This window comes from the organism of the source record quoted next, unplaced genomic scaffold (genome assembly GCF_019419815.1).
Source record: "Pyrus x bretschneideri cultivar Hongxiangsu unplaced genomic scaffold, Pyrus_bretschneideri_v1 Contig27, whole genome shotgun sequence".
NCBI lineage: Eukaryota > Viridiplantae > Streptophyta > Magnoliopsida > Rosales > Rosaceae > Pyrus > Pyrus x bretschneideri.
The window spans coordinates 4795614-4934659 of record NW_025999579.1 but is presented as its reverse complement, the minus strand read 5'-3'; the positions used below and the strand labels follow the sequence as shown (position 1 = coordinate 4934659).

The 139046-nt window shown below is 37.6% G+C and overlaps 18 protein-coding genes and 2 pseudogenes across 25 annotated transcripts; 11 read left to right on the top strand and 9 right to left on the bottom strand.

Moving 5' to 3' along the window:
• The first annotated feature begins 1609 nt into the window (after window positions 1-1609).
• LOC103941441 lies at window positions 1610-2412 on the top strand. Its single transcript, XM_048587941.1, has 2 exons — window positions 1610-2021; window positions 2159-2412. Exons 1-2 carry the CDS (start codon window positions 1610-1612, stop codon window positions 2410-2412), a joined length of 666 nt encoding a protein of 221 aa, XP_048443898.1.
• Window positions 2413-5789: 3377 nt separating this feature from the next.
• LOC103952940 (manganese-dependent ADP-ribose/CDP-alcohol diphosphatase) lies at window positions 5790-8571 on the top strand. The gene is made up of 2 exons (XM_009364650.3): window positions 5790-5955; window positions 7360-8571. Exon 2 carries the CDS (start codon window positions 7379-7381, stop codon window positions 8384-8386), a length of 1008 nt encoding a protein of 335 aa, XP_009362925.2. The 5' UTR covers window positions 5790-5955; window positions 7360-7378; the 3' UTR covers window positions 8387-8571.
• A 393-nt stretch (window positions 8572-8964) lies between these two features.
• On the bottom strand, window positions 8965-10647 carry LOC103952941 (high-affinity nitrate transporter 3.2). The gene is made up of 2 exons (XM_009364651.3): window positions 10416-10647; window positions 8965-9689 (listed from the first exon to the last, which is right to left on the bottom strand). Exons 1-2 carry the CDS (start codon window positions 10546-10548, stop codon window positions 9211-9213), a joined length of 612 nt encoding a protein of 203 aa, XP_009362926.2. The 5' UTR covers window positions 10549-10647; the 3' UTR covers window positions 8965-9210.
• A 15808-nt stretch (window positions 10648-26455) lies between these two features.
• On the bottom strand, window positions 26456-28718 carry LOC103952942. Its single transcript, XM_048587586.1, has 2 exons — window positions 27309-28718; window positions 26456-26878 (listed from the first exon to the last, which is right to left on the bottom strand). The coding sequence occupies exons 1-2, from the start codon at window positions 28018-28020 to the stop codon at window positions 26829-26831; spliced, it is 762 nt and encodes a 253-aa protein (XP_048443543.1). The 5' UTR covers window positions 28021-28718; the 3' UTR covers window positions 26456-26828.
• Window positions 28719-32312: 3594 nt separating this feature from the next.
• LOC103952944 lies at window positions 32313-34796 on the top strand. Its single transcript, XM_048587509.1, has 5 exons — window positions 32313-32722; window positions 33340-33579; window positions 33671-33757; window positions 33873-34006; window positions 34621-34796. Exons 1-5 carry the CDS (start codon window positions 32483-32485, stop codon window positions 34727-34729), a joined length of 810 nt encoding a protein of 269 aa, XP_048443466.1. The 5' UTR covers window positions 32313-32482; the 3' UTR covers window positions 34730-34796.
• Window positions 34797-36287: 1491 nt separating this feature from the next.
• On the top strand, window positions 36288-40260 carry LOC103952945 (probable serine/threonine-protein kinase WNK3). 2 transcript variants are annotated; one of them, XM_009364655.3, is made up of 8 exons: window positions 36288-36727; window positions 36947-36984; window positions 37161-37388; window positions 37481-37704; window positions 37812-37969; window positions 38397-38577; window positions 38653-38787; window positions 38901-40260. In XM_009364655.3, exons 1-8 carry the CDS (start codon window positions 36641-36643, stop codon window positions 39740-39742), a joined length of 1893 nt encoding a protein of 630 aa, XP_009362930.2. In that variant the 5' UTR covers window positions 36288-36640; the 3' UTR covers window positions 39743-40260. The 2 variants fall into 2 exon arrangements, with proteins under 2 accessions (XP_009362930.2, XP_048443532.1); XM_048587575.1 differs by having other exon boundaries at window positions 38397-38787.
• An 888-nt stretch (window positions 40261-41148) lies between these two features.
• LOC103952946 (elongation factor Tu, chloroplastic) lies at window positions 41149-42881 on the top strand. The gene has a single exon (XM_009364659.3). It carries the CDS (start codon window positions 41272-41274, stop codon window positions 42733-42735), a length of 1464 nt encoding a protein of 487 aa, XP_009362934.2. The 5' UTR covers window positions 41149-41271; the 3' UTR covers window positions 42736-42881.
• A 495-nt stretch (window positions 42882-43376) lies between these two features.
• On the bottom strand, window positions 43377-47411 carry LOC103952947 (protein DEHYDRATION-INDUCED 19 homolog 5-like). The gene is made up of 5 exons (XM_009364660.3): window positions 47160-47411; window positions 45523-45665; window positions 45256-45333; window positions 44938-45152; window positions 43377-43835 (listed from the first exon to the last, which is right to left on the bottom strand). The coding sequence occupies exons 1-5, from the start codon at window positions 47236-47238 to the stop codon at window positions 43724-43726; spliced, it is 627 nt and encodes a 208-aa protein (XP_009362935.2). The 5' UTR covers window positions 47239-47411; the 3' UTR covers window positions 43377-43723.
• A 7258-nt stretch (window positions 47412-54669) lies between these two features.
• On the top strand, window positions 54670-56809 carry LOC103952948 (pentatricopeptide repeat-containing protein At3g48250, chloroplastic-like). The gene has a single exon (XM_009364661.3). It carries the CDS (start codon window positions 54704-54706, stop codon window positions 56678-56680), a length of 1977 nt encoding a protein of 658 aa, XP_009362936.2. The 5' UTR covers window positions 54670-54703; the 3' UTR covers window positions 56681-56809.
• Window positions 56810-56841: 32 nt separating this feature from the next.
• LOC103952949 (pachytene checkpoint protein 2 homolog) lies at window positions 56842-60291 on the bottom strand. The gene is made up of 14 exons (XM_009364662.3): window positions 59994-60291; window positions 59792-59855; window positions 59498-59604; window positions 59183-59250; window positions 58998-59101; window positions 58814-58918; window positions 58615-58704; window positions 58440-58515; window positions 58263-58332; window positions 58106-58176; window positions 57869-57959; window positions 57435-57562; window positions 57231-57356; window positions 56842-57139 (listed from the first exon to the last, which is right to left on the bottom strand). Exons 1-14 carry the CDS (start codon window positions 60124-60126, stop codon window positions 56999-57001), a joined length of 1374 nt encoding a protein of 457 aa, XP_009362937.2. The 5' UTR covers window positions 60127-60291; the 3' UTR covers window positions 56842-56998.
• A 1995-nt stretch (window positions 60292-62286) lies between these two features.
• Window positions 62287-62913, top strand: LOC103952950. The gene has a single exon (XM_009364663.3). It carries the CDS (start codon window positions 62384-62386, stop codon window positions 62807-62809), a length of 426 nt encoding a protein of 141 aa, XP_009362938.2. The 5' UTR covers window positions 62287-62383; the 3' UTR covers window positions 62810-62913.
• A 4041-nt stretch (window positions 62914-66954) lies between these two features.
• On the top strand, window positions 66955-69146 carry LOC103953043 (annotated as a pseudogene).
• Window positions 69147-69453: 307 nt separating this feature from the next.
• LOC103952951 (serine/threonine-protein kinase STY13) lies at window positions 69454-72728 on the bottom strand. 2 transcript variants are annotated; one of them, XM_048587990.1, is made up of 7 exons: window positions 72325-72728; window positions 72008-72173; window positions 71353-71528; window positions 71022-71217; window positions 70399-70523; window positions 70149-70307; window positions 69454-70024 (listed from the first exon to the last, which is right to left on the bottom strand). In XM_048587990.1, the coding sequence occupies exons 2-7, from the start codon at window positions 72027-72029 to the stop codon at window positions 69710-69712; spliced, it is 993 nt and encodes a 330-aa protein (XP_048443947.1). In that variant the 5' UTR covers window positions 72030-72173; window positions 72325-72728; the 3' UTR covers window positions 69454-69709. The 2 variants fall into 2 exon arrangements, with proteins under 2 accessions (XP_048443947.1, XP_009362939.2); XM_009364664.3 differs by having other exon boundaries at window positions 71353-71485; window positions 72325-72724.
• A 1402-nt stretch (window positions 72729-74130) lies between these two features.
• Window positions 74131-78362, bottom strand: LOC103952956 (protein JOKA2). 3 transcript variants are annotated; one of them, XM_009364668.3, is made up of 8 exons: window positions 78207-78362; window positions 76472-77351; window positions 76231-76390; window positions 76011-76134; window positions 75658-75909; window positions 75331-75480; window positions 74554-75177; window positions 74131-74463 (listed from the first exon to the last, which is right to left on the bottom strand). In XM_009364668.3, the coding sequence occupies exons 1-8, from the start codon at window positions 78231-78233 to the stop codon at window positions 74365-74367; spliced, it is 2316 nt and encodes a 771-aa protein (XP_009362943.2). In that variant the 5' UTR covers window positions 78234-78362; the 3' UTR covers window positions 74131-74364. The 3 variants fall into 3 exon arrangements, with proteins under 3 accessions (XP_009362943.2, XP_048443608.1, XP_048443607.1); XM_048587651.1 differs by having other exon boundaries at window positions 76231-76606; window positions 76715-77351; XM_048587650.1 differs by having other exon boundaries at window positions 76231-77351.
• A 683-nt stretch (window positions 78363-79045) lies between these two features.
• On the bottom strand, window positions 79046-81007 carry LOC103952955. Of its 2 annotated transcripts, none has more exons than XM_009364667.3 (2): window positions 80758-81007; window positions 79046-79881 (listed from the first exon to the last, which is right to left on the bottom strand). In XM_009364667.3, the coding sequence occupies exons 1-2, from the start codon at window positions 80803-80805 to the stop codon at window positions 79342-79344; spliced, it is 588 nt and encodes a 195-aa protein (XP_009362942.2). In that variant the 5' UTR covers window positions 80806-81007; the 3' UTR covers window positions 79046-79341. The 2 variants fall into 2 exon arrangements, with proteins under 2 accessions (XP_009362942.2, XP_048444031.1); XM_048588074.1 differs by lacking the exon at window positions 80758-81007 and adding an exon at window positions 80174-80734.
• A 5141-nt stretch (window positions 81008-86148) lies between these two features.
• Window positions 86149-88060, top strand: LOC103952953 (transcription termination factor 4, mitochondrial). Its single transcript, XM_009364666.3, has 2 exons — window positions 86149-86338; window positions 87730-88060. Exons 1-2 carry the CDS (start codon window positions 86195-86197, stop codon window positions 87883-87885), a joined length of 300 nt encoding a protein of 99 aa, XP_009362941.1. The 5' UTR covers window positions 86149-86194; the 3' UTR covers window positions 87886-88060.
• A 1995-nt stretch (window positions 88061-90055) lies between these two features.
• On the bottom strand, window positions 90056-92563 carry LOC103952957. 3 transcript variants are annotated; one of them, XR_001953602.2, is made up of 3 exons: window positions 92280-92563; window positions 91296-92148; window positions 90056-91208 (listed from the first exon to the last, which is right to left on the bottom strand). XR_001953602.2 is itself a non-coding variant. In XM_009364670.3 (2 exons), the coding sequence occupies exons 1-2, from the start codon at window positions 92422-92424 to the stop codon at window positions 91613-91615; spliced, it is 681 nt and encodes a 226-aa protein (XP_009362945.2). In that variant the 5' UTR covers window positions 92425-92563; the 3' UTR covers window positions 90056-91612. The 3 variants fall into 3 exon arrangements, 1 of the variants encoding a protein (XP_009362945.2); XR_001953603.2 differs by having other exon boundaries at window positions 91329-92148; XM_009364670.3 differs by having other exon boundaries at window positions 90056-92148.
• Window positions 92564-101229: 8666 nt separating this feature from the next.
• Window positions 101230-103545, top strand: LOC103952959 (L-type lectin-domain containing receptor kinase S.1). Its single transcript, XM_009364671.3, has one exon. The coding sequence runs from the start codon at window positions 101277-101279 to the stop codon at window positions 103305-103307; it is 2031 nt and encodes a 676-aa protein (XP_009362946.2). The 5' UTR covers window positions 101230-101276; the 3' UTR covers window positions 103308-103545.
• A 1391-nt stretch (window positions 103546-104936) lies between these two features.
• LOC125478995 lies at window positions 104937-118705 on the bottom strand (annotated as a pseudogene).
• Window positions 118706-130320: 11615 nt separating this feature from the next.
• On the top strand, window positions 130321-134450 carry LOC103953047 (DEAD-box ATP-dependent RNA helicase 30). The gene is made up of 10 exons (XM_048587724.1): window positions 130321-130530; window positions 130673-131289; window positions 131386-131565; window positions 131659-131820; window positions 131903-132057; window positions 132358-132450; window positions 132619-132704; window positions 132797-133023; window positions 133743-133973; window positions 134070-134450. The coding sequence occupies exons 1-10, from the start codon at window positions 130475-130477 to the stop codon at window positions 134174-134176; spliced, it is 1914 nt and encodes a 637-aa protein (XP_048443681.1). The 5' UTR covers window positions 130321-130474; the 3' UTR covers window positions 134177-134450.
• The last annotated feature ends 4596 nt before the right edge of the window (window positions 134451-139046 follow it).

The window sequence follows — 139046 nt, the reverse complement described above, 5'->3', positions numbered from 1 at the left end:
AAGGGCATAGAGCTAAACCGATTGGTTCTCTCCGAGATGTTCGAAAAACATAGCCAGAAAAGGAGAAAGGTCTACATGAACCAGAATTAATAGGAATTAATTTTATTGATGTTTAATTATCTGCGAATAAATAGTGGAAGTCCTATTCTTCTCAGTTTGGAACTTCGGATTGCCTACAGATTAGGAGTATCTCGTTTATTTTGAAGTATGTCGATCATGGGATTAGTTGTTCCATGTTTTTAGCTATTGTTGTTATTTCTACGTGTATTTATGTTGAAGTTTCAGTCAATGATTAAATTCTTGAGTTCAACCAATTTTCATACTCTCAAGCTTTCAATTCTAGTCTTTAGTTTTCAACATCTGGCATCAGAGCCCCCACTGGGGCCTAAGAAAGAAGCAGCAGCCTTCTTACTTGCAGCCGCGATCAATGGCGTCTGTTCTTGAGAATTACGTGTAGACGGTAATTTCTCGCTTCGATAGTCACTACAATCATTGGAGTATGTTGACGAAGAATTTCCTGCGGTCTGAGGAGTTTAGGGATCTTGTGGAAATGGAAATTGTCGTACCTGAAGGTGAAGAAGCACTGACGCAGGTGCAGAAAAAGAGTTGATGAACAAAGGTTGAAGGATGAAGAATATCTGTTTCAAGCGAACGACCGAGCAATTGCGGAGATCGTTCTTGAGAAACATACGTCCAAGCAAATCTGGGATTCCTTGAAAAAGAAGTATCAGGGCTCCGGAAAGGTGAAACGCTCCCTGTTGCAGGCTCTCCATCGAGACTTTGAGATTATACAAGGGGCAAATCAATTATAGATGCCACCATAATCACAGGTAGGGTCATTACAAATATGAGTGCCGTGCTAATTTACCTGATGACAAGGAAGAAATTGATAAGTTTGCAGAGAAACAGGATGAAGCCACTCTTCTCATGGTCTGTCAAACCATGGAAGAATCTTGCAAAAATGTGTGGTACTTAGACACGGGATACAGTAATCACATGTGTGGAGAAAAATCCATTTTTTCCACTTTGGATTAGACCTTTAAAACTACTGTCAAATTTGGAGACGACACCAAGGTTCCTATGATGGGGAAAAGAAACGTCAGAATCCGGACCAAAGAAGTGTCTTATATGTTCTAAGTCTCATTGCTCAGGCTTTCATGAGAGCAAATCGAATGTTTCCTCCGTACATTCAGCATGATGTTTCAACCTGTTTCACTACAATTAATACCTAAAAATAAAAAGAAGGGTCTCACAACAAATAGACAGAACTCACGTTCATAGTAAGACCCTTCTTTGAATCGCATCAAAGATTCGCCATGACTTACGGACGCATTTGAATCGCATCAAAGATTTAGGTGGCAATCTTGTCAAGATTCCAACCACCACAATATCTTCCATTCGAGCAAGTTATCAGAAGATGTGGTGGTGGTGGAAATCCCGTCAAGATTGCCACCTAAATCTTTGATGCGATTCAAATGCGTCCGTAAGTCATGGCGCAATCTGACCAGTAACCCTACCTTTGTGGCCAAGCACCTTTCCAATTCCGATTCCGAGTCTTCCACCAGCGTTGTTGTCAGACGTAGTGTCTTCAATGACACCACTGTTAACAATGCCGAGGGTTATCAGAAAAAAGAACGTTCTATTGTCGTTTCTCAAGGTTTGTAACGACGTCACTAACGGCTTTCATGACAGTAATAAGGTTGAGGATCTTAGGGTTGTGCATCCTTCGTTCGCTGGTCCATATTACACTCCTCCGGACATTGTAGGTCATTGTGATGGGATTATTTGTCTAAACTTTTCCTTTTATGATGAGTCCTATCCCAACAACGACGACATTGTTTTATTCAATCCCGCAATCAAGGAATCCGAGCTGCTTCCTGAGTCTTGCCTATGTCGCCCTCCCCAGCACAAAGATCATGTTCGAGTAGTAAATCTCCATAATGTAGGTGTGGGGTTTGGGTACAATTTCAAAGCTAAAACTTACAAGGTTGTAAGAATTGATAGGGAATTTCCGGGGCCTGGTAATCTTAGAGAAGAGGTATATACACTTTAGGTGCTGACTCATGGGGAGAGATCGAGTGTGATAGCGCTTGTTTCCTTTTGGCATTTTCCTTGTTATGTTTACTTCAAGGGATTTTTTTTTACTGGTGTTCTACAGATATACAAGGTAGGGATGCCGTCCTGTCGTTCAACATGGGTGAGGAGGCGTTTCATAGTATACCGGCTCCATATGAAAGCTTTGAGAGATGTGGATGCTACAACAGCCTTGCAGTGTGGAATGAATCCGTCTCGCTGTTTTCATATCAGATGGAATTAGATAGTGGAAGGTATGGGTATGTATTTGATATATGGGTGATGGACAACTCTAGTGACCAGGTGAAAAATAAAGTAGATGGAGTGCGAAACTCTTAACGATCAAATCTGTACCGAGATTTGAGTGTCTGTTGACATTTTGGAAGAGCAACGAGCTTCTTATGGCAACCATCACTGGACGTGTTGTCTCCTACAACCTAGGCACACGAAAGCTCAAATACCTTCCTATTGACGGGTTTAACGTCGATAAAGTACTTATTCAAGCTGTTGTTTACGTAAAAAGCATTGTTTCTGTGACGAGAGGCAACAAGAAGCTTAAGCGCATAGAGCGAAACCGATTGAATATCTCCAAGATGTTCCAAAAGGTAGCCAAAGTATGGAAAAGGTCTCGATGTTGTGCTTGGACAGGAAAATGCTGTTTTGATATCTCTCGATGATACAGAAAATTGCAAATTAACCAGTTCCTATGTTGAGGTGGACTAAATTTGAATCATGTCGTTAGGCTAAATCGTGTAGATGGAGGCAAATTTGTTCGTGGATGTTTTTTTTTTATAATATTAAGAAAATTTGAAAATTTGACTGTTTGCGCGTAAGGAGCTATTTCACTTTGTAGTTAAATTACGTTTTGATGATGTATAAACTTTATTTTTTGATGATTTGAATGAGTTACCTTTTGCTTTTTGTCTGTGATCGAATTGTTCAAAATCTAAGAGAGTATCGACAACTAACTAATGTTGGAACCATATTAGGGGGAACAATATTAGGAAATATGAATATAAATAATAGAGAAATTCAACAGTACTAATTATAAAATTAAAAAAAAAATAACAACATCAATTGTGTATAAAATTAATATAAACAACAGTACTAATTATTAAAAAAATTACAACATCAATTGTGTATGAGATTAATATAAACAATTAGAGAGAAAGTAAGAAATACTAACAACATAAGGATGTCAACTGTTTGATTTGAGGACGGAAAAGTCATATCCATCTCCATAATCACGAAAATTAATCATATTCATCACCACAAATTTATCATCAGGGATTATCCATAACTATACCCATCGGATAACGGATTCTCATCAGTCAACAGTTATATAAATGCATCCTCGTCAATGCAATAAAATTATCAGTTCAACGGACAGATTATAATTTAATAGATCCTAATTATGTCATGGAATATCCACATCAACTCATCTAAAACATACAACACTTTAGATACTTTCTAGAGGTATTCATGATAAGCCAAATATGATAGCAAATTAAGACAAATTGGTCCCACGAAATAAAGAGAAGGGATGACAAAAGCAAATACAACAACCACTACAGAAGAAAGACAAAACAAATTATCAAAAAATATTGACAGTTTTCTTCATATCCAGAAAATACTTGAGTTTTCATCCCGAAATCCGCCACTTTCGGGCGATTATCCGCGGTTATTAGGTTTAATGGGTTAATTTGTCATCTATACTAACAAACCTGGAGATTGAAGCTTGCACAAATGCAATGTCTCAAAGATAGAATTTCACCTATACTTTTGTGCTTGTGGGAGACGTACGTCTCTCAAGACTCAACAATACATAATCCGAAGTTGAAGCACCACAATCTTCGAACTCTAGCGAACTTTATATATTTTGTACTCTCAAGACACAACTTAGAATTTAACAAAGAAATAATGAATGAAAAAAAAAAACATAATGGAAAAACTATATTTCTCAAGAATAAAAATTAACTCTAGTTCTATGAAAACTTCATTATTTAAGACTGGAGTGTGCTTGAGTTTATATAAAACTCGTGTCACCCCTTCATAAATTATGTGTCAAACCGGCACCTTTTTATTATTAAGGTATACAACTAATCAAAAGGTAAGTTATAATAATAAAGAAAATTAATGAAAATGACTTGAAAACTTTGAGTTTTAACAATAAGAGCAAAATAAAGAGTGAAATGAATAGTACCAAGATTGACATTTTAGTATAAAAATGTAATTTTTTGTTAAAATGAACAGTATCAGAAACTTTTCGTTAAAGTTTTCATAATAATAAGGTGAACCAACCTCTTCAGAAAGGTTGACACCAACCGTAATTTTAAACAACAAAACCATGCATTGCATCCTCTACGATGGATGATCCCACCTCTTCAGAAAGGTTGACACCAATTTCAAACGACAAAACCGTCTCAATGAAACGGTGACAACTAGAAAATTTTCCATTCACACTTGAAAATTAAACATTATAATAAAAAAATTTCAACAACTAATTTAATGAAAAAGTTACCACTAGTATTACTGTTTGGCGAGAAATTTCAAGCTCAACTAACGTAGACGACAAAACGTACGCATATATACTCAGTTCGATACCTTACAACTGTTGACTCATTGAGTGGATCAGCAATGAAAAAAAAATGGCAACGTTCAAATGAAAATGATATTTGCATCTTTTTTAATCATACATACTTCTGTTTATTTATGTTTATAATGTTGAAATCACTTTTGAAGTTAAAATACACTAGTTTTTTTACATGCGCTTTTGAGCATGTGAAAGAATTTTATTTTAATAACAGCGCGATACTACCGTTACGCGTGACTTAAATGTATTTATCTACGTTAATCATTTCACTTGATCACTCTTGCGCGTGGAACTTGTCGCTTTTTTTTACCAATCACGTTGGTAGTGTCCCACATGTTTTTATTTTATTTTTGTGTGTAGATATCAATTTAACAAAAAATTGTGTGCAAGATTAACATTACACTTTTCTAGCAATTAAATTTTGAATTAGCTTTCGTGCCTGTCATAATTTTCTTTTGTTTTATTCATCACGATATGTACATCTAAAAGTTCAGTAATTTTGTGTGAAGAAAGTGAAGTAAATTGTTGTTCAAAATAATCATTGAAAACAGTAAAATAAAATAAGGGACACGGTTTCCTATCCACAAAAACACAATTGAAGACAGCAATTGACGTTGTCGGTTTAGAATGTCACAGTAACGTACCGAATGTAACTCCGTCGTCCTCCAACGACAAGAGCAATGTGGGGCCCACATAAACCACGTGATTTTCCCTACGTCGGTGGTGGTGTGGTGAGATGGAAAAATGGCAAATCTGGTAATTCCACCAGCAATCAAAAAGACTATTTTCACGCGCAAGCCGTTTGTTTGGAGAGATTTTTTTTTAATGTGATCGGCACATGAAGTAGTAGATTATGTGTTATTATATAAAATAATAAGATATATATGTTAAAAAGTTAATAACTTAAAAAATAAAATTTTCTACCATTTACATAAAAATATGTAATATACCACTCGTAATCTCGTCATAATAAAATATTTCTCGTATGTTTGCCGTGTTGTGCTGTCTTGGTTCCTTCATGCCCAATACAAAACTTGTATTCATTCGAGGGGTTTATACATAATTTCAGTATTTATTTTTTATTTTTTTAATTAAAAGGAAAAAAAAAAAAAAAAAGACTTTTGGTTGAAGATTGAGTGTGAAGAGAAGAAAGTGGGGTGCACATTTGCGTAACCCAACAAAAGCCAAATCCGAATCCGATTCCAACTTCCTCGTCTTTGCATATAAGACGGCGTCGTACTGGGTTATCTTCCTCGTCTGTCCTTTCAGTCTCCAGAATCTCCCGCCTGGTACGTTAATCTTCCCCGTTTTCTTCTTTTCTTGTGAAATTTTTGTTGTAATTTAGAAAACCCGTTGTTCAAATTTCTTTAACAATCTAATGTACCATTTAATTTTGAGGATTAGGCGATTAAAATTTAAAATTCATTTAAAAGTCGACCCAATTACGATTAGTTTAATTCGGAATTATGGTTTTTTAATTATTTTTTTGGGTTGCAGCTGCTGGCAATGTGTAACGTTAATTGTTTTTTGTTCTTCTGATTTGTTATGTAATTTTGGGTCTGAATTATGATTGGTTTGTTTCTGAAGCTGTGAAATTTGTCATTGGTTCAGTCAAATTCTGGAATTTTAATAACCCAGAAACTGAATTTTGCATTCAAAGACAGATTCTGAGGTTAAATGCAGTGTGGGTTTAGGTCATATGCTTGAAAGATTTTTCAAAGATACAAAATATAGGATTTGTACCCTTTCGGTTGATTAGTGTTACCAATTACAAATTCAGTATCAAACTTTGGTAACTAATTACTTGCAACCTATGTTGCACGGATATGGATACGGATAACCACTAGGTGGGATCGGCTATATGAATCTTGGAACGTCATTGCGCTCGGTTCTATGTTATGTCCTCCGTTAGATCCAAGTACTCTAAGTCTTTTCTTAGAGTCTCTTCCAAAGTTTTCCTAGGTCTTCCTCTACCCCTTCGGCCCTAGACCTCTGTTCCGTAGTTGTATCTTCTAACCGGAACATCAGTTGGCCTTCTTTGCACATGTCCAAACCACCGTAACTGATTTTCTCTCATCTTTCTTTCAATTTCGGCTACTCTTACTTTACCTCGGATATCCTCATTCCTAATCTTATCCTTTTTCGTGTGCCCACACATCCAACGAAGCATCCTCATCTCCGCTACACCCATTTGATGTACGTGTTGATACTTCAGGGTAGGGGTAGTACGCTGATACGGCAAATTTCTAACATAACAAAATAGAGGAGGATATGGGAAGGTATTGTCGGGATCTAGGTATCCGAGACTCACCCTTGTCTAAATTTGAAGTTTTGGTGCAACATAGCTTGCAACTTACAAGTTTAGACAAGATGGAACTCTTAGCTTTTCAGTTGCATCCTCATTCTCATTGAGTGAATATGCGTGCAAATAAACTGATCTGGAAATTGTTTCCAGATATATGAAAAAAATTTCGGATTATGTAGATGATGGAGAGGTCATGTTTTGGACTCGCAACTTGCATAGATGTTTCACGTATACGTTACTTCTGCTAACAATTTATGGTTATCATAGTTGATTATGGATTTAGTCAGTGTGGCAGAGGATAACAGCTAATCTACTTTAGATTTTTATTGCACATCCAATGTGTTTGTAATGCATCGAGCTTCAATAATTTGTTCATTCTGTCTAATAGGATTGTGATACGAGCTTACATGATGGGCAGCACAAATGGCTTAACAAGTGTGCGGGGGAATCAACCTCTATTTTCGTTTGGGGTAATTTCTGACGTTCAGTATGCTGATATTCCTGATGGCCGCTCTTTCCTTGGTGTTCCACGATACTATCGTCATAGCATTGCTGTATTGCAAAGGGCTGTCCAAAGATGGAATGATCAGAAGAAGCATAAATTTGTGATCAATTTTGGGGACATTGTTGATGGTTTTTGCCCAAAAGACCAATCCTTGAATGCTGTAAGAAGAGTTGTTGACGGATTTGAGGATTTTAATGGCCCCGTCTATCATATGATTGGTAATCATTGCCTGTACAATCTTCCCCGCAACAAATTACTACCGATATTGAACATTCCAAGTGTCGATGGTCGTGCCTACTACGACTTTTCACCAGCCCCAGAATTCAGATTTGTTGTTTTGGATGGCTATGATATCAGTGCTATTGGCTGGCCTCAAGATCATCCATGTACAATTGAGGCTTTGAAATTCCTTCAAGAGAAAAATCCAAATTCAGATAAGAACAGTCCGTCTGGCCTGGAGGGCCTCGAGAGAAGGTTCCTTATGTTCAACGGAGCTGTTGGAAAGGAACAATTAGAATGGTTAGACGGCATCCTTCAGGAAGCAACAAGTTTGCAACAGAAAGTAGTGATTTGTTGCCATCTGCCCTTAGATCCCGGGGCATCAAGCAAAGAAGCACTTTTGTGGAACTACGATGAAGTCATGAGTGTGATACACCGGTACAACTGCGTGAAGGTTTGCCTAGCTGGTCACGACCACAAAGGTGGCCACGCGGTTGATTCCCATGGAATACACCATAGAGTTCTTGAAGCTGCCCTTGAGTGCCCTCCCGGAACAGATGCTTATGGGTACATAGATGTTTATGATGATAAGCTTTCACTCAATGGTACTGACCGAATGGCGAGCACAGACATGCTATTCAATCCTCAAGCACACTTACAAGAAAAACGGCATCAAGAAGTTCGTAACTAATTCTTTTGAACTTTGTGTACGTTATTTGGAAATGTATGATTATCGATAATAGTTACGCCAGAAGCTCAAAGGGGCTTGTTAATTATTTCCCTCTGCATTGATTTGGGAGAGTAGGCAAGCTTCTCATGTTCTGTAATCTGTACTCCCATGGGAACGCAATATACAAATTCACTGTTTGACTGTCATTGCATGTGTTGTTGCTTTGCATTTTTGTTCTGCAAAAACTTGGTCTGTTCCCCGAGCACCAGCTACACTGTTGCTGTAACTTTGATACGAGCTATGTTGTGGGAGACGTAAATCGAACATAGGACCTCATTCTCATCCCTCGCGTCCCTCGGGTGTAAAGGGAAATGCTCTTTAAGACAAATTTCTACCAGCTGACCTTTGACTAAATAGTTTCATACTAATTTCCAATATGTTCGTACATTCCAAGTAGACAGGGAAGATGCAGGTTGAGAGGCACGTCCAATCTTGCACACTTCGCAAACCAGTGGCGAACAACTAAACTGATTACAATTTTGATGGTTCATAATTTTTTAACTGTTGATGCATGAGAATCTCACTATATGATTAACACATGTCAAAGATCAATAATAGCATTCATGACATCAATCAATTCTTGTAAAAAAAAAAAGGACTTGTTACATGCACGAAAAAGATAGAAAACGCAAACTACTAGCGTTGGAAGAGTAATTTAGTAATATCTTGTACATGTAAAGAAAACTTTAAGGGTCCGTGGCACCGTTAGCACACCCTCAAAGCTGGCCCTGCCCCATCCTTAAGCGTTTACTCTTATGACGACATGACCAGTGCATATTTTACTTTTATGACGACTTTGCCCTCCTCTTCTCTGCAATAAAGAAACCAGCCAGGGACAAAACCGAGAAAACACTGAAGACAACCGATGCAATGTCAAGCGACACGTGGCGGCCGCTGATTCCCTCCACCACAAACAAGTTGGCGGTCTTTTTGGCGTTCGTAGTCTGACCATACGCCACCTCCTGACCCGCGGCGTTGCAAGCGTAGGCGCGTACGAAGTACGTGGCGCCCGGCACGTCGCGCTCGATGGTCCACTCGACGGTGTCGTTGGACTTGCTGGTGTACGACCTTTCGACGATCTTGAACAGGCATGTCTTGTCCTTGGCGAGGTTGTCGACGGTCTTCCTCCACCCGCGGTCGACTTGGCTCACCGGCGCGTAGCATAACTTGACCTTGATGGTCTTGAAGGTTGAGTCGGTGCCGGCTTCGTAGCTCTGGTTTAACCCCCATGAAACGGTGAGCTTGTCTATCCCTGCTTTCATAACTGCAAAACAATCATGGATTAAGATTAATATTGGATTTATTTTGCTAATTAAAATTAAAATATAAAGAAAAACCGGTTGGGAAGTTAGGCTTTTGGGGAGGAACGTAGGAGATTTTTTGTGTATTTGGCTATTTGTTTATCTTCGCATGCTTTGGGAAGTGTAAAATTTGCAAATTTAGGAAAAATGAGAAAAATTTGCGGAATTAGGAGTATGGATTAAAAAGTTGGAGATTTTCAGAAGTGATTTTCACGCTATCGTTTTCTTTTCAAGTGTGGATGAAAAAGTGCAAAAATCATTTTAGTATTCATGAATTGCAATGAGAATATAAAGAAACCCTAATGAAAAAGAGAAAAAAAAGTGTTTTGGACCAGAAATTTAATATAAAAAACCCAGTTGCAAAATAAGGAGGTTGGACTAGAAAGTTGGGGGACTTTTAGTATGGATAATAATTTTCACACTCGGTGTTTTTATCTTCTGCACTCCTCTTATTTCATGTTTTGATTCTCTTTTGATTGAATAAATCGAAGAGGAGAGGAGAGGGATGGAGTGCAGAAGATAGAAAGAGTGCGGAAATCATATTCCTGTCGAATTTTGTTTACCTTTCCTAATTTGGAAACTGTAAAATTCATGACTTGCAATGAAAATATATAGAAACCCAATTGAAGAAACAAGATATGGGACTGGAAACTTGGTAAATTTTCAAGAAAAATATCTATACTATTTACCCTGGTTTTCTGTGTGTGAAGCAGTAACAAAGAGACTATCCTTGAGAGAAGAAAAGAGGACAATCCCATAGGAAGTTTGGGATAAGCAGGAGAGCAGAAGAAGTGAAGACAACAGAATCCCATGAGATGCCATCTGATAAGTTTTACTTGCAGATCACCCAAAGATTGAAATTTTAGAGAGAGAGAGAGAGAACACTTTAGAATCTGATTCTGGAGGTGATGATATGAACTGGCACTAGGGTTCCCTTTATATACAAGTCCCAAAATTCAAAACTAAAAAAGAATAATATTTAAAAAGTGAGAAATTGGTTTTTGCAGAAGAGGTCGAAAGACTAAAAAGACCCAAAGTATATGCTGGAATATGTGAGATTAGGGATCCAAAACATGCGGATAATTTAGGAAAAAAATTGTTTAAATATGTGATGGGAATGTTAAACGAATGAGGATTCTCTCTGGATCCATTTTGTGAGGATTCCGAGAATTCTCTAATTCTGTTCATTCATCATACATTGTATGGTTAGAAATTATTTTAAAATTTTATTTAAAATTGAACACAAATGATACCTAATAAAAACTAATTATATAATTTATGATGAACGAATACGATTAAATAATCCTCTAATAACCTCAAAGAAAATTCGAAGAGGATTCTCTCTGTTAAAATGGCCTTAAAGTGCACCGAAAGGGTGGGGTTGTGAGTTTTTTTGTATAATTTTTGGGTATTAGAGTATTGAGATGACAAGGTTTCTGGGCTGGATGTGTGTTGGGATTTTGTTTATAGATTGACTTTGAGTAGGTTTAATTTTTTTTTTTTTTTTTTAATTTGTTCCAAGTTGTGGTGGAAGGTGATAAGAGAAGATTTGCAATGGTGGCCCAATGTCTTCTTCCTCTTTGTCCTTTATGTCTTGTAAAGGGCAAACAAAACAAATCACCAAGTGACCGCTCAAAAACACTTTTCGGGTGGGAAAATAAATTGCAATTTCATAGTCTCTCCTCTGCGAGAGTTTCTTTCTCTCAGCTGTGAGAGTGCTTTTGTGAGACCTTCTTCCGAACTTTTCGGTGGTACCAGTCCTAGCTTCAGCTGGGGTCAGGTGCTCTGTTCTCTTCTCCCTTTTCTTCTTATTTTCTCTTTGCATCTACTGTTGGTTCTCCTTAATTTTCAATTCGGCCTATCCAATTCCTTCAACTCTGTGGGTTTTCTTCTTCTTGGTTCTTCCTTGCTTCATTTTTCAGCCATGTCCTCTGTCGAGTTCGTGTGTAGAGTTCTGACGCTTACACTGGGTCAGGTGTTTTCCACACCACAACGTTCTCCTTTGTGTCTACCACTTGCGACATTGTTGCTCGGGACTTGTTCTGAGCTTCCACCTAGTGATTGGACTCTTTCGTTTGCATGCTGATTACCCTTAACTTATGGCTGTGCGCAGGAGAAGTTAGTGAAGCAGATGATCAATGGTGGTTGGAGAATCGGCTGGTTGGCAATTCCTTGGACCGTCGGTGGAGAAGGCAGTGGGTGCTTATTATCTGTTTCTGTTGTTTTTTCTTTCTGTTTAGGCCCTTTTTGGTTGTTTATAGGTGTTGTTGGGCCTTTGTCTGTTTGTAAGTTTGTGTTTTAGTTGAAATAAAATCTTCCCCTTGACCAAAAAAAAAAAAAAAAAGACAAATCACCAAGTGGGTGGCAAGAGTTCAGATTAAGAAACAATAAACACACATTTTTCTGGTTAAGTTTATTGGTTAACTAATTAAAAATAAAAAGAATTATTTGAGATTAAAATAGGTGTGTGAAAATTAACTCTCTTTGCAATTATAGGAAATAGGTTAAGGTTTGCCTTTTTTTTGGAGAAACTAAATCGCTTGTTTTTTGATAACTACATGTGCTTATGAGCAACGTCGTTTATCATACTATGTCTTACTCTTACTTGTAAAGAAGATGTTTTGACGACTCGAATCATGATTTTTCGATCACAAAAGGACAACTTTTCTGTTGTACTTATAAAAAAAAGTTGTGCACCAAAATAAAAATGTGTGCACAAACCATTTCCGTTGATAAAAATTTGTTGTGGTTCCAATAAAAATCAAGAATAGTTTGTGAGTAAAAATTGATTCTTACATAAGCACTTCCAAACCAACGTGGTGATCTGATAAACTCCATACTATATAATATTAATTTCAATACTTTTAGAGTCATGATATCTAAATTGAATGTTATAGTGTGCATAGCTGTTCAGTGGCAGAAAGCCTCCAATTTTAATATTCAAAGAAACTCTTTTGCTCTCAAATTGTGCAACCAAGTGAGACAATCAAAAGATGTTTATGCACACAATTATTGAAAGTAGTCAACCATGTACTTTTCTCAAATCAAAGTCAACGAAATTGCTTCATGATTTCGCAAATTAGTTTAAGAGATTATATCCATGATCAAACTTTAATACAGCTTATGCAAGCATAAGATGAGATTAACATATTTTTCTCCTTAATTAAATTCTAGGATCAATGAGAAGGATTAGAATAATGAAGATATTTTGGAATAAATGTAATCAATTTGGGTCATTTGTAGGTGAATTTAGAGAATGACCCTTTTGATCAACTTGGGTCATTTGTGGGTGAATTTTTAGAGATGACCCTTTTTGAGTTGACGGTTGATATATGTCTTGTTAGCATTCAAACTCAAGATAAGAATGAAATAAGTACTGTGAAATGATACGTTCAGACAGATAGACTATTTAATTTATAACAGAGACGTGAAAGTTGAGAACAAATATGTCATCTTAATTAAATACAAAAACAAAAACAAAAAATATGTATATATTAATCATATTTCATATAAGAATTGCCACAAAAGTGGAGCAGATGTTTCTTGAAGCCAGCCCCAATCAAGTAGGTGTTAAATATTTACAGAGTTTATGGTGGGCTAAAATATTTAAAGCCTCATATGATCATTGTTAATGGATATCAATTAGGCCCCATAAATTATACTAATTGTTTGAACATGGATCAACATCTCCCAGACCCTTTATGCAAAGGGATCCTTATTTATTTATTTATTTATTTTAATGAGGATTAGGTGTGGAATTCACTCTGTATCGAATTTCAACAATTCAAACGTCTATTTTGTAAGTTTCAATTCATAGATCATCCTTGCAAAAATTCAATTCAATCTGAAACTCTTTGCCTATTTAATTATCAAGATAAAGTTTCAATGTTTCTTATATAAAAAAGTATTCGTTAATTTCTTTGAATCCAATTAGATGTCTTAAACATTTCCGATTTGTCTAATATTTTGCAAGAATGATCTATGAGGTGCAACTTGAAAAATAGACAGTTCGAATCGTTAAAATTCGATGTAGTGTGGACCCCTCAACTAATCCTCATTTTTATATATAAAAAAAAAATAGGGATCCCTTCCCTTAAAGATTTCCCAACATCTCCTTCACATAAGTAGTGCAAGTTTGAACATGTTTTGATGGTTTTGTCACAAGCTCAGGATATTTTTCTAGTTTTGTAAGAGGCCTTAAACATGTTTTTTTTTTGGGGCATCAAGGCTGGGTCTTGATCGTGTTTAACGGTAAAAGCACAACTTCCTCAAGAGCAAGCTTTCTCAATGTATCAACTAAGTCAACAGTAAGTTTTCATAACTATTGTTCATGCATATCTTCCGAGAAGCCAATATAGAAACTAATGCTGTGGACTATGTCATCCTAATGGTTCTCAAAGTTTTCAGTGACATTGATGGCTCGTCTACTAATTTATAATCAGAACGAGAGCAGTTGCATTGAGGAGGAGTTAGAATGAGGTAGAATCATAATTGCTTCATGCTGAAGCTTCTCCAACGGAAATTGGGAAGGAGATATGGGTCTGTTGGAGGCTATAGGACTGTTCGTTGGAGTTGGGCAAGTAAAACTGCAAGGTGTGTTTTGGAATTAGCAAAAACCATGGGCTAATATTGGTACAAAATTGGATTCCTGATGGGCTTGATTTCGAGAAATCCAAATACTATCTCAATATCAAGAATCCAATTTCGGAAGTTTAAAGAGTATGATTCCCCATTTTAAGTGGGTCCCGTATATATTTTTCTTCCCCAAGTTTTGATAAACACTTGAATTACTAAAAATAAGTGCAATTCTCAGTCCTCTCATTTCATTCTTCTTACATAAACACGACATAAAAAATACATATGTTATAAAGTGCATGTAAAATCACCAAAGGATATTCGTTTAAGCTTGTTCACAAAAACAAGGTTTGAACATGCTTGTCAAAGGCAAAGTTTGAACATGTTTGTCAAAAACACAAAAAAGGTGTGCAGCATTAATTTTTTTAGTTAATTACATTTTGGAACCAGTGGTTTGGGTCATATAGCAATTTGGTCCACATATTTAGAATTTGACAAAAACAACTCTTCGGTTGCGTTTGGTATGATCGGGAATGAGAAAGGTTTTCTCATATTTGGCAAGTCCGGGCTTGAAAATAATTTCCTGGCCCATGAGAAATTAGGGGGAAAGTGAATTCCTCCACCCGTTGGTATTGATATAATTTTATGATAAATATATCCTCGTTGACAATTAGAAGTGCACATTATATCCCAAAAAGGTCACATTGCTAATGTAACCAAACATAACAAAAGACTTTGCATTTCCCTTCTCCTAAAAAAATACATGGAAAATTATTTCTTTTCACATATCAAACGCAACCTTAAAGTTATAAATTGGTAGCATCGCAGTTTCATCAATCTATTGTTCATGGAAGCCAAATATTACTTGAAAGTTATAATAGGTTCTTTTGATGCCTCAATTTTTGAGTGCAGAAACAAACGTTTTAATAATTTGAAGTACAAAATTCTTGCAGGATTGATGAACAATTTGTTTTTTTTTTTTGTTTTATTTAAGACATCAGCCTTAGTTGGAATTCAATGGTGGTTGAAAAGCTAAGTGACGAACGAGTCTTTGCAGAGTTGATTTTTGGGCGGGTCTCGCTAGCAACTCCCTTTTAAATAATTTGAAGTGAAGTAGGATCCTCTCTTCTCCCCTTCCCTTCTCTCTCATCTTTTTCCTTATTTTTTTCTCTTTATAAAGAAGTCAACATAAGAGGTTGACGTAGCTTAATTGCGACTGTTCAAATAGAAGGTGACTAAAGAAAAAGAAAATTTGGAAATAAGAGAATCCTACTCCTTTGAAGTATTTTGAGCATGATTAATGAAATAGTAAGAAATTAAACTACCAATAAAAAAAAGTGTTTGTATGAGACAAATACGCAAATAGTTTTGCCAGCAAAGTTTGGCATACATATCATACACGCCCCACAAATACAAAGCAAGAGACAGTGACCGGAAAATGCCGGCCAAAACGTTCAAACTTTCCTTGGTACTCTCTCCATGTCCAATCCAACGAAAACATTCCGTATTTATATACAAATCTCCAACTCCAACACAAGAGAGACGACTCTGAGCTGAGAAATTAACAGCCATGGAAAGGAGAAGATTCGGCAGAGAAACCAGAAACGGGGGGCCGCTTTTAGCCATGCAGCACGATATTAAGCAGCAACAGCCGGTTGTTGCTGCAGAGGTCCGCCGTAATAAACCCCAACAAGTGGCGGACCTCACGGACTTCATGAACGACATGTTCTTCGGCACCGTGAAGGTCGAGAACAAGTCGTATAACCTGACTGGAGACGATGTGGACGACGACGATGATGACAGCCCCAGATCCACCACACCCACTACGCCTACTAGCAAAATGACTCAGGAGTGGTTACAAGAGGCCAGGCGTATTGTTGCCTCGTCCCCGACTCGGAGTGACTCGCCCTCTCGACTCGCTGCTGGCTCACCACGGTTCGCAGCAGGTCCACAGGGTCAAGTTAACCCAAGATTGTCGCTCTCTTCCGCCCTAGATCGACGGGACCCAATGTCTAGGTCCGCCAGAAGGTAGTGTGTATGTCCTCTTACATCGAAGTTCAAATTTATCTTTTTATAGACTATAATAGTTTAGAATATTGTATTTGTCAAAAAGAATGAATACGATCATACGATCGACAGTGAAAATTCGAACTATACCTTGTTTTGGGGTAAACAGGTACCGCACAACGGAGACTTTTAGTGGCGAGATTCTATCCAAGTCAGCCAAGCACTCCCGAAACAAGTCTGACGTGCCGCTCCCTGACTCGCCCACATCACCAGCGTCGCCAGCGGAAATTTCACCGGCTTCTGCGGTGCATAAATGGTTTTCCAACATCCTCAAGCCCAACTCCAATCCCCCGCGGGCCCAACAACCCAATCTCCCTCAGGCCCAACAACCCAATCCTGAGCCTGCAGCCCAAACTATCGCCCCACGTCAACCGGTGAGCCGCAGGTCGCGGTTCCAAAACGATCCCTCCTCTCCTCGACCGCATGGGATCCCGATCCCTTCTCGACGGACATTCCAAAGCCCGACACCGTTGCCTGACGCCCATGTGCTCTCTCCGCCTAAAAATCTTGTCCCGTCGGCCCGTCGTAGGTCCATATCGTCGTCTACTTGTTCCATTGAGAAGAGTGTCTCACGGCCCAATGTAATTGGATGGCCTGATGATGCAGCCCAAAATGAAGCCCAAGCCCAAGACTTTGACCTTAATAGGTTTCTCAAAGTGCAAAGGACCAAGGTTGAGAAAGTCTTGGATGGCCAAGTTAATTCCAAGGCTAAAATCGTACTTTCCGACACCTCAAATAGTAAGCTATTTCGAGTTTCAATAAATCATGCTAAAGAGATCGCATTTCTAAATAGCAGTAGGAGTGGTACAATAGTAACCATACTTGCGACATAAATTACCATTTCAATTAACTAATATGGTTTACAATTCCTTGCGATAAAATGAAAAATGCTTTATGAACTGCTCATATTATATATTTGTTTACAAATTAATATCGCAAATCTTTAATTAGAAGTCTAATGAGATGTCACCATATTGATAAAATTGGAAATGTAGGTACAAGTACAATGGTAGCAGCAATATGTTATGCATGGTTGCTTGAGAACAGGGTGAAGAAGGAAAGTAAGAGCAAAGGGAATGGGGAGGAGGAGGAGTATGTGGTGGTTCCAGTGATGAATGTGAAGAGAGGGAGGATGTGGAAACAAAGAGAGGCTGCTTGGCTATTTCACCATGTTGGCCTTGATGCCACCTCATTGCTCTTTGCAGATGAGGTACTTCAATTCCTTTATATATATAATTTGTGTGTGTGTGTGTGTGTATCTTCTTTTGCAATGCACTCTCTCTCTCTCTCTCTCTCTCTCTCTCTCTCTCTATATATATATATATATGCACACAACAAATATTTTTCATGATTTGGGGATTTTTGTTGATCCAATTTGGTTTCAGGTGGACTTGGAGAGTCTAATGATGGCCGGGAAATTAAACATTCTTGTGGTCGGGCAAGATGTTCTGACGAACAATGGCGAGGTAATTGGAACATACATGTTAGGTAGATTATGCGGCTACAAATTTTGAGTAAAAAATAGAATCCGGCGATACAAGACTTACAATAAGCCGTATATAAACCACGGTCTAGTGTTTTTTAATATTATATTGTAGGTTTAGTATACGCTCAGCTCTATTTTCTAGCAAAACTTCACTTAGACACAAGACGTGAACTAATACAGGTGTGTATTGTGCATCTTTCTTTATTAGGTTGGATCTCAATGCACCATTCTGACAGATAATTACTGCGAAGATGCCTATGATCTACTTGAAAACCCTTTGCTGAAGAAACTTTTGGTAAATCACAAAACTTTTAGTCGTCAAAAAACGCTTTTAATTCTTTTGTTTGAACCTGGATTAGGATTTTCAGTGACTTCCACTGTTGCAGCTTGCAGGTATTTTGTTAGACACTCAAAATTTGAAGCCGTCCCTTCAACTGTCCATGACAAGAGACGCCGAGGCAGTTCAGTTGCTACTGGTTGGCTTAGCCTCCAATTACCGGAATTCACTTTTTGATCAATGTAAGTACGCCTTTTTTTTTTTCGCTCTCTAGATCATCGACGAGAATGTGTTTCTTGTACATGTGTAGTAAATGTAATACTCCAATTTTCTTTTGGTTATTCCTATTAGTGACACAGGACCAAAGAGATGATTCCTTTCTTGAAGCTTTGCGGCAAAATTATGGGAAGCCTCCTAATGAAAGTAAACTTACTATTTTTGTGACTATACCTATGGTTGCACATTAGGGTTAAGACCCTTGACAGCCTTTAGCTCTACTTGTGACGATTTCAGGTGGGGGTGAGAGCAGAGAACGTGTGGAGCAGAAGGTTTCCGAGCGAAAATCAACCTCTATTTCCCGCAACCAACCCACCATCCAAAACTCAGACAAGAGTCCTAACGATGCAAGAAATGCCAAGGGGGTTTCCCCAAAATTAGGTTCGATTGCAGTTAAAACCGCTTTTCTAGCTATCAAAAACACCTCTAACTATCAAAAGTACTTTCCAAAAAGCAATTGGTTTCATAATAAAAGATTTGATAAAAGTTTTGAGCACTTGGTTTTATAATTAAAGTTTTGAACAAGAGTCCTAACAATGCAAGAAATGCCAAGGGGGTTTCACCAAAATTAGGTTCGATTGCAGTTAAAACCGCTTTTCTAGCTATCAAAAACACCTCTAACTATCAAAAGTACTTTCCAAAAAGCAATTGGTTTCATAATAAAAGATTTGATAAAAGTTTTGAGCGCTTGGTTTTATAATTAAAGTTTTGATGTGTCATTCCCAGCATAAACGTTGATAAGTAGAAGTACTTCCAACGTAATCACAGTTCCAAACGGACCTGTGTATAATCTATTGATAATTTTACAATACCTTCGAAAGTATTATTACATTTCCTTTATCCCTAAATCTTTGACATCTTTTCTGTTGTAGCTAAACCAAGCTCTTCGCCTGTCAAATCCCCTTCACCTGCAAAAGCCGCACCTGATGCCTCCCGAAAAAAGAATAAGTTCTTCCTGGCACAGTGGTTTGGTTTTGGACCAAAGTGAGGACCAATATCTGTTAAACTGTAAATTGATATAGAAGAGAGATTCTCAATTTGATCTCCTTACAAGAAACAAAAGGGAAATCATTTCCTACATATCTGCTAGTTTCGTCAAACGGACGCGATTTTTGTTCAACGAAATTGTTTGCTGTTCGTTTTTGGAAGAGGAAGAACTGAAACTACTACACATAAATTTAGTAATGGATTAGTACTTTTGTCTCAGACAGTATAGGTTAAAGTTGGTAAAAGTTTTGTATCTGCTATGGTAACAACTTTCTCATGCAGTAGTTTTTTGGACTCTCACTATTGTTCTTGTACACGATAATGCCGACATGCATTATGAATAAGATAGTGTTTTTCATACACTCGTTTTTCGTTTGCACTTTACTTTTGTCCAAATATATATTTTTATTTATTCAATCCAAATGCTAAAAGAACTTAAGGGAATACATGAAAAGAAAATAAGTGTGAGGAAATCATTAATGGTTTGTTTGGTACTCTACTTAAATCCAATTTTTTAAACTCAAAAACACTTTTCAAATTTTAGGCATTAAAAACTTGGTTGGTATGACTATTTTTTAAAATTGAACTCAAGACTAACTTAAAAATATAGCTTATTCTCTAAAACACCAGAGGTGAGTTTTTTAAAATTTTAAACTTAAAAGAGTTTTTAAACTAAAAACCACTTATTTCTTTTCCCTCTCTCCTCCTCTCTCACTCCAAATCTCTCTCTCCGTCTTCTATTTTTTTCATCTTTTTTCTCTCTCATCTGATCCCCTGTCTTTTCTCTCTCCTCCTTCTCTTTATATCCTCTCATCCTTTCTCTTCTTTCTCTCTCATCTAATCTCTTATTATTGCTCTCTCCTCCTATGTTCCCTTACTTTCTTTCATCATCTCTTCTCTTTCTACCTTCATTGCGACCCTTCTCTTTGGATCTCTTTATCTAGTTTAAGTTTTAAGGTTTAAAAATTGTTAATCTCATATCAAGCAAGTTTTTTAGTCTTAAGTAAAATTGTTTTCAAGAGACGTTCTTAAGCATTATTTTGAGAAATGATGATTTTTTTTTAATAGGATACCAAATAAGCCCTAAGATTTGTGACTATCTTGTTTCTTTGAACTAGGGGTGGGTTCAGTTTCAATCAGTTTGGTTTTTTGCCAAAACCGAAACCAAACCGAAAATTTCGATTCGGTTGGGTTTGGTTCAATTTTTTTTCGATTTTTATTCGGTTTGGTTTAATTTTGGTTCGGTTTTTTTCGGCTCAGTTTCAGTTTGGTTCGGTTTTTTTATAAGATTTTTTTTTTTAATTTGAAAATTGGTCTATGCTCTACAACTTTGCTTACAATTTTTCCATTTCAAAGATTGTAAGGAAAGAAAAAAAAAAGAGAAAGAGAAAGAAGATGCAAGAAGAAACACAGAGAGAGAAGATGCAGGGAGGGTTGGGTGGGGAGAAAAAAAAAAGGAAGAAAGTAGAGGGATGGAAGGGGAGAAAAAAATTGGAACAAAGAAGAGGGTTGGGTGGGAAGAAGAAAAAGGACTTGGATTATGGGTTAATGGTTGGCCTAAAACAAAAGCTTAAAACTTGGGTTTAAACTTAAATTGGGTTTGTAACATAAACACTCAAATATTAAATAAATAAATAAACTTAATTAAATTTAACTCGGTTCGGTTCAGTTTGATTTGGTTTTTGAATCATCGAAACCGAGCGAATAACTTTCGTTTCAGTTCGATTTTTTTTTGGTTCATGTTTTTTCTATTTAGGTTCGGTTTTTTTTCGGTTTTCGATTTTTCCAACCTATCCCTATTTGAACTAGTGAAAAGACAAGCCGTATTTGCCATAATTTTGGTTTGCTGAATATGCTCCTTGATTTGGTAGATGCCATTTGAGAGGTGAATGTGTTCCTTCATATGCTTTGAAAAGCAGTGAAATGATAAGATTGATAAGTTCTTTGGTAAAAAAAAGCAAAAAATTGATCATTTCTATTTCTCCTTTGTTTTTGCAATGAGAAGGGGTCAATACTATTAAAAAAATTCGATAACGTAGTTTGATCAGGTCAATTTTTTTATTAGGTGAGACTAAGGAGAGTATGAATAGACTAAGGAGAGTATGAATAAAATTAAGGAGTAATTAATTTTCTATATTTTTTCTAACTTGTTTAGACTAAACATCTGTTTCTTTATAAAATTTGCTTAAGATGCTTTGATCAATTGTCAATTCAGTATTTTTCTATGTACTTAATATACATCCACTTAAGTTAGCTAACAACTAATTTTCTACAATCTAAAAATTTTAAATTTGTAGCTTTATTAAAAATATAAATTTAATTAATTCCTCATTCTCATTAAAAATATTTAGTACTACCGTCTAGTAGTATTCCTCCTGACTTTTAAGTGAGAAGTCTTAGGTTTGATTCTCCCCAAGGTGAAGTTGGACCATATTATTATGGCAATCCCATTATAAGGCTTAGCCCACTCTCTCACCCCCATAGTGTAGATACTATTTTTCTTTTAACAAACGATATTATCTACACTAAATAGACGGGGGAGTTAACTAAGCCTCATAATGAGTTTAGTGTAGATACTATTGGATGTTAAAAATAAAAAAATAAAAAATAAAGTAAACTTTTATTTATGTTATTATATTTATTTAGTCACTTTCTTCATTAAAAAAGTCATTAATACTTTTAAAGAAAACTTCATTAATTTTTTAAAATTTTATGCATAGTTATATAAAAAATGTATTTAAAACTCATGGTACATTTGAAAATAAAAGTACCGACTTTTGGTACGTTTAAATTCTAAATGTACCAAGAAACAAAATGCACCAGAAAGCCAAATGTGCCATAAAATCAAATGTACCCATAGTATGGATTATCAGATGTACCAATATAGTCAAACGTATCTATAATAAAATTGTAGAAAAAAATGTATGATCAAATTCATAAAAAGAACAAATGTTTAATCAATGAAATTGAAAAATAAGGTGCCTATATCAAAACATCCCTAAAATTAAAGGGGTTCTTTAGATATAGACCATTACAACTCTTGTTTCCTAAATAAAAACCTACCTAGTTACAAACATCAAAATAAAACCCAAATTTGAAAATGACTGCCAAGTAGAGAAGTAATTAACCTATTATTACAAAATATTTACAACTTGTACCACAATAATCAAAATAAATCAATAAATGTAATTACTCACCTTAATTACAATGAACAAATAGTTATTGCACATATTATTACCCCTAACACACACACACACACACACACACACACACACACACACACACACACACATATATATATAGTACTACTATATGTTCAAACATATTAACTAATTAATCTACCTATATGTAAATTTATGATGAGCAATAACGTATATTTTGTAGGTAAATTAATATTGAAACAAATAACATTCTTTTATTTTGTAGCCTGCTCAATCCGTCAGGTATGGGGCTTTAATCCAAAAGGCCTTGGTGTTAGTTAGAGTGGGCTAATTCTATTTAAACTGATTTTCTTCTCTCCCTCTGTCCGATGTGGGACAATGAATTCTAACACTCCCCTGCACGTGAGACCCCATTTTATGGTTCACACGTGAAGTTCCACACATCAGCAGCCACGTGGAGCCAAGTTGGGACTCACCCGTTCATGCGGGGCTAATTGGAGGGGGGGACCCATCCATTCATGCGGCATCTTTTGGCCTACGTGGAGCCAAGTTGGGGCTCACCCATTCGTGCGAGCCCAAAGAGGACCCACCCGTTCACGTGACAATACAAGCCCGTCCCCTGGCTCTGATACCATGTTAAATTTCAGGTAGACCTGCCATGGGCCCACTCCAACAACACTGATATTGTCCCCACTTGACCACCTGCTTAATCCATTAGGTGTGGGGTTTTATCACAAAAGACCTTGATGTGGGGTTTTATCAAAGGTAGACGGGCCAAGGGCCCATTTCAACAACACCGATATTGTCCCCACTTTACCACCTGCTCAATCCGTCAGGTGTCCAAAAAGCCTCGGTGTTAGTTAGAGTGGGGTAAATCTATTTAAACTGATTTTCTTCTCTCCCTCTGTCCGATGTGGAACAATGGATTCCATGTGACATCCCGTCCCGAAAATATCAAAAACGTACGTGTGAAAAGACACTTTTACCCCTAGTTCGTTCCCTTTACGTTATTGGTTGTTTTGTGTGGTGTTGGCATGTGTTGGGCCACACACTCCCACTGTCACTCTCCCTAACCCTCTGTCTCTTTCCCTGTGACTGTCCCGAGAACCCCATTCCTTCCTCTTCCTTCGAAAACTTACGGACACACACACAAGCACACTAAATCTCCACAGATCGAAGGAACTGAGTACACATTCGAACTTGTGAGGCTGGGAGGAGTGCAGCTATACCATTTTCAGGTAAGAAAACCACCATTTTCACGTCGATTTCACGAAGTCCGATTTGGGGTACTATTCATGCACACGTGATTTCTCACGTTTTAGGGAAAATGAAGCTTGTAGGTGGCTTGGTGAGGTCCCAAGGAGTCTCGGAGTAGTTCATTTGAAGGAATTGGACGTCGGGATCGCTGTATTCGAAGTTGGCCGGAATTGGAGTGTGGTGACAGGTGAGATCTCGTGGTTTTTAATCCTTAAAAGTGGTATATTCGTGTTCTCCTAGGTCTAAGATTCAAATTGGTAGTAATTTTGTCAAATTTGGGTGAAAAACAAACGAGATATCAACGTTTGAAATTTTTCCAGTTTTCCGGCGCCGGAGAATGAGACGGAATATTCCGTCAAATCTGATGGAATATTCCTGACGCCGTTGACGGAATCCGTTAGAACTAACGGAATATTCCCTACTGCGTCAGTTGACGCCGTCAGCGTGCCAGGCACGTGCCTGCGCGTGTGGCCGTGCCTTGGCCGGCGCGTGGGGGTGCGTGCGGCGGTGAAAAATTATTCTAAAAATTTGGGTGTGATCCTGAGGTTGTGTAGAGCACGTTGGTATATTCATTTGTCCAATTTGGGCAATGTATGAGAAGTTATTACGAGAAGTTGGTTATGTGCTTTAAAATTAACATTTTTATAGTTGTTTCGCATATAGGTGATACGTATCCCGAGGACGAGCGTGGTCACTCGAGGCAGGGGGCTACGACCCTTCCACATACCAGTGAGTGGGCTTTTGGTTTTCCGTATATACCTATATACTTATATTTTTCCCAGAAATTGATTTGAATTATTGTTTGCCTTATGCCATGCATTATATTATCGTTGGTTGTGCATTGTGAGTACATTATTAGTTGCATATTTATACATATGCATATTGGGTGCTGTGGACGCACAGGTAAGTGCCAGGTGAGTGTTATTCACATTTATGTTTCAGTAGTGGTTTGAGATGCTTAGAGAGCTCATAACCTGCACCCCCGGTGTTAGTGCTCCCGCCCAGAGTAGGGCACAGTCCTTCACGTGATGTTCACCTCCCGCACCACACACTCAGCTTGGATCCAAGTTAGGTGCACAGTCCTGTCGTACAGACCACTTTAGGTGGTTCCGACTCGTAGGTGACCCTCGATTATTCGCACAGCCTTCACGTGATCGTAGCACTTGAGCGTATATATATGTTACACCCAGGCCTGTCGTATAGACCACTTTAGGTGGTTCCGACTCGTGTGCAGGTTCAGATAGTGAGATCGAGATTTGAGCTCTACATGCAGCCGTATAGGTCACGTTAGGTGACTCCGGCTGCCAGATTTTTATTATTGATATGATTTATACCTGAGCACTTGCATTTCATTATGAGGTTCCGACATGGCATATTCTTGAGCATGATTGGCATATCTATATACATACGTATATATATTTATTTTCTGGGAAGTATACAGGTTTTACGGCGAGGGGTTAGAATGTATTTTACTAAATGGTTTTCGAAAAGCTTTGTTTTTTGCCCACTCACGCTTTTGTTTTGCGCCCCTCCAGGTTCTAGTTGTCTAGCAGGTTCGGTGGTTTCCCAGAGGGCTTTCCCGGCATTTCTGACAGACACTCACCAGCGTAGGGTCACCTTCGGGTGTACTGTTGTCGTATCACTTTTTTTTGGACTGCTGTAGGCTTATGCTCTGAACTTAGCGTCTCACTTACACTAGCACTTGTTTTTATTACTTTGTATGCTAGTTTTTAATTATTCGTAATTTTTATTACTATTTTATTAGCTTCCGCACGTGCACATGGTTACGTCACCTCCGCGTGGCGGCCAGCACGCCCTGATCTCAGTCGGGGTGTGTCATTCCAACATTGGACACATTTTATTATTATATGTACAAATAATAGGTAAACTCATATTGAATAAAATAATATTATTTTGTATGTAGGTACATTATTTTCCATGTATTTTGGGATTTACTTTATTTTGTAGTTAAATTATTTTGCATGTACTTTACATTTATTGGGCAAATTATTTTGCTTTTTTTGAGCAATCTAACATTTTAAATTTTGAAATCTAACATCTTTTTGGACTAAAAAAAAAAAAAACATTTTAACAGTTGAATGGTAGGTGCACTGAATCAAATAACATTTTTTTATAGGTAAGTTATTTTTCTTGAATTTTTACATATAGCATGCATGTTTTTTTTTTTTTTTTTTTTTGTTATGTGTGTGTGAAATAATTTACCTACATTTATATGTAAAATATAATTTAATTGACTAAACTATGCATGTGTTATTACATATATTAGTCAAGTTTTATTGTTATTATATATTAGGCAATGAATTTATTATTTTTTTTGTTTTTGTAAAATCATTCATTCTCCTTTACAATCTGTATAGAATTAATTGTGTACATCAAACATTCAGATAGGGGTATTTTAGGCATCAAAAATTTTAAAATGTGTAAAGTCAAACATAATTAATGAATTTACTAATGTGGAATCTAGTCAATTAGTTTTATTCAAGTAAAAAACTTATGTCGGGTTTCATGTGGAGAAAATTAAATTTTTAGGGCCAAAGTCATAGTTTTTTTAAATTAAAATACAAAAGAATCTCATACTTGAGCAAAAAACAATATGAAAAGCAAGGAAGGGAAAAAGGCAAATAAATAAAGTTATATATATTCATATAAAGAACTTTGGAAGACAACACATTCCCATATGCACATGCTGGTAGGAAAAATTTGCTCAATTATCAAAGATTAGATCAAGAAAGAGGAAAAAAATATAAGAGGTGGAAAGATGCCTCTCTAGATTGGCAAATTATTGAGCATGTATGTGTATTGTGTGATACAATCTGTCTTCCTCCAATCATGCCCATTTGTTCATCCCAGCTGTAACTAACCTCCAACCACCCTCCCTCTTGGGTCCCAAACCCTCGTTTTCCAATCCAATCTTCCAACTCACCATCCAATCTGCATCCTCACCATCCCATGATGTCCCCATTCCTTGATGTCCCATTTAATTTGCCACCCTAGCTCATTCTCTTCTGGTGGGGAAACAAGGTGGATATCTAAACCAATCACGTACTGTCACGTAAAAGAATTAATACATATAAACAATCATAGTGCGTGATTGACTTGAAATATTATCACGGATGTCATCCGATGATGATGATGATGATGATGATGATAGTCTACCAAAGGATAGATATAGTTTCTCATTCAACTTTCCAGGCATAAAGAAACAAGCAAAACTCAGATGAACCGGCAGAAGTTACATTATTAATCCCTTCTACTGACCCAGAACTAGTCTGAGATGACAATGGAGTTGATGCCAATGACGAAAATGGCGGCGAGGATGACGAGGTTCTCGACAATGGCGACAGAGATGTACTTGAAGCAGGCAAATTTGGCTTGAAAATAAACAATGCATGCCTTAATCCAGGACTAAAAAGCCAGTCATGGACATCCCAATAAACCTCAATTCTCAACTTGTTGATGTGAATGTACTCATTACCTCTAAACTTCCATTGAAGATGCTTCACATGAACCACCAAATGCCCATCAACCCTAATCTCCAACTCCGGCTCCACCCCATTTAGGGTACTTCCACTCCCAATGCTCCCGCTGCCGCCGCCGCCACCACCTCTGTTTTTGCATTCAATTGCAATTTCATGCGATCTGCCTCTCTCATAAAACTTAGCTTTTGTGGAAAACTTTTTCTTACCAAAAATGTGCTCCTTTTTGGAAACCAAAGTGGGATCAGTCAGGGCAGGTCTAAAACCTGTTTTTCTATAAGCATCTTTTTTGAGATCACCAAGAACCAAAACAACTTCCTCGTCACAAACAACCGCCACGTAGTACTCCGATTTCGGCTCCGTCCCGCCGTTGAATTTCGCCGCCTTGAGGTCCCAGTAGATTTCCACTGCTTTCTCATCAACCACAAAGCGCTTGGAGCCTTGCTTCCTCCAGAAGTACCACGGCTTGAGCTCAACTTTGCAGGTGTGCTGCTGGGTTTGATCTCCATCCGGGCCCTCCACGGACACCGACAGGCCGTGGAGGAGCAGGTTTTTGCACCATGTGATCGTGATCAAGCGGCTCTGACCGGCTATCTTGGCTCTGTACACTGACATGCACACACTGTGGCCTGACCTAGTCACAGCCGAAGCATCATCACTTAACTTCTCACCTGATGAGAAGCAAGCAGGAATGCCAATGTGGTCTTGCATTTTCTCGACCAGGACGGATTCAGGATTTGAAAATAGAGGACGCTGAACTTTTCACCGGGGATGGATCCAGGATTCTAAAAGTGAGTTGTGCTAAACCCTTATTAGCAGGGACGGATCCAGGATTTGAAACTGAGGCGTACTTAACGGACTTTCCGAAGCGGAAGGTTTCTCTACAGGACGAGAAACCGAGGAGTGGAAGATGAGGAACAAATTGGAGGAAGGAGAGTTGGGGGAAGAAGGGAATTTCTAAGATGGTGGGAGAGAGTGAGTGAGAGATCTTACTCACAAGATGTGTTGAATCACAGATGCTGCCAGAGGTGTGTTTGGCAGCACTGATTGGAATAAACAATTATTTCCAAACTGGCAGATAGACTGGCAGTGAGTGAGAGTGAGTGTAGAACTACCTTTTTTATTCTTTTCTTTTTCTTTTTTAAACTATTCAGTTGTCTGCACCAATGCTAACCTCTCTCTTACCTGGATTTCAATTTGTTTATTTTGTTAATATTTATTTTAAGTTTGTTACCGTTTTCTTTTTTAACATTGACAACTTTATTGAATCCGAGGTGGTTTTGCTTCTGCTGCACTTAAATTACATATTTCCATGCGTATTTAAAAGCAGCAATTGACCATTTGTCAAGAGATTAGGGTTCAGATTTCTACACAGAGTCAAAGAGCATGTTTGACAAATGATCTGTAGAGCGGGAGAGTCATAACGTTGCGCAGTGCTACTAGTTAACGTATTGTATGTGTGATGACATAAATGAAACGATAACAGCTTATGAAAAACGACTATACAAAGTTAAAGACCATCTCCAAAAGACATATTAAAATGTCAAAATCAACAATAACAATTAAAAAAAGACAGCTGTAATATTTTCCAACCGAGAAGCCAAATCGTATGTGGCATGACATGGAATAGCAGCTCTCCCTCTTGCTGTCAAATTTGACAGCAGTTTCAAATATTCTTTTAATTAATTTTTAAATGTTATTTTATTAATTTTTTTATCAGATCTGCAACTTTACTCTCTCACTTGAACCTAAGAAGCGTCGCTCGTCCTTCATCTTCCCTTTTCTCGGAACCAAACCCAGAAACTAACCTCACGATCTCAACCTAAAAACCTCCATTTCGCACCGTTGCTCAAACAAGAGCTCTCGAATCCTCGCTGCAATGCCTCGGCTACAATTCGAGGAAGATCGTCACTGACGGATTGCAATCCCTCGGCTACAATTCCTCCACCTGCAAATCGAAATGGGAAAAATCATTGTCTTTCCCTGTCGGTAATTTAAAATCCCACACTTTCTCAGCATCCAAACATATTTTATAAAAAATTGAAATTAAAAGGTTAAAAAACTTTTGGTTATGGCCTTTGGATTTCAGGTGAGTTCGAGTATATCGATGTGATGGTAGAGGGTGATAGGTTGTTGATGGCGAAGAGAAGCAGGTATACAAAGATTCTGAAAATAAAGAACAAAGATGATGGGAGAAGTTTAGAAAGAACACGTATAAAATAATAGTTTAATAAAATAAAAAGAAAAGAAAATAGTGTAATAAAATAATATTTAATTTGACATACTGGGTGGAGAGGAAAATTTTGAAAGATGTCAAAATACCACACAGGTTGTCAAATTCAAATTTTATATTTAAAATTTGACATCTTCTTTTGAGATGCTCTAAAGATGAAAGAGTTGGGTATTTGGTTTGCTTTCCAATATGGGTCTGTGGAGTTTTTAATTATTTGAATATGTGTTCATAAAGTTTGCATATGGGAGGTGCAACTTTTTTCAACTTGGGGAGGGGTAGCTGCTGCAGATCTGGTCCAGCTAGCTCCCTCCTTGCATTGCAGCCCTAAAGCTACCCACTAATGGTTGCTTAATAATGCTTGGATAATGTTCTCTTTCTTATAATTGTAGATAAAACGGAGTTTGAACGAAACATTTTTGGTACTGTTCATTTTAACGAAAATGACATTTTTACTCTAAAAGGTCACTCTTGATACTATTCACTTACAACACATTTTTATCATTTTGATTAAAACTCAAAATTTTCAAACCATTTTCATTAGTTTTCTTTAAATAAAATGGAAGAAACAAACACATAAGTTTTGTGGGGGCAAAGACTTTGTATGGTATGGTTCTCATTCACCTTGAGTTTCATGTGTCTTTTGCACACTCACACGGAACTCACCCTTAAAAAAGGATAGTGTTATTCATACACTCGTTTTTATCTTTCACACATTTTTGTTAATGTTTTACCATTGATCTTCGTCCATTCATTCGATCTGATGGTTGGAAATTGAGAAGGGTGTGAGAGAGGTAAAAATGAGTGTATATACTAGATAGCACTAACATTGAAAAATGATAAAAGTGGTCCATGAGTTTGTCTATCGTAAATCACTTTGGTTCTTCCATAAAAAATCTATCAATATCTTTGTCAAGTGGAGAAGAAGTTGGTTTGACAAAAATACCTTAAAAAGTTGGTCACGTGGTCATTCACGTGACAATTTAACGATGATATTGACAAATTTTTCACGGAATAATCAAAATGATTTACGGTGGACAAACTCAATAAACGCTTCTATCGATTTTCATTGTCATTGACCAAAACAAATAGTTATATCAATCTCATAGACTATTTTGGCTAAAAAACCATTAAAGAATCTTACCTATAATTGAGATGTGATTATAACGATATTTTAAGTCAATCAAAATATTATTAGATATTTTAATTTTTTCACATGACAGTACTAAATTCGCTTCAATTATCGCAACATTGATACTTTAGTTATAGCTATGTTCATGTCCTTAATGGGAAAGAAGAATAAGGAAATGAAATTCTTTATGGTAAAGCTTCATCAAATGGAACCCAACTGTCTTAAAGGAAAAGAAGGTGAAAAGTATCATCGTGTGGCGTTTTCCACAAAATAATTATTAGAGTTGGTTTACAACAACTATCATTTACTCTTTTCATCGAGGAAAAGTTCGAAGTAAAAAAAAAAAAGAAAATATTATACATTGGTGAATTATTTTTTCTATTTCGTAAGGACAAAATGGCTCGTAGTGATAAGATATTCAAAAGATAATCTCTGTGATAAATTTAGGATTTAAACCCTTGTGGTAAAAACTGTTAACAAAACTAACTCAAAAGTAAAATTTCCATCCACTAAATGCGACGATAAATACGTACTTTTGTGGAACCTCAAGCTTTCTTTTGTTCACGTTCTCTCTCCATCTCTGTTCTCTCTCTAATCTGTATCTCCTTTACCAAATACACTATCACAGATTCATATTTCTTTCTCCTTGTCTCCTTGTTCTGATTTTCTTTGTATATTATCACATTTGTTTGTCTGTTTTTGTTCTTGGGCGACCGGGTGTTAAGGCGGAGGCATTATTATGTTAGATATTGTGTCTTGTTAGCAACCGAATGGAGGCATTGTGTCTGTTATGATGGAAATGCAGATGGTTGAAGATGACAACCATGACTCAAATGAGCGCACTTGGGACAGAGAGAGGAAGGGTAACAGAAAGAAAGAGTGGTCGGTCATTTTATCTCTACATCTAACTGAGATTTGACAGAAATCTCACCTACGGTTAAATTTGCTAACAGTTTTCACCACGAGCGTCACGTGGATTATTTTTCAAATACCTTATCACCATGGAACCAATCCAATTTGACCCTTCGTAAAGAAGGAAAAGGAAATTACAAGGAGAAGAACGAAGTTGAAATATTACTGGCAAAGAATGAACCCAACCTATCTCGTGTAATTGAGAATATATTAGCAAACATCAACCCCCAAAAATGAGGGAATGAGCTATATATTCGTAAAATTAGTAAAGCTAGTTGGCTTTATTTAAAAAATAATTAGAATTAACATAATTTAGTTGTCATTCTTGACATATCTTGCGTGCACAAGAAATGAAAAAACGGATGAGTTACACGTTGAAACTAAGTATATCATACGATTCATACCTAAACAATCATGTTTTTTCTTTTCTGTTCAGTTCACAACTTCGTTTACCACAAACAAAAAGAAAGAAAAGAAACAAGAAACAAGGAGGGCATCTCATACCTGAACAACCAGATATCATTCTCGTTCTTCACTTTTCTCACACTTGCCTCATAAGACGAGATATTACAATTAACGTTTATAGGCCCAAAGTCCATTACTGGGCCACTCAGGTTGTTGATATAGGCCCGTTTCCTTGGTCCCAAATCGGAGCCCTAAATGCCTTCGAAGCCACTGAGGGCATTTTCGTCTATCTACCCGGCACATAAACCCCAATTCCCAAACGACCGCGGGTTTTGGGTACTGTCACTGGGATTGTTGTCACCGAGCAAGACCTGGAGCTGGGTAAGCCACCGATCATCCCTCCCCGCTTGGTTCCCTAGAAAACCCAATAGAAAATTGCATCCATTTTCTCAGAAACCAAACAGGAAACTTGATTGCAGACCCACATCGTAAAAATGCAATCTTTAAGTGCGAGCATCCGGTTGGTCCGAAGGCAAAGGGTCGACGGCTCAAAAATTGCTCATTTCAGATCGATTGGAGCTTACCAATTGAGCGGCGGTTCTGGGTATAGCTCGTTGGCGTCGGATAGTTTGGCCTCTGCCAAGAAATTGGGGGATTTATCGGGTTTTGGGCCTTCGAAAAGTTCCTTGTTTCAGTCAGTTTCCAAGTTTTCGTATCGATCTTCGGCCCCGTTCGTATGTTTTCGACTCGCTATGCGCTCTCTAATAGCATTTTAGCATGTTTTGTGAGCTATTTAATCTGAAGAATACATTTTGAACATTTTTATAGTTTTGAATTTTACTATGTATGTAATTGTGAATTTTAGGTTTTTGGAATTGAAAAGCCCAATTTTTTTAGTTTAATTGAGCGGTTTAGTTTAAATGTTGATACATTTACGAAAAGACGATTTCTTTGTCAAATTTGAGGTTTTTGATGCAATTGAAGCCTAGAAATTAATCTAGAGGCCAGCTTGCATTTTACGTTTCGTCTTGTGGATTGCCACTCCGGCAGTGTTCACCGTGGTCGTAAGTCATGACATTTTGTATAAATGGGGAATCGGGCGATTCTATTGATACTTACGAGATGTAAACCAGAAATGTGATAGAGAAGTAAGTAAAATATGTTCTTAAGAGATTTGGATTACGATAGAATTACTGTACAAATAGGAAACCGGAAGACGGGCCATCAACACTAGATGACATGTCATTAACACATTTTTTGTTTTATGGTGTATAATTCATTTGGAGAGCAATATTTTGTCTTTCTTTCCAAATGTAGCGTTTTTCTGATGCTTGTAGTGTTATTCTACCAGACAACAATGAGCTCTCAAACTGCGGCCCCAACTTCTTCCTGTAATTCCAACTTATTCAAGAGTGCTCAACTAAGCTTTTTTCGATGTGCGGCAGTTTCACCTCCTTTCCCGAGAAGGTGCATTGCAACAGGGGGAAATTCTGTTCAGTCGGCTACTCAAGATTCAGGAATGTCCGTCTCTGATGTAGCTCCTCGCATCAAATTCAAGAGGCTTGATAAAACTGCCCACCACATAATGCAGGCATGTGTGTATCGGTTTGTATTCGTGACAATACATAACACCTTTTCTGTTCCTGTTGTTATATTTATATTAGTTGATTTATATGTCACAGATTCTAGATAAGGAAGCTTTAGAGGAAGTGAAGGTGCAGAGAGAAATACCAGATGTTAGGCCTGGTTATATGGTGCAACTCAGAGTGGTATGATGTGTTCTTTTCGGAAAAAATGGTGTTATAATGCTCCTTATGCTGTGGAGGGAGTTCCTCATGAGATTGAGTCCATATTTTTTCTCATCGCTTTTCCGTATGTGAACAGGAAGTACCCGACAACAAGCGACGTGTTTCAGTCGTGAAAGGTGTTGTGATTGCTAGACGTAATGCTGGTCTAAACACTACAATTAGAATCAGGAGGCAAGTGGCTGGAGTCGGGGTTGAATCTCTCTTCCCATTGTAAGCAATTCTGATGTTTATTTTCCTTTACTATTGATGGCTCTAGTCGTCTTTGACTCCCTGCTTTAAGTTGGAAGGTGAACATGTGATTTCTTAGCTGGATGTCCTGGAAGCGGGTGTATTGAAATGTTGCCATACTGAGTTATCTCAACTCTGATTATACGAGTCTTAGATGCTTGCACAGCATTATCGATACAATTTTCATTGAAAAATAGTTATTTGTAGATTTTGTGGTAACATGTTTATTAAAGTGGAGTCTAAGGAATAAGGAGGTACTGAATTTTATTAGTCAAAATTCTGTACTCTGAAAACAAGGAAACTAATCATGCTCAATAAACATTGCTTATTAAAGCTCTGGGTTCGTGACCGTGAACTGATTAACTTCAACGCAAGTTTAGGTTTTTAGTTTTTTCCACAAATTACTATTTGAGGTGAAACAGACGATTAACTTGGGGTTGGGGCTAGCGCTTCAAACAAAAGTTTATTTCTATTGATATCTGATAATTTCATCTGGAGTTCTCATGTGTGTGGGATTTTATCATTCGTTTCACATAAGTAGATAATATGCTGTCAGTCTCTACAAAATGACCGACAAAGTGGATGATGTTTGGCAGGTATTCGCCGAACATAAAGGAAATTAAGGTGCTGGACAAGAAGAAAGTGCGGAGGGCCAAGCTGTACTATGTCAGGGACAAAATCAATGCATTCAAGAAGCAATCGTAGCTAATGGGATCAAAAGGATGTTGCCTGACAAAGATCGTGTCCCATGTATGACTTAGGTCAGAAATCCAGCAAAAGTTTTGGTGATTTCTTTTCCTCATTCTTTTTCTCTTTTGAACGCATGAGTAGTCTGTGAATCTTCATCAAGTCTTTGAGAATCTGCGATGCCTGGTAGAAATGTGCGAGTTCAATTGAAAGCCGGGGAAGTTACCAGAATTGCTTACTTTCGATGTTAGAACTGTGTGTACTCAGGTTGATGAATGTTATGAAGTTGTTGGCATAAATGTGATTGTTTGTTACACAAGTAGGACTATTTTCTTCAGTATATTCCTTATTTGGCTAAAATTAAATTTGGGTTTGCATGCCAGAAGTCTGGCCGAAGAAGATAAAAGTGGGAGAAATGTAGTATTATTTCACCTTGGTTATCTTCATCTGTAGTTTCTGCTCCATTGGCCACCTCTTATGTTACTACCGAGAAATTTTTAAGTGTGATTGTTGTCAATTTGTCTCGTAATGTTACCAATTCGCGTGTTGTAATATTGTACTATAGAATTTGTAACACAACATGGTGATGTGACGATCACATTAAGAATATCTCGTTGCTGATATCGATATTTTGATCGTCAACATTTGAATTTTGAATGCTTGAATTGAATTTGGCTGTGAATTTCAGCGAGGTCACCATCAGCATTTGTGTGCCGGTTCGTATCTCTGCTACATTTATGAAACAGAAAGAAAAAGGTTACTGGGGAAAAGATTTTTAAGAAGAATTATTTTAAAAATTAGCATGACGATGATGATTAATGAGATTACGACTAATTAACTTCACGTTACCTATTTTGTATTAAAAATTCAAAAGCCCACTAACCTTATAGGAATGGTAGGTCCCTTTTTAGGTATTTGTTGATGATTAATGAGATTACGACTAATTAACGTCACATTATAAATGGGCTCTTTCTTTTCCTAACATGTCTTTTTCAAAGCACTTTCAATTGATTGGTTAGTCTTATAAAGAGTAGTACCAAAGTGATCAAACTAATTAATTAAACCTCTTCGGGGTGACTTAATGATTGATGACGAACTTCAGGTTCGTATTTCACATAATACGTATTGAGTTTGATTCTTTGCGTTAGAGAATCGCATGATGGTGGCAAGTGGGAGGCTAAAATGCCTCTTTGAGTATTAAGGTGTCAGATTATTATTATTATTAAGAGAGAGAAGTTCAAAACTATTGGAATAATTTTTTGGAGAGGGAAGATTTTCGAACTTGAGGCTCATGAGTGGAAACATAAGTCCACTAAGATATTAAAGCACATGTAACTGTCAGTTTCTAAACACAAGTATATAAAATATACGTAACCTCCAAAAACTAAACAGTTAGCAAGTTAATACGACACTAAATATTTGATAACCTCAAATTAATATTTAATCAGGAGGGCATACTTGTAAAAAATTTCAACCGTTGGATGGCTCCACACTGCACGTAAAGAATAAACGTGGGAAAGATCCGAAGATCCGGCACATAGCAATTTAAGGTGCGAAGGTAAACTGAAGAAAACGCGCGTAGCAGATTACTCCCCCATGCCCTCCACAAACCGGCAAACCCAACCTTTCCGAAAATCAAATCAAAATCTCAGTTAATTCATCTTCTGATTTGCTCTGCGTTTCCCTGCCAAATCCAACGGCTTCGCTTTCACGTTTCAATCTCTCTCTCTCTTTCTCCCTCCTTCTTTCATTTTCTCACACCTCCGCAAACGCACGCTCCTTCGCCTTCTTCTCCACCTTCATACTCCAGCACCTCCGACTTCCGGTTCCCTAATACGGTGCGTATTGGGATTTGATTTCGGCGCTAACAGCGGGCGGAATTGACGTTCGGGCACGATTTGATTGGAAAATACGAACGAGTTGTCGAGAATGCCACAGGATTTGTCGTCGGAGCAAGACACCGACGATGCTGATACCGAGTTCGTTGAGGTTGATCCCACTGGTCGATACGGTCGGGTCAGTAGTCGTTACTTTTTTCGCTCTCTTTTTTTTTTTCCTTTAATTTCCATTTTTTCCTGGTTTTTTTAATTATTTGTTGATTTGATTTAGCTGGTTTACTCTTGAAATGTTTGGAAATTAATTACTCAATGCTTTAAAGTCTTAATCTTTTATCAATAAAGTTGTGATTTTGACTGATTTGTGTTGAATTCTCTTTTGTTTTTGGTGATTTTGCAGTATAAAGAGGTTCTAGGAAAAGGGGCTTTCAAGAAAGTGTATCCTTTTGCTCTCATTTGTTTATTTACCAATTCTTTTTCGAATTTTAATTTTTGGGTTTTTTAGTTGGATTCAAATGCTGTGTGAATTTGAACCATTTTAATTTGATATCATATTGAGGCCGAATTGTGTTGTGGATCAATTTTTGTGTGGCCTTGATCGGTATGGAACTTAGATATCGAGCATTTGATGAATTGGAAGGTTTAGAAGTAGCTTGGAATCAGGTTAAGGTGGCGGATCTATTGCGCAACTCTGAAGATTTAGGGCGGCTTTATTCGGAAGTTCATTTGCTTAAGACTTTAAAGCACAAGAACATAATTAAGTTTTACAATTCGTGGGTCGATGCCAAGCATGAGAACATCAACATTATTACAGAGATTTTCACCTCGGGAACTTTACGACAGTGAGTTTTTAGTGATTTATTGTCGTCTTACATTTGATGTCTGTGATTCCTTTATGCTTTTATTCAGTGTTTCAGTGTCCATTATCGTGTAGGTACCGGAGAAAGCATAAGCATGTTGATTTGAGGGCGTTGAAGAAATGGTCTAGGCAGATCTTAGAAGGCCTTTGGTATCTTCATAATCATGATCCCCCAGTCATCCATCGAGATTTGAAGTGTGACAACATTTTTGTCAATGGGAACCAAGGTGAGGTCAAAATTGGTGACTTAGGACTCGCTGCTATTCTTCGCCAGGCTCGTTCAGCTCACAGTGTTATTGGTGAGGACTAAAAATATAATCAGTTATCTATATTTTCCTTCCGCAATAATATTAGTGCAGAATCTTTCTGTATCAGAGCCGGCAATGTAAGTGTTTTATCACCTTAGGTACCCCGGAGTTTATGGCGCCAGAGCTTTACGAAGAGGAATACAACGAGCTTGTAGACATTTATGCCTTTGGCATGTGCTTGTTAGAGTTGGTGACCTTTGAGTATCCATATGTTGAATGTTCCAATGCAGCTCAAATATTCAAGAAAGTGACATCAGTAAGGGCTTCATGACCTTTTGTGTTTTCACTGTCATAGTTGAGAAGAATTTCCTGTCCTTGAATGTTACATCATTTAAAAGTGTGAACTTGAACGGTCACTGGATCTGTCAGACTCTCAACTTTTTTAGATAATTTCATTTTTCCAGATACATTGCATTTCTTTTAATTGTTGTTAATGGTTCATCTAAGTGGATTGTGATGCATGACTCAGTTGTTTAGCTTGTTTCATTAGAGCAACTTTGGATCCTTTCCCACCAATACAAAGGTTAATACTTGAATTCTAGGCATAATGGCACAAAAATCTCCTGTGGTGAATGATTATTTTACATTCTAACATGGTCCTTGCATCAGCTCTAACATGGTTCTTAACTTCTTATATCACTTCGGACGTGGTCCTTATATCGGATCTTTTTCTGTTGTGGTAGGGAGTAAAGCCAGCATCGTTGGCAAAAGTGACAGATCCTGGAGTTAAAGCATTCATAGAAAAATGCATTGTGAAAGTTTCAGAACGCTTGCCTGCAAAAGAACTTCTGATGGATCCTTTTCTCCAATCAGATGCTAATCGTGAAAGTATATCTCGCTCTCTACGACCCACTCATTATTCAGGTAAAGTGAGTTGTTTATCTAGTGCTCAAAGGCTTTTTGTGTTATTCTCCTCACATTGTGACATGCTAGATGCAGAAGGCAGTTCTGATCAGATTGATATTGAAACAAAGGATATGGACCCTTCTCATGAGACAAGCCGAGACTTCAGTGTCCAAGGTCAGAGGAAAGATGACACGATGTTTCTGAAATTACGAATAGCAGATTCTACAGGTAACCTTTTCTTTCTTTTCCACTTTTCTATTTTATTTACTTTTCTGTCAAAGAAGTTTGTTTTTATGCCAGCTCCCGCTCTTAAAACTGAGAAAGTTTCCACCTGGGCCCAGGTCATTTTCGAAATATTCACTTTCCATTTGACATTGGGGAAGACACTGCAATTGCTGTTGCTAGTGAAATGGTTCAAGAGTTAGACCTGACAGATCAAGATGTTTCAACACTTGCTGAAATAATTGACTCCGAAATCCATTCCCACATTCCAGATTGGCCACACGTAGAAGATTCTGGAGACCATATTGATGGTGAGGCCTCAACTCCTTATAGCCATGCTTCTGAGTCTAAGGAGGACGCTTCTCCCGTAATACACGAGGCCCTTCTTTCTAGTAATCTTGCGTTAGAAATATTGCCTTCAGGCCGCAAGTACTGGTGTGACTCACCCAAGGAAGGTGGTGGAAATTCTCCAGCTAAGTATTTCTTTTCTAATTTGAATTCTCCAGCGGCTTCAGTCACTGCAGGAGGTACCGAAGGAAATGAGAACTCTGCTGGTAGCAGCCCTAGGGAGGAAGATGATGCAAATGGTGCTGGCGCCTCAGATTCACCAAATGGTGGTGTTGAGGAAGATGAGAGATCTCCTGGTAGCCCTAGAGAGGAAAATGATCCAAATGGTGCTGGAGCCTCTGATCCACTGAGTGGTGATAGTCATAATGCAGCTACTGATCCACATCTTATTAATGGCGTTCTTCCATTTGAATCGGAAGTAAAGATCATTGCCGAGAAACTCAAGAATCTATTGGTGGAACAGAAAAAGGAGTTAGACGAGCTCAAACAGAAACATGAATTAGCAATATCAGAACTATTGAAAGAACTGCCCCCAGTTTTCCGTCGAAAGGTTTTAGATATATGTAAGATGAGATTTCCCGACTACAAAATGCAGCTTGAGGCAGACTGCTAAACCAAGCAATTTGCAGATTCAGCTCCTCGTATCTGTTTCACGTCTCCACTTCCAATGCTGGGATATATAGATTGTTTATTCAATTTTCCAGTGACAGAAATAGAAATCGCAGAGATATTCTGTACTTCGGTGAAGTGGGGGAGCATGAGCTAGTCGCGGTATCTGGTGCTGCTGGATGGACATTGAGAGATTTGTAATATAGATCCAGCAAGTCATAGCCTGGAGGACAATCAAGCTTGTCATCCAGATCAGCTTTTAGAGCGGCCCCTGAAGCCCTACAGATTCTGGCACTTGAACTCCCGCGAGGTAACACACATCACGTGGAGTATACACCTGTACAGATAAATTCTTTTACGCTTTTTTTTCCTTCAGTTATACCTCAAATCAGTGAGTTGAGCAAATGTGAAAATTATCTTGGTTTTTGGGTTACTTGTTTGTCAAGTTATTGTTGTGGGATGCTTTGCCCTTGTGTTATTTGTTGAACTGCATAATAATTACAACGTGAAAATTGAAATTTATTAGTGGCCCTAGTGTTTTTTCTGGATTCCAAAACATTTCACCAATCAAAATATGAGGTTGGTGGTCGTGGCACGTTTGCCATGGTAGATTGTGACTCCACAATCCCCATAATTCCATTTGATTTGCTTCAAAAAGTTAAGGTATTTGAAACAATTACGTGGCACAAAGGGAGTCTGTCTTTTAGGGTTGCCATCCCACATGGACACAAATCACCATCTATCAGTCCATTTCATGTACTTTGTAGCCACAAATAAATTTTGAGAGCCCCCATTGGCATTATTTTGAAGGATTTGTATCCCATCTGGATTCAAATTGTAAGGATCTTTATATCTTAGCCGTTTATTATATATCGTACTGTCAGAAATTATTTTGAAAATAACTTAATATGATGGTTGGTGTGTTGCCAAATCAAACTATTTTCAAAATAACTTAAAAAGTGTAAGTTTTGAATTTACCAAAAAAAAAAAAAAATCAACACACACCTTTTTTTAACTTCATACATTTTGTTAATTTTTATTTGATTTATTCAATTTAATGACTAAAAATAAAAAACGGTTTGAGAAGCTAACTGTATGTGAAATTCATACCTCACTACCGAAAATTCGGTGTATTTCGGATATGAATGGATATTGAAGTTCCGAATTTCGTTGCAATGGAATGGAATAAATTGAACCGGAATTGAAATAGAAACCCTTAAAATGCAATTAGAGCGGGTTTTATTTTCACACGTGTGAGGATATAACCCTAGTTGCACAAAAACCCCAAACTCCTATCAGTAAGACTAACTCCCTCCAAAACTCAGGCAGAGAAATGGATAGACCCCCATATGAGGTCCTCCATTGTCTTCCCAAAACAAGATAACACTATCCCTCTCTCGCTCTCCCTCCTCCTCCTCCTCCTCCTCCTTCACATTATCCCCAAAAACCCCCCAAATCCGAGCCCCTATCTTCTTCCTCCTCCGTCCCTCTCTCTCTCCTCCCACTTTCTCTCTCTAAAGACTTAGTCTTTCCATGGCAATCTCCACACTAGCAGCTACAGCTGCAACCTCAGCTTCCTCAAAGCTCACATACCCATATGCCTCCCCAGCCTCCCCTTCCCCCACAACCCCTTCTTTCTCCATTAGACCTTCTTCCAAGCTAACCCACCTCTCCTCCTCCTTCCTAAACCCCTCCACCATCCTCCACCTCACACCCTCCACCGCCACCCCCCACCACCACCACCAACGCCGCAACTTCACAGTCAAAGCCGCCAGAGGCAAGTTCGAGCGCAAAAAGCCCCATGTCAACATCGGCACAATCGGCCACGTCGACCACGGCAAAACCACCCTCACCGCCGCACTCACCATGGCCTTGGCCTCCATCGGCAACAGCGTCTCCAAGAAGTACGACGAAATCGACGCCGCCCCGGAAGAGCGCGCCCGTGGAATCACCATCAACACCGCCACCGTCGAGTACGAGACCGAGAACCGCCACTACGCCCACGTCGACTGCCCCGGCCACGCCGATTACGTCAAGAACATGATTACCGGCGCTGCCCAGATGGACGGTGCCATTCTCGTCGTCTCCGGCGCCGACGGCCCAATGCCGCAGACCAAAGAACACATCTTGCTGGCGAAGCAGGTGGGTGTGCCGAACATGGTGGTGTTCTTGAACAAGCAGGACCAGGTGGACGACGAGGAGCTCCTGCAGCTCGTCGAATTGGAGGTGAGAGAGTTGCTTTCTTCCTATGAATTTCCTGGTGATGATGTGCCTATTATTTCTGGATCTGCATTGCTTGCACTAGAAGCTCTAATGGCGAATCCCACCATTTCGCGAGGCGAAAATCAATGGGTTGATAAGATTTATGAACTTATGGACGCTGTTGATGATTACATTCCGATTCCTCAGCGGCAGACTGAGCTGCCGTTTCTGATGGCAATCGAAGACGTGTTTTCAATCACTGGCCGTGGCACTGTCGCCACTGGCCGTGTCGAGAGAGGGAAAGTTAAGGTCGGAGACACTGTCGACATTGTTGGCTTGAAGGATACTAGGAACACAACTGTCACCGGTGTCGAAATGTTTCAGAAAATTCTTGATGATGCCATGGCTGGTGACAATGTGGGGTTGTTGCTTAGGGGTATTCAGAAGATTGACATCCAGAGAGGGATGGTTTTGGCCAAACCCGGGACTATTACCCCGCATACCAAATTCGAGGCCATTGTGTATGTGTTGAAGAAGGAAGAGGGGGGGAGGCATTCGCCATTCTTTTCGGGTTACAGGCCACAGTTTTACATGAGGACTACTGATGTCACCGGGAAGGTGACTTCGATTATGAACGACAAGGATGAGGAGTCGAAGATGGTGATGCCTGGCGATCGCGTTAAGATTGTTGTCGAGCTGATTGTTCCGGTGGCGTGTGAGCAGGGGATGAGGTTTGCTATCAGAGAAGGAGGGAAGACTGTTGGAGCTGGTGTTATTCAATCCATTATCGAGTGATAGAAAATAGAAATTATGTGGTGGTCTCAACTTGTTTTTGCAATTTGGTGTCAAACTTGAACTCTCTTAGCTTCAATTTTATCTAGCTTTTGACATTTTGAAGCAATTTCCACAACCAAATGTTATATATTTTGTAGGTTTCATCATCCCAATTTGCTCTGCTTTTTTTTTTAATTATTTTTTATTTTTTATGATTCATTTGTGAGTTTGATTCTTAACTTGGTCATGTGAGATATATTTCCGGTTGTATGGCAGAACGAGAGAGGTTTTACGCCGGATTCTTAACCTAGTTATTGAGATCGAGAGAGGCGGATATACTCCCGGTTGTATGGCAAAATGAGTAAGATTTCACTTCGGATTCTTAACTTCGTTAAGTGAGATCGAGAGAGGCGGATACACTCCCGGCTGTATGGCAATAAGCAAAAACTTTGCACTCCCAAGTCCATGTTCAATTTGAAACACCATCGACTCAAAAAGTTTCTGTTTTTTACTCTAAAATAGCTTAATCAAATTATGACTCGAGTTAATTACAAAATACTTGAGTCCTAACTAGTCAAGATAAAAATTTCTCACCGATTTGCCATGCCGCCGGTGTGTGAGCTTCGAACAGAATGGCCGCGAGATTGCCCGAACATTAGGCGGGCGTAAATTTGGTACTCGTATATAGATTAGTATTAGATAATACGTTCACTAAACATGCCGTACTCTGCAAATTATAGAAAGTCTGCCTTTGAAACAAGCTGTTTATATATAAATAGACATTTAACGACAGATTGTATACGAGGTTGTATACATATTGCCTTGCTGCAGACAAATATTGTCCATCTCAAAGACAACTTCTCTCTAACTTACTTACCTAATATAGAAACTATCTTACTTCCTAAAACCTTGCTCCACTGTGTATGCTGAGAGTGCCTGATGATACACCGTCCTTGGCGACTAAGATCAGTCTTCGGCTTCCTCCAGAAAGCTTTGTATTCCGATGGGTTCATATGTCCAAGAATATGGTTGATGCAATCAGCCCTTGCACGAATGCTGCCCTCTGCCTTCTCTCTTCTTTATCCTTTTCACAAGCTTCATCTGGGGGAGATGGATCGGCGCTGCACAGACAAAATGCATCAGTAACGGCGCATCAACAGCATCACCAGGATATATTATTCGACAAGATTAGTTACTGAAGCCAGTAGAACTTGCAGCTCAGTCATGTCAGCCAGGACCCTGGCTAACAAAGCAAAAGAAGGGCAATACTACTCGTAAAGGGAACAAATTACTATAAATTGATGGTTCATCACATTTTTGGTTCAACCGAAGGAGCATTAATAAAGTAGTGCATTGACTCGCTTAACGACAAATATCGAGATAAAATGAAGTGAAAAAAATGAAACAATTTAATACTCCATCCTGTTGGAACAGACAGCACGGTTCATACTGGATGACGCAACAGTTAAAGAGATAACGACAGTTTTTGCATGACAAAAGTCACAAGATAAACCTATGCAAATAACGAACGGGTTTCCTGTTTCCTATTTTTCTTCATCTATCCCGCAGAACACTCCCTAACTGCCGTAATGGCATTTTAATTGCCCTTCACTTTTAGTTAAAAGGAGGAGTTGGTTGGAAGAGAAGATAGCATAACATTTCAAAAGTACTGAGCCCAGGTAACATAAAAATGTACTATCCATAATCCGCAACAGTCAATCAACTAATTAAATATTCGCAGTTAAGGGCATCAACCAAACATAGAATGATAGCAAACTAATCAGAAAAAGATTCAATACCAATAACCAAACAGAGTTAAATGATGTTCACGGGTCACTAGGAAAGTAAAAGACTCAATAAGAGGTTACGAGACAAATGAAGGCAACTAGAGAAATGAGATAACCATATATCCACGATAGAACTTAGATCTAACAGAAATAACAATTTAATGGGTTCACAAAATTTAATATCTTCAAGAATTTGAAACTGCCGATGAAAAGCAGATTTAGCTGCAATTAAGACTTTCATAGATACCAAACAGTTATTAGGGTTAGTAATATGTATGCATTTGCAAAGACCCATTTACAATTATATCATCAGTTCATAACATGGTGCATGTTAAAATAAAAGATTTCTCAAGTTTGCAATCCCTATTAATCTCACGCTCAAACAATCACTAATATGGTATAGTTATACTTTCATAAAACAGCAAAAGGAATTTACCTTTTCATGCCGGAAGTGATAGGGGAATCCATATCCGAACAAACATCTTCGGGAATACCTGTAGGGTCTGAAAATGATATATTGCAGATAAATGGTGAGAGGAGAGGATCAGGTGCAGTTTCCTGTGCATATGTCCTTCCATGTTTAAGCATTGCCTTCCCCAGCATTGCTGAACTACCAGTCCACAAACCGGATTTTTGAGATTTTCTCCTGTGCTGAAAGCACACAGATGAATCCTTTAAGGTTCCGACAATGATCAACAGAGCTATCGGCTAAATTCACTATTACGAAGCCTTGATCCAATATAGGTAATAATACCTTGAAGGAGCTTCCATGGTGCACCATAAAATGTCCAATTACATCTTTCCCCAGATTCGCAGCACACAAAGGACAAACCTGGAATAGCAGAATTAAAGCAGCCATCAGGTTCAAATTCTAGCTGAAACATCTATCAATTTCAAGCAGCATCTTTTTTGTAATCAATATATCAACGTTCTTCATTGGATAGTTCAGTAATGACTCAAGAATCCATTTTTGATAACACTAAATCTCCTTTTTAATCACACACGAAAGAAATGCACTTACTGCATTTTTAAAGTCAAAGCAGTGTTCTTCCTCCAAGTGGCTGCAAAGCACTGGGACTTCAATATCCACATAACAGAAGGGGCATGGAAAACACGATTTTGTGTCGTCATCTCCTTCAGAATCTTCCAAACCCATATGATTATCTGTTTAATATAGAAGATCGAAGATCGATCAATAGGTGTATAAATCACACATGGTATCTATATATGTACACGTGTATATGTGCCCACATGTGGATTTAGCAAAACAAGTCAAAAGCTTCGAGAAAGTTGATCTCAGTATTTAAAAGAAAGTACTTGTTGTTTCAATTACATCAACATCCCCAACATTCAACCATTTAAACTACGAGATCAAACACATGCAGACAAGCGCACATGCACACAATTCACACGGACACGTAAATAACTATATTAGAATGATAGAACCTAACACGCAGCTATTACTCCGGCCCCAAGAAACTACTAAAGTGGAACACTTCGCCTCGCATTAGGTGATCAAGTATGGGATATTCATGTAACAAACACCACCTGATTCTTATCGAGAAGACAATAAACAGAGAGCCTAAAAAAATATGAAGGCATCTTCTTATCTATACACTGCATAAGCTACAAATGAATTAACCAGTCTCAACAACCACCCTAAAGCAGATTTTTCATCTTTCTCGATATGTTTTTCAATCTCAATCGAGCCCTAAATTTCTCACCTTCACGAATAACACTAGAAGCATCATTCTCAGATTTTCCTTCACCCAAAGCCTCAGACAAAAGGCTTTCTGCTTCCTTCAATATCTGCTCTTTCAGTCTCTCCAGATCTTCCCAAGAACGCTAAAGTTTTGATTTTTCTACATTCCCCTCTCCGAAATTTTCATGACCATTATATTCTTCATCTTCACTGTAATTTTCTACGTCTTCTTGAACCCCCGTCTAATTTTTCATGCTGATAAATCCCCTCAATCTTTTTGTGATGTTGATTAACCTCCCATTATAATCTCTCCACCCTAATTAATCAAAGTAACTTCTTGATCTCCATGTGGTCTATACCAAACCCTAAATTCTATAAGAAATTCAGGGATATAAATAATCACACAAATAGAAAACCTTAAATCTCTAATGAAATATTACAAACTGGGAAAGCTTTTATGAACAAATCAAGAAAACTTCATAAAATTACCTAATCTAGCATCATATAAGATATGGAAAATCTCAGATTTTCCGGACCTTTTATTTTATTAACTGTGATATTTTCCCATATTCCCCACAAGATAAACACCCCATACATTTCAGGATAAAACATTATTCGCTTGAAAATTCAAGCAAAAATAGTTCATTTAAAACAGGGTTTAACAAAACAATTAGTTAAAAAAACAATGTGCCAATTTCTCTCTTAAATCCAACCAAAGTTCTCAACTTTAATTGCAACCCAGTTCTTGAAATCTCACATACAAGCCATTGCTTTACTCAAACATCAAAAAGAAGAACCTCAATTGGTGCAAGTTTTGTTAAATTCAAGGACCTCAATAAACGGATTTTTAGTTCAGCGACCAAATCTAAATTACGGTGAAAGTTAAAAAGACCAATTCTAAATTTTACTTGACACAAAATGTCGAAGTAAAAAATAAATTCAGAAAACTGAAGTACCATAGTGAAGCCTTGCAGCATGAGCAGCAGAGAGGCTCTTAGCTGCATGAACCCTGCAAGCCCACAAGTCAACGTCCATGGTGGTGGTTCAACTCTCCGGCGACCCAAGTCAGCTTTTCCCGGCGAGAACCGGTGGAACCGCGCCTTTGGCAAATGGGTTGGGACCAAAAGGCTTAAAGTTTCAAGCTTTGAGAGAGATTTTGGGGTGTGGGTGTGGTGATGTTTTGCTTACTCACTCGCCTCTCATAGATTGCTCCGACACTGAAAGCTTTCTCTACACACAAAAGATAGTTGATGGATATCTGACACGTGGCATTTTATTTATTTATTACACCGCTTGCTTTTTTATTTTCTTGAGTTAAATAATTGTACGTTTAATTGCAGTTCTGCTTGTTAATTGTCAATCTTTTTGTCAAAGTGCAGAGAAAACCATGGTTTTAATCTATTTATTTATTTATTTATTTGAATATTATATTTGCTTTCTGCTGCATTTGACATGTATTAAAGCAGGATTAGTCTAATTAGATGATTAATGAGATTGTTTAATGACTCGTGTGAAACAACCTTTCTGCACATCACATGGAAGCTTTTGGCAGGTCTTGAAAGATGCCACTGATGCTGATGTTGAGGGATTTGGATCCTCTCCTGAGCCCAAGGAGAGGGTCCTTCTGACCAAAAGACTTGAGTCGTTTGATGAAAATCTAACGGTTATAATTATTATAATTTTAAAGGGATTTCCTTTTTTGTAGTCGTTGAATTTTCATCCAACGATCCAAGTCATTTGGTCAAGAGGATCCTCTCCTTGGGCTTAGGAGAGAATCCAAGTTTCCGATGTTGAGCTTCTTTGGGTTCTTTATCTTAAAGTGTGAATGACGTGAGGTAATTTGGTTTCATTTGGAATCTTGTTATTTTATAAAGAGCAAGGAAACAAAGAAGTAAAGGGTGAGGCTATAATCTACCGTTTCGCTTCTACAATACTCTGAATCGTTACTTGAAGTCTTTAGATTTGATTGTTACTTAAAGTGTTTAGATCTGATTTAATGATTGTTCATATGTATTTAACAAATGTTGGACTGGATTTGAAAACTTTAAGTAGCAGGGTATTCAATACTTCAAAGTATTATTGAATAGCTTTGTTGAGAAGTATGTTGATTGTTGTAAATTCAATGTAATGTTGCTTTAAATGTGGCTCTTATGACGTTCTAATATTCATGTTTTGTATGAAATTGAAGATTTGGAACTCTTAAGACAATAGATTTTGTTTTCAAGGAATATATACTTATGAGAGTGTCTCCATCATCACGTGATCAATTATTTAGTATTTATACATTAACTTTGCAACCTGTGATATAAAAGATGCACGTGAAAACATACTTCAATAAGATAGGTAACAACTTTACTTTCTTTCTAAATATAATTTGATCATAATTAACGTATCACCGATTTTATGTTTAGAATCCGTTTGATAACAATACGAGTATGTGCTACCTTGACAATTACTTGTTGAGTGTCCAACTTACCTCCAAACCTGTCGGGGTTTTCCATCTCGTTCCCTAACCATAAATAGAAACTAATTAGGTTTTAGGTGATTAACTTTGAAAATAAGATTAATAAAGCAAAAAAGACGGGAAAGCAAATGGGGGTGACAAGGACAACTTAAAAACCAAAGGGCCAAGGCAGAGAAAGGCAAGGCATGCAGTAACAAGTTGGACAAAAAGTTGCTTTAGTGAGGAGGAAGGTGCATTACACCTACAAAAAGGGCCAAACAACGACTGCTCAAAAGCCTGTGGTGGCACAACATCTTCTCTTATAAAAACAGATTGAAGAGAGAGCTCAAAGGTTGAAACCCATCAAAGGGGTTTTGTAATTCTTTTATGTTTTTCATATATAAATAATCGTTATTAGAGGCTAGTGTTCCATTAGTTTAGTGGTAAACAATGGGATGGTTTGCTTGGCATGAAAGGAATTTACCAAAAGCTAAAAAGACATTGTATGGCTGCTCGGACTCGACCGAATTATCTCAGTTGTCTTGTTACTTTTGTCGAACTTATAAATGCTGAAACTGAGTTATTGAATTGGAAAACAGTCAATCATAGTGTGTCATCCAAGTGTCGTTTAAAAGGATTGGATGAATTAGGATTGACTTGTACTCGATTCTATCCTAGTCCAATCCAAGCCACCAAACAAGTACAATGGCATCACAACATATATGAGTGGATCCCAATTGGCAGTTTGGGTGGTTTGGGCTACTCAAAAGAACTAATGTTCGGGCTGAACTCATATTTTCTTTGATTAATGTTAGGAAGGACTTAGCCTAAAGTTTGAGATATTATGAAGAGCGTCCACTATTAGACAGGCCCAAAGGTGTTCATGATAGGGAAAGCTAGCTAGGAAATCTTTTGATGAAGATCAAAGACCCATTTAAACATATTTTTAGGCAGATAATATGCTTTCAATGGATTTTTTTAGGGACAAGTAGACAATCCATGAGGGAGAATTCATGGCCTTTTTGGATTTATGTCTGATAATTTGTTAACACCAAGCTTGCATAAAGAGAGAATCTCTTGCATAGACCAATGAAGATATAGATATGTTAATTGTCCCTTGATCTGCTGCCTCCATGTTCAAACTTTTACGATATCAAAAAGAGTGGGACTGACACAAGGTCAAGCTAAATACCTTTATGAGTTTAGAGCCATATATTGGTGGGGAATGGGAATGAGAATGTTGTTGAAGAATACAAGAATTCTTCTTCGGAAGACTGAGAACACTATATGTGAGTTATATTGTGTGGTTTCACATCTGCTATGCCGTTCAGATGATAAGATACAAGTTTGAAAATGATATCTATGTGATTGATAGTACGCCGATAACCCATTTATCTGAAATCTTGACAATTACAATAATATTTCTCCCAGGTTTTATGACATAATGATTCCTCCTCAGTCCTCATTCCTTGTAATAACCTAGCTATGGCCCAGGGCCAAATTGACTCTCTCATTACCATCATTGAGCTAATAAAAAAGTAAGGAAAGATGAATGATTATAGTACTCAAGAAAACTTAGATTGTGCTTTAAGCTGAGAAGAAGATCTGATGATAGATACACACACATATAGCTGGAAAATATATACCCACCTATGGATCAGTATAATACACACTTGACACAAAACATCAGTTATAGAAAGAAAATGAAAGAATTTGAAAGAAAATGAAAATGTTATCATATATATATATATATATATATGTATGTATGTATGTATGTATGTACGTATGTGTGTGTGTGTGTGTGTGTGTGTGGGGATCACAGTAATGCTCTCAATTTGTGTGTTTGGTGTAGAACCGAAATTCAGTAGTTGGTCAAAGTTTCTGAAAGAGATCGAGACAGCGCCAACCATTATGGTAAATCAGCATATAATGGCAGAAATTATTTATCCCCAAAATATAGGAGAGCAAGTTGTATAGGGCAAGTACATCGTTATATATTATGGTGTTTTGAGTCAATGAAACAATGTTAACGTCACATAGAGAAAAACTTAAAGCCTTCTCCAAATGTAAAGAATTTTCAGATGAAAAACTGAACGATGCATGGCGAAGCTTAGCTGTTCTCATATATACATGTGCGTGTGGGTGTATAAATATATAAGCACTGAAAGCATATTCAAAATAATATACAGTTCTATAACTGATGGCTCTGGTAATGCAGATGGAGATGAATGTCTTCAAAATTGACAAATTAAAACATATATATATATATATATATATAAAATCTCTATGAGTACTGGATACTAAAAAAATCATATATTCACGCTTTCAAAACACATACTACAATTACAATACAAGTCTTACAAGCATCAAGGCAATGAGAACAAGACAGCAACATGATATATTTGCTGCATCCATTTACTAAAAAAACAGAAATATATAATTGAGAACTAAAACTGAAAAAAGATGAAAATAAATAAATAAAGGAGATTAAAGGGAAAAAAAAAAGTGATCGATCGGACCAGGAGAGCTTCATTCCTCCATTAATGGATGCTATATATCCATCATCAGTGTATCATTCTTGGGTTGGACTTGGAGATACCCCAAACTTCTTTAAATGGCAGTTCCAAGAAACACCCATGTATATCTCTTGAAATTGAAACTGAGGAGAAACCCTAGTTTGCTTCCACTGCACTGGACCGCCATATATTTCAGAAACAATTCCCACATCGATCGTGATCATGAGAGAGAAGATATGCAGTTGAGGGAGTGAGAGAGGGAAAGCATCAGAGTTAGAGTAACTCACAGAATACGGTAACATGGTACAGATATATATAGCTTTATATTGCACAGAGAGAGAGGGGTGAAATAAGCACACATAGTGTGGACTGTGGAAGTGTGGAGAACTACTCTTATATTCCCGCATGCAGGATTTCTCTTTTTAATGAACAGTGCTAGAGGGCACGTTTCCACAAGGAAAAAGGAACAAAAAGTGAAGACGACACACTCACACAGTGGAGTGGACTGTGGAGGCAAATGTGTATCTGTGTGTTCAATTTTAAGGGTTTACATTTTTGTGAAGGCAAAGCAAAGTAGCAAAGGTTTACATTTTTGTGAAGGCAAAGCAAAGTAGCAAACTTAAAGCATGATAGAGATATCGGTGCCGCAAAGGTGGGGCTAGCTAGCTCCTTAACCCTTGAAAAAAGGGTCCTTATCCATGTATAATTTATGGTGTTTGAATTTTTGGCTCCTCTCTTTTATCTTTTGGTCGGCTCGTATCCAAAAGGATTATAATTTTCTTTTTGGTTGCCTTTCATATGCTTTTGTGTATGGTTTGATTTAGATTTACTTTGTTATTTTCAAAACCTTATGAGATTAAGTTACAAATATCAGAAATTTACGTAGTTGGATCAAGCTGGTTTCAACATCTAAACTTGATTAACACGCATTTAGACCAAAACTAATTATGCCTCATCATGTGCAAATTGATCGTTAACATCCACCTTCTTTCTCAACCTACACTATATCAATATAAGAATTTTTGTGATGAGGGGTTAACTGCATTTTATTAAGTGTAACTATGTCGTCAATATTGACGAATATAACAATTTTATAGTTGATAAGTAGGGATAGCAACGGTTCGATTTGGGGACGAAAATGTTATATCCATCCTCATAACCACGAAAATTAACCATATTCATAACCGTCAATTAACCATTAGGTATTATCCATAACTATACTCATCGGGTAACAGATTCTCCAATGGTTAACAATTATACCTATCTTCGTTAATACAAAAAATATATTCGTTTAATTGACGCATGATAATTTAGTCAATATTAATTTCGTCATTAAGTATTTGAGGTATAAAATGATTTAATGAATGGATCTTGTGGAGCATAAAAATTAAAGCTAAACATTGATAATGTGGGCTGATCTTTGATATCTCCTATAAGTATTATTGGTCTGAATTCTCATAGATTTTGATTCATATCAAAACTTTTTAACTGGTCCACAAAATGCAACTCACACAGGGCAACTTTTGTATTCTAAGGTAGTGGATTCAGTGAATAATATATATATATATATATATATATATATATATAATTTGGTTTGGATTCAGGGATGGATACGGATTGAAGACCCCTATAACCATATGCAAAACCATAACCGAATATTATTCATGGCATTTTCCCATATCCAAAATATACCCGAATTTTCATATCCAAATCTAATCCATTATGGCGGTTATCCACAGTTATCAGGTTTAACAGTTAGAATTGTCATCCCTATTGATAAAATTGTTGATATAACGTCGATAAATGCAACAGCAAATTAATTAACCTTAACGGAGATGAACTATTGGTATAAAACCATAAACTCATTTTTGATAACCATATATACAAAAACGAACCCCTTCTTAACAGGATTTCCGCTCGACTGTTCATAGAACCCTAATATTCTACAACCATAACTGGCAAAAGAATAGTGAATAATAAACAATCAATATATTGCCATTGAAAACGAATAAAGGACCACCGTTGTTATGTTGCGTAAGCTCTCTACTCAATCCTTTCCCCTGTTCCACCTTCCCATTCTCTCCTGTAATAAATCGACACGTGCACCAGGCTTTGCAGAACTTCCTCGCACGCCCGTTGAGGGAGAAGGGCGGGTTCCCGTTCACTTTTGTGGACCGACACCAAATTCGCGTGAAAGGAAATGAAGTTGGGGTCCATGAAATTACACAAATAATTAATCACTTAAACTTAAAATCATTTCATCATACTACATTTTCAAAGAAGATGTTAAAACACTTACGTAGATTGTTTTGAGAAATAAAAAGATGGTTTTCTAGTTTCAAAGAAAATATCTAAGTCCTATATGGATTGACATTCTTTACTTTGCTGCCAAATTCGAAAGCAACGTCAAAATATATATATTTTTTTATTTTAATGTTTGGCCCATGTATTTATTTATTTATTTTTACTTATTGATTATTTTATTAGTAAATTTTCGACCCCCTTGATTTTATAAATATTAAAAAAAACATTTTAATTTGACATTTCAGTTGGAATAGGAGATCTGGCAAACTGTTATTTTGCCACATCAGCTAAAATAAAATTTGCCATTTTAATTTGACGTCTATATTGGAGATAGTCTTAGTACTACTATTGAATAATATTTTTCTTTATTTGTAATTGAAAGGTTTTAAATTCGAATATTGTGAATAACAAGTTTGAATCCACAATATATTGACACTAAGGTTGAATGAATAAATTACTTGTATCATTGAGTAGTACCAATGTAGCAGGACTAGTTTAGACCTGACATTATATTATTATTGGTGAAGTGCCAATTTAGTCCCTAAACTATCACCTCAGTGAAAATTAGGTTCCTAAATTATTTTTTCAGTAAAATAAGTCCCTGAACTCGTTAAAAATTGCTATTTTCATCCTTTCTATTATATTCAAAGCTATTTTATCCAATTTTTCTTCAACTTAAGTCATTGACACACTTTACAATGTAATACCGTCATTTTCTCGCCTATAAGCCCTTAACATTTCATATAGGTTGCGAATCTAACGTCTAATTTACCCTCCAAGGTTAACTCCATACACTATTTTTCTATGAAAAATTACCAACCTACTCTCCAATGTGGATCACAAACAAGTAATGTAACTTAAATTGACGGAAAGTTAAATATAGTAGCTTCAAATATAATATTAGGGATGTAATTGGCAGATTTTTATAATTCAACGACTGATTTTTCTGAAGAAAATAAAAAGTTTAGGAATCTAATTTTCAATCAGGTGAGTATTTAAAAACTAAATTAGCAGTTCACCCTATTATTTAAATTATAGTACATGGGTCGCAGAAGGTGTGAAAAAGCCCATAGGTTCCCATTTAGGCCTATAAACATATGACCCAAGAGAAAACAAACCGCAAGTCCACATTTGACCCAATTACATTCGGGTTGACCCGAAAAATGCTTAAACCCTGGAAATCCCCTAGTCCATATCAACGTCTCTGCTGGTTGTCTCAGTTAGAAGTTTAGCAGCCATGAATCGAGCAAAGGCGGCGTTTCTCACTACCTGCCGATTCGCCAGCTCACTCGCGGCGACTCGGTTCGACGTCATAGCTCCGCTGCTTTATTCTCAGGTGACTCGGTCCTCTCACCTCTCTGACTTCCTTTCAAATCAATCCCACTTCGTCAACACCCATCAAAAGCTATTCTTTTCCTCGACCCCCAACTCGGTTCTGCAACTCGTTCTGGCCAACAAGTGGTCCGCCGAGTTGGAGACCGAGTTGTCGGAGTCGTGCCCATCACTGACCCACGATGTAGTAATCTATGTTTTGAAGAAATTGGACAAAGACCCACGAAAAGCTTGGGATTTTTTCAATTGGGTCTGCGAGAAAGACGGATTTAGGCCAAGTTCTTCGGTGTTTAGCTTAATTCTTAGGGTTTTAGTGCATAAGAATTCGATGAAGGAGTTTTGGATTGCTCTGAGGAATATGAAAGAGCAGGGATTTTTCATTGATGCGCAAACTTATGTGGCGATTAGAGAGCTGTTGAAAAAGGGGAGGATGGATAGTGATGTCGTGGCTTTCAAGCATTTTTACGAGAGGATGATCGAAGATAACGCGGCGGATGATGTTGTGAAGAGCGTGGTGGATGTTGTTTCGGGGTCAGAGTGGAGTGATGGGGTTGAGAAAGAATTGGGGGAGATCGAACTTGAGTTATCAGATCATTTTGTCATTAGGGTACTGAAGGAACTCAGGACTCGCCCGTTGAAGGCCTTGAGGTTTTTCCATTGGGTTGGTCAGTGTTCCGGTTATGAACACAATACGATTACATACAATGCGGTTGCGAGGGTACTTGCGTGGGCTGATTCGATAGGGGAGTTTTGGAGTATGATTGAGGAGATGAAGGCTGCAGGTCATGAGCTGGATTTGGACACTTACATAAAGATTACGCGGCAGTTTCAGAAGAGCAGGATGATGGAGGACGCGGTGAAGCTGTATGAGCTCATGATGGACGGCCCTTATAAACCTTCTACTCAGGATTGCAGCATGCTTTTAAGGAGCATCTCAGGGAGTGATAAACCGGATCTGGATATGGTTTTTAGAGTTGCAAAGAAGTTCGAGTCTGCAGGGAATACACTCTCCAAGCCTGTTTACGATGGGATTCACAGGTCTTTGACAGGCGCAGGACGATTTGATGAAGCAGAGGAAATTATGAAGGTTATGAGAAATGCAGGGTACGAGCCGGACAACATTACATACAGCCAATTGGTCTTTGGACTTTGTAAGGACAAGAGACTTGAAGAAGCCTGCAATGTGTTGGAAGAAATGGAAGCAGACGGACACGTCCCTGATATCAAGACTTGGACCATTTTGATTCAAGGGCATTGCGCTGCTGATGAAGTTGACACAGCGCTGATTTGTTTCGCAAAGATGATGGAAAAAGGATGTGATGCGGATGCTGATCTGATGGACGTGTTGATAGAGGGGTTCCTTAGGCAGAGGAAGATAGATGGTGCATATAAACTGCTTGGCGAAATGGTGAAAAAAGCTCGTTTAGTACCTTGGCAAGCCACATACAAAAATCTTATCGAAAATTTGTTAGAGGTCAGAAAACTCAAAGAAGCATTCGAACTTCTTCATTTGATGAAGAAACAGAACTACCCACCTTATCCAGAGCCTTTCGTCCAATATATATCGAAGTCTGGTTCTGTGGAGGATGCTGCAGACTTTTTCAAGGCATTGACTGTTAAGGAACATCAATCATCTGCAGCGTATGTCCATGTTTTGAAAGCATTCTTTAAGGAAGGTAGATACACCGAGGCCAAAGATCTGCTTCATAAATGCCCTCATCATATTCGAATGCATGGTGAAATTTGCAAGCTTTTTGGTTCTAGGGAAGGCAAGCAGAAGCGGAATACTACAGAAGATGGAGGCAAGCAGAAGCAAACTAGTAAGGAAGGCAAGCGGAAGCAGACTACTACCGAAGGCAAGCAGAAGCGGACTAATACTTGACTTGTACACAGATAGTTTCTTGTTGTAATTTCATGGTTAAACCCATGAGTTTTGTAACCTCTACTCATTTTTCAAGCCTACCATACAATGTTCTTAAAATCTAATGAATCAACTAAGTTTTCCAGACAAGATTGTCGTCTACACCGAATCGATCACCTGTCTTGTGCCAAGAACTCGAACCTTGCCTGTTTTTTTCCGATTTGTTTTTTGGTACAGATTCTTGTATGAATTATCTTCATCACAAATGGAAGCTACTAATGTCATCGTTTGCAGTAAGCGTAAAAATACATGGGTCACAAGATGTGAAAACTATTCAGTTCAGTCAGGTAGCTCAGAACGCTCCCTCCTAGCCGTATCTGTCATTGTACTCAAGAACTTGCTAGGGTCACAACCATAAGGATTTGCAAGAGCCGCATGTGCTAGGAACGGAAGCTTTCTTAAAGATCGCCCACTCAATCCCTAAAGAAACCAGAGACGAAATCAATTATCAGATAGATTGAAAAAGGCCTAACTTACAACTTTAGAAGACATTCAAGAATCTGTTCCTGACCTCGCATGCTTCTGCAGTTTCGAACAATTGTTTACACAGGTGTAGTGGTGTCTGGGCATCTTGTACCTCAGGCATATTCAGTTTCTCTCTCAAGCTAGCAAAGTTAGAAAGCATGCTATCACAATCCTACAATTTACAAATTCATTAGGAATTCGGCTTGGAACTTTCAAACATATCAGAGCAAGGTTAGACAGACGAATGCACCTCTAGATGTGATAAAATTCCTGTTCGTATAAGTTCATGCAAGCAGGATCTGAGGATTTCATAACGCGCTTGCAAAGTTGGGGGACCAACATATGCTTTGATATCAGCTCGATCAACAAACGCAATATCTGCAATCCAAGAAATGGTAAATTCATACATACTAGGATGGTGAAAGTTATTTTTTTTTTTCCCCTTCCACAGAGAAAATAAAGTATTTCTCTTTCTCTAGCTTGTCAGAACCACAGAGAGCTCGGGACTTCGAGAGAGACTTTTAGTATTAGCGAACCAGATAGAGACTAAACAGTTTAATATAGGGCAAAAAGTACATTAACTCTTTGCAAACCACAGTTTACCACTCCAATTTACATATGAAAATGGCAAGCAAACCTAGAGAAGTTCATTTAACATGTTAGGAAATTGATTTGTAGCCTTACCAATAGCAGCAGTTATGTTGGATGTTGTCAGAATTATAACATTTGGTGCTGATTTCAATTTATCCAGCTGAGTTAGCAGCGCATTCACTACCTGGTATGTCAATGTTGAGGTTATTTGGACTCAAACAGAGATATTCTGAACTGTATCTAAAATGTAAAAAGTAAAATATCTGCATTATGTTCAACCAAAAAGCTTAGAAAGTAGTCTGGAATAGGATAAAGGAGAAAGTAGGGTACCCGAATAGAATCTGAAGGTTCGGAGCCAGATAAAGCAGCTTTTCTAGCAGCAGCAAGGCTTTCGACTTCATCTGCAACATCACCATACATTCATAAATTATAATCCAGATGGAAGAAAGATTATTGGATGAAAACTCACAATGAAAATAAATCTCACCAATCAAAACAAATACCAGATTGCTTTCCTCCTCTACCATCTCCTGAATTTTTGAGAAAAGCTTTGCAACCTAAGATTGAGAAATATGTTAATGAAAACAGAGAACTTGGTGTACCAAATCCAACTCTTGTTTACAAAGAGCAAAAGCATCTTTCAAGACTTAATTCAACTACATACCAACTTGCCACTCTCAGAGAACCATTTACTGAACAAAGAATGTGCATTAACTTCAATCAACTGGCATTGTGGGTATCTGTAAAGTATAAAATAATGAGTGTTCCAATCTATTCACATGCAAATCCATCCAGGAAACATATGCCCATATGAACAAGACAGTACATCATGAACAAACCTGGAGTTAAACCGAATGGATAGTTTTTGAGCCAGTGCTTTACATAGAGAAGTTTTTCCAGTCCCTGGAGGTCCGTGTAAAAGAACAATGCTGCAATGGGACAAGAACAATCATACGGGGTGCTGAACAGAAATTCCTCAGTAATCATAAAAGTTACAAGCATATGTGTGCATACACAAAATCAGCAACATTTCCTTACCGATTCCATGACACAAGGAAAGGATTGACGCCCTTCTCAGTGAAAAGCAATGCACTAGCCGCATACCGCAGCAACCTTTGCTTGAGACCAGATTCATAAATTAAACTGCAAAAGTGAGAGCACGTCACAATCAGTTCATTTCAAAGTACTAATGTAGAGAAAATTAGAGAAGCTGAAAATCAACCTTTCCCACAAGCCATCGAATTCCTTTGCAGGAAGAATCCATTCGTTGAAGGTGGAAGGTTGTCCATCCCCACTTACATCCTCACATGCTCCCTCTTCGCTAAGCTGACAAAGCACATAGAAGCAAGAGATTAACACTTAAATAGATATCGAGTCCCAAAGTAGTTCAGCCCGTAGACCTATTACCTGAAAAACATGCACAACAGGCTTCACTTGCCAGAACAAAAGGATGTCATGGTTTTGCACCCACTCATCTACAAAAAAAAACAAAAAAAAAAAAACAGTTCCAGCATCAGAACTGGCTACAACTTAAACTTGCATCCTCAACCTCCTTTATGCAGTCCGTAAAGTATTAGAAATTTTTGCAGTAAGATTTCCATTTTTTCAGATGAAAATTTGCAGTATTGACTATAGCTGATCATCAAGTTTCATAATTTCTTCACTTTGCCTTCAAAACTTTTCGTAACCCTCCGTGACTAGTTCAAAGATAAAGGAGGATACCCGTGTCACAAATACAGATACTTTGCACATTTTCTGTTAGAAACTGATCATCAAGCGGCACAGGCACAGGTCCGTCAGTGTAGCTCAGACTCCTCTTTTCAAGCATTCTAAGCATTTGAGGAAGAGAAAAAAGAAACCGAATTCAAACCACATTATGTTAATCCTAATCTCTCATCGTCGAACTCTTCAAAACTGTTAAGCTAAGCAGGCATTTCATCAAACACATAAGATCCAATTGAGAAACAACCGAAAAATCACAACGTAATAGTTAAATAAACGAGTTTAACAGCACACCTCTCTACAGCAGACCGCACATCGTCAGCCCGAGCTGTGCTGGAGGGCTTGAGGCTGACTTCAACTGAAACCCACAATCAATTTCTTTTAAAGAAAGTAAATTTACAACTAAATCGTCAGCACAGCCTCAAATTGAAACAAAATTGAAGCTCAAAAACTAAGAACAACAACGAATCGAAGTAAAAAACGACGCCTTACGCACCTGAAACGAGAACTTTGTCTTGGGGAAGAATGGGAGAAGGAGCTGAGTCTATTGCCACGGCGCCGTTTTGGTTGGGGACATCGACGTCTTTGGGGCTTTGCATAGAGACGTCCATGGAACTGGAAGCGCTCATTTTTTGGGGGTTTAGGGTTTAAGGGGACTATGAAGTGGAAAGCATCGGAGAATTGCAAGCAGCTTGGAGAATGGAGGAGATGAGCCAAACCCTAGAGCCGAACAGAAATCTGGGAACTTGTTCTTACAAATGAGCGGGAAAATTTGAAGGAATATAACTGAAAAGGCTTTTGTAAAAGTGTGTTGAGTTTCAAAAATATTTTCCTCCAAAAAGTATTAATTACGTGCTTTCAGCATGAAACATTTCAAATGTTTTTTCAAGGTTTCTTTGCATTTTACTAAGCATTGACTCTAAAAATATTTTCATAAAAACGTTTTTAGTAATTTTAAAAGCACTTATAAACGAGCTCATGTGTATTATACATTTTTCCTTCTCCTAAAATTATCTGTCATGAGCCACTTAGTACTACAATTAGTGATATTCTTCTTCACTTGTAGGTGACAGCTCTTAAATTCGATTGTCGTCAAATGCAAATTTGAACCACATTATTATGACTAATCCATTGTAGGGTGAAGCTTAGCTCATTCATCTATCCCTTAGTGTAGAAAATATTGTTCAAAAATAAAAAATAAAAAAGAAGGTTTTTCATAAATAATTTTTGGATTTTCTAATAATACCCACAAATTGTTAACCACACCCTACATAATGAAAACACCTCGTATTTATTTTTTGAATGAAAAGTTATTTTAATAACCCATTTTTAACTTTCCAAAATGCTCTCGCACCACACACATCCAAAAACCTCGTTCAAGTTATTCGAAGAGTTGCCACTTAGTATTACGATCTAATGATATTTCTTTTCATTTGTAAGTGAGAAGTCTTAGGTTCAATTTTTGCTAAAGGCGAGTTTGAACCATATTATTGCTAGCCCATTGTGAGGCTAAGTCCACCCTCCCCCTTAATGTAGGTAATATTATTTGTTCAAAGAAAGTTGGTCGAAGAGTTTCACAAAACACATAATTCTTGTCTTCACAAGGTCATCTTTTATGCACATCACTACTGCTGTTTCAATTTGGGTGTGTTTCAGATCGTTTCATATGAAAAGAAAATTTGGAGTTTTCAGGTTTAATCAAATTTGGGGTTTTAGGGTTCTATCAAGAGATAATCATTTGTTGCTGATCAACGAATTTTTGGCAATGTCTAAGTGATCATCGTTGGCTAGTTTGCAGTAGAAAATGGTAATAAACCTATGTTATCAGACTGCAAACCAATGCCACCATATATTTCTTGGTGGGTTGGAGAAACATCGTCTTAGTGCTTTTTCCGTAAACATCATATTTTCTCACATTGGATTCGAGGGGTGTATTTAGAGATTAAAGTTTTATTTAAAAAATATCCACGCTTAAATAGTCATTTTATATTATAACAAATAAGTTATTTAATGTTTAAAATTTAAATGAGGTGTAGTCAACAATTGTAGAGTGTAGTATCCCACATCGCCCGTGAGGGCTTGGTCTTTGGGCCTTATATGTACATGCCTGGTGGTACCCTTAGAGGAGGCCTTTTGTGGTGGGAGATGTGGTCTGCGGACTAACACTCGGCCACAAGAACAAAACCGTGCGGTAGCCTGGTGTCTGCGACCTAGTCCAGGCCAGGAATGCCAAAGCGGACAATATCCTCAAGGCGGGAGACCGGGATGTGACATAGAGTGTCAATAAAACAACCCCCAATATTTTATTTTATGACTTACATGTTTTTAAGGGGCAATTAGCACAAATAATCAGTTTTTGACATTTGGTTGCAGAAATTATCAGGTGTTATGTCATTGTAGTGCGATCGTTGTGCGGTTGTAAATAAAAAAAATAATCATTTCTGCAACAAAATGTCATGCTAATTGTCTTTGTTTTGCTAAGATGTTTCTTGCTTACATAGGGAAAAATTATAACAGCACATTATAGTCAATGCAATTTGTATTTCAATCGAGTTTAAGCTCACTTGGGTTAGGTTAGGGTTTAACATGAATACTAATTTAAACTCAATTTTATAAATTATAACAAAAGTTTAATTCTCGCTATTCCCTTCAATTTATTTTGCAACGTCAGAAATGGGGACTAGCCCAGCCCATTTGCCCATTTGCCCATTATGTGCTTACCTCACATGCTTGTGAAAGACAAAATTCTTATGCCCACAAAAAGGATATGGTTGCCTAACTTATATCTCGTTTACGTAGTACCAATTGTGACTTGTGAGGTTCTAGGTTGCCCAAAAGATAACATGGCACATACAAGACGTCGTTAGATAACAAAGACAACTCACCATGAAGCAAAATTTACAGCTTGAAGATGTCGACAGAGAACTTGAAATCATCAAGGCTGTGGCACAAGCTTGGTACAGCCACTCCGGCAACTCCCAGCCCATGTCCGAATTTGATGCCCGCCGGAGAAACTACAAAGGTAAGTCACCGTCCCGGTTCAAGCTTGAAGCAATGAGAAAATCATCATCAGCTAGTGCACATCAGAGTGGTTATGAAAAATGGGATTTTGGGCAGTCACTATGGGATGCTTATGAGATTGTTGCCATGTCGAAAAGGTTAGAGACGGGTCTAGTCCTTGATGAGTTGGAGAGTTCGGCTCGAGTCCATCGGAAACGTAGGGAGAGCAAGCACAGTCTTAGAAGTTTTTTCAATACAATGTTTTCAAGGAGATTTGATGAGGCAGATATGCCACCTGATGAGGATACGTAATTCGGGTCCTTCTTGATTTTTTGCAGCGTTATCGTTCTTGTTAGTGCGAATTACAGCTCGATATATATATAGTTTTCTTCGAATATTATCTACGTTTTTTACACCACTTTTTTTCTGTATGCGTGAAGAAAATAATTGTTGTCTTTCAATATTCATGTGCTTTGTTGGCGATCAAAATCTTTGTGTTAAGCTAAACTAGTACTGCACGTTGTAACTTTAGCAAGTGAATAGCGTGTCGCCGGATGTTACCAAGAGTTGGTTTTGAATCTTTTGATTGACTTTGGAATGATGAAAGTTGCAAAACTATGTTGGGAACCAAATTAAGTTCTTCAGATGGCATAAGGCATGAGGTAGAGCTGGATTTCATAAGATGTTTTTGCCCGTCTCACCGCAAAAGCACAAAGGTTTTAGCATTTAGCATTAGTTCTGTTACCGTCAATTCTCAAAGTCATCACAAAGTGTTTCGCATTTACTTGCTGCACAAGTAAATATCACTCATGCTGCTGCTGCTGCAGTCTTATTTCAATAGGTAAAGTAGTACTAACAATAATAATTAATAATAATAACTTGTTTATTTAGTAAGTGAAATGCGTTTCACATGACAATTATGGCAACCTATTGAGATTAAGAGCCTGATTAAGGAAGTTTAGCATGATAAAAGGACAGGCACTTTATTTATTAGTACCGAGTAACATATGTTTGCCTGCCTGCCAAACATCCTTGTCAAGGATTCTTCGGCGCCTTAGCCCGCTTTGAACATCCTCCACTTGAAGAGCTCAACCCCCTTGGGCTTCTGCTTCTTGTAATCATCCTCATCAACGTCAACGGTTTCCTCAAAAACAACGCAATTCCCGTTGGCATCGCACTGCGTGACTCTCTCGGTCACTTCAACCGTCTTGTGAACTTCCGGGTTGTGGTGCTGCTTCTGCTGACACTGTTCGTAGTACTGACCGCCGTAGTTCTCTCTTCCAGGGGCCTGGTTGTTGCATAGGGTTTGGCCATGAGGGTGGTGAGGGACGTCAGTGAGGACACTAGGGGCTGTTGTCAACCTATGCACATGGGAGTAATAGTCTTGCCCATTTTCGTGCGTGGTTGGGTAACTTGGGTACTCGTAGCTTCTCCTCATTTTGTTTTGCAATCACAAATTCACTGGTACGTTGAACTTGAAGCATTAGGAGAATGCAAAAGCTTCAATTTATAGGCAGATTGGTTTGGCCTTTATTCTAAAATGATAAGGGTGGCATCTAGTTCTGCTGACGTGAGGTAGGCTAGTTTTTTAAGGTATCATATGTCGGCAGAAGCGGCGTTGGGGTGCGTAAAAGGTGCATTGGCACATGTCCTCAAATTTCAAAGAGCCCCAAAAACTTTTCATCCTCCTACCCTGTATATTACATATGAGTAAGTTTTTTAATAAATAAGTTTTTTTACTGTAAAAAAAAAATATCATCATATGATTTTATTTATATTACATTTGATTAAGTGGAGCCTATACCCTTTTCCATTTTTTTTTAGCAATTAAAAGAAAATTTTGTGTATTACTTTCTTTCACTTTTCTCTAAAAATAAAAAACTAACTTGTGTATTACTTTCTTCCACAAACACGTGTATTTTCGTATCTCTCTTTCACTCTTGCTCATTTTTTCCATGGATGAACCCTAAAGCATAATTTCATGGAAATTGTAGATTATTCAATTGTTAAGAGTAAAATGATTTTAATTAAGTTTGAATATTGATTGTTGAATTATGTATAAATATATTGTCCAAAAAATTAGTTTTTTTTTTCATAATAAGGAGGACCTTTTTATTAAATTTGCACAAAGCTCCCAAAATGTCAAGAATGGCCCTGCCTTCGGCCCCGTTTCTTTGAGTTCAAACTTTTTTTTTAAATTAGAGTATCATCATCTTGGTCAAATAAAAGGGTGATATATCTAGTTTGCTGACATGAGTAAGGTCAGTTTGTTAAAATAGTATGTCGATCGGCCCTTTTATCTAAAGTTTGAATTTCCCATCTATCTAAATTAGAATTTCATCTTGTCAAATAAATAGGTGGAATCCAACTATGTTGACGTAGTTTTAACCAATTTACCAAACCAATGTGCCGACCTCCTTACATTCGAGTTCAATGTTTTCTCTATATAAATTAGATTATCGTCTTGTCAAATAAAAAGGGTATGGCATCTAGTTCTCATTCTTTTTGTCTATTCAACAGTTGATTCAAGCATATGAATCTAATATTTGCTGGAAAGGGTCAGCCAGAAATAGGATTATTTTCGAACGTTAATTACATATCTCCTTGGCATAATATTTTAATGGGTCTCAACAGCTGTTTCCAGCTTGGTGTTGAATGTCATAGTTTTATAAAGGCTCATATTCCTATGTGCAGTGAGGTACCGTTTGGTACGTGGGACGGGACGGAACAAAATGGGACAAGGCATTCCGTCCCACGTTTGGTGCGCCTAAAACGGGTGAAACGAGCTGTTCCACGGGACGAGTTTTGGGTGAATTTTCATTTCACCTCACCCCCCTGGAACGACTCGTTCCACATCCGTGGAACACAAAATTATAACATCTCCGTCTCCTTCTTCTTCCTCCTTGTTTCCATCCGAGGGCATCTTTGCTCCCGCTCCGTTCCGTTCCGTCCTGTCCCATCCCGTCCCGTCCCATTCCGTTCCGTCCTGTCCTTTTTGCATACCAAACGATACCTGAAGGAAGCAGAAATTTGTGGAAAAGGGGTTGTAAAAAGGTTTCTACAAAGAAAAAATATATAAATACATTTCTTTGATCACTTCTTGTAGATCTAAAAATAATTTCAAAAATCATGGAGCTGACACGTGAATTATTTCTTAAGACAAGACTGCCCCTATTAAATGAGCATGGAGTAGTTTCATTCACCATGCATAACTAAGGTAGAGCTGGCAGAGATCAACGATTGCTCACGGCATCCCTACCCGTAAGAAAAGTTAAGGATATTTATGATAGAATAATCATTTATACTTATCATAAATATATTCCTAATTAAAGAAGATATTTTTCAAGTAAGTTATCATAATTCCATTTATTTAGGATATTTACCTAATTACTTCAAGATATTTATTTACACAAATATTATAGAATATTCTAACCTAAAATACCACATAGGGCCGACCACCCCTAAACCCTAGAGAGCCAGCCCATCTCCTCCTTTACTCCTATACATACTCCATTTATCTCCAAAATTCAGTAAGTTTGAGCTACCCCTAAAGAGGCTTTTTGCTTCCCACAAACACTCTACACATTCTTTTCAAAATTCTAACTTTGGCATCGGAGATTCTTCGGCCAAAGCCCCCCATTCATCATGGGCGCGTGAGGCTTTTGACCTTAATTTTAGGTGTTATTATTTTGTAGATGTAGATTTGTCAATCCAAAGAAAGCAGAAATTTACATCCACACTTCTCACTTTAAAAAAAATATAAATTACTGGAAGACTATAGAACGAAAATACAAGTTATTTGAATCAACCGACTATAATGACCTTGTAGTAGCTCCATCGTTGGCTGATATGTTGTGTATCTAGTGACCTTCAAACACGTGGTGAGAGGCGATACAAGACTAAATTAGATTTTACATTACAATATTTATAATCCGCAATTTTTATTCAGAGTATGAACTATTGGTTAAGTGAATTTTGTTTGAACGTCTAGTCGGGAGTTAATCTGACAACGTAACATGCAAATATCTCGAATATATAATTATTACATATGTTATTAGCAATTTAAGACTAAGATTCTAAAAGATGTTAGACTCTAGTTGGACGGTGAGCTAGGACCTAGCACCTAGGTGGCTAGGGGGGCTTAGAAGGACTAATTGTATTGTGATACATTAATTGCAAAATGAAATAACATACAAATTATAAAAGTATTAGAACATATTGCAAAATGAAAGTTATCGGTTTTCTGTCTAAGTGAGAGTTGCGACTTAGTTCGGTGCCTAGACGGGTTTAGGCGGGCTAGGCAAACACCTAAGTGGGCTAGACGGACGCTTAAGCGGGTCTAGGTGTACTTTCTTAATTTTCAAACATCTAAAGACTAATTAGGGCGGTAGACAGCCGTCTAATGCCTAGGGGGCGCTAGGTAGGAATTTTTAAACAGCACGTAAGGCATTCAAAAAGAGCCCAAAAGTGAACAAAATGGCACTAGCAACCCTTCCCATCTCTCCCGCCAAACCCACAACTGTCGTAACTACCATCCCCCAGTTTCCACACAATCCCAAAACCCTAATTCTTCAGCAATGCAGAACCACCAGAGACCTCAACCAAGTCCATGCCCATCTCATCAAAACCCGCCTCCTCCTCAACCCCGCTATCACAGAAAACATCCTGGAATCCGCCGCCATTCTTCTTCCCAACTCCATGGACTATGCTCTCTCCATTTTTCACAATGTCGACGAACCCGATTCGTTGGCCTGCAACATCATGATAAGGAGCCTCATATACCAGCATTCTCCTCTGGAGGCCATTCTTTTGTTCAAGAAAATGCGCGAAAACTCTGCTGAACCCGATGAGTTCACGTTTTATAGTGTACTGAAAGCTTGTTCAAGACTAAGAGCATTGAGGGAAGGAGAACAGATCCATGCCCACATTGTGAAATGTGGGTTTAAGGTAAATGGGTTCATTGAGAACACTATGATACTTATGTATGCAAGTTGTGGGGAGCTCGATGTTGCCCGCCGGGTGTTTGATGGATTGCCCGAAAGGGCACTAATGGCGTGGAATTCGATGATGGGGGGTTACGTGAGGAGCGAATGTTGTTGGGGAGATATCGTGATTCGATGAAATGTTAAAATTGGGTGTTGGGTTTGATGAGGTTACTTTGATTAGCGTTTTGACAGCATGTGGGAGACTGGCCAATTTGGAGCTGGGAGAGTGGATTGGTGAGTATATAGAAGCAAATGGGCTGAAGGGGAACATTGCATTAGTCACTTCTCTGGTTGATATGTATGCAAAATGTGGTCAGGTAGATACTGCAAGACGATTATTTGATCGAATGGATCGAAGACATAATGTTGCGTGGAGTGCCATGATTTCAGGTTATAGCCAAGCAGATAGGTGCAGGGAGGCGCTTGGTCTGTTTCATGACATGCAGATGGCAAATGTGGATCCCAATGAGGTGACCTTGGTCAGTGCGCTTTCGTCCTGTTCTGTCCTCGGAGCTTTGGAAACTTGAAAATGGGTTGAGTTTTATATAAAGAAGAAGAAAATGAAGCTCACAGTTACCCTTGGAACCACACTAATAGATTTCTATGCAAAATGTGGGTGCGTTGATAGTTCAATTGAAGTATTTAACAGGATGCCTATGGTAAACGTTATCTCTTGGACGGTGCTAATTCAAGGTCTTGCTAGTAATGGACAGGGCATGAGAGCGCTTGAATACTTCCAATTGATGCAGGAAAAGAATATCAAGCCAAATGACGTGATTTTCATTGCCATTCTTTCTGCCTGGGGCCACGCAGGTCTGGTTGATGAGGGTCGAAATCTTTTTACCCACATGAGTTGATATCTTGGGTCGAGCTGGGTTGATTGAAGAGGCATATCAGTTCATCAAGAATATGCCTATCCAACCAAATGTTGTGGTTTGGAGGACATTGTTGGCTTCATGCAGAGAACAGAAGAATGTCGAAATTGGTGAGGAATCATTGAAACACATAACGACATTCGAGACCCCTCATAGCAGGGAGTACATTCTGCTCTCAAACATTTATGCATCAGTAGGCAGGACTGAGGATGCTCTTCGGGTTAGATATCAAATGAGAGAAAAGGGGATAGAGAAGGCTCCTGGGTGTGTAGCATGATCGAGTTGGATGGAGCTGTTTATGAGTTCTTCGCTGAAGACAATGCATGTCCACACTCCACACTCGAGTTAGATATCAAATGACATTGCAACTCACGACATGATGAAATGGATTAAAGAAGCCAGCTACGTGCCAAACACAGCAGATGCAAGACTAGATGCAGAGGACGAAGATAAGGAAGCTTCGGTATCCCACCACAGCGAGAAGCTGGCCATGGCGTTCGGTCTGATCAGAACAGCTCCCGGAACTACACTTGGAATATCAAAAAATCTTAAGAGTCTGTACGGACTGTCACAACGCAACGAAGATGATATCGAAGGTATTTAACAGAGAAATTATTGTCAGGGATAGGAATCGCTTCCATCATTTCAAAGGGGGGGTTTCTTGCAATGACCATTGGTGAACTGCACAGCCTCTTTTGTATTTGAGATATTTTTGAATTATGACTAATGTACCAACCATTATTGTCTAATTCTTGTTCAATATTGATCTGACGCGATTCTGCCGGCGCTTCAACGGCGTGACAGGCGAGATGTTCGGGCTGACGGAAATTCGCTCTGGTTAAATTTTCCTTTATGTGAATGCTCTCAACAGTTGCAATTTTACACAAAAATAGTGAGCAATAACTCACGCAGATGAATCTACGGAAACATAACAGTTGCTTTTACACATACTGTTGGCATTAATTCAAGGTTTGAATCGTTTTTGTGAAGTTTAAACAGCTTAGAATTTCCGAGCAAATGGAAGCCGCTTTCAATGAAGAATTTAAGTTGGATTTCTTATCCAGCAAGCATCACAAAGAAACCGTACTCGAAAGTATTAGCTGCTAGATGTTCAAGATTATCAAAACGGGGTTAAGATCCTACACATAGACATAATCCAGCAGAATATTGGACAGATACAGATTGGTGTATTCATCTGACAATTGCACTTGATGAAATTCGACACTGATCAGCTTAAACACGTACCATGTTAACGAAATGTACTTAATCGAACTAGATTCTAGTGTTTACGATCTTCCCTCCTAACATTATTGACCCCAAGGACGGAGGTTATGGACATTCTCTTCAACTACTCAATAACACTGGTTAAAGCAGAAGAAAAAACCTTTTGGTTTGTCTTCCATTTCTCCTAATTTGGGCGTCTCCCCCAAGCCTTCACGCGCTGACATCAAGGCGCTTGTACCAGGAGACTCTGGCAGCAGGACTCTGTTCTCAGTGAATATCCGTGGCAGAATGGCAGGTTTAGGAGGAGATATGGCGTAAAGAAAATCGAGTAGCATTTGAATTATTTGGCTGAAATTAGGGCGGGCGTTTGGGTCCTCCTGCCAGCACGAAGTTAGGATGATGTTCAACTCCTCTGGGATGTTTTCGGAACTAGGCCTCACATTCTGAAACAAAAAGTATCGAATAAATCATCAGGAAAATTTAGCAGCACCACAAGCACATTGGAGAAAAAACGAACGTAATGAATGATTGATATTGGAAATATATCGATGAGGAAGATATGTTTACTTTAAAAGCAGCTGCATAGGCTGCTTGGAGATTTGACATGCCTTCGAAAGGCAATTTGTTGTGTAAGAGTTCCCACAAAACAATCGCGAAGCTATACGCGTCCACTTTGTGGCTGTAATGCTTTCCCTCTCCCTGCCTTAATGTAACAGTACTGTACAACTGCCCAAACATAAGAAATATCAACTCGAATAAGCAGGTATTATCAAGTGTGATGGTTCATGAGAAAGAGGGGGGAGTGGGGTAGTAGTACCTCTGGAGCCATCCAACGGTATGTCCCGGTTTCTGCAGTCATCATCTCTGTTAATGACTCCTCTCTCGCCAACCCAAAATCCGCTAATTTAACTGTTTTGCGGTCTGCAGTCAAGAGCAAGTTCTCTGCACCCAAAAAATTAAGCAAGCAGATGAAGTAAACAAGAAGTAATATTTGAAAACCTAAATCATACAAATGGTAGATAAGTCTTACATAGAACGTTGTTAGATACGTAGAATTTATTCAAAAATGGAATTGGAGAGGGACTAAACCGACCACAAGCGGTGTATAGCCCTCAGTTTAGATCCCCTCGGGTTCTATTCTTAATGAAATCTTCTACCATTCCTTGAAGCGCCGTCTTACTAAAATTAGTATCAAGTCATAATCGGAAACTTAAACGTATGACCATTAATACCAAAAGAAAGTTGGGTGATTGAACAGTGCAGACAAAACTCACAAGATATTGACTACAGAAAATAAATACGACATCCAGAGACATCAGAGTTTGTTAGACATTATTAGAGAAGTTGTGGAATACGCAATTCAGTTCCGAAACAGTTTGTGAATCTAAGTACTCACACTAATAGAATTCAAAGCAGTTAAAACGGGATCTGAAAAGTTACCAGGCTTCAAATCACGGTGTATGATCCCATGAGAGTGCAAGCACTCCATCGCACGCGCAATATCTAGTGCGAAACCAACAGCAATGCGTATGTCCAAGCACCTTGGCCGCATGTTTAGACAATATTTACGCAATGTACCTCCTAATAAAAGCTCAGTAACTATTACCATTACTGGCTCCTTGCAGGCACCAATAAACTGTTGAGAGGCAGCGTACCTTTATTAATTATCAGATGTCGACACATAACAATTTGACATTCATAACTGCACAATCTAACTATTGTCACCAGTCACCGATGACTTAACAACTAAACAACGGCAATTAAACCGAACCTTCACTAAATTTTTATGCTGAACTCTCGACAACATTGCAACCTCTCTGGCAAACCGTCCTTCTTTCTTGATAATCTCCTCTGGAGTTTCTCCTCTATGAACAACTTTAATTGCAACAGTCTGGTTTTTGTATCTGATTCGAATCCAAAAGGCCGAAATCAAAAGAAGTGAGATAACTGCAGCACAACAAATCTCCAAAGTGAACCGTAATTACTTGCAAGCTGCAATCTAATCACTTAAGAAACTCATTTTTTGCCGTCAAGAGAAATTCATCAGGTACTTCTACAGAACTACAGTTCACTGAAAACCTAAACATTTCCGGGATCTTATCAAAATTTGAATCTAACCATTAAACCAGATTAAATTTTCAACAAAACCCAAAATACAGTTCAGAATGCAAAACAAGAAAATGTATTGATAATCTCCACAAGAAAGCAATTGTAGTTCATCTAATCCAAACAAGATGAGCCAAAAACTTGCAAATCTAACCAACATTACTATCAACTGAAGCGAAAAGGCGAACCGCAGAAATGTCATTGGCCACAAATCAAGACACAAGGTCTCCAGTGCAGACCAAAGAATTCAAGTGCAGAAATCGAAAACTCGAAAAATCAAAAGATTGAAAGCGAAGTGAGGGTGACGCTGTACAACTTACTTGCCCTCATAGACTTTGGCATGAGCTCCCTCACCAATTCTTGGTCCAACAAAGAGATGCTTAGGATCAATCAGCCATTTGGCATCCAATCTGAACTCATCAGCTGAGTAAAACCTACTCCCAGATTCCATCCTTCTACACAACCCAACAATCCAACTTCAAAGCCCTACATGCATATCACACAATATCAGAAACCCAAAAGCCAAAAAGCACTTTTTCAGAAGCTAATTCATTCATTGATTCTGTGTGAGTGGATAAGCTGATACAAAGGGAAAAGCAGCATCCCAAGGCTCATAAAACTCACAGGAAGTACTTACATGTCCTTGGGGGAGGCAAAAGCATGGAACCCCACATGTCCTACCAGAGAGGAGATTGTGACAGCAAAAGCCCCAAGGCAAAAGCTCAATGCCCAAAGTGCTATTTTTTTTACTTAGAAAATTTTTATGGGGAAGTGAGAAAATATCCCTCAGAAGGCAAAACCAGAAGCTTAGCAAAAGCACTTCCCCAAGTGAAAACTAGAGTGCTGCATACATATACTAGTTTGATTAAAATTCCATGGTCCCCATCATAGAGACTAAATAAACGGGATTTGTGGGAATAATTAATCTCTTAGGGCCACAGTGCTTTCAATCTTGTTCTGCAGATGGAATCATGGGAAGGGAGAGAGCCCAAAGATCATGTTTTTAAGGACGTGGGGGGTGTGTGTTTGCGGAGAGAGCGAGAGGAGACAGAGGGGAGTGTTGAATATTGCCTGAAAATGACTCAAAGCGCTTTGACGAAAGTGTTTTTGAAATTAATCGTTAGTAAAAATATAAGTGAATTTTGAAAAATCACTCGAAGTGCTTTCTACAAAAAAAAAAAAAAAAAACACATTATAAAAACGTTTTCAGTCATTTTAAAAGTATTTTCAAACAAACTCATGTTGTAGTTAAATAGGCAGAAGAAACTGCCGACATTTCGAACTACCACTTTAGTTGAATTGACCCTCTAAATAAATTTTTTGGTAAATTAAAGACCCAAACTTTTGTAAAGTGGCCAATTTATCCCCTTGCTTATAGACCCTATCCGCTCGAATTGAAGGGCATTAATCTTTCCAATATTTTTGCTTACATGTCACCCAGGACAACCAACTAAATAATTAAATATACATGCCATATTTTAATTGATAGCTCTAGCTGATACATGGATGTATTAACGACAAATTGGTTGAAATATAACGGTAAAAGGTCAATCGATTAATTAGAAAGTTTATGCTATTAATTTATCAAAAATATAATCTAAAAAGTCAATCGTCAACTTACCCTAAGCTCGTGGGAGCCATAAACTAATCAACAGCACACGGAAACCGATGTTGTCGACATGGAGGGTAAACTAGTAAAGCTAGTCAATTAGAAGAGTACTTTCACTTCAATCACAGCTAGTCATCTAACCTACTCTCAGCCGACTTCAGATAATTCTAAATTTTTTTGGTAGCCATCCCAACTCAGATGGAATGATCGAACATTTAAAAATTTTCAACGAAAAAAAAAAGCGTTCTATACGGTCTAAAGTAAGTAACAAACATTGACCCGTTATATGTAAGGAGTCGAGCAGTGTTTCATTTTTAATAAGAACTTATAACGAGACCACCTCAGAAAGAAGGAAAATATGTGGCAAGAAAAGGGAAAAAGCCGAGAGGCGAACGGTGGGAAAGGAGAGTTTAGCATCAAAGCAGCAAAAAGTCTTTGTCCTTTCTCTCCCAAATCACTTGCAACGTTTCAGTCATTGACTAAATAAACGTTACAGGATAAGTCGGTCCAATTTGCCGTGCAAAGTTACCAACTCCACCTTATTTTCAAAGGCACCGACATTGGTCTTACAACTGGAATGCGGGAACGACTGTATCTGAAGCCTGTCCTGCATCATGACACTTGATCGGTTTGAGACACTGCATGCAACCACAATGCTAAAAACGCCCCTCAAGGCTATCTTGCACCATGACGCTTCATCGGTTTGAGATACTGTCATATTAATATCTGCATCTAACCGGTTTGAGATAGTGCCATACTGATGCCTGCATCTAACGGAACTATTAATAAAGTCATGCGGGGCATCCAAAAATATAGAAATTAAAGGTGAAGGGAGATAGGAATAAATAACTTGGATTACATTAAATCCATAACTTAAATATCAGTACCAATTTACTTAATAAATAATTAGATAATAAGAAAGCAATGCACAAGGTCCCCAAAAGCAATCAAAGCATCATATTGCATATGGCAAAATGCCAGCCCATTATTCCGGACACACACACACACATATATGTATTTATATAACTAGGGTTATATTAACAGGATTTATAAGTAGTTGTCTTCCATCTAAAGCGGCTCCCCGTTGATCAGATCCATAACCACACGCTTGATGCTTCCATTGTTCTTCACCAGCAGCTTCTTGTTCATTTCGGTATCACAGAAACCCTGCACAAAGCCATCGTACTCAGAAAACACTGAAAATTTGGAGATGAACTATCCGGCAAGATTTAGACAAGGCCGGGTTGTGCAACTTACCATTTCCTGCAGCTCCTCAAGGATAGGATCCCAGTCCAAAACCTCGCAGAGATCTTCAACAGACTGCTCCAGGTTGTAGTTGTTCCTACGCAGAATCTCCTTGTTCAAATTGACCTGCTTAAACCCCATCGCCTCGAGCTCCTTCAGCATGGTATCTTCCACAGCATTGTTTGAACTGGTCCCTTCAGATGATGCCAGTGCATTGACAACAGGTGGTGATTTGGGGGAGGGCGGGGCTGATTCATAGATATCAACCATGGGATACGACACAGTCGAACCCTGTGGTGGGTCAAAGGTGGGATATGACACAGTTGAAGGACCCTGTGGCTCAACAGTGGGGTACGACACAGTTGAAGGACCCTGTGGCTCAGTAGGGGCAGAGGGGCTGTGGCCAACCAGCAAGCTATCGTTGATGGGGAAGTGGAGCTCCTGGTCATGTCCAGGCTGTTCAGTAGGCACGGGCTTCACTGGTTCCTTGAGTGGGGTAGAAGCAGAAGGCTGGAGAAAGTCACTGACAGCAGCTGGTTGAACGTTCGCATCCATTTTTTCATATTCTTTTGGGGGCAAATTCAAGTTCAGACCTTGAAAGCTCTCAAAGAATGAATCCTTCAAGGAAGCATCAACCTGCACAAGGGAATAAAGGATAAGAAGATTTGTCTAGTTACTGGCATTAGAGCGTAAAGTTGTTCCGGAAAACATCCACCTGAAAGCAAAAAATAAATAAATAGAGGTCATCAAAAAAGCACAACTATATCTGCTTTGTAATGAGGAAGATACCTGGATCAGAACCCAAACACGTTGACCAAAGTTTTGGCCAGACGGGGTTGCCATCCTCCAGTGTGAGATGTAGCGACCAGGTGAATCGGGCGCGGTAAAATCAACAGCAATATCGAGTTCATTTTCAGCTGGCACACCATCCGCAGGAATCTATAACGAATCATGAAATTAAAAAATGACAAAAAAAAAAAAAGAAAAACACTAATAAAAGAACTAAAACAAAAATGAATGAAAGTGTCATAAAACCCACGAAATATGCAAAGGCAACAAATACGTAAATATTAAACATGACTCAAACAATTCCAGAACAATGTCAAAGCATGGCACCTCTATCTCGACTGAATCTGAATTGCTAAATCTGTCACCCCCAATCCACACAAGTGTTGTTCCTTGAGGCCACACCATACTACCATTGTTGCGCATCCGCCATATTTTGGTAAATGGAGTAGATGGGGCTATTAATGTACCATCCATTACATTGACATCCAATACAAAGTGGCTATCAAGCTTAGGGTGGCCTGGGTTCATACTTAAACCTCTCAAGATTTTTGGCATAACTGGGGGGCCGACCCATGGAGGCTGCCATTAAGGATGAAAAGGAAAGGTCAAATTCATAACAAAAATAAAATATGGTATCTAAAGGAAAGAAAAAAAAAAAAGTATCAAAGGGATCTACACACTTGCTCAAACAACCCCTTGAAGGGCTGTGGATGACGATAAGAGATAGGTTGGTCAATCCTAATGTAATCAGTCGCACTACCCTTACTTGCAAAACAAATCTGACAGAGGTCATAATTTTCTTTCCTGCAGAAAAGAAACAGAACGTAACATCAATATTGAGAGTTCAACAAAGTTTCATTACCAACTTAGCATCAGAGATTTGATAAGTTCCATTCTTACACTATTGACTTGAATCGAGGTCCAACAATTGGATGACAATCACAGCCATCACACTGAACACCTGTGTGGAACATACCACCCATCGCTTTGGAGTGATTTCTTTTGAAAGGAATACGCCGAGAGGCAGCAGGAGTAGCTGAGTCATTTGCAATAGGAGTCCCTGTAAGTGAACATTCGTTGAAACGATTACTAATCATACCATTAATATGGCTCGCAAGGAAAGCTGAACTTGTTGACGCACCACAACCAAAAGGCTTCTTGTTGTGAAGTTTCTTTTGAATATTGAGAAGACCATTTGGAAGCTCCTTAGACTCCTTCCTTGCATCACTGGTGTGAAAACTTGATCCAGCTGGTGCACCATTTACAGGCGTGGATCCTGATAGATAAGAATCAGTAGGAAGGAAATTGAGATCAACAGTTGCATGAAGAGGTGGATCAGACATCCCCACATCCTTGGTCACATTCACAGAATCCGTCGCCTGACCTTTTTTGGTGCTTGATTCCTCGGCTGCAGACTTTAAGATGGGTTTTGACTTGCCATCACCCTTCAGATCATTTGAATTACCAGCAGCTGATGAAGCCACGTGACTCCCAGAGGCACCGCTCTGCTTGCCTGAATCTCCTTCGGTCTGAACCTGGGCATCTGGAATCAGGTACGATAGGCCCATCTTTGAAAACCAGTCAACAAGCTCCGTAAACACCGGACTGGATGATGCAGCTTTTGAAGCCAATTCAAGAGGAAACTTAGAAGCAAATTCCCGAAATGGCTCTGGCAGGGACTTCAGTGCTGCACCAGCATCAAAATTTGGTACTGGAGGTGGACCTTGAGGGGACCTCAAAGGAGTAGAACTTCCACTTGACTTGGCAGATTTATCATTGTTAATCTGTACAAATATCTTCAAGAATTTGAGCTTCTGCCTCATCGTGTCATGCAGATCACCATCATCAATAAGAGTCACTTCATCACCATCTTCATCAATGTACGTCATAGTAATGTTAGCATCAGGGTGGAGATTGAAAAGACTCAAGATCTTTTCTCGCAATCCAACCATGTCAAGATCCAGTTGATTGTTCTCATTGACACTAGCATTGAAACGCCTCAGTGTTTCCGCATATTGAACCTTTAGGACAACCAGTTACATATTAGTGCATACGAAAGTAACCAAATAAGCATAGAATGTAAATTGATTGCATCACGCTGTTAACTGACTAGAAATAACTAACAAAGAGTTACATATTCAGCTATCCGGCCAGAATATTTACAAAAATTCAAGAAATTTTCATATTTTAAGATTAACACAACAGCTATAACCAGTCTAAGGGGTTTGACAATTGTATAATATTATGCCAACATCTAGTGTGGTTGGTAAAAACCCGAAACCTAATTATTATCCTGATAATGCAACCACGTAAACCTCGAATAGAAAACAAACACAGATAAATTATTCCGAAATGGATTACAGTTAATAAGCATATACATCCAACAAGAACAGTATTACAAAAGAGAGATACAGAAAATGAATAAATCTTTTCAAACCCAACAATAAAAAATGTTAACACAAATTGAGTGCAAATGACAAAATGAAAATTGATCATAAAACTAGATTAACCATGGTAATACTCCGATGATAGATTAGCCATGGTAATACTCCGATGATAGATTAACCAAGTTAATACGCCGATTATCCAAAAAATGAACAATCTTTCCCAGAAATAAACATTCGATCAAATAAAGCCCCGATGCATCATAGAACTCAAAATTCAAAAGTTATCATCACATAAACCCTCCCCAATTACCAGAACCCAAACATAAATCCATCAATCAAGAACCCCATTTCACCCAACAGCTCAGTCGCATGTCAAATTTAAAAACCCATTTTCCTTCCCCCCAAACTTTCCCATCAACCAAACAGCGCAAAACCAAAAACCCAATTAAAAAATTCAAATTCGAAACCGAAACTTCCAAAAGATCGCACCTTGATAACCTTGGTCGATGACGCCATAGCTGCAGAAACAACCAACCAGTGTGCTCCAAAATCCCAGAACCAATAGTAAAACCCTAACCCTATACAATTACAGAACCGCTCAGGAACGAGAAAATCGGATGTTATGTCGGAACCCCAAGCCCCAAGCGTACCGGTCAGCCGCTATCACCGCATCTGTGAAACGCAGAGAGGAATACGTTGTTTGTGTGTGTTTATAGATCGATCTTGGCTTAGCGAATAAGAAATTAGAGTGACTTCTCGTTTGCTTCTCGCCAAAGATAGGTGCGCGGATTTATTAAGCAGAAGATTGTTCTTGTGGTTCGAAGATCCACTTTAAAAATGTGGAACCTCATACGTGGATTTGTTTGCTACTGCCACCTGTACGTTATTTGTTTATTTTCATTTCACTCAAAGTTCAAGTCTTATGTGATCGTAGTCTCATGCAAGGATTCAACACATTTTCATCAATACAGTAAAAGGTTACTTGCATATGATTGTAGTGTTGATCCAATGACATATTTGGTAAATATGGAATTACGAGGCAAAAACAATAATGATAATGGTAAAGATTTTGTACATTTTTTTTATATAAATATTGTGGCATTACATCATATATTTTTTTTTAAATACTTATAATACGGTCACGTAACGTTATTATTTTATTCATATTATAACACGTGTTTAAAAGTAAAATATATTCATTAAATTTTATTGTAACACGTAAAATGGTACATTTTGTAACATCTGTTCCTAATACTCATTAAAAACCATGAATCCAAAAGTCAAAAAAGGGAACAAGTCATTAATTAACAATTTAATAATTTGTAAACATACGATGGTAATTTTCACGAATTGCTCTACAAACTCAAGTGATTACGAGCATTTGCGAAAACCAACATCTCGTTGACAATTCACAAAAAAGAGAGAAGAAAATTAACTCATATCACACAGAAATAAAACGGAAGAAACAAGCTATATATGTTAATTGGCCTGCAGACTCAAAATTGCTGCACAAGCCAAAGCAACAAGGCCTCTCTTTATTTGGTTGAACACAAAAACTAGCTCATTTGCCACATGAATGGTGCTGAAAATATAAACCCTTCATGCAGAGGAGGTATAGCAGCACTTAGCACTCCGATCCATGTCGCCGTGATAATAACCGAACCGACACTAGGAGGGCTAACGCCGCTAACCACAACGTCGCGACCTTGTCATTGCAGACGCCACAGCGAATGCTCGCATGGCACATCATACCACATTCGTCTTCAGATTGTTTAACAGAAGGACTAACATGGTGATCGTAATTTGCTAGATGGAATTCATCAAACACATTGCTACTACTCACATCACTTGTCACATTTACAGCATCCGTCACGTGACATTTTTCGGAGCTTGAATTTTTACCGCATTCTTCTTTGTCATCGTTCATCTGCACATCGATCCTGAAGGACTTCAGACGCTGCCTCATTGCTTCCCGCAGATCATTGTCGTCCACAAGAGTTACTACATCATAGTCTTCATCAATGTACGTTAGAGCAATGTCAGCACCGGGTGGGAGGTTACAAAGGATGCGAATTTCTCGCCGCAAACCTCCCATGTCGAGATCCAATTCGCCATTGTTGTCAACAAGAGCTCTGAGATGCCTCACTCTATCCCCAACTTTAACCTTCGGCACACAACCATTGAGCTGTTAGAAGCATTCAAAAGCAACCAAACAAAAACATAACATAACGTGAAATCTCAAATTAATATTCAGAACACAAATTTGCAAATAATATTTTCCAAATTTCATGACCAAGCTAATCAGCTTTAGTTAGATAAACCCGTTTCACCATTGATAAATTTTACAAAAAAGTTGTTTTGTATTTCAGAGATAAAAAGAATTATCGATCTATTTACTGTTTTCGATTAGAAACACCGAAACTACATGCTCTCAAGATTTCAGAGAGACGGATTACCGGTCCTTAAGGCAATCTATTCATGCTGGGCGCTCGACTATAGTGGCAGTTTATCCGATGGGATGATATAGAAATATGCAAAAGGATTTGCACATGATTTTTATAGATATGGAACGAGGATATATCCCAAGTAAAGTAGGAGTGGCTGTAATTAAAGATAAATAGAGAAAATTAGTTAAGGTGATTTAGACATGTAAAACGAAGACCTACATATACTACGATTAGAAAATAAGGTGATGAGTGGCAAAAATGTAGAAGAAGACCTAGAAAGAACTAGATATAGGCTTTTAGAAAGAACTAGAGTAGGTAGAGCTAATGGAAGACTTGACGCAAAACCAAGCCCAATAGTGTTTTAAATTCATCCGACCGACCATACCTGGTTGGATAAGACTTCGTAATTCCAACATGCATCTTACCACCTAGAGGTGCAGCAGCGCAGGTCACGATACATGCTGATGTTTTTACATTCATACCACCCCTAGCACAATTCTATGTTATACATATAATTCTCATCTCTTCTCCCTAACTTTCTTGGCAACCAAACAAAAAGTAACAAAAGCTAACAAACAAAATCAAATTCTTACCTTTGAGGTTCCGAAATATCGCACGTCGATGACTGTGGTGGAGGCCATAGCTCCACAGAAGGAGCTTTCGGTGAAGAATGAAGTTGGAGAAGATGATACAGAGACTTTAAAGATTCCAAGTCTTCGCAAGGCCCCGACTTTTTCTTTTCAAAATTCCAACTTTTGGTGGTTCACACCAGGGCGGCAAAAAGATAATGGGAGAGATTGTATTGGACGTCAATGGCGTCAATGATTTAAGCCTCTTGTATACATTTGGCGGCAAAAAAATAATATTATCAACAGATACTCGTTATTTTGTTCGAATATGTAGAGTTGGGCGTTGTGAAAACGAGTAACAATATTAAAATAAGGACCTCTAAAATTCCTCGAAAATGTAGATTGATTCGGTCGAATTAATGATTTTTTAGAGTAAATTAGAATGCTTTGTTGTTCTAGGAAATATTTTGCATCGGAGTTAAGGAAAATATTGTAAGATTTTTGGACATACGTGATCCTACCATTTATTAGGTCTTGAAATTAATTTTTTTATTGATTTGTAAAGTTGAAAAATAGAAAAATGTATTTAAATTTATGTTTTAAATTGTTGATTTCAAGTGTTTAAATATGAATTGTAATAGATTTTGTACAAAAAAAATTATATTTTGAAGAATATGAATATGATAGTTTGTTGTTGTAGTAAGATAAAGAAAAGAAAAATTACCAAAGATAAAAATAAAATAAAAAAACAGAAAAGAAAAAGAAAATTGAAAAGAAGGGATTGGTATGAAACTAGCGACTTTTCCTTAATGAAGCCGCTAGCTTAGTAGCGACTCCCCTTGAGGGAGATCGTTACTAAACCACCGATCATATCATTTTCTTTTTTTTTTCTTTTTTCCATTGAATTTTTTTTGACATGGATTATAAGAAAATTTTCACTAAAAATACATTTTGTAGAACATGAAGATGATAGTCTTGTGTTGTGGTATGGGAAAAACAAAAATTTAACACATAAAATAAATAAAATTAATGGTTAGGCGCAGTGAAACACAACCCAAAACTCATGCTTTTGGGAAGGCACAATGCATGGCAGAAGCATTGGAGGCCCATGAGGTTTAGAGTTTAGGGGCATGTGGATAGTAATGGGCGAATAGTAGTGAGTTGTAAAAACAATACCTTGAGTTTGGCGTGTTTCATTGTTCGGTGCACTGGAATTTTTTTTTTTTTTTTGCCTCGCCGCATCGCGGAGGAGAAATTATATATATACTAAAAGAGAAAATGAACTAAAACATTGTTCATAAGCACAGTGTTGTTCTGGTTTTACCCACTGTTTTTTCCCTTTTTCAACTTTGCCATTTTGCCTTGCTATCAAGTACAGCAGCATTCTCGAACACGTGAGATCTCGTTCCATCGACACTTCCTGCCTACTCCCCCCTCTCACTCTTGCTCACTGCTCCATGCTGCTTTATCTCCTTTGTTGCTCACAATCATCGCAAAAAACCTCAAACCATCAAATCCATTTAGCCTAGTTTATAACAGCAAGGGTCAAAATGAAGAGCCAATGACATGGGGATTTGTTTAATTTTATCAAGTTTTGTACTGAGGTAAAACTCCCCCCATTTAACATAGTTTTAAATGCTGATTAGTATGTGTGTAAATAGGATTGTGAGTATGGTTGTATATATGTAGTAGTAGAATTAGAAACATTGTTGTAATTATGTGTAACTAGAGTTGTAAACCCGCAGCATCACATGGGCTTTTTTGCTTGTAATCCACTAATTTCTCTATCTCATAATACTTTCCGCGTTTCTATTTTCCAACACGAAACGCTAACAAAAACAAGGATACTTGTATAGCGAAAGCAGAATCTAAAAATATAAAAAATTCAGGGCTAGCCCTGAGGGTAGTCGGGGTAGGCGGTCGCCTAAGGCCCCCAAGTTCGGGGGCCCCAATTTTTTTTATACATCCTGTATATAAGATATAAATACAGGAAACGTAAAACACATCACAATTACTTTGTTGGTGTAGTGGAAACGATTCCTGTAACATCCCACATCGCCCAGGGGAATGATCCTTAAAAGTATATTCTCATCCTTACCTAGCACGAGGCCTTTTGGGAGCTCACTGGCTTCGGAGTCCTTAGGAACTCCGAAGTTAAGCGAGAAAGGGGCTAGAGCAATCCCATGATGGGTGACCCACTGGGAAGTTGCTCGTGAATTCCCAAAAACAAAACCGTGAGGGAATGGTAAGCCCAAAGCGGACAATATTGTGCTATGGTGGTGGAGCGGGCCCGGGAAGTGATCCGCCCCGGGCCCTGTGACAAATTGGTATCAGAGCCTAACCCTGGTCGCGTGTGTGCCGACGAGGACGTCGGGCCCTTAAGGGGGGTGGATTGTAACATCCCACATCGCCCAGGGGAGTGATCCTTAAATGTATATTCCCATCCCTACCTAGCACGAGGCCTTTTGGGAGCTCACTGACTTCGGGTTCCGTAGGAACTCCGAAGTTAAGCGAGAAGGGGGCTAGAGCAATCCCATGATGGGTGACCCACTGGGAAGTTGCTCGTGAGTTCCCAAAAACAAAACCATGAGGGAATGGTAAGCCCAAAGCGGACAATATCGTGCTACGGTGGTGGAGCGGACCCGGGAAGTGATCTGCCCCGGGCGGGGATGTGACAATTCCACTCCGTTTTCTTTAATGGTCCCAATGGGCCAAAATCCTTTTTTTTTTTCCTTTTGCTTTTGAAAGTAACCTCCAAAAACAAACAAACAAAAATCATAGAAAGGGTGAGATTTACTCCATATGTATATATTTATATATATAAATGGAGCACTCCAAAATAGTGAAACATTTAAAATATCATAAATTGCCCCTTAAAAATTTTAAAATTACAAGAATTAAAAGGAGTTAAAATAATTCAACAAATATTAATTTTGAATGAATTTAAGATTTTCAACTTTAGAAAAGAGAGAAAAAAAAAAAAAAAAAAAAAAAAAAAAACTTCACGTTAGTTGGTGGTTTATGTTTAACTTCTTATTTATGTTCAAAAATATTTTAAATAAAAATTGTATAAATAGAAAAAACTTGAATTTCTTAAATAAAAAACATACAAAGGTCAATTGTCACACACCTACGCGTGTGACAAGTGGCTAGTGAAATTAATGGCCCCATGTCCAAATGCATTTTTTTTTCTTTTGCTTTTGAAAATAACCTAAAAAATAACAAAAACCAGAATAATCATAACTTTGTAATCTTTTTGCTTTCAACTTCCCAGCCTTTCTTTTCTATTGAATTTTTAAGCAACTATCACTTTGTCCTGAAGATTGTAATTCGAGGTAACCAAAACTTTGAATTTAAATTTTCTTTTTCAATAATTTATTGTTAAACTAGGTTATTCTAAAATTTGATTCGCTAGTGTGATGTTGATTTTAGAAAGAACACAAGAGAACCACTTGGCATTGTTGAATTATTATATTCGTCAATCAAGTTTTGTTGTTTTTTACTCTCTTGATCATCAAGTTTTATTACTCTTCACCCTTAATCTTAGACTCTTAACTACAAACACTTAGTGCATTTGCGTCTAAAGACATGTGACATGTAATATCTAAGTAATATTAGTATATCTGTTTCATTTTGATATTAATTTTTAATAATATTCGATGAAGAAATATACTTTTTATATAATAGCAAATTCTTTTTACTACATACCAATATACAAAGAGTCGAAGGTCCGAGAACTTTAGGGCCCCACTTTGAAGGCTCACCTAGGGCCCCCAAATTCTCAGGGCCAGTTCTGAAAAAATTCAAAGGTCTTACATATGGATGTACATTTCCTTTCACCTTAAGCAATTTTGTTATAGCTGTTTTAGTGTACATTATCTTTACCAAAAAAATAAAAAAAAAGTATACATCAGAATCTTTACTATTAGAATGTCGGAATTTCACTTTGGGATTTCAAGGCTTCACTAAAAATAACAAGACTAGAAAACTTCTAAAACAAAAACAAATTCAAAACTGACTTGAAAAATTTTTGCGATAACATTAGTAGGTTAAATAATCAATTATTAAGAAAAATGAGAGAAGTGATATTAATGTAAATTTTTTTAGTAGGCATTAGTAAGTTAAATAGTCAGTCATTATGAAAAATGAGAATTAATGAGGTCGATCAAAATGGCTCCAGAGTACATAAATATAATAGATTTTCTTCCACTACTACAAAATAATATGTGATACTAATATACATATTGTGATGTGTATAAGATGAAATAAATCGATGTGTTGTTACATTAGTGAATTGACGAATTTTCTAATTCTTATGAACCTTCTTTTGATAGCTTCTTAGATGCTTCTAATCCTCACCTCTTGATCTATATTTGTCAAGCCAAGATCCCTCCATCCACCTCCTAATTTGGGTGAATATCAATTATTTAATTATCTTTTTATAATTAAATAATTATAACTTCTCCCACAAAATTGGACTTGCATCCTCTCAATCACAAACACTGCAAATATTTATTTTTCGGAACGATGAGTAGTTTTTTGAAATGTTTAAAAAAATTTGAACTAATTTAAAATCACTTTAAAGCATGAATGCATGCCAGTTTCAAACGACCAAGTCGAGTGGCCTTACGCGCCTGAATTTAATTAATATTTTCTTGGTCTGATCCAAATAAAGATCCTTCGTCTGGTCCAAATATAGACATTGATACAATAGGGGGCTCGAAAGACCTTAAGCGACACATCGTAGTTATTTGTAGTTTTGTGCTTCACTTTTTTTATAGTAAATATTTTTTTAACAACAGTATTATTTATAATAAGGGAGAGCATGAGGACTTAGACTCACAATAGACAAACACTAATGTGGTTCAATTTCATTATTTGGCGAAAATCGAACTTAAAACCTCTCACTTGCAAATGAAGAAAAATATCACTAGTAGCAAAAATAAAATATAATTTGGAAAAAACATGAAATTATATGTAATATGAGTTTACAAAAAGAGTAATGTTATTCTTACCATAATTTTTTATCATATTTCTTTACCATCTTAGATGTTAGATGAGTTGGACAAACTATATCATTTAATTTCAATCTTTTTATTAATTAAAATACTTAAATAATTTTAGGTAGAAGAATGAGACTATACCACAATCATTATTTAATTAACAATGTTTTTATTAATTATTGATTAACATTTTGATTAAATGCTAATTAATTTAGATGATGGGGTTGTTTAACTCATTTACCACCTAAGATGTTAAAGAAATGCGGTATAAAATTGTGATTGGAATAACATTATTGTTACAAAAATCTAAGTGGTATCACGTGGGTTCCACACGTTGTCTTCATATCTCACCTGCAAACGGAAGAGAGTCCAGTCGAGCAGGTCCTCTCCACTCCACGGTGACTGAGGTTTGTACGGAAGCACTCTGTTCGGCGAGAGAGAGAGAGGGAGAGAGAGCAATGTTACAGTTCCCGGGGTTCATGAAACAGTACCCGTGGTCAACAAGGACCATACCGACGTCGTTTCTGCTGCCAACCCAATGGCCCCAACCCCATAGTGAGGAGCTCCTCCTCGCCATGGAGGAGTCCGATTTCGAAGAGAAGGTGCTTTCAGAAACTTCATTTTTTTCATTTACATATCTAATTTTCCTTTATGGGTATGTCGAATTGCCCCAGATTTCGACCTAATTGAAATTTTAATCCAAAGAACAAAGAGGGAAAAGATCCAATTGCTTGAAATTATGAAAAAAGACCCTAATTTGAATCCTAATAAGATCTAATTTTGAAGGAAAGACCCTAATTTTGTAAAATTGTAACTAAAGTAAGGATTTTTATTGTGTTCATCATTTGAATTGTCTGTAGGCTAAGATATGCCTGTAAAGCTTTACAAGTTTTGTTTGGTTACTTGGATGCACCTTGTTGAAAGTTCCTTCTTTTGGTTCTCCTGAAAGAAAATTGGTTTTGAAACGTTTCGTTTTTTTTATCGTATAAGCTGTGTGAGTTCTTCTGCTGATCAGATTTGTATCATAAAGTGTTTGTTTTGGTAACATTTTATGCCTTTTGCCAAAGATCTAGGTCAAGTTATGAAAGGTTCAGGTTGTTGGGTCATTTCGAGACTTGGCATCGTTAAATGTCAGTGTACTCAATTCAAATCCTCATTGGTATGTGGGTCTCTTTGGGAGTGTATAGTTCTCCAATTTGACTCGGGAAATCATGTGTTGGTGGTGAAGAATGCCACTCCCTTTGGGAAGGATGCTACTCGGTGATATCTGCACTAAATCAGAAAGGGGGTCAAATTTCAAGGTCTTTCGAGTAAGAAAGAGCTCAGTATTTTGGTATTTCCAGTAATAAGAAGCGGACTTTTTGTGTATCTCATGAGTTACATGACTGTCTAACCTTAGGAACTCACAAAAAAAATTACTTTCATCGTTGGGTAGTTTTTCAGCGTGAGGTGCTATTTTGGGATTCTTGTGAGTTACAGCCTTGAAGATTGGGGATTGTAAAGTGTAACAAACTAGAAGAACAGACACCTTGTTCAGAATTGGTTGTTTGAGTAGCAAAACCTCAAGGAGAAAGACGAATAGTTTGAGGTGTATGATATACTCTATAGGACAGACAACTTGATCATTACACTATCAATTCCACAAGGCCAACTGGGTTTCTCAACCCCGGTTGCCTACAGAAACGTTTGAAGTCCATCCTTTTTGAAATTGCATCTTCTCAAGATATATTTGCATAAAGATTTAGCTCGAACCCAAAGATGGGGTAATGTTTGAATTGAGCAGGATGGAGGCACATGTCACATGGGACAGCCTAGTTCTTCTGAGAGTCGGATTCATGGCCAAACGATATAACCTTAAGTTGCCTAGAAACGAAAACATTGGATCTGTGCTGGTTCAAGTGTCTTGAAACTAAAAATAGGGATGTTATTGTATTTTAGCACGTATATTTCTTCTCTTGTTTAAGTTGGCAGTCTTATGAGTTAATTGTTGCAGTGCAATGAAATCAGAAAGAGTAGCAGCACCATGGCCGTTATTGGGAAAACCGCTGTCGACAACGATAAAGAAGACTATGACAACGATCCAGACGATGATGATGTAGACAATGCAGAGGATTCCGAAGGTGAAGAGTTTGAGCAGGAAACCAGTTGAAATTGCTGACAGCGATACCCCTTGTTGTGTTTCCGTTTGGACGGCCACAAGCCTGCACCGAATGCGGCATTATCTTTACGTGTATCCTCATACATTAGCTTAAACAAATTTGCTGAACTAAGCCACTTCCCTGTTCCCTCTATTGATAAAAGATAAAGTCTCTGCCTTTTGTGTTTCTCTGTCATTTTTCATGGCCCTTAATTAATAGTAAAACATATCCTTAAGTTAGAGAGATGTCCTAAAGATATTGTTAATCAATCTATCTGTCTATCTATTATTATATATATAAAGAGAGAAGAAAAGGTGAATAGAGTTTTGGTGTCACCAAGCTTCAACAAAAAGGCCCCAAAAACAAAAGAACTTTAAAGGCATCTCTAAATAATGCATCAAATAAGGTGGGGGTATTTTTGTCATTTTAATAGTTTTTAAAAATAATTAATTATTTTATGGTTTTTTTTTTTTTAATTAGTATCTCACAATAAGCTAGTAATAATTTCATTGTCTATTGGTGAGGAGGGTGTGGGTAAGGGGTGGGCTAGATTAGGTCCCAAGTTCGAGGCCTGGTGTGGGTGGAAAGAAAAAAAAAAAAAAAAAGCTAGCAATAATTTGATTCAATTTTTCTATTTATAAATATGTTCAAAATATCTTAAGAGACGTGTAATGCATGTTATAAAAAAAATCATTCACACGCGGATAATAATGTGATTAAATTAGTTGTCAAATGATTGTTTTTTTTTTTTTGTAACAAACGATATTATCTATATTAAGGGGAAGGGAGGCGGGTTTAGCCTCACAATAGGCTAGCAACAATGATCACTCAGTCGTTTATTAATATTATTTTCTCTATTTTAAACATGTTCAAAACATCTTAAGATGCATGTAATGCCGGTTATAAAAAAAGGTCTTTCGCATGCGGATAATAATGCGATTAAATTAGTTGTTAAATGATTGTTTTTTTTTTTTTTAACAAACGATATTATCTATACTAAAAGGGGGGGCTCAGCCTCACAATGGGCTAGCAATATTGTGATTCAATCAATTGTTTATTAAATATTATTTTATCAATTCTTAATATAAATTCTATAGAGACCAATTTTATTATGTGAATTCAACTGTTTTAATTGGTTTATGAGGGGTTTCTTCTAGCATGATCTAAGATTATTCATTTACTTCAAATATTTGACTTTCCTTTTGTCAATTTACACATGTATATACATTTAGAACGTGTAAGTTGCACATAGCACTTCGTGATTCAAACAATGTCTTTTGCATGTGCGTGAGCACGTGTATGGAGACTAGTATATGTTAATGGAGTTGCAATAAATTAGGTCCATGGGTGGATCCTGGAAATTTTATTTTTGTCGTTTTTGTGGGGACAGGTTGGACTAGCCTGACAATCTTTTTCATGAATCATTAATCCGACAAAAAACGACATGAAAATAATGAGTTTCAGGTCACTTGTTCACGAGTCGGGTCATTATTGGGTAACCTGTTAATGTTGGTTGTTTTCGGGTTTCCTATTAAGAACCCAACAAGATATCATTATCATTTGCATGATCTAGACATTAGGCAAGGTAATTTCTTGTATGACCTATTAATCCGAAACGAAATGTCACGACCCATTAACAAATCGAGACGTTATTGTGTCACCTGCTAAAAACCCGTTAAGATAACAGGTTTTACATGACAAGCCCTGTTAAGATAACGAATATGATGTGAAAACGACATAAATACAACAAGCACGACGCATTTGCCAAACTATGTTTGTAAATAAAATTTGATTTGCTGGAACTACTTATGGCCTAGTAGTATTTTTCTTTATTTATAAGTGAGTTTTTATGTTTGAATCTTGTAAATGACGAGCACGATACTAATCTATTGCCTCGCTTTCTTACGTGTAAATGTAAAGTTGTATTAAAAATTGGGAAATGCTATTAACACTCCATAAATCTCATTTTGCACTCCAAACTTTCTATAATTAGAAATAAAATTATACTTATGAGGAGTGTAGAATGAGATTTTTAGAGTGTTAATAACAGTTCCGTAAAATTTGATGCATTGCATATTCTTATTCAATTTGCAAATGGCAATATAATAAAGCGAAATTTTTGTTTGGTGGGAATAAATTACTTATTTTGAGTTGTTCTATTCCAAAAACGTTGTATCCAAGTTCCGTGATAACAATATTATCTTATTAAATATCAACTTCGTTGTGAAGGTAGCGGCATAGAGAATAATGGAGGACAGGAAAGAGAGTAACTTGTTCTCTAAATAATACAAAAATTAATAGAAAAGATCTTATAGACCTCGAAGAATTTTTAATTTATTTTTACTTAAGATTTATATAATCACACAAGTGTTAATATTGTTCAAAACAAACTTTTTATTTTAGTGTTTATTTTGACGAAGCCGATAAGGTAGATGAGAACCCTTTGTTGGCCAACTCTATATTTAAGCGATCAACACTAAGTTTCAATTCATAGGTTATTTGTGCAAAATTTTGGCCAAGTCAAAGGTGATTGAGACATTAATTTAACAAAATAAGTTGACCAACACAACGTTTTTAAACGCTAAAATTTCATGACATGAATTAAATGCGTGAATTGTCTGCATTGAATTGATCATTTAACAAGGATAATATATGAATGGAGACTTAAAAATTAGATAATTTAGATTGCTGTAAAACAACCCAAAAACATTGTTTGTTCTTTAGTTTTTTTTTTTTGAGCAAACGATATTATCTACACTAAGTGAAGATGTTGGGATTAGCCTGGCTAGCAGTAATATAGTTCAAATTCATCTTTAGCGAGAATTTGTTCTTAGTTATCAATTTCCTGAAATTACTTGTTAAGTCAATATTTTACCGTACTCTGGCGTAACGCTTATATGATATTAGGCTCTGGAAGCCCTCCAAAGGTTACTCCAACTCACAAAGTTCCAATTTTTGGGACACTTGAATGTGAAGCAGCCCTCAAGGCAAGTTGTCGCTTTTAAAAGCCATTCCTCCTACTTAGGAGGACCAACTGGCCAGCCCTCAAGGCAAGTTGTCCCTTTTAAAAGTCATTCCTCCTACTTGAGGACCGACTGGCCAGCCCTCAAGCCAAGTTTGAATAAAGATATATTCGTTTTAGCTTTCCTGGCAACAGCTAAGAAGGTTCATCTCCTAATTATCATTACTTATTTAATTTCATTTTAAGGCCGTATTATGACTCTTAATTTTCATTCCAATTCCCCTTAATTTCAGCGCGCATGCGTTTTGGGAATATTCCTCACGGGCCCGCAGCCAAAACGACATCTGGTTCCATGTGAAACGCCACAACCACCTGCACATTAAAGAGATAAACAATAATTAGCACAGCAAATCAAATATTAATATATTATCAACAAAATAGTTGTAACAGAAACGTTACGTGTCAACGGCGGACCGACTTTAATTGGACTACCTTGTTCTGAACAAACTGTGAGCGCTACGTGGCACGCACGGAGGGATGCTGCTGACAAGACAGCGCTGACTTAACGGCGACAAACGGAATCCAAACGATTGGCCCAACGAATTCAAGTACAACTGTATTTTTCTTGTCATTATATACCAAACCACCTCGAAAAATGTATAAAAAATAAAAATTAAAATAAAAAAAATAAAGAAAATTAAAATTCCTTCTTTCGACAAACCCAATCACCCCTTGTAATTTGTATTCTAAAATGTATTTTAGATTAATTACGTCATCTAGGTTCTCTGTGGGAAGCTCCGAGCATACGACATGTCGCAGTGAGGAACGTGTTGGTGGTGGTGGTAGTGACGATACTGCTGATAATGATGAACATACGACATGTCGCAGGGCTTGCTCCTCTGAGTGTGGACATGGCAAGGATAGTAGCAGACTCGTCCGGACCCTCTCTGATATCCGGCGCGGTGTCCAGCCGGCGGCGAGACTTGAGGCGAAACGTACCGTCTTGGTGGCGAAACGAAACGTTTCGGAGGCGAATCGGTGGATGAGAAGAGCGATTTCGAGGGGGACGAGTCGCCGCCGCTCGTAGCAGTGGACATCGGAGGCGAGATTTGCTTCGGGGACTTCGGCGGCGCGAGAATGGCTCTGATCTTCAGAGGACGAGGCAGAGAAGAAGCTCGATCGTACTCTTCGATGATATTCGTCAAATCCTCGTCGGACTTTACGGCAATCAAGGTCTCCAAATCTCCGTTCGGCAATGGACACTTCAATTCCACAGAGTAGCCACAGAACTCCTTAAGCTTCTCCATTAGCTCTGAACACACAGAAAAAAACTCAAAATCAGCATCGAAATTCAAACTAAGCAACTGAAATCGAGTAAAAAAAATTCAAGAACTCAAGCAAGAATCGAAAGAAAAAGATCAAATCGAAGACGATCAAACGCACCTGTACATGTAATGGAGGAATCGACGGCGAGGACGCGGTTGTGGCCGCCGACGTATCGGAGCGTGCCGTCGGAGTGGCGGGGGAGGATTTTACCACCATAGCTGCAGAGGATCTTCAACGGTTCAGGTGCTTTGTTGAGGTCCATGGCTTTTCGACTGTTTCGGTTTTAGAGAGAAAAGCTGCTGTTTGGTTACACAGAGAGAGAGAGAGAGAGAGCTGCGAGAGAGAGGAGAGAGAAGGGTTTTGGTTTTGGAGGAGAAGAGGTGCTTAAGGGTTCAAACCCCAGGGAGTGATTTTGTAGAGTATTTATAGATGGGGAGGAGTGACGGTGACGTCAGCGAGAGGCCCACGCGCTAACGAAGGAATACTAATCTCGCGGTTGTTTCCTCTAATTATAATTCATAGTCGTAATTTAATTGTAATTAGTAATTAGCTTTGCCTTTGCTGTTGAATTTCGCTGATTTATTCTTCGGATATTCTTTTTCTTTTTTTCTCATTCGTTGTCAAACAAAAGGCTGCTGAAATGAAAAAGGATCCTCGTCCAATCTTTTTTTAAGAATTCTAAGAATTCCGTAATCGTGATCGTTCATCATATATCATGCTATTAGAAATCATTCTAAAATTTAAAATTTAAAATTAAATATAAATAGTATCTACTGAAAACTAATCACACAATATAATCACAAAATTCCTAGGATCCTTAGAAAAAAAAATCCAACAATGATCCTTAGAAAAATGATCCGGCGATGACCCTTTTCAAAAGTACTCAAAGCAAGATGGAGTGGGCATCGCTGGGCCCATTTAGGTAGCGGGACCAGTGAGTCATCATAAAAAATAAATTTACTAATTTTTTAAAATATTTATTTTTCGTATTTGAAAAGAAAAGTGGAAGTGGTTTTGAAATTAAATCGAATTGATTCGGAGGTCACTGACTCCAAAAGTCCAAAAGGAATCATCACGAAATTGGTAATCTGTTTACATGCCGACAACTGTTAATTTGACGGATAAGTTGCAATCTTTTGGAAGAGATCTTCTCAGGATCTCTCTCACCAAAACTCACCAATCAATTAATTTGGATCTTTAAAATTTGATCAAACGGCTACAAACAAATGGTTCATTTAAAAGTTATAATAATTTTTCCCCGTTTGATCAAATTTTAAGAGCTTGGATTAATTAATTTGTAAGCTTTGGTGGAAATCTTTTCTCCCTCCTAGACTTCCACTTAAGAATTTTAAACTTCCTACAGAAGAATCCAATTTCTAAACACCTTTTCGATCCTCGAATCGAATAAGTTAAAGATGGTTAAAAGACATACATCAATAGAGAGTGTCTAAAAATAAAAATGAGCGTGTGAATTACAATACCCAATAAAAATATCATGATATTGAACTGATTTAGATGTGCAATATTATTCTAAGGCTTTTTAGCCAAAATGGTCTCTGAGATTTGCATAATTCCTCACTTTGGTCCCTAAGATTTCAAATCAATAGAAGTGGTCCCTGAGATTGTCTATCATCCATCATTTTGGCCCTTCCGTTAAAAACACCGTTAAGTGTCCCGGAGTTTTTGGCTGGAAGTTTGGGCAATTTTCAAAGTTTCGTAACTCAATCGTTTCTTAACCAAATTCGAACCCATAATATATCAAAATGAAGATAGGAAAGTGAAGAATAAGATTATACCTATTTGGAAGCCCAATGGTTGCCGAAGATTGTCGAAAAATAGCCTCAAAGTTGGCTAGTCCGAGGGAAAACTGAAAAACTCGCCGGAAACTGGGCAAACTTTAAATGTTCATAACTTCTTCAATACTCAACGAAATGAAGTGATTCAAAAACAAAAACCATACTTCTAGACGAGACGAAGATAATGGTACCTTTTTCAGCGGCTAACTCACTGTGGTTTGGTTGGAAAATGGCTCAAAAGTGGCTATCTTGGTCTCGAGTTAGCCACTTTCAAGCCTTTTTCTGGCCAAACCACAGTGACTTAGCCGCTAAAAAATGTACGATTCTCTTCATCTCATTGAGAAGTATGATTTTTGTTTTTAAATCACTTGATTTCGTTGAGTATTGAAGAAGTTATGAACGTTTAAAGTTTGCCTAGCTTTCGGCGAGTTTTCCAGTTTTCCCCCGAACTAGTCAACTGTGAGGCTATTTTCCGACCATCTCTGGCAACCATTGGGCTTCCAAATAGGTATAATCTTATTCTACACTTTACTATCTTCATTTTGATATATTATGGATCGAATTTGGTTAAGAAACGATTGAGTTACGAAGCTTTGAAAATTGCCCAAACTTTCGGCCACGAGCTCCGGGACACTTAACGGAGTTTTTAACGGAATGACCAAAATGATGGATGGTGGACAATCTCAATGACCACTTCTATTGATTTGAAATCTCAGGGACCAATGTGAGGAGTTATGCAAATCTTAGGGACCATTTTGGCTAAGAAGCCTTATTCTTATATCATCCTTTTAACTTGATCATTTTTCGAATATTTTTACAATGCAAATTCACATTTTAATATAAAAGTGTTTATAGCCATTAGATTAACAGATGCATCATTCTTATTGTGAATAAAAAGATTGACGAAGAGTATAACCATATAAATATTAGCGGATCCAAGCGCCCCTTCCCTTTACACTCCAAGACCCCTCCTCCATCGGAAGTGACGCAGTTCTCTACTTGAGTATTGTTTACTCTACTTGATTCGTGTCTTGCTCGCTGAGATGAACTGATCGGTGGTCATTTCTCGGAGTAGTGTTTGATTTTGTTGCCTTGCCTTATGAATGTTGTGGTCGGGTGTTTGCAGTGGTTGAAGTTGTCTTCGCTTTGTGCGTTGAGTTCGTGGTCTCGTCTTTTAACAATGACTTTTTATGGTCTCGCTTTATTGGGATGATTGTATGTGGCCTCACATTTTTGCGATGACCTATGTGGTCACCGGTATAAGTCTGTTACATTTATCGTGTTTTTGTAATAGATTTGTATTGATGACGTTTTGTAGGGGTAGGACAATGTTTGTGGTAGCCGTATAGGGGTTTACTATTGTTTCTTACACTGTGCAAATTTACTCCAAATCAATTTCTTGGTGGAGCTTATGCACCCGATTGGCAACCTCTGCAATTGTTTGTGAATTTTCAATGAAATACTACTCTATCGTTTCTTTCAAAAAAAAAAAAAAAGATAGTGCTATCCAAACACCTACCCTTATCTTACACACATTTTTGTTAACTTTTTTTCAATTCATTTGATTATATTCATGGATTTTCTTTAATTCATTCAATTCAACGGTAGAAAATTAAAAAAGATGTATGAGAAGTACAAATAGGTGTGTAGATAAAACTATCCTCATTTAAACACCATTGCCTATTTCACTCGCTAACCGGAACCTGAAGTTCACTTTCAGCTCGTTTCGACTTCGAGAAACTAGGTTCACTGGATTGCTCCCATTAAATAGGAATTTGCATTGTACATGTACCACCGTTAATAACTCCAAAAAAATTGGTAACAATAGAGTCTAAGGAATGAAGATCCTATCCGGATCCTCTTTGTTACCCTTTAATCATGTTCATTTCTCGTATATTGTGTGGTCAAAAACCATTTTAAATTTTATATTGAAAATTAAATACAAATAATTTCTGATAAAAATTAACTGCACAATTTACGACGAAATTAAAAGACCTTCTGGATTCTCACAAAAGAAGATCCTCATTCAAGTCTAAGGGGTTTAAAATGTCAAATCGAATCTTTTGGTAGTACGAGCAATTGTGGAAGATAAAGAAATTGAATTCAATAATAAAAAAGAGAATGTTCTTAAATAACTAATAGTTATAATTCTGATTCTCCTTTAAATGTTGCTCTTTGAATTTGGCAATAAACTAAATTTAGCAAATTAGAGAATAAATAGAAACACGCAAGACTAAACTGGTTCAACAAAAATTTTGCCTACGTCTAATTGTGATTTCTCTAAGTAGAGAAATCACGTTTCTTTGATTAACAAAAGAGTATATAGTAGAAAAACCACAGTTACTTTTCCCTGTCTTCTTTCTCGACGATCTTTATTTATCTGCTTGCTTTTTAGCCTTGTCACACTCTATTTATAGTCATTAGACTCTTAATTAGTGATAATATGCGATATCATGCATCAAGATTACCAGATTCCATATTTTATTATGTGTCAACGATGTCCAAAAGGAATAAACGTCAAGAACAAAATATATCACTTTTTCTATGGAATCCTATTCCTTAGCTTGTACAAGTCGAATAGACGTTCGATGCATTGAGACTTAATATTTGCATTATTTTGCTTCCGCTTCCAAACGTGTACGTCGTTTTTGCCACCAGAATCTTCTAGTTTCATTCCTAGTAAGAATGATGTGGTTTTGGTTTTACTACAAATATGTGCATGCATGAACATTGACTTGTACATATTGTCTTTATCATATGGAGAAATATCAAGGAAATTCACTTAAAAGTGAGATTTTTTATGGATTATCTGCCATTTCATAATTTAACGTCAATTTTCGTACCAACATTATAAAATATTGTGCAAAAAATGTGAAGTGGTAGAGAATCCATGGAGAGTCTATCCCACTTTTGAGATCATTCATTAAATAGAAACATAATGAGTGGTAATTTTTTTTTTTTGTTTAAATATTGTACATAGTTTCTCGTCCTATGAATTTATAATTTATGCATTTGTTTAACCAAGTAAATTCATGAACTAATTATTTCTTTCAAAAATAGATTGAACATTGTTCAGTGTACTACATTATTATTTTTAATGAACATTTAACGAAAAAAAAAAAAAAAAACAGAGAAACATAAAAGTATTGATTTATATATTACATGAGACTGAGACCCATATGAATTTTTACATTGTGTTATCTTATAAATTTAGCGAGTTATAAATTTAGCACATCATCCCTAAGTCAAAACCGGCCAAAAATATTTTTTAACCGAAGTTATTAATTTATTGAGTATTAAATTATCGACGTTCTACTGTATTCAAATTGTATACCATATGTAATCATTCATAAAATAGAAACTTAATGGATAGCACCAAAAATTAACTTCACCTGCAGTTGTGAATACCCAATAATTTGCTTTTGGATCATTCAAAATTTCATGAGTTGGATACTCCACGAAAGGTTCCATATAAAGAAACAAATGCTTTGACATGGATTTGTCTTTCCATAAATGCATCTAAATTCAGGCGAATTCTCCAAGTAAACTCATATCTCCAAACCCTAGACGATCAGTTCAAATTTCAAACGTCATACCAACTTCTTGTGCATTTTTGTGTGAAAATTTAAGGTGGATCAACAGAAAAGAAGTTTTCACACTCCTCTTATATATAAATAGAATGACAGATGTTAAACGAGTTTACTGTTATCGTGGCGTTTTAAGCCATTAATTTAATTCTTGCAAACATACTCCAACGAAAGACTTAATGAATTAGCTACAATCGATACGCAAAATGCCTAGTATCCATCACGTTGTACTAGCTGTCAAATACGCTACGGTGTCTCTGCGGTGATTTCATACATGCATGGAAACCTCTCCAACACATAGGCGTGTATGAGGTAATTGGAGAAGGTGAATAAGGCCAAAGGACACAAGTTCCTTGAACATAATTGGCCATTACGTTCGGAGACGTGACATGTGGGGACGTTTTTTCGGTAACAAGCATGAAAGCTAGCGTGGGCATCGACATCATTTCAATTGTTCCACCACCAACATGTTATCTTTTAAAGAGGATATGATAAACTATGATTATTCACTTATTTTGGATACCGGAAAAATTCAATGAAGCATTTCAATCTTCTTCTGGTCACAAATCTGATTTCTACACTAGCAACAAGTTTCGAACCCAAAACCTCAAAATTTTAAATTAAAAAAAGCTTTGTAATCTTCCTTTTACTATTGAACCACCAGCTCGTGATTGATATATTATCTTCTTTGATTTCGGTCAAATGTTTTCATTAGGTAAAGGCACAAAAGTTCGGTATTGGTATACGTTGTTGTGACTAGGGAGGGCCGACGTCCGGTTTGTTTGGATTAAGACCTCATATTGCACATTTGTAGCAATGGATATTTCATTTCATTATTTAGTCTGATTCAATTTACTCATAAAGGAATCCGCAAGATTGTAATTTTCCAGTTTTGTGGAAAGAAATAAAAGGGTCCAATCTCCGACAGTAAAGTGTATGTCGTTTACTCGTCATACACGCCCATCTTACAGAAGGTTCGACACGCAGAAGGTAACACCTATTGAGAGGACACGTGGAGGGACGCGTGGCGTCAAGGCAGCCGGCGAGGGATCCTGTTCCGGGGACAGTTTGCTCAGAGTCCGGATCATTGCCTATCCTCGGGATCCATTGATCGCCATTGCATACCGTTCGGTTAAAAATTATTTTAAATACTTTTATTTAAAAATAAACATAAGCATGTATTTGATAAAAATTAACCGTACAATATACAATAAACAAACATAATTTATGAATCTCTAAAATCCTCGTAAAAAATATCAGACGAGGATTATGTTGGATTTCCTCGGACGCGAGGAGCAAACTCCATCCACTGCATTCTTGTGGTGGCAAAAGACTCAAAACTTATAGGCCGAAGGGGAGGTAAGATTCTTTGTGTATGGTCAAGGAGGTGATGGCATTGGTCCACATGACATGTGGTTCATAACTCTTTCTGAATTTTTATGTTGCGAGACCAACTGATCAGGTAATCTAGACCGTTTAAAAGAAAGAGAGTCGGATTGTTCAAAAATTTAGTATTTTTGGACGTGGGGCGGTAGGATGGAATAAAGATAATCGTAAAAATTAGACTGAGTAGTTCGACTCTCTAGTATTGAACTCCTGGCACAAAAATCCAAAAAATATCTAAATTCGTAGCATCATACAAAGGGGAAGAATTTTGATGGAACTGCTGCGGATTTTTCACTAGATTAAAGTTGTAGTTTTTTTTGTTTTGGGGGAAGAAAAGGGGGGAGAGGGGGGGGGGGGGGGGGTGGTCGGGTGGTGTTCGATTTTACTCATCCATTTATCTCATATGTGTTGACCAAGATTTATTAGGTGGGAGTCCTAATTATTTGGTCTAAGGATGAATTTGAGATTGCTGTGTTTTAAAAAAAAAAGATTATTTATATTATGCTTTAAAAATAATTAGTTGTAAAATAAAACAATTTAGTGTTTGATAGATTGTTTTATTTTATAAATGATGTTGAGTATGGAAATCAATGTAAAAGCATTTGGTAAATTTTAATACAAACGTGATATAATTGTACACAATGATAAAATGGACATAATAATGGGGGCGATGGTAATAACAGCGGTGACAGCAGTGATGGTGATGGAAAAGACAATTGCGAGGGTATGATGGTGGTGTCAACATTGGGGCGTGGTTGGCGTACAAAGATAATAATGGTAGTAAAGGCGGCGGTGAAAATTGCGGTTGTGATTGTGGTTGTGGTGGTTGCAATGGTTATGGTGGTGACAATGGTGATGATGGTATGACGACGATGATGTAAAGTTAGTGGTTATAATGGTAGGGTTTCCTATTTAACTCCCTGCACTCTAGGGTGGAGTAATTTGGATCTCCAAATGATAACCCAAACTCACAAGCAAGTGGGGGTCTCCAAATGATAACCAAAACTCACAAGCAAGGGGGTGAGGAAACTGGATTTGGATCCTCTCTTGATCCCAAGGAGATGATCCTCTTGACCAAATAGTGTGGATTGTTAGATTTTCATCTAATGGTTATAATTAATATTTTAAAAAGACATCTCTATTTGTAATCGTTGAATAAAAATCTAACAGCCTATATTGTTTAGTCAGGAAGATTCTCTTCTTGGACGCAGGAGAGGATCCAAATCCGAGGAAACTCAATACATCCCTGGGTTCTCTATCTCATTGCTTAGTCGTTAGGATGTAATTTGGAAGCCCGTGGAAACAGACCCAACCAACAAACCCACGTTCAAGTAATGAATTGCCTAATAATATACATCCATGGACTATGGTCGTCAAAGTCGGCTGTGGTGTTGCCTTATCTGAATAGGATTTTGTTCTGATGGTAAAGATTTTGGAGATCACTTTATCGTATTTGTTCATTCTAACAGTTAAAAATTATTTTGATTTTTTTATTTAAAATTAAACATAAATATTACCTGACGAAAACTAGCTCCATAAAATAATGAATGATTATAAAGAAGTGATTTCTAGAATTCTTACAAAAAGAATCTGAATGAGATATTCATCTGCCTTATCTCTTCTATGTTATGCTTTCAAACTGTCTTGTCAAAACTCGTTGAGCAACTAGGTCAACGTTTTTTTCTCGTTCATTTTGGTCCTCACTTGCTCTAGATACAAGCTCTAAAGCATACAGTCACATTAATTTTCATGCTTGAGTTACTCTTAACTACATGAACTACAAAGTACAAGCATTCAACCAACATTCCAAATTGTAGTTCAAATTTGTCATTTTTTATTTTTTATAAAATAGCCAACATGAAAAAGGAAAATTGAACACAAGTTATCGTATAAATCCTCTTAATTAAAATACATAACTTGATAATATTACGTAACAATATCACGAAATTATAAAGATTCTTCCTCCCATTCAATTATATAAAAGTAACAATCTACATCATTTGCAAAAGAAGAAAGAAAATTAAAACTAGATTGAGAATAATGTTTCATATAAGTCCAAATGATTAAATAACGACTTGGTTTTAGTAGTAGCACCCTAATCCATAAAGTCTAGGATTCGGATCATTGAAATTTGATCCAACGGTTATAATGATTATAACTTTTAAAAAAATTCTCTATTTGTAGCCGTTAGATTAAATTTTAACGGCCCAGATTATGAAATTGGTGAATTAGATGGAAATAGATCCCAATCCACTTGTACAAAGATATGATAATCTTTCATTAAACAAAGTAACATAACAACTGTTAATCCACCCACAAACTTCACCCCCCCCCCGCCGGCGACAATGGCATCTGTGCGGATGGGACCCTTCTCAGCCGTCGTCCGCCTTCTCCTCCTCCACCATCTCTTCCTCTCCCCCACCTCCGCTCTCGATTTCCTGTTCAACTCCTTCTCCAATATCACCAATGCCACCGACCTTATTCTCATCAACGACGCCCGACTCGACGCCGCCGCCATCCGCCTCACAAACGACACCAACCAGTTCGCCGTCGGCCGCGTCTTCTACCCAACAAAAATTCCCATGAAGCCCACCTCCAACTCCACCTCCGTCACCTCCTTCTCCACCTCCTTCGTCTTCTCCGTTCTCCCGGATATTGCCTCGAGCCCGGGATTCGGCCTCTGCTTCGTCCTCTCTAACTCCACCTCGCCGCCCAACGCCCTCGCCAGCCAATACTTCGGTCTCTTCACCAACGCCACCGTCCCCTTCGTCGCCCCGTTGCTCGCCGTCGAGTTCGACACGGGTCAAAACCCGGAATTCAACGACCCAAATGGGAATCACATCGGAATCGACCTTAACAACATCGAGTCCGCCGTCACGACCCCCGCCGGGTACTACAACTCGACCGGCGGATTCGTCCCGATCCAAATGCGGACCGGGCAGAACGTCCGGGCCTGGATTGAATTTGACGGGACTAATCTCGAATTCAACGTCACCGTCGCCCCTGCCAATGTGTCCCGTCCTTCTGTGCCAACGCTTACTTACATAGACCCCAAGATTGCGAACTATGTATCGGCCGAGATGTTTGTCGGGTTTTCGGCTTCGAAAACGCAGTGGATTGAAGCCCAGAGAGTTTTAGCTTGGAGTTTTAGCAACACCGGAGTCGCCAGAGACATTAACACGACGAATCTGCCCGTTTTCCAGCTGGTTTCTCCGTCGTCTTCTCTAACGAGGGCGGCGATTGCCGGGATTTCAATCGGTTGTGTCGTTTTTGTGTTGATTTTAGCATCTGGGTTTTACTTGTACTGGCGGAAGAAAAGGATGGAAGGCGAAGAAACCGACGACGAGATCGAAGATTGGGAGCTGGAGTATTGGCCGCACAGATTCTCCAACGAGGAGCTGAGGGAGGCGACGGGAGGTTTTTCGAACGATCAGCTTCTGGGTTCCGGTGGATTCGGGAAGGTTTACAAGGGCACCTTATCAAACGGCACAGAAATCGCCGTCAAGTGCGTCAACCACGACTCGAAGCAGGGGCTGAGGGAGTTCATGGCGGAGATCGCCAGCATGGGGCGGCTGCAGCACAAGAACTTGGTGCAGATGCGGGGGTGGTGCCGGAAGGCCAACGAGCTGATGCTGGTGTATGATTACATGCCCAATGGGAGCCTCAATCGGTGGATTTTCGACAAGCCCGAGACGGTTTTGGATTGGGAGAGGCGGCGGCGCGTGCTGGCGGATGTGGCGGAGGGGTTGAATTACCTCCACCACGGGTGGGACCAGATGGTGATTCACAGGGACATTAAGTCGAGCAACATTTTGTTGGACGCGGAGATGAGAGGGCGGCTTGGAGATTTCGGGCTGGCTAAGCTCTACCAGCACGGGGAAGTGCCCCACACGACGCGTGTCGTCGGAACGTTCGGGTATTTGGCGCCGGAGCTGGCGACTGTGGCAGCGCCGACGGCGGCGAGTGATGTTTATAGTTTTGGAGTGGTGTTGTTGGAGGTGGCGTGTGGGAGGAAGCCAATTGAGATGGAGGCGGCGGAGGATGAGGTGGTGTTGGTTGATTGGGTGAGGAAGTTGTATTTTAGAGGGAGGGTGGGGGAGGCGGCGGACCCGAGAATAAACGGGGAGTATGAGGCGGCGGAGATGGAGATTGCCTTGAAGCTTGGGCTGGCTTGTTGCCATCCTGATCCACAGAGAAGGCCTAGCATGAGGGAAATTGTGGCGGTTTTGGTTGGTGAGGCCGCGTCCGCCACCGCACCCGCCCATTTGTTGTCTGAATTGGCAAGGGGTGATAGTAGCATTGGCGGCGGAGATGGCGGTAGTGATGATTTGTCCATGGAAGTGGCGCCACCCGAACTCCAGCAGCCTTTAGTGTGAATATGTTTGTTTTTTTTTTTTTTTTTTACCTTTCAATTACATTTTTTATATTATTTTTCAAGAAATTAAAAAAAAAAATTGTGAGGCATACAACAATTTGATTTTGCATTTCAATCTGTGGATGGGGTTGGGTGTTTGTTGTAAAATGTTACGAGGTTTCAATTTTTTTCACTTTGAAATTCAACGTTTTGACTTTCGGTCGGTCGATTTACACGTTGTACCATGGGAGATTTTGAGATGTTTTTCTACATTTAAACTTGAAGTTTTGACTTTCGGCCGATTTAGATTTATATTATGTGTCTGTATGGTCAAGTACTAATTGCTGACAGTAATATAGAATAACGGAATTTATTCTCAACGTCGGTAACCATATCAAAGAGCAAAATAAGATACACTATTTTACACTTTCGTTTTTTATTTTGCGTCTTTAATTTTCTTTTGTGAAGAAACCAAGGCCTAAATATTAACTTAGACCTAGCTCACTCTCATCACAAAACCTAAATGATTCAAACACATGTGAGTCGGATAAATGTGTTCTTGAAGTCTCCTGCGTCAAATTCATAAGGATTCAATTTGCAAAAGGTGCAAATTGCATTGAAAACTCATATTTTAAGTTATGCACCTCAAAACAAATTAAAAGCCCTCGTCTATGTTCGACTCACTGTTCTTACTTTTACCACGATAATCTTTCATGTAATAAAATTAGTACGAAAATATATATGTTTGCTAATTAAGATATTGGGGTACACTAAAATGATTTTTTTGCTTCTTCAACTTCCCCAAAAAGAAAATGAGTCAAGGCTACAACGGTTAAGGCACAAAACATAATCTCATACGCAACTAGTGGGATCACCTTTGTCTAGCACATTAGATTTGCAACTTCCTCCAAATTCTATTAGAACCAAAATAAGAAGTTTTCAACATTTTATTGGGGTTTTTAACGCAAAGTTGGTGAAAGGCGTCTTTGAACAAATTGTAATTATGGTACAATTTAACAACTTCGGTTGAGATTTGTTTTTTGATTAACAAATGTAATTTTTTTTTAAAATTCACATGTAAAACTTATATGCAAGAGCGGATTAAGTTTATTTGTTCTTTTGTTTTACAATTACACCGATAGGGTGAAATTGAGGGAGCACCCATCTTCTGCTAGCATTCTGTTGCGACTTATTCTTTCATATTCTCACGTCCACACACCATCATTCCAATATCAGATCTACCCGTCTCATCTGAAAACTTTGCAAAGATATGTACTCATAACAAGAAAGTCGTTAAAGATGGAAAATACAGGTAGCGGGTACAAATCACAGTTTGACATGAGTGCGTGAACGTCTTTTTGTGTTTTGAATGTCAGTTCAATATATGTGTCAGGATGTGATTTGCATGTAACAAGAGATGACTATTTAACCGTAATTGTAAAGAGTCAAGTTCGTTAAAGATTACAAGGGTAAAGTACCATTAAAGTTTGGCCTGCGTCCAAAATGGGTTTCATGTTGCTCAAGAGCTGCATCACTTGCTTGTATTGAACAATTTTTTCCAAGTCTTTCCCATGTTTTTGGAGGATAAGAAGAATCAAGAATCAATTTCTGTATCCTTCTCCATCTGCTACCAAAATGCTGCATGTTATTTTTACAATGAAAGAAGATAGGATAAGCCGATCTCTTTCGTTGCTTTGGAGGCCATTTTTTGAGAGGGAACACAAATGTGATTGGAAATGGTAAGAATGTTCAGAAGCAGGATGGAGGAGATTCTGGCTATGGCAGCCATCCAAGCCGAGCTTTCGAGTCCACTGATTGAATAATTCAAGAACTTTGTACCAACCTGTACTGTTTTCACTTGTGAAGACTCGCTTAGTAGTTCTCTTACTGTTGTACCATACTGCTCTTGTGTCACAAATATTTAAACTTTCAGACGGCACTTTTCGGCTGGCTGGTTGAATATTAAGGTTGAGATTGAGTTTAATAGACAAATGTCTTCGGACTTCTCTACAACATAATAAGTTCAATTGTTGGCAGAAATATATGTACGCCGACTGTTTTCAAACGAACCACGTTCTTGCAAGATGCTCAGAAATGAGGTTATCCCAATTCCTCCAGCAACAAGCATTAGGCTGTCATATCTGCACAAAGATCTCACATTCGTGTGAATCAAATTTTGTCTATAATTTGGTGATCAATGAGAGAGTTTGAAGAAAGTAAACTATCATGAAAAGTGAAATTTTTATGTACCTAAAGGAGTCCATGGAGACAAGTCCATAGGGGGCCGGCCTTCTACTGCAATAGGTATGTACTTCAACCGATCGCTGTACGTTTCTTGCCTAGTTTGGATCATATTTGAGAGAGAACTAGTCCAGGAACCTTCGGATTTGATTAAATCGACATTGTGTTCTCATCGACCCTAGAGCTGGAAATAATGCTGAATGAGTGCCATTGATACTTGGATATAATTGGTACCTTCACAAATATGACACTTGTTGGTGCATACTTGAGTCCTGCAAGTAATTACAAGCATGGACGGAGCCAATGAAGGCTCACTGGGGGCAGATGTCCCTACTTAAGTAATTCGTTTGTTTAGTTGCAGATTACAATTATATAATATACACGGGTTATCTTTGAAGAAAATATATGTATCTAATATCCAACATACATTCATTCATTCATTCTACTTATACTCTGTATCAAATATTATATGAGTAATAGTGCTCTTGTTCTGTCATTCAAACCGAAAAAACCCTCTCTCGCCTATCATGTACTTATATTTTTCTCATCAATTTGCCACTTTCCACTACTATATTGAAATTTTTGTGACATTGGAATTGTGATACATCATCATTTGAAACCATCCTTAATATCATATTGTGTATAACCATATTATAATAAGGTTTTCTTAGTTGTTTTCGGTTGCCCTTGCTAGAAGAAATTTCTGGCTCCATCCCTGATTACAAGTGAATGTTTCATATGAATACTCCAAACTTTCATGCAAATTTCTGGTTTCTGATCAGAGTCGAGAAAAGTTACCTGCATCTTTTGGCAGGATAAGCTCTATAGCATTGGAGGGGAAGATCCGGACGAAAAGAATGCACTAGGGTTTAGATTGCATGATTCGAAGCAGCTTGTCGTGGCCAAAAAGAAAAATTCCTGGGAAATTTGCGTAGAAGTGGCGGTCTCCAGCATGAAACAAGAACAACACTAGGAAACCATGTATAGATGGTGTGTGCAGTAAAATATCTCAAACTGTTTTCTCCTTATTTGAGGAAGTGATGTGATCCAAATTACTAGCCCTGTAACTCGACAAATCTCCCCGGCAAGTTATATCCGCCCGGTGTTCTGCCACTTCCATGTCTGTAGTTGAATGAATTACACCGAAAACATCAGTAAAACTAAACAGTGAAGCACCGGAAAGATCATAAAAAGGCCTAGGATTGAAGGATGTAAAAGCCACATCAGATAGTTTGACAAATTAAAATGCATATGTACATGAGTGGTTCCACTACTAATAACACCAATTTATAACCCACCACAGGTAAGCACCAAAAAGATCATAAAAAGTTGGTGATAATATTAGTGTTTGAAATAGTGGATTGCTGGACCTCTCTCTAAAACATTGACAAAATTTACCTCTTCTTGTATATAGTGGCCGGCCCCCCAAATGAACAAGGTGCTTGCACCATGGAAAGTGGCAAAAAATAGCATTGCAGTTCCGAGCCATGTATGATATCTGATTGAAGCTTCAAACTGGATGCCAAGAACCTGAAACAAGGCCAACCCTCTTACTATGGGGAAGAGAAGAAAAGCCAGACAAATTTCTGCTAGCAAACTGAACCGGGTTGCCACCTTTAAGTACTTGAGTTTCCATCTAACGAGGCACAATTGAAGCAAGAAACATGATGCAGTTCTTGTTGTGTCCAAAAATAGAAAGTTTTTGGGTTTAAGAACTCACGAACTCAATGCTAGCGATTTGGAGGGCTTCAAGTTCTTGAAACCATTCAAGATTCGGGCGTAAAAATTCCATGTTAAGACCGTAAGACGAGGATGAACAAGAACACTGCTAGCATTTCTAGAGTGGATTAACACCAACAAGGGTGTTCACCACCATTGGATTTGAGAAACCAGCAATCCATCCCCTCCCTTTCTGTTATCCAAATTATGAACACAAAAGTAAAACTATATAAGTTAAACTGGAATCTTGAGATCGACATGCATTTTAAACCTCCTTATTGGCTCCTTAGGCTTCAAATTCAAGTAGAGAGATCCAGCAAAGCAATAGGAGGGAATGTATCCACAGCAACATTAAGACCTGCAAGAAAATTATTTAGCAACTGTTTATCTTTCTCCCGATTAAGAGGTTTGATTAGCAGAAAGCTAAACCCTATTATTTCAAGATAACCACGTACCCTTTTTCTCTTACGTTGTTTAATCTTAACGTAAGTGAGTTTGAAAATAGGATTTCTAATAGTTTGCTAGCTGTAAAGTTATTTCTTCGTCTCCCATAACGTTCAACTTTTTATATACACATTCACGCTTTCTCCATTTCTCTTTTCAACTACTGAAGCAAAGAGATATTGTATGTCTACCAAATTCAGAAAATCAATAATGTTTTACACAATTCTTTCGAACGGTTAATTGTTGTGCTATATCAAATTAGTCGGAGAGCTGAAGATAAAAAATTTAATCGTACCAGTAATTCATCGTGTTCAATTTTCATGCCTTGCCATTCTTATCCACTTTATTACTTCTTTTGATGTATTTTGAATTGTATTTTTTTTTTCATCTTCTTCAGGCACTTCTCTTTGGAAAGAAGCATGTTTGGTATTCAATCCACCATTTAAATGGGAAAGAGGAAGTTTCCCCCGTCACATGGTTAGAGTCGTAGACGTAAATGATTCTTTTTTCTTGGATCAAGTTTACCATGAGCCGTAGAGGTAAATAATTCTTTTTTCTTGGATCAAGTTTTTGGTACTTTACCTTATGTCTAAGGAAGTTTTAACGTACTGTTGACTTTAATGAAAAACTACATTTTTACACTAAAAAGTCAATCCTGGTACTATTCACTTTACCATTTATTTTATCCTTATCATTAAAATTTAAAGTTTTCAAACCCTTTCCATTAGTTTTCCTTATGTGCTAATGGCTTTTGTTGCTGTTTGTTTTCGTTAACCAATATTTTTGAATCCCTGATAGTATTTTTATATTCTTTTGGAAGGAGATAAATGTTATTTCATCCTGTGTTTTTTTCTCAAATGAATCCATGCTTTGTTAATTGTTAGCTTTTCTTTACTCCCTAAAATAAGCCACCTTAATTAATTAAAGTCTCTTGCTGCTGTTTTTGTGATAATATTACCATCTTTATTTCATCTTCTTTTTTTTTCTTTACACTTTGACTTCGTGTTACTTTTTACAATTGGTCCTTACTTGACTGAGCCATAGTAAATTGTCCACAGTAATTTTTTAAAAATATGCAGGGGGAGTTGAAAGTCAAGAGGAGGGGGTAAGCACATATTAAGTTTTTGTATCTCAATCTGATCGTTTGATTTCAAATGCTGATTGTCTTTCTCTTTTCCTTTTCCGTTTGTTTATAAAGAATCAAACTGTTTCAGTTGGTAACAGTGTGGATCAAGTTGTGGTAAAAAAGTCCTCCGCTTATATGATGATTTAATATATGAACAATTTAGATCTTCCGTTAATTGACATTTCAATTGAATTTTACTTTCATATAATTTGCTTCGCATAATGTAAAAACTATTTTAATGGTTTCAATAGGATGATATAGAACAACTATATTCATTTTCTTGACACTTTTTTTTTTTTTTTTTTTTTTTTTTTTTTGCAGCTCATGAAATACTTTTCTCGTGCCTTGGACCAATAAGAAAGTGAAACACAGAAGTTCTATATTACATGTTAGTTTTAATCCATTACTAAAAATCTTCCCTTTTTTTTTTTTAAGGAAATAAACTTTATTAAGATAAAGAGGACTGAACAATGACATGAAAAGCTAAGAATGAACAGTCGAATACATTGATTCCCCTGCTACCACCCAACAAATTCAAGTGTTGAAATTTCAATTATTGTTCTTCGGGGAGGTAAAGCTGCTATCTTTCTATACATTATGTTGGATTTTTTATTTGCGGTTTTTTTTTCTTTTTTTTCTCTGTTGGAAATATTGGTATTTCTGTTAGTTGTTGATGGGTAGCTTGAATTTTGTTCAAGTCGTAGTAATTTCCGTACAAGTTTACATTTTTGTGTGGAATTGGTGCAACTTTTGGTGTTTGTGTGGTGTTATTTTTATTGGTTGTTGGCTGAAACTTGGTTCCTTTGATTTTGTTATGGTGAAATTGTTTCCCTCTCTTTGCTTGATAAAATCATGTGTTTTGGATTATGGTGCTTATTTTGGTTCTTATCTATGATTGCTGGTGATATAACATTATAGGCTTTAGGTAGCAGGTTATGTATTCTTAAAGATAACTGAGTACATCCTAATAGCTGCATCCCTTGGTCTGTGATTTTGTTGCTCGATTACTGAGGTGTATTTTTCGGTGCTCTTTGCTTGGTTCTCACACTTGAGTCATCTCACCAAATCATTATATAGATTTCCGCTTGAAATTTTAGCTTTGGAATAGGTAGGTGGCAATCTCTGTTTGACTTTGTCGATTGAGTCACATCATCTAATCATTGGAGACTTCTTTTCCTTTGATCGGAAAAATCATTGAAGAGTAGTATTTTCTGTTGAAATTAACTTTGGAATGTAGTGCTTCTCCGCATTTGTAATAGGTGAAAACTAATGGGTGCCAAGTATGTGCCTGCGAATTTATTATGTTAAAAGCTTAAAATTTTCCATTCCAGCCTAATTGAATTTTCTTCTATTTTGAATTCGATATAAATGCATTAAGACCACTCCAGTTTCATGTGTTTCGTCTATATTATGATTATTATTATGACTTTCTACATGATTTAGCTATCTTCTAATTTCTTGCTTTTAAATTTAATATACTTTCTTAACAAATTTAAGTTACATGTTGGTAGCCCTATTGACATTTATACTCCATTTGCCTTCTCCATAACAGGCCTTGGACATTGGTAAAGAACAAATGGTTGATTTGCTGAGGAAGTATGAATAACGAGAACTAAAGACATGAGCCTCAGAGTGTTGTAATATATTGTACAAACATGTATCTTTTGTTTTTTTATTGATCATAAAGATGTAAATATATTTTGATATAGAAGTAAATATATTTTAATATATTTTATACGTTTAACATGGTTTTAGACCCGCGACATCGCACGGGCTAAGTTGCTTGATTTTTTGATTCCACCAAGTATTATAAAAAGATTTCTTGTTTAGCCCACCACCTTCTCAACTAAATTTGGAAAGTGATTTCCGCACTACTCTTTTATCTTTCAATATTCTCCTTAATTATGTCCGTTAGATTCTTCTCTTAATTGTTCAATTTAATGCTAGTCACTCCCGTTGATGGATGAAATCTATTGATATTTTATCAAATATTCCAACTAGCCAACTACTTATGTGAAATGTCACTCAAATATTCCAAATCTCCCTAAGGATATACAATATTCTCAATTCTGAAAAAGTGAACTGCTACGACGAAATCACCAACTGATCATTTTTTACAAAATTATATATATATATATATACATATTCTTCCATGATGCAAGTTTCTTATTCCCACATCACTGTCTTTTATACATTATTTTCTTTGGAGTGAATATGGATATTCTATCTGTTTTATATGTTATAAATTTAATTTACTTTTAGCAGGAGGACGAGAGTCGACCTTTGACTTGAGAGTAGGATTAAAGTAAAATCTCCATCGATCGAGCTAGAAGCTGTCATGTGGCCACTTTAATTTTCTCGACATGACTTTATATTTTAAACCCCCATTATTCTTGGTTCACTTTCATGGACATAGATCATCTCCGGATCCAATTGTTTTAATATTAGGGATCCATCAATTCAGATCGGTGCAATTTGATTCAACGGTTAAATTTATTATAACTTTTAAAGTAGATTTTTGTTTGTAGTCATTTGATCAAATTTCAACGGTCCAGATTGATGAATCTCTAAGATTAGAACAATTGGATCCAGAGAGGATCCGTGTCCCACTTTCATGTACCATCAACTCGAAGTGGTCGTTATCTAATAATTCCTCCACCAACCACATGGTATATGTTTCTCCAAAAAACCATATGGTATATAAGTTATTATTCAAGTTGTATATGATATCCAAAGCATATCATCCTGCATGTATGTGCTCATGATTAGTGCAGGGTTATCAAGCAGATAAGAGCTCATTTGGATGTGCTTTTGAAATGACTAAAAGTGTTTTTGGTGAAAATGTTTTTAGAACCAATCATTAGTAAAGATGCAAGTAAATCCTAAAAAAAACACTTAAAGTACTTCATAGAAGAAGCACATAACTGGTGTTTCTTTCAGAAAACACTTAAAAGTGTTTTTGAAACCCAAAAATATTTTCTTTAAATGCACTTTCAATCATTTGAAAAGCACATCCAAACGAGCCATAACTAAATGAAAAACCGTGGCGGTTGTCTAAAAGAAAATGATGACGATAGAGCACGACATGCACTATATCTTCAAGACTAAGTCAATAAAAACTTTATATATTTAAAGACGAATATTAAACGCATGTATTATATTTAGTTATAACGAATGTATCTTTCGTTATGCATTTGAATTTGAATTTCACTTTTTAATATTTAAATTTAAATTTAAATATCGTTTGTAAAAGAAATAAAAAAGTTCATAGGATAGCTACAACTTCCCCTGTGTCCTTGGTGAGGGTTAAGATCGTCCATGGGAATTGAAAGAGACCTTGATGCATGTCAAAGGAGACCACATGGCATGTCAAATTGGACCTCAAGAATCATCAATGACAACATTGAACATTTTATAACGAATGTCAACACATGTCTAAAATAAGACTTGTGTCAACTATCCCATTTTATTTACTATAAATTTACCACTATCTATAAATATTTATCACGTCATTCGTAGAGTAATTTTAAAAAGTATGAAATTCTTGTATTATTATCTCACTTAATTTGACACTAATCAAGCCCAACCAGTGAGAGTAAACCTAATCAGGCTGCCAAAATTTTCTACTTCATTTTCAATTGTAGAGTGAGATGAGCAATTTTTGTGAATGTGTTCTCTCTCTCTCTCTCTCTCTCTCTCTCTCTCTCTCTCTCTCTAACCTCTCTCTAAAACCTTTCCTCCTCTCTGCCTTCAATAAGAAAAAAAAAAAAAAAAAAAAAAAAAATCCTCCTAGCTGCTACTCCTTGCTCCGGCTTGGGGTTGGTAGTAGCCTGACTCCCATATCTTTCTAGCTTTCCTTCCCTCTTTCTCTTCCTTCTCCATCCTCTACATATTCCCTCCCTCCCTTTTTTTCCCATCTTCCCCCTCCTTCCTTCTACCCATCCATCTCCACTCTTTGCATCTTCCCTCTCCCCCTTATTTCCTTCATCCTTACTACACCTTTCCGCGCAATAAGTTTATTTTTTATTTTTTATTTTTAATTTATGCACTTTTTTCTCTTTTGGTGTTTGTTTTGACTTCCCTTGAGTTTTGTTCTTTGAACGTTGTCTCAATTCCCATGAGCTAGTCTCAGATCTAAACCTTCATGGCCCTCTCATGCTCCGATGATACTGTTTGTTGCACGTCCTCTACTACTAGCCTTTGTTACTTGGCCTGTGTGCTTCTCTTTGGGTGTTTGGTGGCTGTTAAAGTGCTTTTAGCACTATTGGGTAGGATTATAGGAACACTCACTGCGCGGGTGGCTTAATCACCCCCATTTTCCTTTGATCCTGTTGTTCCGTTGGTTTGTTCTCTTGGTGGTGGTGGCGGCATTGCGATGGAGGCACATCTGGTGGCTACTGGTTTTCATTCCAGTCTTAGGGTTTTATTGTTGTTGTTCAGCTGGCTACTTTTGGGCATATCTACTGTATTTTCTTATTTGCTATTGGGCTTGTATTTAGGTGGTGGGCTGCCTTTTCCTTGTACTTGCCTTTTTATATAATGGAAGTGTTTTAGTTTGACAAAAAAAAAAAAAAAAAAAAAAAAAAAGAGTGAGATGAGCAGTTTGGTGATGAAGTTTTAAAAGTAGCCAAGCCAAGCCTAGGTAATTGACCTAACTATTTTGGATAAACTGTCGTTTGACCTCTTAAACTATTGTACCAGTTGAAATTGACCTTTAACTCTTTTTCTAGTAAATTAAACCTAAACTATTCGAAATCAGACAATTAACCCCTCACCGTCATATTCAATGAAATTTTATCAATTTGCCATCAAATAGGGCACGAGTTTACCTTCAAGAGTGAATCACGTGCTAGTATTTGACGACAAAGTAGATGAAATTTTATCGAATCTGACGGTGAGAGGTTAATTGACTAATTTCAAATAATTATGGGAGTTAATTTACCAGAAAAATACTTCAAGGCGTCAACTTCAACTGGGATAGTAGTTCAGGTGGTCAAACGGCATTTTACTCTAACTATTTTATATTTTCTTGTATCAAGGGATTTATTGACTTTTTTTTTTTTTTAAGTACATCGATATTTTTACACTAAGGAGAGGGGAAGTTCGGCTAAGCCACACTATGAACAACCTAATGTAGTATCGAATTCGTCATCCATGAGATTCGAACCTAAGACCTCTCACTACTTAAAAAAAAACTTCTATTTCTTGCATCCAAAGTTCAAGATTTTGTGCCACTTAGTACTACGGTTTAGTGGTATTCCTCTTCACTTGTAAGTGAGAGTTCTTAGGTTCGATTCTCACCAAAGGTGAATTGGACCACATTATTACTAGCTTATAGTAAGACTTACCCACTCTCCCACCCTCTTAGTGTAGATAATATCGTTTGTTCAAAAAACAAATTTATGGTTTTGAAATTACAATAAAGATTGGTCTTACTTAGGAAATCCCAATGTAAGCTTATTTAAATCCCTTCTAGCAGCATAAGAACAAACTCCATTTGTTGCTGCAGCTGTAATTTTCTGGTGTGTATTTAAACTTATAAATAATCGTTTTCAAAATAACTTCTAGCTTCCAAGTTCTGATTCATCAAGGACTTAATATTGCTAAACTAATGTTGTCAAAACCTTGGTATGGCATCCTATGACTAGAAAAGGTGTAAATCATTATAAATTTGTTAAAATTCATTTGTAATGCGGCTAATGGTAACTGTATATGTCGTTTAAAGTCGCTTAATTCGTTTAAGTGAAAACGATATATATATATATATATATATATATACTCTCTTTATTTAAGTAGATGTTATATGAACGACATTCAGTGATCATATTGCTAACGCATTCCTTTTATAGGAAAACTGACTCATTTAATCGGGTTGCATCTCTCCCCTCCCAAGACGTGTCTAACAATTTTGGGCATATTTAAATCTTTTTTATTGTTTAAGAAACTAACTAGTTAACATTTGAGCGCTAATATAAATTTTACAGCTAAAACCAAGTAAATAATAATAATCATGTTAGACAGTTACAAACTGTGGCGGTTCATAGCATTTTTAACCGAGTAATATATATTTGTAGCATGTATAAGGTTGAAGGGGTCTGATATTTTATATAAATCACATTCAATTTTTACACCAGATCTGTTTGTATGCATGCAAATGTGTGTGAAAAGGCATGTATATCCAGACAAAGAGTCGTGAAAACGTAGGCATGTTGAACAATCTGCAACAATTTCCTAACCTCTATGGCACCAGCTTTCTGTGTTGTTCTAGTAAAAGATCAAACTCTGCAAGTACTTTATTTGCTTTGCCTATAAAATTCATCTCTTTTTTCAAACATGATCCACACACTATACAAAGAGGTGAAAATTTGTGACCTAAACACAACACAGATAAAAGGCCAACATAATTAACATTGTTCGTTTAATATTATACTAACAAAAATTTAACTCTTCTCAAATTTTTATGATGAATGGTGTGAGTTTTTGTAATATTATATTACTATTTTATATTATTTTATGTTTTGATAAACTTATCATTTTGTGTGTTGATTAGCCTCTGAGTTAACACGAACACGACATAACATGAACAAGTCAACTAAAAGAGGAGGCATTGCCACATAGAATGTACCCTGTTCCCCAAATGCAAGGTCGATCAATACCAAACCTAGAATCTATGGAGGAGAAAAAGAAACCGAAAAAGTTTGATTTCTTTTGCACCAAAAAGGCACCTAAGCAAAAGGGATGATGCTATATCCTTTGACAAAATAGAACCTCCCCTTTTGTTCCCTTTTCTTTTGGTGCTTTGATAGCAACGACTCTTTCACTATAAAACTGCCATGTTTCTTTCATCCAATCTTGTTATTTTCGCTTCCTATCAATCTCCATATTTTCAATTTTGTGCTCACTGTACTTCTGGTCATGTACACCTCGATGGAAGACGAAGATTATGTTCTAGAGGAAGGAAAGGATTTTTACTAGACTTACATTAAAGCAGGCGCGTTGTTACCGGAGATTGTGGAGAATCTGGAGATATAAGAAGAGGATAGCAAGAGTACTAGTGTCACAGAAAGTACTAACAAAGATCTAGTCCTTAACGATGTTTATGTTGCCGTTGGCAAAGATGACACAGATGTCCTGAACTGGACGCTTGACAATGCTGCTTCCCCTGGTAGTACTCGGGTTTTTCTTGTCCACTTCTTCCCTCCGCTCAGCCACATCCCTACACCCGGTAAACTAGTTCACCTGTTAATGTTTTTCTTGTCCATGTCTGCCCATCAGTGTACTGTATTTATGGGATTCTGATCAAACACTTCATGCATTCATCAAATATCTTTTTTGGATTCAGATCAGTGATTAGGGTTTAGACTTTTCTTTAACATCTGCAATTGTTTTTCCTGATCACCAATCCTAAGCAATGTCTCGTACTTTCCTGTCATAAAATATCGATAGCTGGAAGGTTAACAAAGAGCCAATTAAACGAAGATCAAGTGCGATTATACGTTAATGAAGAGAGTAACCTCTTGCAGAAATACGTGAACTTGTGCAATGATGCTAAGGTGTGGATTTTACTCCCCTGCGTTGTTTATGCTTCCAAACAGCAAGATTCCATAGAATTGGTGATGATGAAATTTTATGCTTTCTATGTGATGTGACTGCAGGTAACGGTGGAGACAATGCTCCTTGAGAGCAATTGCACAGCAAAACTAATTCTTGATCTTATTCCTGTTCTTAGCATTACTCACCTTGTCTTAGGAATAAAAAGACATTCAAGGTGCGTAGCAGCATACGCCAGTTATTTCATTTCCCCGACGAATTTTAGAGATAAAGTAAAACTTGAGTACTGCATTTCTCACAAAGATGAGACATGTGGGAATCATGTCTATTAGTAGGTCTCATTTATATGAGAGATGCGATCAAGAATGTGTTCAGTAGATATATTACATCCAAAGTAGAGTGAATTAGGCGTTCAATTAACGGGGTTAAACCATGTTGTGAGGCAAGCGAGAAAACAATTGTCGTTAGGAGAATTTGTTAAGAACAATGCACCGGACTTTTGTGAGATTAGCATCGTTCATGAAGTCAAGAAGATGGAGGTCAATCAGCAAGTAAATGGTCCAATAACGCCGGAAAATACTCATCGCTTTGAAAGAAGCCTTCTTTTTTCATGCTTCCCAGGCAAGTACAATTTAGAAATGAATCTCTTTCTCTCACTTCTGTACAGGCTATATATTGCCATCACGTTTTGCAGTACTAGTCTTTGAAATGAATCTCTCTCGCTCACTCTACTTTTTTGGATAGACAGTGCACGGGAAGGCCAAGATTTCTTAAGCATCAATTGTAAGATTTCCTAATGTTTATAAGGTTGAACAAATAATTTTTAACCTTGCTGAACTAACACTCAGATACAGAAAAAAATACGCCTATTCTATTTCTTGGTTTTTTTAGAGGTAGACCAAACTTCTGAATCCACGTCTCTCGATTCTCTGCTCTAGTAAGCGGAAAAAAAATTCTCTCCAACCTAAAGATGTCATAGTGTCTTTCTTCAGAGTGTCTACTGATATGCCGGAATACACCACTCTAACCAGGCTTATGTGACTTGTCTTTTCGGTTTGCTTGCCGATTTGGGCCAACCATTAGAGATGATTTTTTTTAAGGCTTAATTTAAGCCTTATGCCAATTATTGGAGATCAACTCAGAATTTGAAATTAACGCAAATAAGTGAAGGAGGATCTTAATCCTATAGTTTTTAGTTGCCTCCAATATTTTATTTACAAACTAAAATAAAGTAAAACCTCGAGTCTTCATTACAAAAATAACGTCGTCTCTGTAATCAAACACCCTATATTCTATGAGAAGAAAGGATGGGGTTTAATCTAAACTTGGTATTTAGATTATAAAGGAATTCCATATTATGTAATATGTATAAAGAGTAATCATGACTTATATGATTGGGTAGGAAGTGAAACTCATATGAAATACTAACTACCTACCAATTCAAAACAAATATTTTATGACTCGTTACAACTTATTCTCATGAAATAAAATGCATTATTTGTCCATTGTTCAAAAGGAAAAAAAACCATAATCCTTACCTGAGTTCAAATTTAGACTAATCTCTTGCGTAAGATTAAAAATAAATTCTACTAATTGACCTTAAGTCAAGGAAATTGTTATTGGCATTTTAAAAATCTCATTTTGCACTCTAAATTTTCTATAATTAGAAAGAAAAATACACTTGTGAGAAGTGTAGATTGAGAATTTTGGAATGTTAATAACAATTTCCTAAGTTGATGTACTAATTTTCTTGTTAGTACAATACTCTTGTCATTATTGCTAGTGCTTAGGAAATGTCATTTCATTTGTAGCTTAATTTTTTAGTGCATTTTTGCTCTTTACCCTATTATGTACAATCCGATTAGTTTATATTTTGAAATTTGTGCAGTAAATAGATTCAATCAAACTCATCTAATGGTGAACATCATCATCATTTAAAGGTGGTGGGTAAAAATATTTCTTAATTTCTGACTATTTTGATCGTTTGAAATTGAAAATGAATAATCCATACAGTGATAAAGGTGATTGCCATATATCATTTAATTTTTTTTTAAATATTAATACTAGAAAAAACTGTAGTGATAAATACATTCATGTGGAGATACCCTGACCTCCTGTTGACTAATCTCATCACTAATGGGATACCCTGACCAAGACCACCGATGACCATACCACTTCTTGTGAGATCTACAACTACCATGAGCCAAGCAAGGTGGACCCTGTAAGCAGTAATATGAACAATCAAATTACAACTGCATGACAAACCAACACGACACTAGGATTACCATTATCATATCCCGTGCAGTATAAGAAATCAACTTACCTGGAGGTATCGCCATTGTGAAAGCAACAGATGAGGTCTTCTACTTCCAACACTCGTTAATTCTCCTCTCTAAATGAATAGGGTTTTAGATATTAAGGAAGCCTTAGTGTGGAAGCAGGGACTTCAACTATTTATACCATCATTCATCGATAGAGATCCACTCGGTCCAGCCTATTAACAGAAGGAGTGTTGATCTCTATCTCAAAGAGTTTTAGTCCCATCATGACTTGATATACTAGTGTATATCAGATAAGGATCATAATAGGACAGCTGCAATACATAAACTCCATGACTCTTATCGCATTAGGGCTCTCAAACTGCTTGTGTTTCACATAACTAGTACAACCAGTTATGCACCACACAAGCAGTCCAGTTGGGATCTCATTGTCATTCAAACAAGGTTTTACATTCTCCCACTTGAATGTCAATGATATGCCTTAATACAACAAGAATCACGATGATCATTGAGTTCTCAAAAGCTTGCAACTGATCCTACTCAGTGACTTATCATTTTTAAGAAAAATATAGGACCACAGAAAACAAAACACGCATTGCTTGCACTTTGCACTCTGTGATCACATACATATTTATCATAAAAACACTATGCCACTTTTAAGAGTCATGATGTCGAGAACTGATAATTTATACCGTCAGATATCAGTTCCACATAACAAACTGAAATGATTCCAGTACAAAATCGTTTGTCAAAGCATAATCAGCTATTCAAACAAGTCAATAGTAATTAACAACTGTCAACAATAATAAAGATATCTGCAAGAAAACCTACGTAATTCATGGAGAGCTTACTCCCACTCATTAACGGAATCAAAGAGTTCTCTCACTCCCATGTTGAAGACATGTTTCTTGAAGACTCCCACTGGTAAGGCCTTTGTCATCGGGTCAGCTACCATTAAGCTCGTGTGAATGTACTCAATTTCGACAGTCTCTTTCTTCACTTCATCTCTCACTTTTAAGTACTTAATATCCATCAATCTACTAGCATATGACCTTTTGTTATTCTTCGAAAAGAAAACTGCAGCTTTGTTGTCACAGTACAACTTGAGGGGCCTGTCAACATTGTCAACGATTTCCAATCCTCTCACCATGTTTTTAAGCCAAATGGCTTGTTGAGTTGCTGCATAGCACCCTATAAACTCAGCTTCCATGGTTGAAGATGCAATACATTTCTGTTTTGCACTTTTCCATGATACTGCGCCATTAGCCAACAGAAAAATGTAACCATTCGTCGATTTTCTATCGTCCACACATCCTGCCAAGTCTGAATCTGTGAATCCCACCAACTCCAGTTTGTCCACATAACTGTAAGTTAACATGAAATCTCTTGTTCTTTTAAGATACCTCAGTACCTTTTTCGCTGCAATCCAATGTGCTGTACCAGGATTTGATTGAAACCTTCCTAGTACACTTACTGCAAAAGCCAGGTCCGGTCTTGTGCATACCTGAGCATACATAAGACTCCCTACAAGAGATGCATAGGGTTTATCCTTCATTCCCTCATTCTCTAATTCATTTTTGGGACATTGATCACTGCTTAGTTTGTCTCCTTTGCCAATAGGCAATTCTCCATTCGAACACTTGTCCATGTTGAATCTTTTAGTGATTCTGTCGATGTATTGCCTTTGGGAGAGACCAAGGGACTTCTTAGCACGATCTCTTATAATTTCTATTCCCAAAACGAATCGAGCTTCTCCCAAGTCCTTCATGTCAAAGTTTTGAATGAGCATACTCTTAGTTGTCTGTAGTAGAGACATATCGGAGCTGGCTAACAATATATCGTCCACGTACAATACTAAGAATATAATCTTTGAGCCAAGGACTTTCAGATAAATACACTCATCCATTTTGTTTTCTTGAAAACCTGAAACTGCCATTACCTGATCAAATTTCTTATTCCATTGCCTCGAAGCTTGTTTTAAGCCGTATATAGACTTGTTCAACTTACAAACCATCGTTTCTTTCCCCCTTTCAACAAATCCAGGTGCTTGTTGCATGTAGATATCTTCTTCAAGGTCACCATTTAGGAATGCCGTCTTGACATCCATTTGATGAAGTTCTAAATCAAAATGTGCCGTGATAGCTAGGATGATTCTCATGGAGTCTTTTGTTGAGACTGGAGAAAACGTCTCATTGTAGTCAATGCCTTCCCTTTGTGTAAAACCCTTTGCTACGAGCCTTGCTTTGTGTTTGTCAAGGTTGCCTTGTGAGTCTCGTTTTGTCTTGAACACCCACTTGCAACCAATAACTTTTGTTTTCCCAGGTGGCTGTGGAACTAGACTCCAGACATTGTTTTTCTCCATGGACTCCAGTTCTTCATGCATGGCTTCTTTCCATAACGTTGATCGTGCACTTGATATGGCTTGATTGTAGGTCAAGGGATCATCCTCATCACCTATAGTGTGTTCTGCCTCATTTAGGTACACGAAATCAGGCAATAATGCTGTTTTTCGTACCCTTTGTGATTTTCGCACATTCGATTCCAAAATTGTAGTGCCTGGAGCATTTATTTGTTCTTCTCCAGGAGTTTGTACTGGTGCATGTACTTCGTTTTCTTGGACATCCACATGGGTCATGTGTTCCTCATTTGCTGTCTCATCTTCATGTGACAAATGTAAACCGTTATTACACGGACGTGGCTGCATGGGAATAATGAGAGTGGATGCGTGCTGATCTGGCAACTCACTGTCAAGTGGGATTTCTTCGAAATCTGGGGATGAAGCTGCTGATTTGCTGAAGTCAGTCTCATCCTCATCTTCAAGAAATCTTGCATTATGTGTTTCCATGACCCTAGAGTGACTGTTAGGGCAATAGAATTTATACCCTTTAGACTTCTCAGAATACCCAATGAATTTGCAACTAATGGTTCTTGGATCAAGTTTCTTCTCTGTTGGGTTGTAAAATCTAGCCTCGGCATTGCAACCCCATACATGAAAGTGGTTAAAACTCGGTTTCCTTCCAGTCCAGGCTTCGAACGGAATCATGTCCACAGACTTGCTTGGTACCCGATTCAATATATAGTTTGCAGTCTTCAGTGCTTCTCCCCAAAGAAACATTGGAAGCTTTGAATGTGCAAACATGGATCTGATCATGTCTTTTAGGGTTCGATTCCTTCGTTCAGCAACTCCATTTTGATGAGGAGTCCCAGGTGTAGTGTACTGAGCCACGATGCCATTTTGTTCAAGATAAGTTGCAAAAGGTCCTTTGTGTTGTCCAGCCTCAGTGAACCTGCCAAAATACTCACCACCTCTATCGGATCTCACAATCTTAATGTGTTTTTCCAGTTGTTTTTCAACTTCCAAATGAAAAGTTTTAAAACATTGCAAGGCTTCAGTTTTTTCAGAAATAAGAAAAACATATGTAAACCGTGAAAAATCATCAATGAAGGTTATGAAATATGATTTTCCACAGATGGTTTTAATTGGAAAAGGTCCACAAATGTCAGTGTGTATAATTTCCAATAGACATTGGCTACGATTTGACCCTATTTTCCTAGTATTAGTGAGCTTTCCTTTAAAACAGTTAATACACTCTTTAAAATTGCTGAAATCAAGTTGTGGCAATAAGTCTTGTTTTGTAAGTGTGATGATCCTTTCTTTAGAGATGTGCCCCAACCTTTTGTGCCAAAGCATTGAGGTTTTTGCATGAGAGAGCACTTGTTTAGAACCAACACTTTGAACATTAAAACATTCAATCTCATAAGTACAATTCATTTGCCACATATCATCTTTGAGATTAGCTTCACCAAGCAATTTATTCGAGTCATTTAATTGGAAAAACTTTACACTTTGACTGTCACCCACAAATGTAAAGCCTGACTTAACTAACTTAGATGCAGAAATTAAATTCCTTCGTATGGAAGGTACATAAAGTACTGGACTTAATTCTAAAATAAAGCTAGAGGAAAGAACTAATTTGACACTTCCTATGGATTCGACAGCAACTTTGCTCCCATTCCCCACATAGACATTGTAGACTTCATGGTTTATCACCCTTGTTTTTGAGAAGCCCTGCAAGGAATTAGTTATGTGAATAGAACAGCCCGTGTCAAACCACCAACTATTAGGAGGAATGTAAACTAGATTTGACTCAACACACACGAAAACATTTATTTCATTACCTTTCTTAACAAGCCAATTCTTGAAGCCATTGCAATTCTTTCTTAAGTGACCTGTCTCTTTGCAAAAATAACACTCCCTTTCTTTATCAGTTTCAACATTAGCAGTTTTCATTTTATGAGATCCTTTAGAGATGATGTTAGCATTTTTAAATGAAGAAGAAATTTCTTTCTTCTTCTTCTTACCAGCAGCCACGGTTGAACCTTGAGTGAAGTCCCTTTTGCGTTTTTCTCCTTGCACAAAATTTACATCCACTGATTTGTCACTCTTGAGCCGATCTTCTTCTTGTGCACACATAGTGATCAGTTCATCTATGCCCCATTTAACTTTCTGAGTGTTATATGAAACCTTGAGCTGCCCATATTTTGAAGGTAGGGAGTTCAAAGCCATATGAACTAGGAACTGATCAGTCATGGGTACTTCAAGGTCCTTCAACTTTTGAGCAAGATCCACCATCTTCAGAATGTGTTCCCTGACACTTCCCTCACCATCAAATTTCATTGAAGTAATTTGAGTTAGAAAAGTCCCAGTTTCAGCTTTGTCAGACTCTTTAAACTTTTCCCCAACTGCAGCCAAGAAGTCTTTTGCATTATCTTGTTTTGGAACACCCCCTTTAACTGATGGAGCCATTGCTTTCCTCATAATCATCAGTGACATCCGATTTGTTCTCTCCCACTTCTCAGCCTTTGCCTTATGATCTGTAGTGCTCTCTGCAGTAATAGCTGCAGGTTTTTCCTCCTTTAATGCCAAATCGAGATCCATAAGGCCAAGAACCATTTCAACATCCTCCTTCCACTTCTTGTAGTTAGAACCAGTCAAGGTCTCAATATTGTTGAAATTGAGGGATGTCATGTGAGGAGCTGCAAAACCAAATGTTAATTTTTACAGTTGTTAGTCATCTAAGTGTCAATAAATAGACGGAACATGATTCTTAATCTTTTCCTGACACATAATCGTATAAGCATAGTATCATCTTTGGACAGAAACCATTTATACTAGATTTGCATAGCCAAAATATTGAATACAAGGGCAGTTTACATAACTCCAACACTTTTGAGCAGATGAAGAATATAATCTTGTCAATTCAATACTTCACTATACATTGATTCATTTGTTTAACTTGAATAAATAAACACTTTTGAGCAGATTATTATTCACTTAATACAAATGAATCACATGTTTGACTCTTTAGACAACAAGCCAAAATCAATAACCTAAACACTTTTGAGCAGATTAGGTGTTGAGATCCTTGTTTACGATTCAAATCTTATTTGTCAGTTTAGTTTTGATAAATAGAATGTGAATCCAAAAGTTCTTCTTGGTTGAGTATTCCAGTATTGTAACCATTCTTTAAATGATCTTATCTGCACATAATAGCAAACACAACTGGAGGTATCGACAGCAATAGTTGATTACATATAGTGACCATGCAAAACCTTTGTCAGTATGCAGCGGAAGCATTTTAATGACACAGGATCAAAACATATATGCATGTATTTATATCGAGAGTTAACCATAAATTGAATAAGGAACCCTAGCCATGTTGGGTTGGCTCTGATACCACACGTAAGCAGTAATATGAACAATCAAATTACAACTGCATGACAAACCAACACGACACTAGGATTACCATTATCATATCCCGTGCAGTATAAGAAATCAACTTACCTGGAGGTATCGCCATTGTGAAAGCAACAGATGAGGTCTTCTACTTCCAACACTTGTTAATTCTCCTCTCTAAATGAATAGGGTTTTAGATATTAAGGAAGCCTTAGTGTGGAAGCAGGGACTTCAACTATTTATACCATCATTCATCGATAGAGATCCACTCGGTCCAGCCTATTAACAGAAGGAGTGTTGATCTCTATCTCAAAGAGTTTTAGTCCCATCATGACTTGATATACTAGTGTATATCAGATAAGGATCATAATAGGACAGCTGCAATACATAAACTCCATGACTCTTATCGCATTAGGGCTCTCAAACTGCTTGTGTTTCACATAACTAGTACAACCAGTTATGCACCACACAAGCAGTCCAGTTGGGATCTCATTGTCATTCAAACAAGGTTTTACAGACCCGCCATATATTGGGCTAGTTAAGTCAGCACTGCCGCAACTTCGGTTGAGAAGTGCAATTCGTTTGTGGAAACAAAAGCCGTAGAGCGTAAAGGTGGATTCAAGTAAATGACCTACCAACAAATACAATTCCAAACCAAAACCACGATCAAGTCTCAAATCAAGTTTCACCTTGCAAGGAGGTCAAGACCTGAGTTTGACAAACCCAACACCGATTGAACCTTCTTTGCACTGCAGATCCGAGATCCTTGTATGAACCCTAACCTGCCACCATCCTTCAGCAGATCCTTATGTAGCATCAACAACAATTTGGCATAGGGTGGTGAAGAGGAAGGGGTGCGGTGGTTGTGATAAAAGTAACGGTAAAAGAAGTAGGTGAGCGAGGAAGAGAAGAGGACTAGTGGGAGGGAAGAAATCGGGAAAGAAGATGCTGAAAGCTAAGAAGAGGGAGTGGAGGCAGAGGTGAAGGCGTGGGTGGGAGGGAAAGTTGGGGTGGTGGAAGGGAAAGGGGATGAATGGAAGAACGATTTTAGAAGGGAGATAGTGGTTGCCACCGCACCAAGCTGAAGAACGGACCAACAACCGTTTTCAAATTTGGGTTTTTTGGATATTGGTTGTAGAGCGACTACTAGGGTTTCTCTAGCAATTGCGTTGTTCTGAAAGATCAGCAAACCAAAAGAGTTCAAGTTCAAACCATTATGAAACCCTGACGCAAAATTGAAATTTCATTAGAAGTGATGCCATGTGTTTCAAACCAGAAGTCACATTGCATTCGAATTGAGGAACATAGAAATATATCAAATAACGTAGGTAACTTTTTAGTTTCCTTCAATATTTCAATCAACTATCTGAAAATGGTGTAAGTAGCAATCCATTGGTTACAAATTATACGCACATTGGTTGTTGGTTGTTCATTGTTTAAAGGAAGAGATGAAATATAATAAACCTTTCCTTTTATACATTATATAGTTGATGAAAGAAGTTGAAATGATTGCAGAATAAATGTGAATTAATCTCATATATGCATACATATATATATATATATGTATATATCCAAGTATCATGAAATATTGATTCCATCTATACCGTCCAAAAACAATGATATATGGTGAATTCAAAGTTTAATCACCCATACTTACTTTCAAGATGTTTGGTAGGTCAGAATATCTTGAATTGGAATTACAGTTTAGTCTCTGTTTTGCTGCGATACGTTCAGTTTCTTGCTGGGTCAGGATCTTTGCTGGATCCTCCAATTACATTCGTTCATCGTACATCGTGCGGTCAGAAATTAATGTAAATTTTTTATTTAAAGTTGAATATAAACAGTACCTGATAAAAATTAGCCGCATGATGTACGATGAATGGATGTGATTGGAGAATCTCTGGGATCCTCACAAAAAGAATCAGGCAAGGATCTTCTCTCAGGTTGGACATGCAAGCAGCATCCTTTTTAAGCCTAATCTGCAAGCTTTCTCTTTCCCTCAATGCTTTGTTTGGGGGGATTATATTCACAGGAAAGAGATCCTCTCCGGATCCATTCATCTTAATCCATCAAATCAAGGAATTCGTGTTATTGAAATTTGATCCAATGGGTACAAACAGGGGGCCCACTTTAAAAGTTATAATAACTTCAGCTGTTGGATCAAATTTTAATGACACGGATCCCCTGATTTGGTGGAATAGGATGAATGGATTTGGAGATGATCTCTTTTCATATTAACAAGGAAATTTGGTGTAGCCGTGTTTTTGGCACACTGAAAATTTTATTTTTAAATAACGATTGAGAAAATAACCAAGTCAATCTTTACACTTTACTAATCGTAACCAAAGAGGCCAAACAAATAGGACAATTGCGATAAATATATTTTTTAACAAACGATATTATTTCTACTAAAGAGGAGGGGTTGGCTTAGCCTCACAATGAGCTAGCATAATGTGATTCAAATTCACCTTTGTCGAGAATCGAACTTAAGACCTTCTCTCTTTCTCTCTCTCTAAACCTTATATGTTTCCTGCTTCTTCTTCTGCAATCTCTATGTTCTCTTTTCTGCATATTGCTTAACATGGTATCATCGCCGAATAAGCTTCGTTGCAAGCTTTTTCGATCCTTAGTTCTTTGCTTCCGCTACCTATTTCTTTCTTCTGCAATCTTTATGTGATTTCTTTTCTGAATTTCTAGGTTGTGATTCTTACCCATTTCTGCCATCTGTTTTCTGCAAGTTCTTACATACCAAGTGTTTGTTTTAAGTTCTCTGAGAAAACTGATCAACATGGTTACCGCAAGTCAATTGCAGATATTACACTCACCGATCACAGGGTTAATTTCATCCATTTCAACTTCGGTTTCACTCAAGTTGGATGAGACCAACTACCTTCAATGACACTTTCAGATGTAATTGATGCTTGAAGGTCATGGGATTATGGGGTTTGTTGATGGCACAAATATGTGTCCTTCCCAATTTCCTTCTACCTATTTTGGAGATTTTACGGTAATGACTGGTGTCTCATCTTCAAGAAAACAGATGAATACAAGGTCTGGAAAATGCATGATAGGGCACTTATGCATCTCATTACTGCAACCCTATCCCCTTATGCAATTTCTTATGCTATTGGTAGCACAAGTGCAAGGAATTTATAGGTTAGGCTCGAAGAACATTTCTCTATCGTGAGTAGGGCTGCAATCTTTCAAATGAAATCAAATCTTTATACCATCAAGAAAGGCACTGATTATGTGACTCAGTACCTGCAAAGAATCAAGGAAGCAAGAGATTTTCTTGTTGCTGTTGGAGTCACATTTGCATATGATGATATTATTATTCTTGCTCTTCATGGCTTGCCATCCGAGTATAACACCTTTAGATGTGTGATCTGTGGCAGAGAAAATGTTATTTGTCTAAAAGATTTTCGATCCCAATTGCTTGCAAATGAAGCTTTTGTTAAAAACAATTCATCAATACCATTCATCTCTGCTATGGTGGCACATGATCAAAGACAGGGTTCCAAATACTCAGTAACTGCCAATTATGGTCATAAATCATCTGCATCAAATGGCTCTACACAAAATCTGGGTTTTCAAGGCAATGGTCATTCTATTTTCTATGCCAATCCTGGATGCAATGGAGGCAATGGACACAATCAATCATTTTACTCAAAATATAGGGGTACATGCAAATTTCAATATAATCACGGCCAAAGGTATTCTAATCCTAAACGTGTTGTACATGAATTCACTTCCCAGTTTAACAATGAAGCTGCTTATTCTACAATCATTTGCCAATTATGTGCTCAACAAGGTCATGGTGCAGCTAATTGTATTTACAGAATCATTGATTCACCTGATCCATGTCAAATTTGTAATTGGAGGAACCATAGTGATGTCACTTGCTTGTACAGAAATAGGACCTATTCATCTGCACCTCCAATGACTGATATACCAGTTTCACTGGACAAAACCAATTGTATACAATGCCATCTTTTATGCCATCTCACTTGTCTAATGTCGTGTGATGTGGTAAAGGTCGATTCCATTACAATAATGGTCCAAGGTTTAATACATACAAGTCTTTTCCTCAATTTTCACCAGGAGTTCTGGCTTACCTCCATCTTCGTATCCTAATTCACAGAAGGGTCATTTTGCTGCTCATTGTTATCACATACTTAATACTCACTCTTCAGTTTTAGCCTTTGAATCATGTCAAAGTACATTGAAAATATCTCAAGGAATTCTTGACTCTCATCCTCCACTAACAAAATACTGTGAATGATGTTGGCCTAATGATGGATGCTTCAATGGATGTAATCAGGTTTATGGTAGGAGAGGAGATTATATTCCAATAGAACATGATGTGATTAACGACATGACTAGTGAAGAAGCTGATTAGGAAAGAATAGAAAGCATGTTTGGTGAGAAGTTGGAAATAGTGGCAACAAAGAAAGCTATTTTGTCTATTGAGTTGTATGATTTACAAAACCACACTCACCACGCTCCATTGACACCATCATTTTAGTGCTCATATCATGAAATTGATGTATCACCTTCCTTGTGCCATTCCACAAGTTACCTTCCATCACTCGAATCTGATCTTACCATCAACTCACCTGATGAAAAATCAACACGATTCCTTTTGGGAAATTCAGAGACTGGTGGTTTTCTTTTGGAGACAAGTAATACCTTATCAGATATATGCTTTTACCACTATCAAAAAGACTATGACATTGGAAAACTTGGTGAAATGCATACCTTGGGTAGGTTATGTGATGGTGCAAGTATTGTTGATCTTCAGCTAGCATACCATATGCTAATTACTGACAAAGATGGAGGCCCCAAGTTTTTGTTCAGAAGCATTTATCTTGGATGTACTTTGAGAGTGATTTCTTCCTTCTTAATTGCTGAGTTGATGATCTGGCTTTTACAATTTAAGTTAGAATTTCTTGTTGCTATAATTAGATTACTTGTGCAGTTGGTTGGAAGAATTCAATCGGTCTTTCATAACATATCAAAATATGTTCTTCATGAACTGCACAAGTTTAAAGATGTTGATGACAAATGTATTAGTTTGACTTGTCACTCGTTGAAGATAATGTGCTCTATTCCTTGCAACAATCTCATATTTTGATAGTCCAACCATGAGGTTGATGGAGGGAGACAATGAGAATGAGACAATCTTATACCATGGTCTTCTGTCAAGAAGCTTCTTGGTTCAATTTCTCTTCTTCCGAGCAATTTGCAGACATTCTTACCAAAGGCCTGAGTTCACCATTGTTCAATACTCACTGCAACAATCTCATGCTTGGACCACCATGAGCTTGCGTGGGGATGTTAGAGTATATAGGATATGCAGGGTGTGGATCATGACACATGTCATTGGTTAAACAGATAAGGCAGTTAGGATTGTTGGTATTGTAAGATTCGGATAAGGTAGTTAGCTGAGTATTCACCTATAAAGCAATTGTATCCTTGTAACCAGAAATCATTCAAGAAAATACAAGTGAAAATTCGTTCTCCTTCTCTCTCTCTAAACCCTCACTGTTTCCTACTTCTTCTTCAATCTCTATGTTCTCTTTTCTGCATATTACTTACAAATGAAGATAAATACCACTAGATCGTAGTACTAAGTGGTGACATCTGCGACAAGTTAAAATTTTGTTTCTTGAATAAACGATATTATCAACACTAGCAGGAGAGGGTGGACTTAGTTTCATAACGGACTAACAATAACGTAGTTCAAATACGTATTTGATGAGAATCGAACCTAAGATCTTTTATTTACAAGTGAAGAGGAATATTACTAAAATAGCCGTGAGTGTGTTAATTCTACTTTTAGGTTAGCATCGCTGTAAGCCTGTAATGCGGTATCTAAACCGCCACGTGTACTTGATAATATCAAATTTCCCTCCGACAAGACCATGATAAGAGTAGGGAGATCGAAGACTTGGCTCCTTCGAAACAAAGACCACGGCGAAAACTCAAATCCAAATTCCAATTTGGCTCGTTTTTAGGTTTTCTTCTCCCTTCCGGTTTTGTGCTCTCAGAAACCCTAGAACTGAAATCCAACCTCTGCAATTCCATCATTGATGTACGCCTACGACAACCGACACGCCGACGTCAACTCCTACCGTGAGCGCCGAAGGTAATTTGTAATTACAATTACCCCCAAAGTCGATTGCTTTCCGATTCAGATAGCTGCTTCTAACTTTTTCCCAATTTCGATTCAATTCTGTTTTTAATGTTTCTTCATTTGTGTTTGGTTTTATGTAATTGTGAATTTGCAGTGACCTAATGGGTCCAGCGCCTGCGGCTGGTGGCTCCGCGTATGGCCGTGGCGGTGGGGCAGCTCCGTATGGGGGCCCATCGCCTCCGGTTGCTCCGTATTCGGCAAGGGTGGGTGGACCGGCACAGGGTCCAGGAGACTTTAATGGGTACCCGCCGTTCCAGCCCCCTTCCGGGCGGTTCAATATCGGCCGAGGTGGTGGTAATGGGAGCTTTGGCGGAAGAGCGTCGAATGGACATGTTGGTGGTGGAAGGGGTCGTGGTGGTAGTGGTGGGAGATTTGGTGGCGGTGGCAGGGGTTTTGATGGAGGCCGTGGTGGCGGTAGGAGCTTCGGTGGTAGTCGTGGTGGAGGTGCGGGTTTCGGCGGTGGGCGTGGAGTTGGTGGAAGAGGAGGTAGGCATGGTGGCTCGTCAAGAGGAGACTTGGATAATATTATGCTTCCCAAGCAAGATTTTGGGACCTTGGTACCTTTTGAAAAGAATTTCTATGCTGAAAGTCCTTCAGTGAGGGCAATGTCAGAGCATGACGTTATGGTGTATCGTACTAGGCGGGAGATTACTGTTGAAGGGCATGACATCCCAAAGCCGATTCAAATGTTTGAGGATGCGAATTTTCCTGGTATTTCCTTTGCTGATGAATGCTACAGTATTTGTTTTCTTATTAAAGTTTACTTTTTCTGCTTGTAGCTTATTTTGGTGTAATGTTATGTGTTAGATTACTGCCTCGAGGCAATTGCGAAATTGGGTTTTGTTGAACCAACACCAATTCAGGCTCAAGGATGGCCAATGGCATTAAAGGGTAGAGATTTAATTGGCATCGCTGAGACTGGTTCTGGTAAGACCTTGTCTTATCTGCTGCCGGCTTTGGTACACATTAGTGCGCAGCCTCGGTTAGGTCAGTATTGGTTACAATTCCTGTTTTAAGTTACGATTATTTGTTTCCTAGCAGTTGACCCTGATTTGGTTATTCTTTTGCCATAAACTTCAGTGCAGGGAGAAGGTCCTATTGCGTTAGTACTAGCACCTACTCGAGAATTGGCAGTTCAAATTCAAGAAGAAGCTTTAAAATTTGGCTTACGTTCCAATATTAGGAGTACTTGCATTTATGGAGGTGCTCCAAAAGGGCCCCAAATACGCGACCTTAAAAGAGGTATGTATTAGCTTATGTTCATTTGGCAGTGCATAAATAGGACCCCACATATAGTAATGTCCTAATGTCTTCCATGTGGCAGGGGTTGAGATTGTCATAGCTACGCCTGGCCGACTGATAGATATGTTGGAAGCTCAGCATACAAATTTGCGAAGAGTCACTTATCTAGTTTTAGATGAGGCTGATAGGATGTTGGACATGGGATTTGAGCCACAGATAAGGAAAATTGTTTCCCAAGTATGTTAAGTTTTATATTTTGGTTGCTTCACCACTAATCAGCTGAAAGTTATATTTTTTGTTTCGTCAAACAGCTAACAGCCTAACAATAATATTAGTATTTAAATACAACAGATGACTTCTTTAGAATATTTGTTATGCAAATTTGTCAAATATTCTATGAATCTATGATGTTTCTAATGTTCTTGAGCACATGAACTTTTGTTACATGAGGGACTTTGCAGAGCACTAATGTACACACTTGTAGTGCTGTTTGAAAGAACTTAGGAATTGCATTTGATTAAGTTAGTTTTCTTGCAGACCCGACCAGATCGGCAGACATTGTATTGGAGCGCCACATGGCCAAGGGAGGTTGAAAGTTTAGCAAGGCAGTTTTTACGTAACCCATATAAGGTGTCTTTTGTAGATTTAACCATATCAGTATGATGCATTGATATTCAGCTTGGTTGTGCAGATGTGTCTGTGTGAAATAAATTGTGATATAACTTATATCAATTCTTTATGTTTAGGTAATCATTGAAATAAATTGTGATATAACTTGTATCAATTCTTTATGTTTAGGTAATCATTGGATCAGCAAGCCTTAAAGCAAACCAGTCCATAAACCAAGTTGTTGAAGTTGTGACGGAGGTGGAGAAATACAATAGGTCTGTCTCTTGTGCTTGACATCTGGTTACATGATAAGGTTGAATTTTTTTTTTGCTTTCATATTAAGTACTTCAAATTGTTTTGTTGGCAGGCTGATCAAATTGCTCAAAGAAGCGATGGTTGGGAGCCGAATTCTGATATTTGTGGAGACGAAAAAGGGATGTGACCACGTTACTAAACAATTGAGGATGGATGGATGGCCAGCTCTATCCATCCATGGTGATAAAAACCAGGCCGAAAGGGACTGGGTCTTGGCTGAGTTTAAAAGTGGCAGGAACCCAATAATGACTGCCACTGATGTGGCTGCGCGGGGTCTTGGTAGGATCACTGTGTGCTAGAAACCTTGGTGTTTAGGTCTTGAATTTGAAATATTACGAGTCGGCCGGCTGCTGTCCAGTTCCTGAGAATATAATTTGTGGTTTGGGTGTGAAGGGCAGGTGCCATCACATGTGATAACTCTTACCAGTTTAATGCCCCCTGTGATAACTCTCTGGGTGCTTACCTTATTTGAATTTCATGTTACATGGACACAAGGAGCAAGGTTTCACTGGTATGACTCGGGTTAACTTCCTAAGTCTGCATGGTATGCCGTTGTACAATGCAAGCCCGTATCTTCCATTGGTCTGGAAAGTCTATTTTTATATACATGGGGCATTTGATAATTCATACGGCTCTCTGCAAGGAAAGTCCTCAATTATTTGTACTAGAGGTGCCTGAAATGGCTTGGCTTCTCCTTTCAAGTGTCTAGTAACATGGTTGAAATCATTGTCGCCCATCCACGGTTACGGAGCTGGGTATCCCCGCAGCCCGGTTGACTCATGCATGCTTGTTCATTTGATTGGATATGGGAAGTGGTGGTTGTGGTGAAGCTGCTCCTTATCCCTGCTAGGTTAAGGTGGGCACATTTACATGATGAATGTGTTGTCTTTAGTTTGATCTTGAGATCTCAGGGGTGCAGGGATAAGGTTGTTCGCAGTTTTCTCCGTGTTTTGTTGTTTGCGTACCGTTTACCTAACTTGTGCTTTGTTTTGTTGTAGATGTGAAGGACATAAAATGTGTGATCAATTATGATTTTCCATCAAGCCTTGAGGATTATGTCCACAGGATTGGAAGAACTGGACGTGCAGGAGCAACAGGAACTGCTTTAACCTTTTTCACGCACGCAAACGCAAAATTCGCCAGGGATCTAATCAAGATCCTTCAAGAAGCAGGTCAGGTTGTGAGCCCCGCATTGGCTGCAATGGCCCGATCAAGTGGTAGTTTCGGAGGTAGGCTCGGTTTCCTCTTTGAATACGGTGTCATTTGTGCGCATAGTTTTATGGGATGGTGAACAATGCTGTTTTTTATTTTCGGTTTTTCATCAGGATCCGGAGGGAACTTCCGCAATAGAGGACGGGGAGGAGGATTTGGGAACCGGGGCATGATTTCTGGTTCAAATACCGTTCCTATCGGTTACAAGAGACCTTGGTAGTTTGTGTAGTGTCACAACTCACCTGGCCAATTTATGTTTAGTTTTGTAACGTTGAAAGAAAGTTGTGTCGAAAACTTGCTATTTTTGTAGTTTCCCCAAATGATATAATTGATTTGTGATGCAAGACCAAATAGCTGTTTATGTTTACCTGTTGCTTTCTCTGAGAGAACATAACAGGGACCGAGTTGGAAGAAAATTGGGGACGAGTTGTGAGCAAACAATTGAAATTGTTATTATGCTGACTTCATTATGCAGAATTTACTTTTTGTTGCAATTTCAAGGTGTATCAATTTTTTTATTGAATAATATGCTTCTTGAACATCCCAAGGACGAACGATAGTAGAAAATTTATCCAAGTTTAAATGTGAATATCGTTATTTAGTATTACGGTTTAGTAGTATTTCTCTTCACTTTGAAATAAAAGATCTTAGGTTCGAATCTCCCGGATATTGAATTAGATACCAAATTAGGCTGCCTATTGTATGGCTTAGCTGAACTCTCCCTTCTCTTAATAGAAAAATATCGATGTACTAAAAAAAATAAAAACATGAATATCAAGAATTAAAGCTAGAATATCAGAATCTAAAGCTACGTCTGAACTAAAGTTACGTCTTTGTTAAAGGATGTGCATCGTTTATCATCATGGGGCATGAAAACAAAAAAAGTCATAAATAGTAGTGATAACAACGTCATTGTCCTAGTGGATGCTTATCGCGTGCTAAAAATTTGAACAAATTAATCGATGGATACTTGCCATGTGGCATGTTTGGTTTCATAAAAGTATCTCTCCTATTTTTCACAAGGTTTTAAATCGTGACGGTTGAAACTATTAAGGACCGAAGTGAAACTTTGCACAAACTACAAGGACGAAACCATTATTCGCACTTGAGGTTTCTCACCAAAATATACCCGAACTAGGCAAGTTGGCTAAATGAGTTTGATGGCTCTTTCACCGAAAGGAATGACACTAGAATGCAATCCCTCTCGCTTGAAAGAACTATTTTCTTAGATAAAAACTTTTTGGTGTGTATACCGTATTCCGAACTTTTTAACCGTTAGATCTTAATTTTTTTTTTTAACCGTTAGATCTTAATTTTTTTTTTTTAACCATAAATTTAATGGTTAAAAACTCAAAAGTATCTAGTACTCCCCTAGCACCATAGAAAATCCCCTTCTCAGAAAATAAGTTTTGGTCTGACAAAATGTTGTGGATCCAAAAGGAGACTTGTTTCAAGTTCTACTTTAGGGTTTGATTTTGGTGGCCGGTGTTGAATTATTGAAGCAAAATATGAGTGTGTGCTTTCATGGGGTCCACAGTTCCCTCCGGAGCAAGTCCAGTTCTAATTATCTGGCGTGAATTGGACGTACGTGGGGGTGGGGGTTCTACATTTCAACACAGAAAATGAAAAAATAGGCGCGCAAGTTGACTGCTGCGCAGTCTGGATCACGTATATGCTGGTTGTACATGACAACTCTGCAATTTTCTTGTTTTCTTCCCAGGTATTCGTAGCATAAACTTTGGTATTACCGGGTGTATATGTACGTACGTGTAAGCACCTCTCATCACGTATTGTATATGTTTTTTCGTATTTCTTTCTTAGCGCCATGCGTTTTGTTTCATTTTGTAGACCTTTAAATGTTTGAATAAAAAGGGTCAAAACTCTAGTCGTCAGTAGATGTATATCAGTACATAAATTATTAGTCTTGCCGCAGAATTGTATACTTTTGTAATTCCTTCAAGTCTACAGGTGGCCAAACCTTATAGTTTGTTTGATAACTATTTCGGAAAATTGAAAACTAAAAATTTGTTTGATAATTATTTTCAAGTTAAATAAAAAATTGAAACCAAAATAAAAAAATAAATTGGTGATCAAACAGCGTCTTAAGTGTGACCGATTATACGTGTAAACCATGTAAACCTGGTGATACGTACGCGTGCTGAAGCCCGGTGACACGGCTATACGTCTGCCGGACAGGGATGGAGGGGGTCTGGTTTAATTTTCAAGGTTGAAAATTGGGAAGGACAAGGACGTACAAGGAGAGAAAGTTTATAGGCCAGTTCTCACCACAAGGTGTGGAAGAAAGACGACAACTACCTGAGCAAGCTAGCTACTTGTTTGATCAGGAGACAGGTAGGGGTAGGTAAGGTTTGGTGGTTGTATAAACACTACAACTATAGCTAGAGTTGATTTCTAAACTAATTAAAAATATCCTTGTTTTCTTCAAAATTACCTCTCAAATCTGTATGTAATGTCAAATCTTGGGGTTTTTCTTTCGTGCTTTAACGTAGGGAGTACATACTTGTTTTTTTATACCTTGAATCGTTGATCATCATTTCAATACTGATTCAATTTATCTTTGTAATAAGTAAGTTAACGTACTAAAAAAAAATCGTTTTAACTTCATCAGTAGCATAAAAATCTCTACAATATATAGACAACGAACTAATATTGTCTTGTTATAATATACATATACACACACACATAAATATAATTATATTTTCAAGAAAACTAATGGAAATGACTTCAAAACTTTGAGTTTTAATCAAAATGAAAAAAAGGTGTTGTAAGTGAATAGTACTAGGAATGATTTTTTAAAGTAAAAATATAATTTTCGTTAAAAATGAACAATACCAAAAATGTTTCATTAAAATTCATAATATTTTCATATTCGGATTAGGGTTAGGGTTTGTTGTGGTGCATCAGTGCATGCTTACGTCAACAAACTTTACGTTTTGTAGCATTTGGTGGCCGGGCAAGCCAAACCACTCGTGTAGGGGTCCCTAGCTAGCTATATTTCCTAATGTTGAGGGCTGATGTCTCCCTAGTGCTTATTTATGTTGAGTGCTTTTCAGTCTGTTTCTCTGGATGTGTCTTTTCTTGCTGCAAACCCTAGTTATATTTGATTGGCTACTCTCACCATCTGCCTTAGGACGTACTCATAATTTTAAATTGAAAAAACTTAAGCGTGATACCTAACGACGAATTAGATTCTTTTTTCCAACACTCCATATACATACATGCCAAGTCTTCGTTGTGAAGGGAAGGGGATCATTGGGATGGACACTAGTCACACTACTCAACTCAACTCTCTGAATGGTATACATTGGACCTATTGGTAGGGTCAGTAATGGATTATGAGCTGGAAAATAATACTTTTCATATTGGCTATCATGCATGATGCATCATCAACCCGAAGTGATTTATGTCGACCTCTTTTTCAACCCCTGCACTCTTTCATTTATTGACTTGTTTCGATATGATGACTTTATATAAAATAAAAAATTGAGGAGATTATAGTATTTTTATTGGTCGAAAGAGGAGATTATAGTATGTAGTAAAGAAGAGTGCACAAATCACTTCTCGTCTTCGTATGTGTGTGTGTGGGGTGTGCTGTGGACAGCATGCATGGAGAGTTTGAATAAAATAACAAAGTACAAGTATACAAGAAAGGTTTCTTGCCTCTTTGGATATATAATTGCCTGATAAGCGAAGTGCTCAAATTTGGAGTCATTTGGTTGAAGAATACATGTCAAAACATGACATACGTGATAAAAGAAAACATGACCATTTTAGACTTTTAGTTGCAGCAAAACACTGTTAGGAGAAAGTGGGGAATGACCCAGTTTTAGTCTTCATATTGTTTTGTCCATAATTCCACTACCTAATCGCTTTTCTCTCACATATATAAGAAAGATAAAGACTTCTTAGTAAAATATTACATGCCTAATAAGTAATAATTAACGACTAATCAATAATATAAAAATATTTTTTAATATCTAACCGCTCGTTTGGAAGCGTTTTGAAAGTATATTTGGTGAAAATATTTTTGGAATCAATCCTTAGTAAAAACGGAAGTGAATCTTAAAAAACACTTGAAATACTTCATGCAAGAAGCACATAAGAAGCATCAATATTATGTGTTTATTTTAAAAAGTAATTCAAGTGCTTTTATAATTCAAAAACATTTTCTCCCAAAATACTTTCAATCATTTTGAAGTACTTTCAAATGTGCGCTAGATTTTTTTTCTGTCCATGGGTTGACTGTGTGATGCTCCCAAGCTAATGGGGTGAAGATGATTAGCTAGGTTACTGTAATTTTATTGATTTCCTTTTACAATTCGAATTCTCATTGCGTGAATATAGTTGTAGATCGTTGCAGTCATCGTTATAAGCTATTGGATCATCTTGAATGCACTCATTGTGAATTCATATTATAAACAAACACGATCTTTAGTGGTTCAAATAATAGAATTAAAAATAAGTAAAATGTGACGCAGAAAAGTAAATAATTGAGCTATATAAAACACAGAAATTAGTATTTGCATAACTTTAGTTTTAATGGTGAATCCACCTGTCTTACTCTTAGATAAATGATTTTTACACCTCAATTTTTTGTTCTATACATTTCTTTTTATTTTTGGCAATTGAACAATTAAAAGAGAATTAAGGAACAAAAATTAAAAGAAGTGTGTAGAAAACAAAAATGAATGTTTGAAAATCGTTTATCTATTCTTTCTTGCTATTTACGGTTATAAAAAAAATTCAAGGATATATATTTTTTAGAATAAGCAATATTCTATACTAATCTACATTAAGGGGAAGAGAGAGAACTAGAAGTCCAAAAACAACCAAGATGAAGATGAAGACCCTAATCACTAGGGCAACCTACCGCCTGAACATTATATTTAAATAAGTTAAAACATACAAATTATAGCTAGTTGTTGACTAATTAATATATATTACAGATTATATATCATTTGAGTAATATGAGGAGGAGGAGGAGGAGGAGGAGATGATGATGCCATCATGCCAGCAATCTACCCCTTGAACATTATATTTAAATAAGTTAAAACATACAAATTATAGCT

What these genes read in the sequence shown, in the direction of transcription:
- LOC103941441 (XM_048587941.1), top strand. Translation starts at nt 1,610, where the DNA reads ATGCCGAGGGTTATCAGAAAAAAGAACGTTCTATTGTCGTTTCTCAAG. An exon ending in TAGGGAATTTCCGGGGCCTG is followed by an intron (nt 2,022 to 2,158) that starts GTAATCTTAGAG and finishes GGTGTTCTACAG; the next exon opens with ATATACAAGGTAGGGATGCC.
- LOC103952940 (XM_009364650.3), top strand. Translation starts at nt 7,379, where the DNA reads ATGATGGGCAGCACAAATGGCTTAACAAGTGTGCGGGGGAATCAACCT.
- LOC103952941 (XM_009364651.3), bottom strand. Translation starts at nt 10,548, where the DNA reads ATGGCATCTCATGGGATTCTGTTGTCTTCACTTCTTCTGCTCTCCTGC. An exon ending in TTCACACACAGAAAACCAGG is followed by an intron (nt 9,690 to 10,415) that starts GTAAATAGTATA and finishes ATTGTTTTGCAG; the next exon opens with TTATGAAAGCAGGGATAGAC.
- LOC103952942 (XM_048587586.1), bottom strand. Translation starts at nt 28,020, where the DNA reads ATGCAAGACCACATTGGCATTCCTGCTTGCTTCTCATCAGGTGAGAAG. An exon ending in TCTTCAATGGAAGTTTAGAG is followed by an intron (nt 26,879 to 27,308) that starts GTAATGAGTACA and finishes TTTACGTGACAG; the next exon opens with TACGTGATTGGTTTAGATAT.
- LOC103952944 (XM_048587509.1), top strand. Translation starts at nt 32,483, where the DNA reads ATGCAATCTTTAAGTGCGAGCATCCGGTTGGTCCGAAGGCAAAGGGTC. An exon ending in ATATGGTGCAACTCAGAGTG is followed by an intron (nt 33,758 to 33,872) that starts GTATGATGTGTT and finishes GTATGTGAACAG; the next exon opens with GAAGTACCCGACAACAAGCG. An exon ending in GTTGAATCTCTCTTCCCATT is followed by an intron (nt 34,007 to 34,620) that starts GTAAGCAATTCT and finishes GATGTTTGGCAG; the next exon opens with GTATTCGCCGAACATAAAGG.
- LOC103952945 (XM_048587575.1), top strand. Translation starts at nt 36,641, where the DNA reads ATGCCACAGGATTTGTCGTCGGAGCAAGACACCGACGATGCTGATACC. An exon ending in ACCTCGGGAACTTTACGACA is followed by an intron (nt 37,389 to 37,480) that starts GTGAGTTTTTAG and finishes ATTATCGTGTAG; the next exon opens with GTACCGGAGAAAGCATAAGC. An exon ending in ACGAATAGCAGATTCTACAG is followed by an intron (nt 38,788 to 38,900) that starts GTAACCTTTTCT and finishes ACCTGGGCCCAG; the next exon opens with GTCATTTTCGAAATATTCAC.
- LOC103952946 (XM_009364659.3), top strand. Translation starts at nt 41,272, where the DNA reads ATGGCAATCTCCACACTAGCAGCTACAGCTGCAACCTCAGCTTCCTCA.
- LOC103952947 (XM_009364660.3), bottom strand. Translation starts at nt 47,238, where the DNA reads ATGGACGTTGACTTGTGGGCTTGCAGGGTTCATGCAGCTAAGAGCCTC. An exon ending in TGCTGCAAGGCTTCACTATG is followed by an intron (nt 45,666 to 47,159) that starts GTACTTCAGTTT and finishes TATATTAAACAG; the next exon opens with ATAATCATATGGGTTTGGAA. An exon ending in ATCACTTCCGGCATGAAAAG is followed by an intron (nt 43,836 to 44,937) that starts GTAAATTCCTTT and finishes TTGTCTGTGCAG; the next exon opens with CGCCGATCCATCTCCCCCAG.
- LOC103952948 (XM_009364661.3), top strand. Translation starts at nt 54,704, where the DNA reads ATGAATCGAGCAAAGGCGGCGTTTCTCACTACCTGCCGATTCGCCAGC.
- LOC103952949 (XM_009364662.3), bottom strand. Translation starts at nt 60,126, where the DNA reads ATGAGCGCTTCCAGTTCCATGGACGTCTCTATGCAAAGCCCCAAAGAC. An exon ending in GTGCGGTCTGCTGTAGAGAG is followed by an intron (nt 59,605 to 59,791) that starts GTGTGCTGTTAA and finishes TCAAATGCTTAG; the next exon opens with AATGCTTGAAAAGAGGAGTC. An exon ending in TTCCTTGTGTCATGGAATCG is followed by an intron (nt 58,705 to 58,813) that starts GTAAGGAAATGT and finishes GTCCCATTGCAG; the next exon opens with CATTGTTCTTTTACACGGAC.
- LOC103952950 (XM_009364663.3), top strand. Translation starts at nt 62,384, where the DNA reads ATGAAGCAAAATTTACAGCTTGAAGATGTCGACAGAGAACTTGAAATC.
- LOC103952951 (XM_009364664.3), bottom strand. Translation starts at nt 72,138, where the DNA reads ATGGAATCTGGGAGTAGGTTTTACTCAGCTGATGAGTTCAGATTGGAT. An exon ending in ACACCGTGATTTGAAGCCTG is followed by an intron (nt 70,524 to 71,021) that starts GTAACTTTTCAG and finishes TTTTGGGTGCAG; the next exon opens with AGAACTTGCTCTTGACTGCA. An exon ending in CCTATGCAGCTGCTTTTAAA is followed by an intron (nt 70,025 to 70,148) that starts GTAAACATATCT and finishes TTTTTGTTTCAG; the next exon opens with AATGTGAGGCCTAGTTCCGA.
- LOC103952956 (XM_048587650.1), bottom strand. Translation starts at nt 78,233, where the DNA reads ATGGCGTCATCGACCAAGGTTATCAAG. An exon ending in CATCGACCAAGGTTATCAAG is followed by an intron (nt 77,352 to 78,206) that starts GTGCGATCTTTT and finishes GTTGTCCTAAAG; the next exon opens with GTTCAATATGCGGAAACACT. An exon ending in TTGAGGAGCTGCAGGAAATG is followed by an intron (nt 74,464 to 74,553) that starts GTAAGTTGCACA and finishes GGCTTTGTGCAG; the next exon opens with GGTTTCTGTGATACCGAAAT.
- LOC103952955 (XM_009364667.3), bottom strand. Translation starts at nt 80,805, where the DNA reads ATGGCCTCCACCACAGTCATCGACGTGCGATATTTCGGAACCTCAAAG. An exon ending in GATATTTCGGAACCTCAAAG is followed by an intron (nt 79,882 to 80,757) that starts GTAAGAATTTGA and finishes TGTGTGCCGAAG; the next exon opens with GTTAAAGTTGGGGATAGAGT.
- LOC103952953 (XM_009364666.3), top strand. Translation starts at nt 86,195, where the DNA reads ATGTTACAGTTCCCGGGGTTCATGAAACAGTACCCGTGGTCAACAAGG. An exon ending in AGTCCGATTTCGAAGAGAAG is followed by an intron (nt 86,339 to 87,729) that starts GTGCTTTCAGAA and finishes TAATTGTTGCAG; the next exon opens with TGCAATGAAATCAGAAAGAG.
- LOC103952957 (XM_009364670.3), bottom strand. Translation starts at nt 92,424, where the DNA reads ATGGACCTCAACAAAGCACCTGAACCGTTGAAGATCCTCTGCAGCTAT. An exon ending in TTCCTCCATTACATGTACAG is followed by an intron (nt 92,149 to 92,279) that starts GTGCGTTTGATC and finishes CTGTGTGTTCAG; the next exon opens with AGCTAATGGAGAAGCTTAAG.
- LOC103952959 (XM_009364671.3), top strand. Translation starts at nt 101,277, where the DNA reads ATGGCATCTGTGCGGATGGGACCCTTCTCAGCCGTCGTCCGCCTTCTC.
- LOC103953047 (XM_048587724.1), top strand. Translation starts at nt 130,475, where the DNA reads ATGTACGCCTACGACAACCGACACGCCGACGTCAACTCCTACCGTGAG. An exon ending in TCCTACCGTGAGCGCCGAAG is followed by an intron (nt 130,531 to 130,672) that starts GTAATTTGTAAT and finishes GTGAATTTGCAG; the next exon opens with TGACCTAATGGGTCCAGCGC. An exon ending in TGTGGCTGCGCGGGGTCTTG is followed by an intron (nt 133,024 to 133,742) that starts GTAGGATCACTG and finishes GTTTTGTTGTAG; the next exon opens with ATGTGAAGGACATAAAATGT.